The sequence below is a fragment of the Mya arenaria genome, chromosome 10 (assembly GCF_026914265.1).
Source record: "Mya arenaria isolate MELC-2E11 chromosome 10, ASM2691426v1".
NCBI lineage: Eukaryota > Metazoa > Mollusca > Bivalvia > Myida > Myidae > Mya > Mya arenaria.
In genome coordinates, this window is record NC_069131.1 from 6,427,682 (window position 1) to 6,533,689 (window position 106,008).

Here is a 106,008-nt window from a genome sequence, read left to right on the forward strand (position 1 = left end):
CAAAATATTTATAACCACAAATCTGCGATCTGTAACACAAAACTGGCTAAACCATGCTGCCAGAGTATAAATTATAATTAATTTGTAGGCAATGCTAAAACATGTTTCTTATGGTATTATATATTGAAAAATAGCCTTTTGTGCTTAAGCAGATCATTTGTTATGTGCTGCACTCCACGAACAATGAGGAGTAAGTATTAGCCCATGTATTTATAGAAAGACACATAATGTAGTTTTAGTGCCATTTAAAACCAATTGTCTTAGTTTTTTAGCGGTCCGTTATTTCTAAAAACAATTATTTTGGTTTTGTCTAAATCAATTCCAATGCCAGTTTTTGCACAAATTTGCTAAATACCATTCAACTGTTGATGTAGTTTGTTCACTGTTTCAGCGACATAATTTTAACGAAATAAATTACATATCGTAGTAAGAGATAAAAATAAACTTATTTGGTTATTGACTTTGCAGATAATGTAATAATCAAAACGAAATAAAGGTCACACACTTGTTGATCATATCATCGTTTTGCTCTACATCTTTTATTTGCAAACGTTTATTAGAAGCAGCATGGATCAAAAACCATAGTTCATCTGTTTGTGGTAACATGTTTAGTTGTTATTGTAAGTGCTCTTACTCTCCAGCGTACTTATCTATTAACCAATCGTTGCATGAAAGACTAAACTGTCGAGTTTACCGAATACTTTCACAACAATAATAATAATAATAATAATAATAATAATAATAATAATAATAATAATAATAATAATAATAATAATAATAATAATAATAATTATAAAAATAATATTAATAATAATGATAATGTTAATAATAATAATAATAATAATAATTAGAAGGTGATAAAAAATTATAACGAGAAAAGAAAGAAACGACCAAAGTAAATAACCCAAACAATACTGCGTATATAAGCAAAAAGGAAATTTACTGAAAAATATAAGCAAAGTAGGACATGACGATTTCGCCAGTACAACGACAGTTGGACCTAAAAAGACTCGAAACACTATTATAATGTGTTAAACTTTTTAACAGATATACGCTGACATACTGCAACACCCATACAGGTTACACTTACAGTAAAATACCGTTATCAACATCACCCCTTGGCCCCAAGAAAACTCGACACAGTTTACCTATCGTGTCTTCGCCTTTTCGCACCAAACAACCGAATATCTGAAATTTAGGGCAGGGTCAGTTGCAAGATGTTGAGATATTGCCATGTAGTCTAAGTACATGTGCAAACATAAAGGCCCATTAACATGACCTTAAATAATAAGAATTCAATATAATTTGTCAGCGTCTAAACTGCAAAAAGTAAAAACTCCGAGTCCTAGCTGTAGTAGTAGTAGTAGTAGTAGTAGTAGTAGTAGTAGTAGTAGTAGTAGTAGTAGTAGTAGTAGTAGTAGTAGTAGTAGTAGTAGTAGTAGTAGTAGTAGTAGTAGTAGTAGTAGTAGTAGTAGTAGTAGTAGTAGTAGTAGTAGTAGTAGTAGTAGTAGTAGTAGTAGTAGTAGTAGTAGTAGTAGTAGTAGTAGTAGTAGTAGTAGTAGTAGTAGTAGTAGTAGTAGTAGTAGTAGTAGTAGTAGTAGTAGTAGTAGTAGTAGTAGTAGTAGTAGTAGTAGTAGTAGTAGTAGTAGTAGTAGTAGTAGTAGTAGTAGTAGTAGTAGTAGTAGTAGTAGTAGTAGTAGTAGTAGTAGTAGTAGTAGTAGTAGTAGTAGTAGTAGTAGTAGTAGTAGTAGTAGTAGTAGTAGTAGTAGTAGTAGTAGTAGTAGTAGTAGTAGTAGTAGTAGTAGTAGTAGTAAGTAGTAAGTAGTAGTAGTAGTAGTAGTAGTAGTAGTAATGAAACATGGCGAATAACCAGGAAAAAATATAAAAGACAAATAAAAGAATAACAGAAATAAAAAAAATATTTTTTTTATCTAAATATATATCTAAATCAAAATGTGAATGCTACATATCGGTAGGATAGTATGTATTTTCATGATTTTCGTGGTAAAATAGTATCATACTGATAATGTTTGCATTTTATTTGCCGTATTTCGAGACGTTCGTGTTACATCAAGAGTTCCTACATAAATATAAAGAGTAGTACACATGTATGAATCTAACATTTTCCCTCACTTAAATTTCCGCAAAAATGAATTAGGTTGGACCCCCTGTAATCCTAACATATTTATCTACATGTAATGGATATCTACCTAATTCATACAACGGCTTTATTGCATGAGTTCGTACGTTTTTGCAAAACAGTAAGTGCATACGCTCAATTTCTTTCTATTTGGACAACCCCCACACTTCACATCCATAATTCAACGTGGCACTTACAAAAGCGTCAAACAATAGGCAAAGAACGCTTGGGTTTGAATTATTATGTTGAGTTTTATTGATAAGTACATTTAGAGCCTTAATACCCTTCCCTGCAATGGTTTCCTGGTTCAAAACAAAAGATCCAGTAAATTTAACAACAGTAACTGTCCAATGTAATTAAAATGATCAACTATTTCAATGCACTTATTGTCGTATAACCATTTTTGATTGTTACGTAAAACGATATATATATTTACTTTAAGCCCCATTTAAAACAGTATTCATGTAACGTAATTAGACTCTTCTAATACATCAACAGTCTTTCCAAAAAAAAACAATATCATCAGCAAATAACATCAGTATAATAGCAAAATCGTCAAACATAGGTCAGTCGGAGATACTCGAACTATTTTTCTGAAAACATAGTTTAATTTTTCATTCATGGATCCACTAGATTGTGCATTTGATGAGTGATTAACGTACCAGTCTGTGCGCCTGGGATTAATGACATAGGATTGTGATACTTGAGTTATAAAAACTGTAAGCGGACCAAGTGAATGCAACTTCTTTCAGAAAATATGATGGATATAACATATGGTGATTTGCTCATATTCATAAGAAGCGCAGACACAGTCCCCATGACATAGAGCCTTTCCAGAGGGAAACAACTCGAAGATGATGTTATGATAAGTCTGAAAGACTCCTGTGGTTTTGATAAGGTTTAACTATAACTTGGAAGGAATGGTACATGGACATTTAACACAAAAAATAAAATACAAACATTATATGGAAATCCATGTATTAAAGTGACACTCTTATTCAAAAGCATTACATACACATAAATAACAAACATAAATTTTGAGTGATAAACCTTAAACTACTTACTAAACAATGCACCTTTGGAAAGTATTACTTACTAATAACAAGATTATGACCATGTATTCACTAGCTGAACATGCAAAAATATTAAATGATTGGTGAATGCTTAAATACTTACTCTGATCTACTATCATTTCAACTTGTAGATACACCATATTTTCTGCACCTTTCTTTCAAATTAAACACGGTATCCCTCATAAGAACCATTGTTTTGACATTTATTGATCCTTGTTGGTATATTAACACAATTATATCAATTGTGGTAATTCTATTTGGGAGAAAAATGCATCTTTAATAACAAGCACAAGCATACTTTTCATAGCGTTATGTTTTATGAAATTTGAACTGAATTTAGTATGGTATACAATATATATTAAATGTAAGCATTTCATTCAAAAAAACGTATGCATATCTGCTATCACACACATGTTGATTCGATGTTTTGTATTACTATAAACTGTATAATCACTATGTTACAAAGGTATATGGGTATGGGTGATATTAGTTTGTCTCCTATCAGCATGTCGTGCAGGTTTTTACACCTTTGAAAATTATGCAGTGAATACTTTTAAAAGCATAAGTAAACATGAATAATGTTGTATTGCAAGTTATTCAGAAAAAATCATGTTCTTTAGCAAGTTGTGTAGGACAATCATGTTCTATTGCCAATTATGAAAATATATCATGTTTATTGCGAGTTTTCCTTTCATCGTTCATACTGACATATGGCATATTACATTTAATTGAATTTAACTTGAGTTTAAGTACATTGTTTGATTGTATGGCAGGCATACAGCTTTTGTTTGTCCGCACATGCTATCTGCGTGTCCATCGTTATGAATGTGATGATAAGATGGTGTGTTGTTCGCATGACCAAGGTCTCTTCTTTAAAGGGCAAGGTCACAAGATAGCAAATGCTAAAGTGTGCCCCATGGCGTAAGTTCAGCATTTGTTGTAAAATTCTGAAATAATTTGGCTAAAGTAGTGTTGAACACACGACGTAGGCCAATACATCAGCTGTCAAGCACACCATGAGAACAGTTAAGTTATATTACACTGCAAAGATAAATATTCAATAGACACAGTTCTTTATCCGAGTTGCAATTGACGTAGACGTATTTTGTACATTAAACTTTAAACTATGATATGTTCAGTTACATAAGCCACTGTACATGCCATAAACTACTGTTACAGTATCAATCTGTGTTACACACTTACACGATTGTTTCTTGGTAGCTTATGCTTGTGATTATTAACCATCAATTTGAGTTATTTTTTCCTATTAGGGTCATATTGTAATGGTCAACAGGTTAAGCTCACATGAATACCATTAATTAGTGTTGTACATAGCTATGTTAACGTCTAGTTATTTCTATTCAGCAGCCACTTTGAACATTTATACGTACCTTATCGTTTGTCTAGTTGCATATGCTATGATTGGTTAATAGTATATCTGGGAAAATTGTTGATCAATCAGTTATTACTTAGGGCAACAGTATGCTAGCCAAAGAATTCAGCTGTTTTATACAATCGAATGCAGGTTGTTATATTGATGCTTTCTCGTGTGCATATGATGATGATGACTTAAGATTTAGACTTGTAGTCACTTTTATTTCTAGAATATTCCTTGCAATTGCAATTCATCAAGCCATCTGGGCCACGTTTCAAGAAAGCTTTAGTCGTAAGTTCAAAGTACCTAAGTATCATATTTTCGTTATTCTCTTTAAGGTAATATTAGTTGAAATGAAGACATTTTTTTTGAAAAACGGCACTAAAATTCCCAATATCTAGAACATTCCCAATATCTAGAAACTTCCCAATATCTAGAAAACCAAGACTAACGAGAAATGGTTAACATAGTCAAATCGAACGTGCATCCTTATTTATGAAAATATACATTAACCACCAGGAGATATTTTCCACAAAAAAAACACGAAATGTCCACCATCAAAAGCTCAAGTATTTTCGCTTCTAGAAGTAATATATTATACATTCTCTTATTTCCTAACACTTAATAAATTCTAGATCTCAACAGTCTCCGTAGCTTAGTGGTTAAGTCGTCCGCCTACGGAGTGGAAGGTCGTGGGTTCAATGCATGGACGCGTCATACAGAAAGACGTTAAAAGTTGTACAAGTAGCTGCCTTGCCAGGCACACGTTAAAGAACCAAGGGGTCTCTTCGAAAAAGAGCTAGAGTATCGCACCCGGACTTCCTTGTATTCCACCACTGTCTCTTTTGCGTGCTGTCCCTTCAGCCCAAAACAAAGGACCCTGTTATCCATGGCCGCAAGGTCTCGAGAATTACAAACATACATACAATAAATTCATTCGTGGTTGATAAGTCCGTGTTTACTCATTAGCCAACAAATGAAATTGTTTATAATATAAGACACTTTATCAACACATATATAAGGGTCGAGTTAATTGCGAATAGTTGAAACGTTTAAATAAAACAATGACAGTCCTAACTTGGTATTGTGGGGTCAAGAACTACAACAAAGGTTCAATGATCGGTGAATTAATAATTTTGAACGAAATAATGAAATCGATTTATAGAAGGTTAAACGTCATTGCAATCCACTTCTTGATTAATTTATGAAACAGATATCTTCAACCTTGTCCTACTTATCATAATACAGATACGCAAAAGGTTATTGTCCTTTGAGTTAATGTTCTCTTGAAGATTATTTGATTTTAAAAATTATAAGATTTTTATTACTTACAGAACAATTTGCAAATGTTATAAAAAAAATCCTAATAAATGTGATATACATGTTCTTCAATCATTCAGTCAATCAATCAATCAATCAATCAATCAATCAATCAATCAATCAATTAATCAATCAATCAATCAATCAATCAATCAATCAAATCCAATCAATCAATCAATCAATCAATCAATCAATCCAATCAATCAATCCAATCAATCAATCCAATCAATCAATCAATCTTTTTTATTCCCCCATTATTGAAGAATTACAGATGTATAAATATATATATATATTGTATACTATTCATTGACGACTGTTTGGGTGAAGAACCCTAAAATATTGAAAACTGTCGTCACAAAGCACACGTGTGTGCAACTCGCTCTCTTCAAACTGGTAAACTTAGGACAACGTCCTAATGGTGAGAATGATTATAACCTGTTAACAAAGGTGTTAATTTACATTTAGAATAAAAAAACAAATTAAAAGTTAACCACGTTCTTACACCGTCTCATTAATTAGGTGTATATGCATGGTATTGAACGCATGAGAGTCAACACATATAACTGGTTTACAAGGTCGTAGTTTTCATGATTATGCTTAACCTCTGATCACGCTGTAATGGAAGATAATACTAATTGAATGAATAAATCATCTTAAAACTAGTTTATGTATAGTTCACGGCCATATCAGGTTGCACTGAAACATTTTATCATTGCGTAAGATTATTAGCTAAACAGTGTCCCATTATGTTGTGCAAATATCCCGTGACATTTGTTCTCATTTGTATTTGAGATAGAATACTTGTTCTACTAATGTACTAGTCAATTTTAACCACGGCCTCCCCCGGGGATAGCCGGGGAAATGGGCCGTGTTTTACCTTCAAGGTTGTCCCGCAGTGTCAGGTGAATGCGGTGGTTTTGTCGGGGGAATAGGCCTTACCTAGAGTCCCTGGGGTGCGGGGGCAATTGTCGGGGTTTTTACCATCAGTTTGTCCCCGCAGGCCGGGGATTTAACCCGGGCTTGGCCGGACCAAAAGTCAAATTCCCCGCTATTCCCCGGACCTGGGGGCCGTGGTTACAATTGACTGGTGCATAAAAAGGGGTTAAAATATATACATCAAGAGTTCCATGCCCAATGTCGTGGCATCGACGTGTAATATATACATGTACATTTTGAACGTTTATATTTTCATTATTTCGTTCAAACCATATCAACACAAAACACTGACACATTTACAACCGTTAGAAGCGTAAGTTTAACTGTTTTAAACTGCGTGCTTGTATACATTAATGGCATTTACAAATTGAATACTTTTCATTTGCTGTGGACTTTCAGGTAATGGATCTATTATTTTTAACGCAATTAGATGTTTTCGAACACTATTTTTGTAAGAACTTGTTATTTTATTTTAAATACACAAGTAGAGATACATTATGAATGTATATGTGCGTACTGTTCATTGGAAGATACTGATTTAGCCCCTTCCAACCACTTTCCTATACGACAGCCGTTAAAATGTCGGATATTTGGAATATTATGCAACTTCGTACTTTGATTACCTAAAAACATATTGATATTATAATGCTAATAAGTATTTAGAACATTATTTCAAAAATATCTACATGTTTTAACACTACGTTAACAACCTCTGATAATTTAAACAAAACAAAACGAACATAAAATCCTCATATATACATATAAAAAATCAATTCACGAGATAGACCTGTCACTAGTGGACTTGTGTTACGATATACTAATGCACCAGTCAATTGTTACCACGCCCAACCCCCAGGTCCGGGGAATAGCGGGGACTTTGACTTTCGGTCCAGCCAACCCCGGCTAAAATCTCCGCTCTGCGGGGACGAACAGATGGTAAAATCCCCGCCAAATGCCCACGCACCCCAGGGACACTAGGTAAGGCCTATTCCCCGCTATATTTAAAGCGAAGACAAAACCACCGAATTCACCCGGCACTGCGGGGCCACCTGAAAGGTAAAAACACGGCCCATTTCCCCGGCTATCCCCGGACCTGGGGGCCGTGGTTACAATTGACTGGTGCATAATACCCGTCGTCTGTTCGCATTTGTTGGACAATATTAAAGTCCCGAGGCCGATATGCCGATGGCAACAGTTCCGTCTGGTACACAAATGCCCATGCAAGAACCCCTTCATTACCTGATTATATATTTTGTTCAAACACAGGATTAATATGGGAAACATATTCTAATCCCGACATTGTCTGTTTACGTCCGAGACGATTGAGCGCTTGAAGTTTCTTTGGTATTGTCCGCGAAACAATTAAAATTTCAAAACCAATACCGGAAATTCACGAGTGTAAACGATATGCAATTTATTTTTAGAATCTCAGTAAAACCCATGACGTACCTATGACATAGCCTCACGCGCGGGTAGCAGTTTATACTATCGGCCTCGGGACAATGGTTCAGAAGTCATCCTATCCACCCCGGGACAACAGTTTTGACTGTTACACAAATGCCCATGCAACAACTGTATATTGGTAACAGCCCGGAGCGTGTTTCAACTTCATTGTGAGTATACCACGTGATAAATAACGTCAGAAATTCTACGTCGGAAGGCAATATTTTGCTTTAAATGAAGACTTTAAACAAGATATCTTTATTGATTCTTAACCATTCCAAATGAACCATAGCGCAGTCTACGCCGCTTACAGGGCCACGCCTTCGGTCTTTTAATCACAGCATTTTGATGGGATGGAGAAAGAACACCACACAATATGTCATGGATTCATCATTCATGTATTCATCATTGCACACAGTACATGTATATCACAGATAATATTACGTGTAGTTTCAAACATACATAAAATTAGTTGCACCGTTTGAACATTGACTAACAAATAAAATAATATCATACATCAAATAACATACATGACATAATAAAAAAAACTAAAACAACTTTCAATTAGAGGAGTGAATGCGAAAATGTTCTAAGTGACATTAAATAAATAAGCATATAGAACCTTTTCGTTTTCACCCCTTGAATTAGACAATAAAAACTACAGGGACCACCCCAGCAACTAACGATTCAGTAATAAAGCCGGTTTAGATGCACAAGGCCGTCAAGGTTTGGTCCAATTATCTATAGCTCAATTTCAGGTAGATCATGTCTGACAGTGGAGACAAAAAATTGTCTTTGTAGAATGCAATACTAAACCTCTATTTTCTGTTTACCGCTGTGCCGTTTGCTGTGTTTTTTAACTGACAGAGAAGGAAGAGGTCAAATCAAATAATGCTAACGTCCTCCAGCTGAACTTAAAATAGTTGAGTAAAGTGACCGAAATCTCATAATTTTCATTGCTTTCAGATCACATTCACGTTGGAATAAACCACTTTGTTGAATGCAAAATGTGTAAATAGTTAGTCATTGCAAAATAAGATAAGAGTAAATAAAATGAAAGAAAGGCGATCACGATCATTTAAGGGGAGTGAAAGATGCCGTTAAGGTGAATAAATACAATATATCAAAACAAACCTGAGTAAAACTGCATTGTATTAATTCAAATTTGATTATTTTGCCTAAAAAGCAGACAACCGTTTTACAATTTAGATGTTTTCATACCCATAATAAATCAAGTTTACAGACAATTCAGCGACTATTCACCATCGCCGTAATTAAACTAATGAGGTGAGTGGACTGGCGGTTGAACTTCCGCTCAAAAATATGTGATAACAGGCGACTTACTCGAAAGACCAAAATTGTTAGTGTTCAAGTTTGACGTTCTAAAGACAGTGGAGCGAATTCCCTCAGCCAGCTCAATCTTCTGTAGATCCTCAACGTAGAACACTAACAAACATGCAAACCACAAACCAGATAGGCATTTCCGGTGAAATTGAGCGTGCTCGAAAAAATGTTCCCCCATGTCAGATGAATTATACGCAAGCAACATCGTGCAACTTCTTATTTCTCTTACTGTATGTAAAACAATTATGACTTACAATTGAACAAATAACGTGAGCATAATCATATAATTTCAATAATTAAATAAAAACTGTTTTTAAATAAAAACAATTAATTGTCAAAACTGTGATTTTAGAGAATCTAATTGATGTCAACATTGATAAAAAAAATAATAGGCGTCATGACTTCAGTTAACAACGTCACACACCCTTTTGGTGAAATGAACAAAAATAAAATAAAAAAGGAGTAATTTAAGGTGTCATCAATCATGTGCCCCAGTCCGGATCAAAAGAAAAGTCTGACCCTCCAGCATACTGCGTGGCCGGTGTCTGGGCAAGACTCGTTATCGGCGTATGCGCGTGCCCTCAAGTCTGATTTTTTCCATCAGGACCAGAAACACATGATAGATCTATCACAAATACGTCATGACTGCAGCATTGTTTCATTCGATACACTTTGATACATAATACCATCTATAATCCAACCAGCGTCGTCAATCATAACTGACGGTAACTAGGCGTTTTTCTCTGTCTGTGCCCCTATTTCTGTTCACAGAAACCTCAGTATCTACGGCACGTTTGAAGGACACTCCCTGTGATTGCTCAAGGTTATTCCAGGGTTGTTCCGTGCCCCGGGCAAATATACAGTAGATTATTGCACCAGATATGTACACAGCTGCAGCAATGTAAAACACTATCTGCCATTGTTGTCTTGTGTCCTGGAAAAAGAGCGAACTGACTAAAATGAAGAAGAGCCTATCTCGGTCACATGGCATTCCGTTGAAGCATTATCTGTTGTTCTGTCTTTTATTTTGTCCTCACACTTTTACTCAGTTACTTTAATACAAATTGATTATCCAGCGCCAAAGAGCACTACTAAAGGTTGGTTAGTTATGCGCATAATATATATTTTTCAGCCTTAACTAGTACATACATGTTTGGTAGTGAGCCATCCAACAACCTCTGGGCCAAGGAAGCCCGGTATCGTGGCCCAAGTGTTGGACATCCCCATCAACACTCCTGTCGAAAAATAAATAATGAATTTGTTGGAACATGAAGTCCAAGGGTGAGTGCAAAAAAGTATTCTAGTTGTTGTTGTATGTAACTTGTACATATTATTACGAGCCTGTGAAAAAAGGAATATTGTAAATATTAGCTGAAATCAATGTACATTGTAGGTATCATCCCAGCCTACATACCAGCAAAGTTTGGTGAGAGGTCAATGTGGTTGACCTGGAAGCCTCCCATGGTGAACCCTCCAGCCGTGAGACAAAGGACCAACAGCGCCACTATCACTGTGTGGTTACAGCCCGCAAACTGGATACAGATCATGAGAATGCCAGGGACAGCTAGGCCTGGAATATTAAATACTCAGATATATTAAAGTAATTCACAACATATGACCACAGTCATTTGATAGAAATGAACTTCTGCTTTGGTGTCATATGACCTGAGCTATATTTAGTGACATCTACCCTAAAGAAATATTTTTGTTCTTCAGATATATCAAAGGGGTCATTCCTACCAACGATCTAACATAAAATAACTATGCATTACTGCAGTTTTAAAATGTCAAAAAATCTCAAAGGCCTCAGTAATTTAAACCATTATGTCATGAGAGAGAGAGAAGCATTAGTGACAGTACACACTGAAGTATATTACACCATTATGTCATGAGAGAGAGAAGCATTAGTGACAGTACACGCTGAAGTATATTACATCATTATGTCATGAGAGAGAGAGAAGCATTAGTGACAGTACACACTGAAGTATATTACATCATTATGTCATGAGAGAGAGAAGCATTAGTGACAGTACACACTGAAGTATATTACATCATTATGTCATGAGAGAGAGAGAAGCATTAGTGACAGTACACACTGAAGTATATTACATCATTATGTCATGAGAGAGAGAAGCATTAGTGACAGTACACATTGAAGTATATTATATCATTATGTCATGAGAGAGAGAAGCATTAGTGACAGTACACACTGAAGTATATTACATCATTATGTCATGAGAGAGAGAAGCATTAGTGACAGTACACACTGAAGTATATTACATCATTATGTCATGAGAGAGAGAAGCATTAGTGACAGTTCACACTGAAGTATATTACATCATTATGTCATGAGAGAGAGAAGCATTAGTGACAGTACACACTGAAGTATATTACATCATTATATCATGAGAGAGAGAGAAGCATTAGTGACAGTACACACTGAAGTATATTACATCATTATGTCATAAGAGAGAGAAGCATTAGTGACAGTACACACTGAAGTATATTACATCATTATGCCATGAGAGAGACAGAAAGTGTCACTTTATTACATTACAACATTATGCCATGAGAGAAAGGAGCAATAACGACACTTGATTACATGACAAGATTATGCCATGAGAGAAAGGAGCAATGGCGACATTTGATTACATTACAACACTATGCTATGAGAGAAAGGAGCAATGGCGACACTTGACTACATTACAACATTATGCTATGGGAGAAAGGAGCAATGGCGACACTTGACTACATTACAACATTATCCCATGAGAGAAAGGAGCAATGGCGACACTTGACTACATTACAACATTATGCTATGGGAGAAGGAAGCAATAGCGACACTTGATAACATTACAACACTATGCCATGAGAAGAAGGAGCAATGGCGACACTTGATTACATGACAACACTATGCTATGAGAGAAAGGAGCAATGGCGACACTTGATTACATGACAACATTATGCCATGAGAGAAAGGAGCAAAAGCGACACTTGGTTACATTACAACACTATGCTATTAGAGAAAGGGGCAAAAGTGACACTGAAATATATATCATCATTATGCCATGAGAGCAATAGCGTCAATTGATTACATGACAACGTTATGCCATGGGAAAAAGTGGCAATGGCTACACTTGATAACATTACAACATTATGCCAAGGGAGAGAGGAGCAATGGCGACACTTGATTACATGACAAGGAGCTAAGAAGGAAGAAGCAATAGCGACACTTGACTACATGACAACACTATGTCATGAAAGGAAGGAGCAATGGCGACACTTGATTACATGACAACACTAGGCTATGAGAGAAAGGAGCAATAGCGTCACTTGATTACATGACAACACTAGGCTATGAGAGAAAGGAGCAATAGCGTCACTTGTTACATGACAACACTAGGCTATGAGAGAGAGGAGCAATAGCGTCACTTGATTATATGACAACACTATGCTATGAGAGAAAGGAGCAATAGCGACACTTGATAATATTACAACAATATGCCATGAGAGAGAGATAAATTGATACTTGATTACATTACAACACTTTGCCACAAGAGAGAAGCAAAAGAGACACTGAATTACAATGATTTATGATGATAAATGCCTTAAACAAGCCCAGAATGTTTGTGAAAGCCAAAACATAGCTAACTAATGACTTGTATAACAATCCGTCATAATGACAGAAATACATCATTTAATTCATGCACACTACAACAGACAGAGGTTGTTTTAGTCTACCAGGGGGACACTTAATAGCAAGACGGATAATATACAATAGAAGATTGACAAAACAACAAAAACTCCTATTGCTATTGCTCCTCTCTCTAACAATTCTTATTTACCAGTGAAATGCACTATAATACAGATCACAAATGCAATCCCAAGAGCAATTTAAATTCTAAGTCATGTAATCAGCTATCTTAATATGGGAAGACAGTTTGACAAAGTCCAGACAAAATTACTGTTATTGTAGTCTGCAGGAAGCAGGGATGATATTTTCCTAGGCCCCAAGAGACATACACTTACACTTAAGTGACAGATAATTAGAAAATAATAGTTTGTTGTTGCAAAACCGTGGGCAATAATAACAAAAACAAGTCATTTATGATGTGTTCAAGCAGACAGAGAAATAGCTTGTATAAGTCGCAATTTAATGCTCTGGAAATGTGAAAAGGATTTAAGATGCACTCTAACTCACAAATAAGATTTACCACAATTAATACAATTGTTTTAGTATATCAAAAAGGATGAATTAATGTCGAAAACAATGGTTCTTATGATGGATACCAATTAATTTGAAAGAAAGGTACAGAAAACACGTATTTCTACCTTCCCCTGCGAAAAAGGTTCATGAAGTTCATGAACTATTCCAAAAATTCATGAAATATTCCAAAAGTTCATGAACTTCCAAATAAGTTCATGAACTTTGAAAGAATTTTTGTAAAGTTCATGAACCAAGTATTGAAGTTCATGAACTATTATTGTGATAATTTATTAGTTCATGAACTTTTGACCAGTTAACTGAAAGTTCATGAACCACATTTGAAGTTGATGAACTTTTGAATAAGTTCATGAACTTTGAAAGTTTGTTTGTCAAGTTCCTGAACATTTTATTAAATTTAGCAGAACTGCAACGTAAGATTCAAGTTTGCAATCCCCAGGGCCGGGGTACACCAGGGATTGAGAGGGGAATGTGGTATGTTTTTACCTTTCTTGTTCATCAACTTCGTATACAGATGTTCTGTGATTTGTGGCTGAAGGAATATTCTTAACAAAGTGTTGAAAAACAAAAGAAGATTTACTCATAAACCGAAACAACTGGTTCTGAAATATTTATTGGTTAAGATTCTTAAGAAATAGTTTTCCCATACAACTTCTGTTTTAGTGACCATGCTGTACATTTATAATTGGTAGGCATTCATAGTCGTTTGTATGATTTTTAAACTTCAAAATTGACTTCCGTTTTGTTTAAACAAATGTCTTGAGTCTTGGTTTGCGGTGACGGCAATGTTCCAAACAGTAGTTTTTAATCTCCACTATTAGACAGCGTGAAAATGTAACACATTCGCTGATAGATGGTAAGATAATTAATAGCTATGATTTCTATCCTCCAGAGTAATTCAAAATCCATTAGTTGTCTTTAACACTGAAAAAAAAATGCAAACACAGCTGAATGACAATAATAAGCCGCCATTTTGAATTGAACCGGAAGTACAGTTCTGCAGACGATAATGGATGAAGCTTTCATTGTGTAGGTCATTAAAATGACCAGGATGGCAAACTGGTGAGTTTTTACCTATCACTTGTAAATTATTGTTAAACTAAACTCCTTACTAAATGTACAACGTTATTCAATGACAATATCAATTGACTGTAAATTGTAATTTCTGGAAAGAGCATGTCAATCGGCAATTTGATTTTTCTTATTATGAATTATATGTTTTTCTTACAAAAAAAAGCATTAAAACTTATTGTCATTTCACTTCATCACTTTGAAATGTGTATTCTTGTGTAATACTTTCATTTGATCGGAAAAGAGACAATTTAAAGAAGTCGCGAAAATATGTGACAGTTTAGAATTGTGATATGTGATTGCATTCGTTTAATGTACTTGGGTGATTGGGTGAAGAAAACATGTCTTACATATAATTGTTTATGATATTCACTAAAGTAAATTGTCCATTTCAGACTCAATGGAGACGAGTAAAACACAACCAATTATGCTGTTACTCAGCTATAGATGTGGCGAAAGTGAGGATGTCAACTTTTCCTGTTACCAGTACGCCTGAACCCTGATCATGTTGCCACCATACAGAGCCTCAACCCACCAACATGTCCTGTACAATTTCTGCAGATGCCCACGTGTTCATGACACTACTGACTAGAGTAACTGGTAAGGGTTTAAGCTAAGATAATTTTAAAAGTTATGAAGTTTTTTTCTTGTCATGAACACGTCATAGTGGATTTCAATGGAACCAAATACATATTTGACAGAAGTGAATGTTAATACAAAGTCATACATTTATTGTTTTTCCCGGGAGGACCCTTTTCTCTCAAACATAGCAATTCAATTACGAGAGCATAATGCCCCTTAACTGTCATATGACTCAAGAACTTGACAGTAGATCGCAATCGGTATCACTTTGAGGCTTAAATGTGAATCGTCCTCTACCTACAATCAATACTAGCTAAAAAATCAACTGCATAGTGAAACTTAAATGTGAACAGCTTAAAATCTCATCAATTCTATAATCTTCTAGAGTTAAAATAATTTAAAATTGGCCTTATTTAAAGAAAGAAGACTTTAATTATGTATTTTAAACTTGCTCAGGATACATGATAATGACAATGACAAAGTTTATTTGCTATAATGTCACCGGCCCATTAAAATATACAGACATACAGTATTAATTTACAATTTTGTGCAACAGTACAATGAAACACAATGAAACAACTATACAGTAATATGGTTTTTATATGGATAGTGATTTTAGAATTATATTCTGCAAGTCGAAAAGTTCGTTTATTAAATGCATGGTACAAATATGTAGAGACACCTTAGCATACCTTACTATAGCAACATAAGATGATGGCATGAGTATTCTAAACTTGTTAATGTTAGGATCAATATAATAAACATAAGAGAGGTTTCTCAGCAATATTCCGTAAGGCACTGCAAAATCTGCAATATTCCGTAGCTACTCTATTTTATTAATATATTTGTGACTCTGGATACAGTAAGAAAATGACGGAGTATTTGTCAGCCTAAGGAAAAGGGGCACATGCATCCTCAATAACCAAAGACATTATAATTTACACAATAATTTTACCACAGAACTAACCACTCCTTTACATTCATCCACATGATATATATATATATATATATATATATATATATATATATATATATATATATATATTGCACAACAAGAGCTCTGCCTACTGGTTACAATTCTTCTTAAATTTGCCACTTAAACTTCCACCAAATGCCATGAATTTGGGTGTCATTTGGTGGAAAACGGGTGGCACTTGGTGGAAAATGGGTTGCACTTGGTGGAATATCAAGAATTCCACCAACTGCCATGAAATTTCCACCCAACTGGAGGTGGCAGTTGGTGTAAAATTGAACTCAGTTTTTTTTTTCATGTGGCACTTGGTGAAAAAGTTGGACTTATAGTTAATTTTTCATATATGGCAGTTGGTAAAAAACTGAACTTAGTTAATTTTTTTGGCGGCATTTGGTGAAAAAAGACTTAGAAAATCTCAAGAGTTCTGTAAAATGGAACCATTACTTAACATCATGGAATAAGAATGACAGTTGCTGTTCATGCTGCTGTTTTAGCATCATTACATATGCTACTATTTAAAACTAACTGGTAATACTACTTTTGGGGATTTTTCCCACGTCTACTTATATAACTACATGTCCTACTAATCTTCATCATGTTGGTGGTTCTATTGATGATGATTACGATGGTGGTGGTGGTGGTAATTATGATGATGGTGGTGGTGGTGATAATGATGATTGTGGTGGTGGTTGATTTTGACAATTGTGGTGTTGTTGGTAGTTCATTGTGGTGTTGGTAAATATGATGATTGTGGTGGTATTGGTGAAGATGATGATTGTGGTGGTGGTGATAGTGATCATGATGATTGTGGTGGTGGTGACAACAACAACAACAACATGTTGTTATTGATGATGATGATGATGATGATGATGATGATGATGATGATGATGATGATAACAACAATGTGATGATGATTATCATGATCATGATAATGATGAGTCAAACTCAGTTTTCTGTGTACAGGTGCTCTGTTGCTATTTCCCCAAAGGTACAGGGATCCCATTAATGTTTGATTTAAACTCAGAATGACCTCTCTGCTGGAAAATCTCCTAAAAATATTTGAATCTTCTGACAGTTACTAGCATTAATTTTGTGGAACTTTGAATAGTGAGAAAAAAAAATGTGAAGATTTGTTTAATAAAATGGATTGATTATAAGGTAACTGTTTTTTTTTTATCATATTAACAACCAAAAAAGATCATGACTTATCATTTTATTTTATTTTTACACATATTAGGCTCTTTGTCTTTGTTTAAAGTTTGACTAAGAGATAAGCTTTATGCATGTACTGTCAAGTATGTTTCACTTGATTCCAAAAGAATTGACAAATACTTAGTCAAGTAATGTACTAAGTTTAAAAAGTATTATTCAATTTGTACAATGAAGTTGAAGATGTATAAAGAAATGTTATACACATTTTTTTCCAGACAAAACCCCCCATAACGATGACAATGTATTTGGACAAGATTCTAAGACCTTTTTGGTACATATTTGAATATTACAATAACTTATAATGAAGACTGACCTCATAGTTTTATACTAATTTAGCTAATACTTATTTAAAAGTGGTAAGTGCTATAAAGGGTGAGATAAACAATATTAAATGCCAGTCAAGAAAAGATGTAGAAGATGTATGATCTAAAGGGTGTGTGTGTTCTTAAGAAAAATTGTTGAGGTATTGACAAAGCCTTGGTGTTATTCATGTTTTTGGCTGCATGATTTTAAAAATAAAGATATTCAAGTGAATTTTGGTGTACATATGTTTCCAAAGACATTTGTAGAACAAATTGTAGAAGAAATAACATTCTTCTGTGAGGCAAACCCTGTTATATTGAACAGATTTATTAAAATGATCACTTTTTCAGAAAGAAATATGAATAGAGGACTTTTATAGCAGAAGAAGTATAGCCAAACTTGCAGAAAACAACAACTGGATGTGCATCACTAAAGAAAAGAAATAGGTTATTGACATTTCAATATTCAAAATACCAAAACCGGTAGTTTAATTAACTTTTTACCTGTATTGTCATTGCTAATACATAGACAGTGCTCTTGTAAAACATATTTGCAATGATTCAATGTATGAGACTGGATTCTATATTTAGTTATGGTATATCATTTTGTTGTAATATTTGGTATTAATCTGGCTAGGCCCAAAGCTGAAGAAACATATTTAAGAGTATGTTTTTAATGTTGTCATTTTATTTATGCATCTAATTTTAAAATATATTTTGAATTATGATAGCTAAAATGAAACCTCCAAAATAAATAATACTAAAACTGTTTTCAGGATTTCTCCAAATGTAGAAATGCATACAGCGCTCTTCACTATCAACTGTGATCCTTTGTAATTTTGTGTACATATGAAACTAAATGACTGCAAAGAATTGTGTGTTTTTTTTGTTCTTAGGTTGTTGTATACTTCATAATCCCATGATTTTATTTCCACCAAGTGCCACGTAATTTCCACCAAGTGCCTCATTGGCATGGCATTTGGTGAAAAAAAGATCAAAGAAACTGAACGTGGCATTTGATGAAAAATTGTTCCAATACTCCACCAACTGCCACGTTGGGGTGGCATTTGGTGAAAAATTTGCCACCAACTGCCACGTGGCATTTGGAGGAAAAACGTTCCAATACTCCACCAACTGCCACGTTGGGGTGGCATTTGGTGAAAAAATTTGCCACATGGCATTTGGTGGAAAACGTTCCAATACTCCACCAACTGCCACGTTGGGGTGGCATTTGGTGAAAACAAGAGGCCCAAAAGGGCCTATGCTCTACTGGCATGGCTTTTGTGGTCATATCAATCCAGAGCATGTATGTATGGGTAAAAGGCAACAGACATATAGTTTATGTTTTGTGTTTGGGTTACCTGAAAACGTAGCACGTTCAACATCTGAGCCCAGAAAGTATTGTAAGTAGATTAGTTGCATGAACTATTTTAATATGTGCCAAGTAAAAGTCATCTGACAAAAAAAATGCTTTCAAAACTGTACTCATAGTAAAATTTTCTGTAGTTTTAAAAGTTAAAAAAAGTTGGTCAAAAGGTCAAAGTCAAGGGCATCCTAGGACAACATTGATCAATTTGAACAAACATTCACAATCAATTGTGCTGAGATGGATGCACGAACACACAAAAAGATTTTCAAACCTTTCCAGATTTATGTTTACCAAACCTGTGAACCCTGGGTGTGGCCAGTAATGACACCAGGTGCATAACTTAAACATTCACAATCAATTTTGTTAAGATGAATGCGCAAACTACAGAACTTAAAGCTAAAAAATGGCCTTTGGGCTTTCAACAAGAACAAGGCAGAGTAATTCACAAAATCAACTGCAGAAGCAAAAAGCAAATTGTCTCTCAAAATCCTAGACTTGCAAATTGTCTCCCTTAACTCTAGACTTGAATTAACATATACATGTAAACTTGGCTAAAAATAGAATTCGCTCATGCAGACCTGGCTAAAAATAGAAAGCATTTCTTTAAAACTTTCATGGCCCATAATCTAGGCATTCATGGGCGGATCTTGCTGGTTTTCGAAAGGAACCAAGCTCTAATGGATATCTAGATACTGTACAAGTTTCTTTGAGATATAATCAAAACTGAAGACTGTATCGTGTTCACAACCAATTGTTTACACAATAGCATTTTTTTATACTATCAAGGGCCATAATCTAGGCATGCATGGGCGGATCTGGCTGGTTTTCGAAAGGAACCGAGCTCTAATGGATATCTAGATACTGTACAAGTTTCTTTGAGATATAATCAAAACTGAAGACTGTATCGTGTTCACAACCAATTGTTTACACAATAGCATTTTTTTATACTATCAAGGGCCATAATCTAGGCATGCATGGGCGGATCTGGCTGGTTTTCGAAAGGAACCGAGCTCTAATGGATATCTAGATACTGTACAAGTTTCATCGAGATACAATCAAAACTGAAGACTGTATCGTGTTCACAAGCAATTGTTTACAGACGCACGACCGCACGGACGCACGACCGCACGGACGCACGGATGCACATACTACGTACACATTACCATCGCATAAGCTCTTCTGGCCTTTGGCCAGTAGAGCTAAAAATTGCCACGTGGCATTTGGTGGAAAATGTTCCAATACTCCACCAACTGCCAAGTTGGGGTGGCATTTGGTGGAAAATGGTGAAAAATTAGATCAAAGTCCCATTTTCTTCTGTTTTGTCATCGTTTTACATTAAGTGCCATCCGTTCCCATACTCCACCAACTGCCACCCATTTTCCACATCCAATCCGTGGCAAATTTAGGGAGGGGGGGAGATAATTTTGAATGAATAAACAGAAAGAAAACATTTGAAATATGGTACAAGTTCATAACTTCAACAATCTCATAAAACAATACATAAATTGTTTTTCCAAAGGCTTACCAAAAACGGTGAGAAGACGTCTAGTTGCTTGGGTGGAAAGGTAGTGATTGCTGCGCAAATAGTCAGCTGTAAAGCTGGAACAGTTTTGGCCTAACCAGCAGCCAAGGTATGGTAACGCTGACAGTAAAGCATTCTGGCAAAGAGAAATCAAAATGCACAGCTTATCACTTCAGTCGACGTATCCCCCATCCCTATGTATTTAAAGTTATAATGCATGCCCCTTTCAATCGCTTCTAAAGGTTTTTCGTTGCTTTGCTTAGATATCATACGTTAGGCAAGTTTTATGAACATACACGTTTTAATTGTTTAAGGAAAATGATTTTATGTTATGAACAACTTTAGCAATAATTACTTTCAAAATGCAGAGCTTATCAGATGGTTGTTTTCCCGCGGTGAGGACAAACATATGGTCAGTGAATGTATGCAGAAACTATGTTTAGAATAACGGTCAGTTAATGTAGTTAAAACTATTTTTAGATTATCGGATATTGTCTGTTTTAAGAATGAGAATTTGATTATGCTTTTTCAAGTTTTATTGATAAATAAATGTTATTTATGTTTTATGTAAGTATCTGTGTAGAAATAGTACTAGTGCTATTATGAATGCTTCACACTCTTAGGATGTTTTACAGGTTAAATACGAACTACTCTGCTTTACCAAACGTATGCATAACTCTCTGTCATATCAGGGCATGTGTGCTAATATAAATTGAAAGCCTAATGTCTAAAACTATGCCAAGAATACACTGGAACGAAGCTTTTATGCCAAAAAATGAAAACATCTTATTAGAAAAAGAAACGCCTAAAAATCATAGAATGAATAGTATTTTGTTATTGTGTAGCAGGTAAATCATAGTATTTGAAGCATTAGCAATGCGAAACCTGAGATACAACTATTTTGACCCTCAGACAATCATTTTTGTTTCTTATCTCATAAAAGTAATATAAAAAAATGCACCATTACAAATAAGAGTGCTTCAGGGTCACGTCAGATTATAATAACAAACCCTGCAGGCGATGGGACACTTGCGGTCGGTAATAACTTTTGGAACAACTTGGGCTAAACTCAGAGTGAATATCATTATGTTACCTTCCTGCCAGAGCCTCCATTATTTTGACACATATTAAACTGATAAATATAGCGATCTAAAAATAGTTATATTCTGCTAAAAATAAAACGCCGGGATACAGAAATACAGCGCGGAAATAGCCGAACAAGCAAGAACTCATACTCGGACTACAATACAACTAATCTATTTATATGGTTTCGACGTTATTCTGCTAAACATAAAGCGCATTGAGACAAAAAAATGGGTTAAAACAACATGAATAGAAGTAGTTCTTTGGAGTTTGCGGTCTTAAGACACCCTGCGCGCATGTTTATTTACTTTAAATTGTTGAATTTTTGTTAATGTTTAAGTATGAAATAAAAGAATTTTACCCAGAGGTGCTAGAAATGTTTTCATAGTACATGGATGCCCCCACATGCTGTGTTTGTCACAAAACCAAGGGCCATTATTTTTTACTTACTCCATAAATGTTCATCAAAATGATGAGTTCCACAAATTAATAACATCAAATATATTCCTGTAAGATCTTATGGGTGTATTATGCACCAGTAAATTGTAAATATGGCTCCCCAGGTTCAGGGGTATACCTGGAATAGCGGGGGAAATGGGTCGTGTTTTTACCTCCCAGGTGACCCCACAGTGCAGAGTGAATGTGGTAGTTTTGTTTTTGCGCTGAAAATAGCAGGGAATGGGCCTTACCTAGGAGATGTCCCGGGGCTGTGGGGCATTTGGCAGGGATTTTACCAACAGATTGCCACCACAGGATGAAAATTTTACCTGGGATTGGCTGGACCTAAAGTCAAAGTCCCGGCTATAGCCCGGACCTTGGGGGGGGGGGGGGGCTCGAAATGTTTTGCTCGTCTAATTTGATCCTTTTACTGTTTATTAATTTCAAATTGTACATTTGATAGTGGACAGCTATTCCAAAGTTTGAAAGTTTGCTTGTAAGTGTCAAAAATCAGACTAGCTAAAAATTACCAAAAAAAGTCCAAAAATACTAAAATATCCCCCACCCTCCCCCTACCCCTTCCGAATGTGTGACTTAAAAACCGGTTTGATATATAGAAGTTCATTATTCATTTATTGTCTGTGAAAAGAACTGAAATCAATCAAATTAAAATTGAAGAACATATGTCCAATTCTCAAAATCAACCAAAATTCATGTTTGTAACCTCACCAAAAACAGGTGAGTCTCAGCAGTGTTAGGATACAATGTGAAGAAGGGTATTAGATGAACAAGTTCCCCAAGTTTCAAAGTGAGAGCTTTGATAATTTCCAAATAAGTGACCTAAAAGCAAAACTGAACTTAAAACAAGAGCAGTCACAGTCAGCTATATCCCCCGCCTCATGGGGGCATTTTTTGTAGCGAAAGCCAATCAATGGTAAGGGTAGTTTCTCAGGAACATGAGAAATGCGTAAAATTAAGAAAGGGCAATAACTCTTTCAAAAAAGGTCAAATTGCAAAAGCCTGACAATATGCGCTGCGTCACTATATAGTCATCAATCTGTGAAAGTTTGGTAAAAATCGCATGAAAAACGTAAGAGGAGTTGCGAAGAAACCAATTTTAAATGTAAAAAAGCAAAGGGCAATAACTCTTTCAAAAATGGTCAAATCGCAAAAGCCAGACAATATGCACTGCTTCACTTTATGATCATCAATCTGTGAAAGTTTGGTAGAAATCGCATGAAAAAAATGTAAGAGGAGTTGCGAAGAAACCAATTTTAAATGTAAAATAAGCAAAGGGCAATAACTCTTTCAAAAATGGTCAAATCGCAAAAGCCAGACAATATGCGCTGCTTCACTCTATGATCATCAATCTGTGAAAGTTTGGTAGAAATCGCATGAAAAAATGTAAGAGGAGTTGCGAAGAAACCAATTTTAAATGTAGAATAACCAAAGGGCAATAACTCTTTTAAAAATGGTTGAATCAGGAAAGCCCGACAATATGCACTGCTTCACTTTATGATCATCAATCTGTGAAAGTTTGGTAGAAATCGCATGAAAAACGTAAGAGGAGTTGCGAAGAAACCAATTTCAAATATAAAATAAGCAAAGGGCAATGACTCTTTTAAAAATGGTCGAATCAAGAAAGCCAGACAATATGCGCTGCTTCACTTTATGATAATCAATCTGTGAAAGTTTGGTAGAAATCGCATGAACAATGTAAGAGGAGTTGCGAAGAAACCAATTTAAAATGTAAAATAAACAAAGGGCTATAACTCTTTCAAAAATGGTTGAATCGCAAAAGCCAGACAATATGCGCTGCGTCACTGCATAGTCATCAATCTGTGAAAGTTTGGTAGAAATCGCATGAAAAACGTAAGAGGAGTTGCGAAGAAACCAATTTTAAATTTAAAATAAGCAAAGGGCAATAACTCTTTCAAAAATGACCAAATCAGGAAAGCCCGACAATATGCGCTGCTTCACTTTATGATCATCAATCTGTGAAAGTTTGGTAGAAATGGCATGAGATATGTTAGAGGAGATGCAAAGAAATGAATGTCAGACGCACGCACACACACACGCACGCACACACGCACAGAATCGCGCCAACCATTACTATATCCCCGCGCCTTTTCAAGGCGGGGGATAAAAAAACCTAACCAGCTTAAAATTATTACAAAGTCTAAAAATACTAAAATATCCCCCACCCTCCCCCTACCATTCTTAATATGTGACTCAAAAACCTGTTGATATATAGAAGTGCATTATCCATTTATTGTCTGTGAAAAAAAAAATGAAATCAATCCAACAAAAATTGAAGAAACTAGGTCCAATTCTCAAAATCAACCAAAATTCATGTTTTTTTACCCCAAAAAACAGGTGAGACTCAGCATCTTTAGGATACAGTGTGAAGAAGGGTATTAGATGAACAAGTTCCCTAAGTTTCAAAGAAATAGCTTTGATAGTTTGCATGTAACTGACCTAAAAGCAAAACTTAACCAACACCTCCAAGTCAACGACAACAATCAAGTGATGACAATAGCTTGTCATTTTCTTCAAAAATCAGAAGAGCTAAAAAATGCCAATTTTTGCTAATTCAAAGGCCAAAACTGTGATTGTAATAGGTGCAGTGGGGAACAAAACAGCCAGCTCAACAACATCGCCTGAACAATATGCCCTAAGGTTAAAATTATGATTCTAGGTGAAATTGTTTTTTAATTTTGAGCGACTCAAGTCAAGTTATAACACGCTATAACTCTAAATAACATTCTGCCTAGGTAACTTGACCCTTGGCTAAATAGTTTTTAAGTTTGAAATGACACAATTTCGCATAATCTTTGTGGCCGGAATCACAGATGGATGCAAGCAGAGACAGATATTATATGCCTCCTCCCCTGTAAGTGGGCCATAAAAACAAATATTTAAAGAACAGAGACAAAACACAGATCTCCTCATTGATTTAGGCCATCTTTATCAAGTTTGAATAGATAAAAACGGCCAATATTTCAATAGCTTCAATCCACAAGATTGAATGAATTGGATCAATTTAATATAAATACAGCCTATTTAAACACACTTGTTTATATGACAATTATACATAATTAGGTTACAAAAAAACTAAAATAAATAAAACTTGTGCCAGCGGGCTTTCCCCTGTAGCAGCAAGCTGAATATCATAGATTATTTAGAAATCTAGTGGATTATAAATCGATGAAAATCTGAATCTGTTTACTTACTGTTTTGAGGTCAAATTTAAGGACATTTTTCATGTAGCCGGGAAGACTTGTAAGCATTGTGTAGAAGCCCCAGTTGTTTGCAAAGTGGGCCACGTTTATTGCCCAGACAGCTGGGCACCGAAGGATTGGGCCCCATGGGGTTGCTAGGTCCTGCAATGGCAAAAAATAACAAGAGGCACATCAGTGCCTGTGCTCCACTGGCCAAAAGGTTCAAGCAAAGACCACCTAACGAACATTTTCGTCAAGTTTCATAGAAATACAATCACCAATTTTTGAGGAGAAGTTATTTAAAAAAAAAATTTACTTTAATAGCTCTGGCTGCCATGTTGTGCAGTGGACCGAAATGATTTGGGCAATTTGAGTAAAGGAGCACCAAACAAACATTTCTGTCAAGTTTTATCGAAAAAAGGTCATCGGTTTCGACGACAAGTCGTATAAAGATTTTTTCATTTTTTAGCTCTGGCAGCCATGGTGTGCAGTGGACTGGAACCATTTAACAAATTTTGGTTAATGACTACCCAAGTAACATTTCTGTCAAGTTTCATTGCAATACGATCATCGGTTTCTGAGGAGAAGTCGTTTAAAGGTTTTTCTATTTTTACCTCTGGGGGCCATCTTGTGCAGTGGACCGAAACCATTGAAGCAAATTTGATAAAGGACCATCCAAGGAACATTTCTGTTAAGTTTCATAAAAATCTGATCATCGGTTTCTGAGAAGATGTTCTTTAAAGGTTTTTCTATTTTTTTGCCCTGGCAGCCATGTTGTGCAGCGGACCTGAACCATTTGAGCAATTTTGGTTAAGGACCACCCAAGGAACAATTCTGTCAAGTTTCATCAAAATCTGCCTATCCGTTTCAGAGGAGATGTCGTTTAAAGATTTTGCTATTTTTAGCTGTGGCGGCCATATTGTGCAATGGACCAGAACCATTTGAGCAATTTTAATAAAGGACCACCCAAGGAACATTACTGTCAAGTTTCATCAAAATCTGCCGAACCGTTTCAGAGGAGATGTCGTTTAAAGATTTTGCTATTTTTAGCTCTGGCGGCCATATTGTGCAATGGACCGGAACCATTTGAGCAATTTTGGTAAAGGACCACCAAAGGAACATTCCTGTGAAGTTTTGTCAAAATCCGCTTATCAGTTTCAGAGGAGATGTCGTTAAAAGTAAAAGTTTACGCACGCACGCACGACGGACAATCTGTGACGACATAAGCTCCATGGCCTTCGGCCAGTGGAGCTAATGAGCCAATAACTCCCAAAGTGAGCTATGTTTATTGACGTTGCCAACTTTAAGGTGAAATTACCCTCCAAAATATAGCCCATCACCATTTGCTATTTTACCTTAACTGTCACTATAACAAATATATTCACCAAAAACAACGTATTTTCTTCCACTAAAGACACTTTATTTTTCCTATAATCTATATATCAATGTATATGGTCTGCAGGGTTGTTATAGGACATCACACATAAAGGCTACCAATAACCTCCTTTTGCCCACTGAAGATTCTGTGTACCGTATTCCCTTCTTCTACAGAGATATGCCGGTGATCAGCAGGCGTGTTAAAAGCCATTATAAGTTAAGGCCATCACTCACCTCCTTTTTACCCACTGAAGACTCAATGTATTCCCTTTCTTCTTCAGAGATGTGCCGGTGATCCACAGGCATGTTATAGGCCATCATAAGTTAAGGCCATCACTCACCTCCTTTTTACCCACTGAAGACTCAATGTATCCTCTTTCTTCTTCAGAGATGTGCCGGTGATCCACAGGCATGTTATAGGCCATCATAAGTTAAGGCCATCCCTCACCTCTTTTCTGCCCACTGAAGACTCTATGTATTCCCTTTCTTCTTCAGATATGAGTGGGTGATCCGCAGGCGTGTTATAGGCCATCGTAATTTAAGGCCATCACTCACCTCCTTTCTGCCCACTGAAGACTCTATGTATTCCCTTTCTTCTTCAAAGATGAGCAGGTGCCCCACAGGCTTGTTTATAAGCCATCATAAGTTAAGGCCATCACTCACCTCTTTTTTGCTCACAAAACCCTTTCTTATAAAGAGATACATGTGCCAGTTATCCACAGGCGTGTTTATAAGCCATCATAAGTTAAGGCCATCACTCACCTCTTTTTCTGCCCAGTAAACCCTTCCAGAAGGAAGTTCCTTCTAAGGAGATGTGGCGGTGATCCGCAGGCGTGTTTATAAGCCATCATAAGTTAAGGCCATCACTCACCTCCTTTCTGCCCACAGAAGACTCAATGTATTCCCTTTCTTCTACTGAGATGTGCGGGTGATCTGCAGGCGTGTTATATGCCATCATCATCCACAAAATGAACCACACACATGCAAGAGCACCTGACCAGAGGATTTTAAACAATAATAATTATTTTTAAAACCCTTGAGAAATGAAATCTTTTTAAGCATCTTACTTTCAAATAACTCTTAACATCATTTCAATGATTTCATAACAGAAAACTAGGATTAGAGGAATTTGGGTGAGTCTCCTGTTTGGAGCACCGATTATAGTCAAATTAAATATAATACCAATTGGACAAACCTATTATTTTGTGATGAACAAGGGGTATAACTCTTGAGTTATTCAGGCAATTTATCCCTCAATTAAACTTGATTGAGATAGTAAGCTTAAAAACGTGGTCACAAACATTCTTCATGAATGGATACTAAAAACATTAGATGTTGTCTGTACAAGATATAAACCTTTCTTAATGTAAAGGGGGCATAACTTTAGTAACTGAGACAATTTACCCGATGATTGAGCTTGAACAAGACATTAAGCCTACAAACTTTTTCACCAAGTTTCATAATAATTGGATAATGAATATCTAAGTTTTATTCCACAAGAGGTTTTGCTGACGCAGCCTACACTGCCTTTTGTAGCCACTGATCCCAACAGTATAACTTGTATACCACCATTTCAGATTACTACAAAATTGAATGTCAGAATAGGTAAAACACAACATTTTAATCAATATGTTTTGTCTAACAAGTATAATTCAATGGCAAAACATACCAAACACGTAGAACACGGACGGCCATCCTCCCAAAAACCCACTATCACAAAGGTAAGCCGATATCGGCATCGAAATCACTGTACCCATTTGGGCACCTGAAATAAACTAGAGTTATAACCAAAGGGGATCAATATCCCTCACAACTGAACACCTCCTGAACAGAAATAATGTCATACACATATAATGATCAAGTGCTATCAGAGCTCTACTCAACAGGAATGATTTCATTCACATGTAATGATCAAGTGCTATCAGAGCTCTACTCAACAGGAATGATTTCATTCACATGTAATGATCAAGTGCTATCAGAGCTCTACTCAACAGGAATGATTTCATTCACATGTAATGATCAAGTGCTATCAGAGCTCTACTCAACAGGAATGATTTCATTCACATGTAATGATCAAGTGCTATCAGAGCTCTACTCAACAGGAATGATTTCATTCACATGTAATGATCAAGTGCTATCAGAGCTCTACTCAACAGGAATGATTTCATTCACATGTAATGATCAAGTGCTATCAGAGCTCTCCTCAACAGGAATGATTTCATTCACATGTAATGATCAAGTGCTATCAGAGCTCTCCTCAACAGGAATGATTTCATTCACATGTAATGATCAAGTGCTATCAGAGCTCTCCTCAACAGGAATGATTTCATTCACATGTAATGATCAAGTGCTATCAGAGCACTACTCAACAGGAATGATTTCATTCACATGTAATGATCAAGTGCTATCAGAGCTCTACTCAACAGGAATGATTTCATTCACATGTAATGATCAAGTGCTATCAGAGCTCTACTCAACAGGAATGATTTCATTCACATGTAATGATCAAGTGCTATCAGAGCCATCTCATGTCTCCTGGTCTATATCGTACCTGCACAATATTTCAGTTTTTAGAACTGCTCTTACAACAATTAACACTAACATGATTTTTGATGTGCTTAAATGATAGTGCTAAAAATGCAAATAAATGATACCAGTTGTGCTATCAAACATCAACAAGACCTTTATAGTTTAGATTTAAAAAATCTCGAACAAACCTGTATATGAAAATCCCGTCAACTTTGACCTCTCATACAATGGTCCCCATTTCCCCCACATGGCATGCATGGCTGGAAACGTGACGCCCTGAAATGGGAGGGTAAGACCAACTGCAATCAAAGACATAAAGTGTCTACATGTATGTTAACCCATGAATAATTTTCTACAAGCTCAGTATTGTTGTAGTATGTGGGTTTTTTAAAGATTTTTTTTTTAAGAGCAACACACCATAAATAGCATCCATTCCAAAAATCTCAACAAAATTATCTTTATAACCACTGATGTGTTCAAATTCAATGTAATTATAATTCCAAGGTTATTAGACCCTTCTTCACTCATAAGACTTATCCTGTGTATAAGACTGATGCTTCTTGAAACTCGTCACATTTGAAGCTCAATACCAGCAGCTCAGGTTATTTTCATATACATGTACAGCAAAGTTTCATTATTGACAGCTTTACTGGCAAAGATAAATATCTTTTTTAACATAAAGTGCAAAAAGCTCAATGCAAATTAAACACCTGTTTTAAAGAATAGCTTCAACACAGTCTCCCTCATTCTGGCAGCGATTAAACAATTTCATGTGTATGTCTTTAGAAGGGATTGTGTCATGACTATAAAATAATGGTGGTCATGTTGTATGCTGTATGTATATCTTTCCTTGTGCAGGCTTGTTGTACAGTATAAAGCATATATAGTCAGTTATCTTTCCTTGTGCAGGCTTGTTGTCCAGTATGAAGCATGTATAGTCAGTTATCTATACTTGTGCAGGCTTGTTGTCCAGTATGAAGCATGTATAGTCAGTTATCTTTTCTTGTGCAGGCTAGTTGTCCAGTATGAAGCATGTATAGTCAGTTATCTTTCCTTGTGCAGGCTAGTTGTCCAGTATGAAGCATGTATAGTCAGTTATCTTTCCTTGTGCAGGCTTGTTGTCCAGTATGAAGCATGTAAAGTCAGTTATCTTTCCTTGTGCAGGCTAGTTGTCCAGTATGAAGCATGTATAGTCAGTTATCTTTCCTTGTGCAGGCTAGTTGTCCAGTATGAAGCATGTATAGTCAGTTATCTTTCCTTGTGCAGGCTTGTTGTCCAGTATGAAGCATGTACAGTCAATTATCTTTTCTTGTGCAGGCTTATTGTCCAGTATGAAGCGTGTATATACAGTTATCTATCCTTGTGCAGGTTTTTTCTCCAGTATGAAGCATGTATAGTCAGTTATCTTTCCTTGTGCAGTTTTTTTTCTCCAGTATGAAGCATGTATAGTCATTTATATATCCTTGTGTAGGCTTTTTGTCCAGTATGAAGCATATATAAATGGTTATATTTCCTTGTGCACACTTGTTCACAAGTATGAAGCAGACTTGTTGTCCAGTATGAAGTATGTCAGTATTCTTTTCATGCTCAGGTTTGATTTTGAATTTTGCATATACTTAAAGCCTTTCAAATGATTATGAATCAGAATAAAATAAATTAGTTTGCAGTCAAATATTTGCAAATCAACAGACAACATAACATTTTTTAAACAATTAACAGATATTTGCCTTGGAACTTTTACACTGTAACAAGCAGAAATGGGGATTTAATAAGTAATTTTGTTCAGTTTTCTGTATTGGGCTGCAGTGTTCTGCCAAGGATTGAAAAAGATGGGGCCGAATGGCCCAGCAGTCATGAAAATTAGGGGCCATTTTCAAAAGTGAAGGGCCATGACCTTCTCCAGGGGAAAAATGAAAACTTTTAAATGAAAGTGTTTTATTTAACCATTATATACATGGTGTAACATCCACATGACATCAGTATTCTCAAATATTGGACAGATTGATTTAACATTTAGAAAAAAACTATAAACATGGCACAAATGAGACACAATGATATATGTTAAGAACAGTTTTACATGTCAATGTGTTGTTATGCTTTATCAGGGATGTGATTGACCTGGCAGCTGGAGGGCACTTTTGGGGTCAAAAGCACACTGCAGTAGAAGAAAGACTGGCCCAAAAGCAACCTAGTAACTTTTTGAATCAGCTAAAAAAAAAAATATTTTTATTTATTTACTTTTTTTTTTTGGGGGGGGGGGGGCGGGGGGGGGGGTCCTTTGGGCCATTAGATCCGCGGACAAATCACATCCCTAAATTATAACCCTCCCCAGCCAGGAACATTTTCCTCTGTTTTGCATTCCTCTAATGCACCAGGGCCTCATTGAAATTGAATTTGTTTATATCTCCCCCATCTAATTTGAGTTGTTTTCTTTTTCTCAGCCATGATAATAACATTGAATTTGGTAAAAAAAATATACTACCCCTTGCGGTTGGATAGTTACACGTATAAGGACCAATGAAAATCGTTGTTTTATTGAATGAATGCTGTGCTGTAAAAGTTCTGAAAAAGAAATCGATTAAGTCAAAACGGCTTTTTAAAAATTCGATTAAGTCAAAACGGCTTTTCGAAAAACGGGCGCGCCGCTCGGCCCGTCTACAGGTATTTCATTGCGCCATCCCGATTTTTTCCGCGCCAATGGCGCAAGGGCGCGTCCTTGGCAGAACACTGGGGCTGCATTACGAAGTAGGTTTTACCCAAAAAAGAAAGGTAAAATTAATTACCTTAAAACTACCCAAGACATTTAATACACATCAAAGTGTGGTCTAACAAGGTGAGAGGGGTCTAGTGGTATAGGAGTTCACCTCTCACCCAAGACGCTGTAGGTCAGTCCCCTACAGGGGTGCTTTGGAGTTTCTTATGGCCTCTCAAAAAGGACACAGTACTGAATTCAGCCCAGGAACGTTCCAAAACTGTCTTGAGAGTTATTTATATCAGCTTGAAATTGTCTGAGCGAGTTAAAATCAATTAGCATAAACTTAACTATAGCAACCATAGTTTCATTTGAAAACAAAAAGCTATCACATTGCTTACAGCATATTCACTCTAAGACCTGTCACAATTCATTTATACTCACCTCTCCCAAGCCTTCCAGCACCCGGACAGCAATAAACACACCCACATTCCAGCGAGCAGCCAGGGGCGTCAACAAGGTGAACACTGCTGTGCACAGGACACCAAAACCAAACAAGAACTTGGCCCCAAACTTCTCAGCCAGATATCCTCCCGGGATCTGGGTGAGAATGTAGCCGTAGAAGAACGAGCCCAGAACATAGCCCTGCAGATCTCTGCTCCAGCCAAACTCTCCAACCTGAAATAAAAATAATTTACATAATATTGCAGTACAGTTATTCATAGTTATTAATAAATCATCATTCATTGTCACATGAATTATTAGTAGATATTTTTATTGCTTGAATAAAATAAGAATATTCAAACTAAACGTATCCATTTATGCTTTTTACAATTATATATTAAATATATAATTTTGTGGACTGTCTTCATAGCTCAATGGGAGAAAGTTTGCTTTGGGGGCAGAAGGTCGCAGGTTAAGACCCCACCCTAGTCAAACCGAAAGATGTTGCCTAGCGCTCAACTTTAAAAGGGTAGGAATACTGAGTACTGGTTAAACCTAGGGAAACTGCGTCCTGTGTCAGTACACAGAGAATGGTAAAGAACAAAAACCTAGGGTATTGCACACGGATCCCTTGTTATAATCTCACTCTGTTTCTTCAAGTCTCCTTATATCTGGATATTACCTAGGGTCTCTGGGACGCGTGGGCCATTTGGAGGGGATTTTACCAACAGTTTGTTCCCGCAAGGTGAGAATTTACTCTATCTCATATTTCTTAAGGCAATTCAACACAATTTAAGTCGTGATGGCTTCACTGCCGGGTCAAGCAATAATGCAGCCAAAAGGTGCAGACAGACCATGATGAATTCAAATAAACAATCTTATTGTTTGTGGGAATTATTACATCATACTGCACACCTCAAAAAAGTGAGTTTTCATATATAAAAATGTGTTGTGATGTTTATGCTTTTAGACTTGTGATTTACCAAGGAAAATGTTGTCAATCCAAGGTTACTTCCATCAAATTAAAACAATGAATTTGTTTCTTTGAGTGACAAAAGCGTAAAACAGAATACATTAAATATATGAATAAACAAAACTAAAAGTAACCTTACATGTTCCTTTGTAGAATTGACTGTGTTGGAATCTGGACATTCATCACTTGTGCTGTTGTTGGAGTCATTGATATGTTTAACCATGTCCACCATAGCCACACTCAAGTTCACTCTCATGCAGTAGACATTGAAGAATCCGAAGAATGCAAGGAAAGCCAGAACATGGCGGTAACCCCAGCCTGAAAGTTAAAAAGATAAAATTACATTTAATCATCTTTAGAATTACCTGAAGCATGGACCTCTAAACCTTTTCAAACCGTTTTTTAGGTCAGTGCCTGTACATATAAAAAGCTAACTCAGAATAATGCATGGCTAGTTTCTGTCATGAAATGCATCATTATTTTTTTAATACATTCTGTCAATTCTATAATTTTTAAACATGAAAAGATTAACAGGATTAAGTCAGGCAATTAATGTAACTAGGTTTATTTACATGATGTAAACAACTAAAACATGTGTTTAAAATTGGCTGAAAGATATCAGTATGTTTCAGCTGTACTATATATGAGCAAATTATAAATTATATCAAAGTTAACAAAGATGCCTTTAAAGGGATTAGACACAGATGATACCATTGCAAGAAAACAAGAAAATTATCAAAAATTACATAAAATTGACATTGTTGTGTACAATGCATTGAATCTTACTGACTGATGTATCACATCGCTTACCACACATGCATCTTTCGCTATTGTTGTCTACCACGTAAATTCCAGTAAATTTAAAAATAGCGTCAGTATATATGTATCTGTACTAATCACATGACTTCAACCAACTAAATATACACACTTTACCTGGAAACCAGTAAGCCCTATTTTTAAATGGGTATTCTCGGCTGAGACAGCGCCAAATTATCATTTTAATCTTTTAAAACGATGTATCTCATATTAGTTCGTATTGATCATACTTAATCTGTTTTGATGAAATACTGTAATTGCCAATTTTGGGACCACAGTCTGGTGTCTACAGTAGTCCCTTCAACAACCTTGTTAACTATAACTTACTATAACAATGTTCTTTTCAATTTTAGAATCATATATATGGTGTCCAGGGGTATACCGTGGAAATGGGCCGTTTTTTTTACCTTCCAGGTGGCAATTGACTGGTGCATAGGCCAACAATTATACAATACGTCTTGTACATTATTTTTCTAGAAAGGTGAGGATTCCATTGTTCCTACAATACTGTATATGTTTAACCATAACCTTTGTGTACTTTCTCTGGTCCCGCACTCTTTTGGGAGATGAGAGGTGCATTTTCATCGGACTGTATCATTTTTGTCATCTTTTGTGTTAAACTTTATTTGTAAACATGACCCTTGAAGCGTGACCCTCGTGACTCGAGTAACCTCCCTTGGATTTCTTGAAGAACGGTTAAATATGAAGTTACTTCCCTTATATAAAAATGTGCCATGGGGTTTATTTTGGTATGTATTCGTTTTTCTAGCGTTTCGTTGAACATTTATGTGATTTGCAGTTAGGTGTTAGAATTTATTTAAGATCCCTTTATTAAAATGTTCATTCCCTGATTAAATTATTTGAAAGGTTACCAGACCATTCGGCCCCTTACCAAATCGGCCCTAGTTGAAACGGTAGTCTCGCCTTACCAAATCGGCTCCATCCTGTAGATATTTCGGCTCCTGATTACGGAGATGTATCGGCCCTTTTTTACATGAAAGAAAGTTTGTTACAACTGATAAATATAGTCCAAGAGCTGTTCTCTAGTGGTAACAAACTAGACTGCCAATCCATGCATAAAGGTTCAATTCCCCGCTGCACCATTAATAAATACTAATTGTCTTCCGGTACGGACAATAAATGGGGGTCCAGTGCTATACACTGGTGCATGCTAAAGAACCAGGGTAGCTCTGACCAGGGTTACATTCTGTCTTTGCCATAATAATGTGCGTTAAGGGAACTTTTTTAATATGTGGACATTCATTATGTCCCCTTAACAAAAATCGTCAAAGACTCTGAAGTGGTTGTTTATATGGACTACATTCTGTCTGTGCACTGAGTTCAAAAACCTTTAATGACTATCAATCTTATCGGAGCACTCGCCAAAGGGCAAGGCGCGAGTGCAAGTATAATTGAGCTTACACACCACCACCAACCGTTTAAAATAGAAAAGATCAATAATGGCTTTAGAGAAAATTTGTCTTTGATCAAGGCCAGGCAAACTGTGGGTGTGAAAAGATCATACATGCCATATCGCCCGGCGGGGGGGGAAAATCCCCCAGAATTTCGATCCATCTCCCGGTCTCCCGGCGGGAGATAAAAATCTCCCGGAATTTAAAAAAAATAAAAATAAAAAAATAAAAAAATTCTTTAGAAATTTTACATCAGGCAATAATGACAAAGCAAGTGAAACCACAGTATGTGAGTGAAACTGAATGGTAAAGAAACAACTCCACAAGGGTGAAATGCCAAAAGGAAACTTTTACAACAAGTGATCAATTAATTTGTAGTAATTATCAAAGGCAAAGAAATATTACAAATATTACTATTTTGGATGGAAGAAATTAAAATTATTTATTTGATTCTCTTATTGTCTGAAAGTCATCAAGCTGATAGAATTAAGCACAATTTTTTAAAAGACATTTGGAGGAAGGTAAATTTAATTTAATTGTCTCGAAACATATTTTTCCAATGACATATTTTGTTCTGCAAGTGCATTACAGTATGACATGACAGTGTATCATAAGAATATGATAAATCATGACAAAAAATAATTCTTTATAGTGAAAAAGTTAAGAGGTTTTCAAAGCAAACTATATGTGAATACATTTTTTCGTACTTGCGTCTAAAAATACTTTAAAATTTCGCCAACTTAGACCTGCTAAAAAAATCCCCCTGAATACAACCAAAATCCCCCTGAATTTTCAGCCTTTTGAACAAATCCCCCTGAATGGTCTCCAGAAAATATGGCATGTATGAAAGATGTTAAAAAAAGTGTGAATGAATTAGTGTCTTTAATTTATTGATGTTTTTTTACAGGTACTGTAATCATTTGTGTTGATATATATATATGTAAATTTAATTATGGATTTTCATTGAATATATTTTATGTTGAATTACAAATAACATATAAAATGTTAGATTAAAGCAGAATTCCCTGTTTTTCAGGCTAAATGAAGCCATTAATACAACAAGACTGCTGTGCAGGTTAATAAAAGAGCAAACCATAAATGGCAATAGTAACAAAAATTTAAAACACAAAATGGGCAAGTGTAAAGCACAAAAGGAAACCAAAGTTAGTCAAACAGAAATGGCTATAAGCCTAATTAGAAATGCTCATAGCAGTGTAAGTGAAATTGAAAATGACAGTGAGTTACCAGAAATTCAAGTACCGATAAAACAAGAAGTTCAGAAACAAGATGGCACTGTTTGTGACTTGAATTTAAAGAGGAGCAGGAGAGGGGCTGTGAGAAGTAAAGAAAAACAGAACGCTTGTATTCAATCAGAGGAAGTAAGTCTGAATGAAGTTGCACATCTGATTGAAGAAGTTAAATCTGAAGTAACAGATCTAATGTATGACACTGAAAATGGTGGTTTTGGTGGTACTGACCAGCCAATATGTTTAGAGTCATCTAGCATGACCAGAAAACGTGACTGCAGTAGATCCAACACATCAAAAAGAAAACTTATAAGAAAGGTAAGCTATGGTATCTTAAATTGAAACCTACATGTAGAACTAGAGTTCTAAAGTTAATTATCTTCATGAATGGACCGCTACTAGGACTATTTATTTTAGTACATAATATAATGTAATTTATTCATTAACCCCATATAATTATAAATGCAATTGGTATTTGTGTTAAAATCAACATACATTTAAAATAGGTTTTTCTGAAGAGCTTGTAGTTATGCACATTATTTTGTTTATAAATACACTTATGTATAAATGTATGAATTCAAAAACTTCCATAATTATATTTATATACAAATAAAGTCATTTAATTAATCTTAGACTAGTTAAGTTCACCATAATTTATTTGTTTTTCTTTCTGAATATTTTTAGTTTTACTACTCATTCATTGTTTGATCACAATCTTTGTATTAAAAATTAGTAAAGCTCTGACATTTTTATCTAAAGGCTCCCAAAAGTGATGAAAATTTCAACTGCAAGATCTGTGATAAAACATTTTCTACGAAATATGTGTACCAGAAACACATGGCTGTACATTCAGGTAAGATGAAGATGGTAAAGTGTAGCTTTTCATGTCGTTTTGTTCAACATGAAAACAATTTTATTCAGTTAACAGAGGAAATTAATTGTGACGTTATACCCTCTGCATTGAATTTTGTTCTATAGTTCCCAGAATGAGCTTAATAGACATACAATGTTTCACTTGTTACTCTTACTGATGCTCTGGAACACTTAGGCCCAAGTCAGATATTGTGCACCAAATGTCACAGCCTCAGAAAAGTATGCAGGCAGTCTGGGATTCTACCCAGCCGGGTGCTCTACCAAATTTCTTAAACTGGGGTTAACATTATGCCAATTATTGAGGTTTACTTAGGATGTCCATGAACGAATGCTATGGACTGAAGATATAGTGTTATTTATGAAGTTTAAGAATAAAAATAATTGTTTTACACAATCCAAAAATATGCTGTCTAAATGAGACAGTTATACTTTCTGTTAACAATGTGTTTCCTTTCAGACTGAAGTGCATTGGATGTTCATATTACCTTTAGTTATAATGAGACCTATATGTTGTCACTGCTGCAGACATTGTATGAATCATTGCAGGAGAGAAGCCATACAGCTGTGAGATTTGTGGTGCCTTGTTCTCTCTGCGGGAGTACCTCACCAGTCACATGACATGTCACAGCGCTGAGAGAAAGTTCAAGTGTGACGAGTGTGGTGCAGCCTTCTTCCGGAGAGGAAATCTGATTGCCCATAAACAGTCACATACAGGTAAAATGTCTTGGTCCTCCAGCAGGTTTGATTTTTTGAAATAAAGATTTTTAGGTGATTTATTGTAAATCCAGATTAACTGAGCCTTTGCTTTTGTGAGAGCATATAATTGCATCTTGTAGTTTAATATGATTTTTAATGAAATCAACAAGTTATTGAGTATTAAGCTAGAATTTTCGAAGAATAGGTGGGCTATACAACTCGCCCCAGCGTCGGAGTCGGCGTCCGGTTAAAGTTTTAGGGCAAGTTGGGATTTTCACTTAAAACTCCAATACCATTCGACTTAATACTTCACACAGTTGTTCAGAGCCATCACATGATGAGGTTAGATAACTCCATATTATCTTTTATACAAATTATGGCCCCTGATTGACTATGGAACTTAGGTTCAAGTTTTAGGGCAGGTCGGGATATTTATTAATAACTTCTATACACTTCATTCAATTGACTTAATACTTCACACAAATGTTCAGGACCATCACCCAATGAGGTTACATAACTACATATCCTTAATACAAGTTATGGCCCCTGATTGACTTAGGTTAAAATTTTAGCCAAGTAAAAGTTAAGGGCAAGTTGGGATTTTAATAAAAAAAACTTCTATACCTTTCATTTAATGCATTTAATAAAATTCAAAATTATTTACAACCATCTTAAAACAAGAAACATAACTCCATTTTAACCCTAAATACAAATTATGTCCCTTGAATATATATATATATATATATTTGTTTTTATTTCACTTGACAGGCAAATTTTTACATTCTTAACCAGTTTTTTACCAAGGGAAAACAAGGAGGGCTATACTATATGGCCCTTGAATTTTTTTTATTATTATTTTTTTTTTAATTTTATTTTAATTTCTTTTGAAAGGCATACTTGTATATTCTTTACCACATTTTCATAATGGGAAATCAAGTTATTTGAATGACTTGCATCATTTTTCGGGTGGTGGGAGGGCAGCATCAAAGTCACCTTATGTATTGAATAATTTTAGTTAGGTTTGACATAAATAGACCAAACTTGGTAATATTACATTGTTATTGTATTTACTTCTGAGTCAAAGCGGCGAAGGCGAGCGCGCTGTCCTACGACAGCTCTTGTTATATTTCTAGTAATAGCCTGTGCCACATTATGTTTTTGTAATTTAACAAATATTTGTTTCAGACGTGCGTGAGTTCAAGTGTGAGGTTTGCTCCAAGTATTTCAAGACAAAGGCGTCACGTGATGCCCACTTGAAACACCACGGTACCAAGACGCATGTTTGCCTGAAGTGTGGGAAGGGTTTTATTAATGCCACCCTTCTAAGGAAACATGTCAATCTACATGAGGGTATGTAGTGTATTGTCATCGTCTGCAACCACGGTACTTTCTTCCGTTACACTTCATACATACCTTGGGACAGTTATGATTTTCATCCAGATTGTAAACCAATCAGGAGATTTGAACATTTTAACTCATTCATTAATAAAAAAGGATGCATTTCTTCAAAAATTCCCTTAATCTCTGAATTCTGACCTCTTTTTGCCATGGAAAATTTTCATCAAATAAATAAGTTTGAGTGGGGCAGGTCGGCACTAAAATGTTTTTGCTCTGGCCTGACATTCCAGAAACATAATTTAATTCTGAAAGCACTGTATGTATACAGTGTAAAAATATTTAATAGAAGTCTTTTCTGTACATTGTGTATTCCATCTTTATTTCAGGTCATAAGCCATACACATGTGAGAAATGTGGGAAATGTTTCCCGTACAACCAGAGTCTGCAGGAACACATGTTACGGCACAAGGGGGAGATGCCTGTATCCTGTGATAGGTGTGGGAAAAGGTAGGCAGCAAATAATGCTCTCACATGAACTAACTCAAGGGTAAAGTCTTACTATTTTACTTGATATCTTTAGTGTAAATGTTCATTGATCTATATGTCACCTACTATGTAGGTAATCAGTGTCAAACAACAAGAAATGCATGTGATTACTTGTTTCTAAGAAAAGTATCACCGTTCTAGTTTGTAATTGAACAAATATCACTGTTCTCGCCTGTACTTAAACAAATATCACTGTTCTAGCTTGTACTTAAATATCACTGTTCTAGCTTGTACTTGAACAAATATCACTGTTCTAGCTTGTACTTGAACAAATATCACTGTTCTAGCTTGTACTTAAACAAATGTCACTGTTCTAGCTTGTACTTAAACAAATATCACTGTTCTAGCCTGTACTTAAACAAATATATCACTGTTATAGCATACAAGTGCTTAAACAAATGTCACTGTTCTAGCTTGTACCTAAAGATTACTGTTCTACCTTGCACTTGAACAAATATCACTGTTCTAGCTTGTACTTAAACAAATATCACTGTTCTAGCTTGTACTTAAACAAATATCACTGTTCTAGCTTGTACTTAAACAAATATCACTGTTCTAGCTTGTACTTAAATATCACTGTTCTAGCTTGTACTTGAACAAATATCACTGTTCCAGCTTCTACTTAAATATCACTGTTCTAGCTTGTACTTGATCAAATATCAAACAAATATCACTGTTCCAGCTTAAATTTGAAAAAAAACATATTGCTGTTTTAGCTTGTACTTGAACAAATTTCACTGTTCCAGCTTGTTCTTGGAAAAAAATGTCACTGTTTTAGCTTGTTCTTGTAACAAATGTCACTGTTCCAGCTTGTACTTAAACAAATGTCACTGTTCCAGCTTGTTCTTGGAAAAAAATGTCATTGTTTTAGCTTGTACTTGAACAAATTTCACTGTTCCAGCTTGTTCTTGGAAAAAAATGTCACTGTTTTAGCTTGTTCTTGAAACAAATGTCACTGTTCCAGCTTGTTCTGGGAAAAAATGTCACTGTTCTAGCTTGTTCTTGGAAAAAAATATCACTGTTCTAGCCTGTACTTAAACAAATATCACTGTTATAGCTTGTACTTAAACAAATGTCACTGTTCTAGCCTGTACTTAAACAAATGTCACTGTTCTAGCTTGTACTTAAACAAATGTCACTGTTCTAGCCTGTACTTAAACAAATGTCACTGTTCTAGCTTGTACTTTAAACAAATTTCACTGTTCTAGCCTGTACTTAAACAAATGTCACTGTTCTAGCCTGTACTTAAACAAATATCACTGTTCTAGCTTGTACTTAAACAATTATCACTGTTCTAGCTTGTACTTAAACAAATATCACTGTTCTAGCCTGTACTTAAACAAATATCACTGTTATAGCTTGTACTTAAACAAATATCACTGTTCTAGCCTGTACTTAAACAAATATCACTGTTCTAGCTTGTACTTGAACAAATATCACTGTTCTAGCTTGTTCTTGAACAAATATCAATGTTCTAGCTTGTACTTAAACAAATATCACTGTTCTAGCCTGTACTTAAACAAATGTCACTGTTCTAGCTTGTACTTAAACAAATGTCACTGTTCTAGCTTGTACTTAAATATCACTGTTCTAGCTTGTACTTGAACAAATATCACTTTTCCAGCGTGTTCTTGAACAAATATCAAACTTTTTTATACAAGATACGATCATAATGTAAGCTCATGATGTACTGTGCTACAAAGAATAACATAAAAGCACAATCATACATGTTTTATTTTTGTCATATATTATGTGATATATATATATATATATTTAGTATTTCTTCAAATCCAATATTTCGATAATGAACTCATGATGTCAAATATTTCAGCTTCAATAATGTTAGACAGTAAAAAGCCCATTCCAAGTACCATGAGCTGAGAACCGACATCCATTGTTCTCTGTGTAACTTTGATAATTAACTCATGATGTCAAATATTTCAGGTTCAATAATGTTAGACAGTTAAAATCCCATTCCAAGTACCATGAGCTGAGAACCGACTTCCACTGTTCTCTGTGTAACTTTGATAATTAACTCATGATGTCAAATATTTCAGGTTCAACAATGTTAGACAGTTAAAAGCCCACTCCAAGTACCATGAGCTGAGAACCGACTTCCACTGTTCTCTGTGTAACTTGTATTATGAGTCCCTGAAATCCTTGAAGAAACACTGCTACATGTCGCACGCCACTGACCACTCGTGCGAGTTCTGTGGGGAAAAGTTCTCCAACAAACGCGTCCTAGCTTCCCATAGATTCAAGCAACATAAGGATAAGAGAGAGAGTAGGAAGAGGAAGGTTGATATCGAAGCTGTTATAGAGGATAAGGTGATGTGTACACTGTGTAAGAGAGTGTTCATAAACAAGGAATGCTTGGCTGATCATTTGATTGAACAACATGATTGGAAGGAAGTAGACGTTGAAACCTTTTTTCAGGCTAAGGACACAGACAGGATTATAACTCTGAGGCTGCAGGAGGAGAAAGGCAAGGAGAACTACAAGGTGTATTATAAGGATGAAGAAATGGATGTATTTGTAACGGTGAAAGATGGAGATAAAGGGCTGACTAATGAGAGTGCTGATGAAATAGTTGATAGGGAACAAAGTGAAGAAGTCAAATTAGTAACTGAGAGAAAAACTAATAAAGAGGATGTAACAGTTACTTCAACTGGTGATATCGATCTCAATATTGAAGATAATTCAGTCCAGTACAAGTGCATTTATGTTGAAGGTGACGAAGCCATAGTAACAAACTCTGGTGATGGTTGTATAACTATTATACCTCAGACTTCTCTTGATATACCAGCATCAACAGATCATGAGACAAGTAATGTAGAAAATATATTATACAATATAGTGGAGAAACCTAATATGGCTGGCACAATAAATGAAAATGAAAAACTGTATGTCATTGTTCCGGACAACAGCCATGAGGATGTGAATATCGAAAACAGATTAAAAATAGCTTCTGGTATAGATTTAAACACTGTACAAGATACAGCTGTGCTAGAAGATGAGACAAATAATGTAGAGTATGACTTGAGTGAGAGTGATAATCATGTTTTGGTTGAGAGGGAAGATCACATAGTTGTGATAGTTGACAAAGAGAGTGGAGAAGGCACCTTTACCATAGACGGACAGGAGTTTCAGATCTTAACTGAGAGCATTGAAGGTGCTGACCAGGCTGGTGAGAAGAGTAGTGAGATAATAGAGGTGTTTAATGATCACATTGGTGAACCACTACACAATCCAGTAGTCATTGCCAATGATGGAGCTGCAAACCTGTTGTCAAAACAAAAACCTCTTGATGATCTTATTGGATCCCTTCAGACAAATGGCATTATGGGTAGTTTGGGGAATTTTGAACCAGGGAGTTCTAACCCAAGCAGTATTAGTTCCAGGGAGCAATTAAGTGCGGGAAACATTCCTCAAACAGTGGAACATTTAAACAGTTACACATTTGGCTCTACTAAAGCTCAGACAAATACACCAAGTAACGGGACAATGGAGCTAAATGAAATCCATACTGTAGACAGTGATTATCGAGTGAAAAATCGTATAAGTAATTCTGGTAATATGTTGGATACAAATTTGATTCCTATTTCCAACATGGCATCAGATATTGCTAATTTTGAACAAGCAATAAAAGCAAAAGCTGAAAGCTTTCAAAGAGTTGAAGATTATAATAACTTTCTGGATAAAATGATGCTTTCAATTCAAAAGGCTAAAATAGAACAAAATTGTAAATCTGATTGTACTTAGTACTATATTGTTTGTTTGTGTGTATTAAAATACAACATGTTAACAATGCTTTGTGTTAACAAAACCCCTCAAATTGAAATAAATGATAATAAGCTTGCCTGTTTTCTAAAGAAAAACATTTTAGTGACATACTATAATGTAGTACTCTAGTGTTATCTGTTAGTGATGTAGTGATGTACTGTATTGCTCTTAGCCTAAACGTTGTTCTTGACGTCATGGACAGACTTTAACCTTGGCCAGAACTCGAAAACCATTCTAGCAGTTTTAAAATGAAACTTGGTACATATGTTGCCAGATAAATTATCAGATGTGCAATGAGGCCCATAACTCTGGCTGTAATAAATCTCCTATTTTTCCCCTTGCTGTACTGAAAAACAATCCGTATACCATTGGTGTTTGCTCCGTGGCGATCTTGTTTGACACTAAAAGATTTTTGCTTTATTGTAAAGACAACAATACAATATAAGATGATATGAAACCTGCTTATTTCCATTTCCTGTGTAGAATCCAGTCCATTTTGAGCTGCCATGAGAGAAAAAACATATGCCTATGATCATACGCGACTCCAGCCTTCTGGATGAGAGGCACCTATACCACCTTTTCGAGTGATACATCTGTGTATGTATATTTATACAACAGTTAATGTCTTCATTGGCCTCGTCAGATCAGTTCATCAGTGATGGGCATGCAGCGCCACTGCAACATTTTGTCTTGCTGGTCAAAACAACAAAACGAAGAGTAGTTCTTTGCATGTCTCGCAAGTTTGCATCGTTTAAGATATTTATATTGCACTGTAACATTTTTATGGGTCAATGCTTTCGATTTGAGTCTATACTCACTAACAAGCACAGTTCTACATTTTTATCTATCATATGACATTCTCAGGTTAGAGTCTGAGACTCCAAATTTGATTCCTATCTGTTGCCTGATTACAAAGTTTGGCTCTTTTCTTTTGTTGATTTTATTCTTTAAAATAATTAACATGACTGCTATATCTGCAAATGAATGTTCTAGTAGTTTTCAGAAACAGCTGAACATACCTATGGATTCCAACCCACAAATAAGCTAGTTCTCTGATTGCACTCTTTACCATAATGTTAAAATTTGGATACCTAGTGACCTTGTATAATTTCAGTATAATTTTAAAGGTTTTTGCTTTCAGGTTACTATTATCTAAGAATTACCCAAAATACGTCATATATACGGTTACTGCAGTTTGTATATTTGCGTTTTATTTTTTTTGATATTGGGCGTAATTGACACACTTTTTAAACTTGGAAGGCCGGAAAACTTGTTTGTTTTATTATTTTGGGTAAAAGAAATACATTTCCATTTTCCTCACATAAAATCCTTTCAGTGATTCCAGAATAATATAGGGGGACATATTTGTGGGTTGGGTACTTAAAAACTGTATGTCTGCTCAATGCCTTTTCACAATGTTACTGTTCATTGTCCGGTTGGGCCCATTTTGATTTCAAGGTCACTCATGATGAGCATTTATCGGGTCACCTTGTGGCGCTCTTATTCCAAAATTCGGCCAATCATGATAATCGTACCAAGTCTATGACATGCAGCAATGGTTTTTTCTTCGCACACTGATAATGTTGCAAAATATCTGTCTATCATTGGAGCCATACAAAAACATGACATGTTTATTAAGATTCTGAATAAAGACGTACCCTTCAAACTTAGAACACTTAATGAGCTAAAAGTGATGAAGCATTTCCAATATAAAAATATATCCAATGCATTACAGTAAAATAAAATCCAAAAGCAATCAATAGGTCCAAATTTCTTAAACATCTCATGTCTCATGACTTTTTTTGAAATATGGTAAATAACGACTAAGAGCATTTTTTTTCTTTTCAAAGAGCTGTGAAACTTGAAGGAAATTATTTTTAAAGTTATCATCCATGATGAAACATTTTTGTTTAAAAAATCAGAATGAAACATAATCTTTAAACCTGTCATTTATAAACCTAACCCCAACCCTGGGGCTGGGGCTTTTCAGTTCATAAGAATCTCTGCCTAACAAGTAGTGTATTGGTAACATAGTGCACTAAAAGATTTACATGTATCGAGTTTTATGGTAGACTTTATTAAACAAATCACATTTAGATAAAAACATTCAATTTCACTTCCTCTGACCTCTTGCGCAATTAAATAATTGTAAATTATTGTCACACAATGACCAGGTATCCTGTCCTGCATATGATATGATCAGCTGGAATGCTACAAATTCTCTCTAGATGAGGCGGACGATCTGGTATATGAAGTACAGAGAGTGACAATGGACTAGTATAACACAGTTCACACCACATTCCTCTGCCCTGGCCTTGTTCAGGTATATGAGGTACACAGAGCAACTGTATGATCCACACCCAGCTCAACTCTGTGTATCAGCGCTGGTATGGACACCTGCAAAATCAAAACATGAATAACAATACAGACATATAATAATTATACAATAGATGCATGGAACCTGCATATTATAGTTTACCATATCTAGAGCCTGGAGGTTACGGACAATGCAAAGGTTATGCTAAGATTGTACATTGCATGCAGAGCGGCACATGTCAACATTATTTCTCAGATTCTCTGATGTAATAAAAACCAACTTATTTGTATGTTGACTAGTCAAGCACAAAATACCTTCAGTGGGAAATACTGTACATCCGTCTTGTAGATGCCGAGAGAGCCGTGTTTACCCTTCCCCCATATGTACAGGTCACCAGCGTCTGCAACATACAGCACAGTGTATAACGTATACAGGTGCAATCATTACAATGTACATTTATTCGTAAATGTTTAGTTAAACTTCATAATTATAAGCTGGTATTATTGTTTACATTTTAAATTTTATTTCATGGTTAATTTAGTTTATATTTACTATAGTATTTCTTTAGGCTTGACTGTAATGAAAACTGATAGCTTATAGGATCATGTTTGAGTCTGTTTCCTGGGTAGAAACCAGTACTGATGTCCATTTTGTGAGGCCATGAGAAAGTACCCTGGTGGAGATAAACCCACAACCTCTTGGAATAACTGTTGGAGCTTATGGTGGTAAAATAAAAATCCTTTCAAAGATGCTTTCTTTTATAACAAATCCATGTTAAGCAGTAATGTAACCTACCTGTGACTGCACCAAAGTGGCTTATCCCACTTTTGATTTGTTTGACTCTAACATCTGGGCTGAGTTCATTCCTTCCGAAGAGTGGGGGTGGCAGGAGACTCGGGCGTGTGAGAACGTCCACCTTGGGTCCCTTTCCCAGCACACCGAAACCCCACACATACACTTCACCCTTTTCTAAGAAAATACAACATAATAGGGAGGAACTTCTTTTTAAATTCAATTAAATTCGGTTTACAAAAATGCTTCTTAGATAAGGATGAATCTTTATTGAGATACTGCCAGTCAGAGTCAAAACTGAACTTCAATATACAGTCGAAACTCGCTATGTCAAACTCTGTTATCTTGATGTTTTTTTGAATATTTGTGGTTTAGTTAGACATGTTTAGAAATCGGTTTATTAAATTTTTTGTTTTCTTTAAATATTTTTTGAGGTCCAAATGGCATGGACATAGCGAGCTTTGGCTGTATTTTCATATCCATAATAAGAATATTAGTTCTACAGCAATGTAAACATTCCCTTTACTTTAGTAGATTATTAGTAATTTATTTACTGGAAAATATAATACTGTATAATAAGGAAAACTGACCATTTAAAACCATACATGAAGATCCTCCACTAGCAATCTGTGTAATCTTCCCACAATTCTTAATTGGCAAATATTTTGGAACACTGACTTGTGTTTCCTGCGTCACCATTGACAACTGATTGTACTCTGAGTTTCCCCAGCCGAACACATCTCCTGATTCTGATATAGCTAGTACGCAGTCCGCCCGGGACGCAATGTCTGTGATTCTGACTCCATCTATGTCTCCCATTAATCTCCTGGGTCTTCCAACATTTTCATATGTTTCCAGCCCTGGAATACAATGAAGCAAGCCATGTTGTCCTGGGGTCGTATTCAGTAAGCATCTTAGTGACAATTTTCAACTTACGTGAAAAATTGCCTTTTTTCCAATATTAATTTTAAGAAAATGAGCAATGTTTGTACACCAAAAATATGAAAACAAGCAAGAAAATGGTCAACAATATATGCATATGAATAAATATGATGAAAAGTAGCAAGTATTTTAAATAATCGTCAAAAATTCTGACAATCTCATTAAATTAAAAATATTCACTAAGATGGTGATTGAATCGGCCCCAGACCTCATTTTCTCCAAAAATCTCAAGATTAGCTACGCTCAAAAGAAAGCATTTGTATAAATTGTCTGATTTTCCACTTTTAAAGAGTTTTGAGACTTGATATGTAAAACATTTTCAGGTAAATCTTGATAAACTATCTTTTGGTTTATAAAATCAAGTTTAATCAAAAGTAATTAGCGAAATGAAAAGAGAAAATAAAACCTGTTATGTTACAGATATTTCGAGATAGTGGACCCTGTGGGAATGCACGTTAAGTCATCTCTAAGCTACAACTCCATTCAAACTTGATTTACATGAACAAATCAACTTTAAGAGTCTGAAACAATTGAGTAGAGATAACTTTACTTCAATTAAAGAAATGTTGAAATCATTCAAAGATATGAATGTATTCTGATAATATTTATAATTTATTTTTAACAGAGATAACATCCAGTAACCATACAACATAGAAAAACCATTACCCGTCTGTCCGTCTGCACCAAGGCCACAGGAGAAAACCTGGCCATCCGAGGTGAGAAACAATGTGTGGTCCTGTCCACATAATACCTGATAGAATAAAGATATTTCTTTATTATTAACAGGTTCGAGTGTTTACCACGTAATGTGAGGCAGATGGGAGCCTTCTCCTGACTGGTAACTTGTTGGGGGTTATCAGAGGTTGTTATAGTATTTCATTGGATTATACATTTAAGACTAATATAATATGTGCATTAAGGCTGCTTTTGCATCAGTTACATGATCTTTTTGTGCTTGTTTGAAGTAAGAAAATAAATATTTTCAGTAACGTCAAACCTGCATTACCATTTTACCCTTGTTTTGTTTAGGGTAATTCAGTCAGAGAAATCACTATTAAAATTAATATGCTTTCTGTAAAGTGTTAACTCTTTAATAAATGTATTACTATACAATGATGATATTGTAATTAAAATTAAAATAATAAATCTCACACAATGTACTATTGCCAAAAGAATTTAGGCTGTCATCATGAGATACATGAAAATATATATGTATTGTTTTGTTCACAACTACACTCATGAAATATTCTTTTTAATTTGTTGAACGAAACCCAATTAATTATGTGGAGACTTTATGAGAAAACCCTTTGAACATGAGGGTGACAAATTAAATTGAGATAACAGAAGGAAAATGTAAGTAACAGGGTTAGTAGGTGACCAGATATTGGATTAATGGGACAAAGAAAACCATATCGGGTGAGAGCAAAGACTGAACCCAAATATGGTCTCCTGCACCCCTTATACCCCATATCGGGTCACCTACTAACCACGTATCATATCTATCACGTCAATAACTTGTTCACATTTATCAATTTATGGGCAATAATTCATTTCATTCATGTTGGAGGAATGATATAATTGTTTTCAAGGTTCTCTACCCCAGTGTGAGAAAAACAGATTTCAAGCCATATTCCCAGACATACAAGCCAAGCTTTACATATAGCAAATGTTCTCATGGCCAGAAAACATGGCCTATGTTATTATTTAACATTCCGGCTACTGTAATATGTAAAACTTCTCTAGCATCATACCTTGGAAACATTATCTGGAAGTCCCTCTATCTTCTGGATGTTGGAAATTTTGCTGGAAACAAGAAATTCAATTTACAACAAAAACACTTTTTAAACAGTTAACTTATTAACTAAATACTTTCAAATGTTATAATGCTTTAGAACACAGGAATATTTATTCTTCGCTAAAATAAACCAGTCTTCATTTGTAAAAGCATGGTCTTAATTGAACACAAACTACAGTAAGATCCTATTGCTAGAGTCAACTTCCAAAGCAAAAGTGCAGTGGGGAAAATTCCAATGCTCCTCGGACTTTTTCCTGTTCAACCGGGTCTTAACTGGACAATTACAAGAGTAAGAAACTTTTAAGTACCAAGTTTTAAATTAATAAATGTATCCTGGACAATGTTTTAGAATCATGCCCAAGTAATGTCTGTCTGCCTGTTCAAGATTTTGCACATTGACGATGACAACTCCCCCACCCCCCACCCCCATCGCTGAAAATGACTATTCCCCCATTGCTGATGACCACACCAAAGATAAGACAAAATCTTAGCTTATACGGAAAAAAAACAGGATTTCATAATGTCATTTTGATGCAGTGTACAGGCTTTTCTGACATCATTTTCTGCAGTATATGCTTTGGTACTGTATTACCACATTAATAAATATAAGCAGAGCTTACTTGAAGATTTCCCCTTCCACTACTGGTCTCCCACACTGGCCATAGGCATTGTTACCCTGGGAAAACACTGGAATGAACAAAACAGAGATAATGTCATACCGCCTTGGAGAAAAAAAAACATGTGATACAATGTACTTAATTAAACCTCTATGAGATGTAAAGAAAAGATAATGTAAAGCTTAATTACAACACTCAATATGCCTAAGTTCATAAATCACTAATTTAAAGAGTGCGGTACCTTTTTTATTTCAAATATATATATTACTTAACCTATTTCAGTATTATTATTAGTAGTATACATGTATATTAGTATTTTATTATAGCATTAATATTCAGGGTTTTGATTTTTAAAAACCTTTTTTATTTCTTTATCAAACACCTAAAACCTAACCAGCCATATCCCCCTAAACAAAGAATTATTTCGTTTTGCCTAACATTAAGTAATAGTAGGTTTGTGTTTATTTAGGGTCTTCTAAACTATAATAGTCAGCAGGCCGGGCACAGCCCAGCACCAACTTATTGTTCAGAAGACAAAAAATATGTGCTAACTTTCTTAGTGTATAGCATAATTAATACAACCAGAGTTACGTGCCTTGCTACAGGTGTGCATAATGCAAATAGTTGGCAACATTTGTGGCAAATTTCATTTGAATATCTTGAAGGATTTTGGACTCTATAAGTTATTGTGGTGTTAGTAGTTTATACTCCGGGTCCTGGCATGAGCACATTGAAGGGTCCCAGAGAGACCGTTCAACCACCGCACACCTATCCTGGGCAGACTATCTGGGGGTTAACCAGTACTAGGTGTCTTCAGCTCTGCAAGGAACTGACAACTTCTGTACATGCCAGGGGCAGTGGTACAGTGCGAATGGTCGTAGAAAGGATTTCATAACCAATCACAACACAAGTGACATGGTCCGCCCGGGAATCGAACCTGGGTTGTCCGATTCACAGTCCAACACTCTACCAATTGAGCTAACCAGGTGGGCTTCTATAAGTTATGGCCTATGTTAAAGCTTTTGCATGCTGCCGCCGCTGACATAATAATTATGGCACAAAGGCTGTCACATTACCTGAGTTCAAATTTTATAGGCAAGGGATTATAACAGACTAATACCCCCGTTCTGAGTATGAAGGTTTCATTTAAGAGACAAGGACCCCAGTTGATTTGTTTTAAAGCCATTTTAACACCTTACTATTTTAAACCAAACAAACTGTATTCATAAATTTCATTATCCTTGTCAAGCTACCCCCAGAACAGCAAGCACACACCTCCGTGTTTTGTGAGAATTACACTGTGTGCCCGGCCACAGGCTAGCTGTAGAATATTCTTCTCCCTCCCCTCCGGAATACCGGGTATAGCAACCGGCACTGGCTCTATCAGGTAGTCCAACACTCGGCCTGCAAATATTTACACATGTATTACATCAGTATACCCATTATAACACTACTCTGTGGCAATTTCCTCTGCAAATCTGTAGCCTGTTCTAGTGGCTCATGATTAGCAACACTATTAAGCTAATTTCACTTCATCTTTTTTGTCATGACACTACTTAATTTTCTCCTTTTGAAGCGGTATGCAATTTATAAGAAAAACAGATTATCACAATCATTTGATTTTAAATCTATTAAAGCTGCGCTCTCACAGATATACCATTTTTACAACTTTTTTTTTTTTGTCTTGGAAAGAGCAAATTTTTGCGTCAATATCTGCAAACCAATGATATAAGGTTGCTGACAAAAAATCAGATCGTAGATTTTCATATTTCCGTTCGAAAATTAATGCTTTATGGCTTAGTCTGTTACTAACGGTTTAAGAAAAAATACATAAAACATCAACTTTTTTAACTTAAGTATAAACATCTGCGATCTTTTTTGTAAGCAGTCTTTTATAACTGGCTTCCATGGATTTACGCAAAAAATGGCTAGTTCCAAGACAAAAAATAAAAAAGTTGTCAAAATGTTCAATCTGTTAGAGTGCAGCTTTAAATGCGGTTAAAAAAGTAGCTAAGAAGCCCCTTAAAAATAAAGATCTAAATATAATCAAGTGTATTCCGTAGCAAAAATTGTTTGATGCGGCTCATATAATAACTCTTCGGATTTAATAATAATAGCTATAACTGAAACAATAAAAGAAGCCTAAATCTTGGCATACAAAATACCTGTATTTTTAGGAAACTCATGGAATCCCAGCTGTGAGTCTGTATTGATCCCAGTGCCGAGGACCATCTGTATTCTGTTTCTTTCAACAGCAAACAGTGTGAATCCATAGCCACATGCAACATCTTTCACCTGAAACATGACAAACACTGCTTTACTGACATTATCATGTACTTGCAAAATACAAGCAGGCAAGTCCTGCAAGTGCAACCTACATACTTGTAAAATACAAGCAGGCGAGCCCTGCAAGTGCAACCTGTACTTGTAAAATGTTTTCCAGGCTTGCTCAAATCCTTGAGTTATAATCCAGGTCTTGTTCAACAATGTACTGCAGAAGAATTTTAAGCTTATTCAACCTTAGTCTAACTTAGCTCACAGACAATGTATGATGACAAGTACACAGGATCTAATTTCAAGGTGTTCATTATTTACAGTGATGACTCATATACAGTGATACAGTAATACATGTTTATATGAGACAGCACTGTATAAAATAATATGTATATGCAAGCAAATTGAGGTCCTGTATTTTAAGAGCATTGAGATCTGTAGATATTATGTAAAATTTCCCTTATTACAGTTATGATTTTGACAAGTTTAATTTAATTAGTTAAAAATTCTATTCATCATGAGTTCTCACTGGAATCTAAAGTGTGAGTTCCTGAGACAAATTTAAGAAAGTATGCATCGAGGGACTGCTAAATGCGAGTTACTATACACTTATTATGAGCACTGTTTTCACCTCTACATGGTTTTCATCAATGAATCGCAGGCGTGCTGGACGGGGCTGCTCTGTCACAGCGTGCTGTCTTCTACGCTCTGGGCGAAGGTACGTCCTCACTCCTGTAATCACATTCAGGTTTAGCACATTGGAAATTGGCAAATTATTTAATAAGGTTATTAAATATACGCCAGATTTTATATAGCAGGCTGTGTCATTTATGCAATTTTTAATAGTCCATTCTCTCATTGAATATGTTGATTATTTTCTTCGGTCAAACTTCCGAAGAAAAAACATCTTATTGAGAAAATGGAATTGAGTACAACTGAATGTTTTTATTAACTATGATTTTTGCCCTAAAATTAGTTTTCTTTGAAATATGGACAAAAAGGTTTTCTAAACACATGCTCTGAGAAAATACGCTATTAAAAAGAGTAAAAATCATAAAATATTTTTAATCATACCTTGCTTTTATGTGGTAAAATGAGTAGAGATAGATTGAGTTTTGACTGGAATATTTTTGTGATATTGGGTACTCAAGTCAATTCTCAATCTCAACTAAATTTACCACATAAAAGCATAGTAGGATTCTAAGTCTTACATGATTTTTATAATTTTCGAAAAAGTATTTTCGCATTTATAAATGGTACTGATGAAAACAATTTATTAATCATTTAAAGCAATCTAATTCTAGAGCAAAAACATACTTGAGTTATTATTAAAAAACAATGAAATGTACTCAAATACTATTTAAGCTGTAGAATAGTTTTCCCTTGGAATCTTGACCAAAGGCGTTAATCAAGATATTCTTTATAGAATGCGCTTTAAAAAGGTATAAAAACAAATGTTACTTTTGATGCAATATGGTAAAATGAGTTGAGTCTGAGATTGAGATTTGACTTAAGTATTTTTGTGATAGTGCAGCCAGGTAAAAAATGTGCCCGTATCTCATACATACTAAACTTTAAGAAAACTTCCCAGGGGATTCTGCTCCAAAAACCAGGGCATATTGCCCTTAACTAGGGGGGATTTTTATATGTATCGTCATTTAATCCACCAGTGCAGACATTTTTGGGTGTCCTACTTTTAAAAGCATTTTATTTAAACTGGCATTTCTTTTTAACTGAAAAGCATTGTATTGGGAATATATGTTTTAAGAAATTGTTTTGTACCTCTTCTGTACATTTATTTTTTAATTATTTTGTTTCAATTTCAAGGAATATTTATTAACTACCTGGAGACAGATAAGAATCCCATAGGACCTACTCACCCCTCGCTGTGTATGGCACCTATGACTAACCTAAGGCTCCAGTCCTGGCATGCCCCCAGACGTACACTCGTTCTGCAGGCTGGGTGCCGGGGGCCTTGAACTGAATCACTTCTTCTGTCCGTGCTTGACGTTTCTCCTCCCTACTTGCATAGCGCACCTGTCCACACAGCGAGCAGCCTCCCTGGTACAGCTTGGATAGCACTGCATGGCCTCTTAAGGTTGACATGTGGGAATGACGGTTTCAATTTGAACTGTTGATAACCTGCAAAGTATAAACACTACCATTACAATCATCAATATTATTTCTCGTAATACAATACTCAAGCAAACTTTAAAACTAAAAAAACAGACACTTTTGCTCCCATAGCCAAAACAACAACATCAAATGGCAATAACCATGATGTCAGGGATGCTTCCACTGCCTCATAAGTCCTTTGAGTGAAATGAAAAAAATGTTGAATTTTGTTTCCAATATAATTTATAAATCATAAAAAAAAAAAAAAATGGATGATTTATTTAAGTATGCAATATAAAAAAATATATACAATAAAAAATAAATAATGTATTTACTATATTTCTTTCTCCGGTAAATCTGGAAATCATGTAATGTAAGTGCGATATCTGTTGAAGTCAGGCCCACCCTAAACTCCTTTAAAAGCATCTTAATAATCTTAAGGTGGAGCAGGGGGTGCTATACCATGGTAAATTTAATTAAAGACTATGCCATGAGTAGATATATTAGGTTTTTAGTGTTTTACATAGAAGGCCAGTGAAAGGACACTCAGAATGTTCAATATCTGTGGTGTGAAGTGGAAATATGACTTTTGGATGAACAAGCCCGAATTCTTATACTATTGCTTGGCATCAATTTTTTTAACAAGCCCTGCTACATAAAATTCAGAATTTGATTAATTTGAGCAAGCCCGAAAGACATTTTACAAGTGCCGGGCTTGTAGTCTTGTGCTAATTTTGATCACTGAAAACATGCTCGTATTTTCTGATTTCATTTTGATAAAATTGTGTATTATATGACAACTTGTGGCAGATCCTATAAATAGGTCTGTTGTTATCCTCTTATATCAAATATTTGTTTAATGTATTTTATAATTGTGTACAATGATTGCTTCCTAGTCAAATAGCCCCCATTTTGGTAAAATAGCCCCCTGGCTAACATTTTAAAATTGGTCAAATAGCCCCCCAAAAACGCCCCCACTTTTTTTCTTTTTTTTATATGTATGTATGCATACTTATGTTATTCCAAAACATTTTTAAACCTTTAATTTCACATAATGAAGTGCAAACAACATTATTTGTATATTGATAAATCTGACAATTTAACCAAGTAAGATAACAAACATTTTAAAACATGACTTATAAATAATATATCAATTCTACATTTTAAATGTTTCTAAGCCATAAGTTTTTAAGTGTTTTTCTTTCTTTTAATATTGATTACGCATCAAAATTAAAGGAACAACAAGAATATTTAATTTAACTCTTTTTTTTTAATTTTGAAATAATTTGCACATTGTATTCTTCACATATTTATTTCACATCTTTTAAATACACATTTAAACTGTATGATAAAAAAAAATTCCATTGTACAACACAATATACATTAACATGGAAGGAAAATGTAAAATATATATCAATAAATATAATAATGTTCTTATGCAGCTGTAGCTGTCACTAATCTTCAGTTTCATTTAGTTTTGAAGCATGTATACATATACAGAGGAAATCTTTTTTCTGCTGGCCGGTGTCGGTCAGTTCGCCAGATCTGTACAGGTCCCATGCAGCGAACACCAGTCTGATTTTAATCTTTCTTCAAGGGATAATTGCACAATGCGATAATTTAGATGCCCTATCTTCTCTAATTAATAAGTCTTTAATATAATTCAACAAATGTTATGTCATAAAATTAGTTTATAAATGTTTGATTAGCAATTATGTAAATGCAATATATCTTTAAAATATTACAACTTACCTTCAAATATAATTTCAAATAAAAAAAAGGAGTGGGGCTATTTGAACCAAAATGGGGGCATTTTGACCAATTTGGGGGCATTTTGACCATATTTTATCCAAGTGGGGGCTATTTGACCAAAATGGAGGCGTTTTGACTTGGGGGCTACAATTGTATATAACTTGGGGGCTATTTGACTAGGTTCCCAATGATTGATACTTTGCAATAGTTATGATGCAAAGGCATTTAAATCCTCATGGAGACATTTTAACGCATTGAACTGCACAACACAAACTTTTTTTCAGTTTATAGCACTAATGATTAAAATGAATTCTGAGAACTTACAACAACATGTTAAAATTGCTTGTTACTCATGTGTCCGTGTGTATTTGAAGATAACTTTTGCATTGAAAATCCGATTTAGACTTCAGAGCATTGAGATGTATACTTAAAACACATATAAATATTTCATTCATATATGATCCCCATGTGCATATTTGTTTTGATTTTTCTTTTTCATAATTTTTATTGAACTGTATTTTACTATTTTTCATTCTTAACATATTCTTCAAACTGAAAATAAAATATTAATTGCTTTATTTAATTATCTTTCCAAAGGTGAGAAATCAAGGGGTTGAAATGTCTTCGTTTAAGGAGGAGTTAAAACTTGTCAGGCATTTTAGAGTTTAATATGTAAAACGTATTTAAAATTCTTTGATTTCAGGCGATTGATATTGAACTTCAAAATTATGCGAAGATCGAAACTATCCGAAAACGATTGCTGTCCGAAGACTACTCGCCTGCTGGTATGCATGTTACACGTACCCGGTCACTACAGTACAACGTTAAAAAATCTTACTATAAATCTGTTAAATCTGTATCATCACAAATCTACTGAATTATACACTGTACATCAAAACGCTGCCTGGAATATAGATTCGTCTTCAATTTCCCTTTAACACAGGTTGGTAGCAGTCAACACAATTTTATAATTTAATTGTGAGGTTACAGATCACTTGTAATCAAAATGTTTTGCATCTTGATAATTTATTCGGATTTAGGGGAGGGCCGTTTTCTAATGTTGTAAAAACTTGTGTCCCTACCCTTTTGCTTTTGACAAAGTAAAATATGTCATACTTTTCATGTTACTTAGATTTATCTTTTGTCTGTTTTCTTTTGCATGCATTGTCAAAAAGTGTACAATTATGAAGCAATAAAATACGATTAAATCAAATTCGCGTTTTCAACATCGGAGTATCGTACTGTCGTGTTTTCATCATCGTACTGTCGCGTTTTCGCCATCTTACTATCGCGTTTTCATCATCGTACTATCGCGTCTTCATCAACGTAATGTCGTATTTCATCATCGTACTATCGCGTTTTCATCATCGTAATTTCGCGATTACATCATCGTGCTGTCGCGTTTTCATCCTCACACTGTCGCGTTTCACCATCGTAGTTTCGCGATTTTGCATTTTCATCATCGTACCTTCGAGTTTCGCGTTTCAGATCAATACATTCACAGGCGATGGCCCGAGCGGCATTCCGTAAACTCTCGCAAATCTACCCCAAAATATTTGTATTTGACTTGGATAAATCGAAATATACACATCGAATGGCATAAAAGGGCATGGAAATTTATTTAAAATTTTGTTCTTAACGCCATAGGCAATCAGAGACTGTACCAGGATCGTATCCAAGACCAGACATTGGCCAACACCTTCTTTTCAAGAACTGTGAATGACTGTAACCTCCTGCCAACTAAAGTGGTATCAGTTCTACGCTGGATGCTGTAAAGGCTCTTGATTGAGCAGCCAGTAACCTAAACGCAATTGCTACGCAATATCATATTGTAAGTTCAAGAAGAAGAAGAAGAAGAAGAAGTTGTGACATATATGACCTGAATGACGTTGGGGTTAATAAATTAATACAATCATTAAATAATCAACCACGCGTGCAACAAATCGGTTTCTGAATATCGTAATATTTATAGGAGTATTTACAATTAGACCCACTGAACTGGGGTGTTTTAATGTACAAAATCATTGCAAAAAAGTATACGGGAGGAAATATTAATATCTCTCCTTGGCAAGATGTTACGCGAAAGCGTGGTCTTTTGTTGTGGTAGAAACCGGAAATCCAGGGAAACCCACTCGTCTGACTTGGTGACCACAAGCCAAACTCACAGACGTCCAGGCTGGGAATCGAACCAAGGTCGCATCTATGCGATATATATATATATATAGGCAATAAACGAGTGCGCTAACCACTGTTCTAGCCGGCCAACCTGTTTAGTTTTGTTTTGATTATATGTAGATGTTAACCAATATTCTTCTACATCTGCGAGGTATCATTTTTATATTCTGATAAGACTTTTAAAAATTGTTATACACATATTTCAGGCTGGAGAAAACTGTACCCGAATACCGGTATATTAGGCGGGGAATGCAGCGGGGACTTTTTGTACAAGTGGGTAGGAGACCAATGCACCGCTATCAACAAAGCAGTAGGCGGGAACTACGTCACTGGACGGTTACCTAGCAACGTGTCACCGCGCAACAGGACGCACGTTCTTGTGAGAGCAGCAAACTACCATCCGGACGGGGGTCAGGTTTTCTTTCCCGAAAACAAGGACCCATTCATTGCCCTTCTGGCTTTACCCGGGGATGATATCAAACTAGAAGATTTCGTAGCTTTCTACTTTGATGGAAGTTTTGGTGTTCAAATCCACGCTGACGTTTGGCATCAGCCGGTTTATCCAATCAACGACGAGGCTACGTTTCTAGGCAAACAGGGGGCGGTACACGCATGCGTTAATGTGGACACGGTTGACGAATTTGGCAAATACCTGCTTGTCCCTTTATCTCGACCGGAGTAAATACATTTTAATATGGAGAGGACAACCCACGTTAACACAGTGATTAAATTGGTTACTCCAGACCTGGCCCCAATATCACGATAATACAAAAGTCAAATCTCAAACTCAATCTCAACTCATTTTACCATCAAAATTTATAGAAAACATATATGATTTTACACATTTTACAACCACATTCTATCTTTGAATATGTTGATTAAAATCTTTTGTCTAGATTCCAAAGGAAAAAATTACAGCCAAAAATGTACTTGAGTACAATTCTTTTCATTTTAACAATATTTATTTTATATGTATTTTGTATGATATTCGGCCGCATGGGTGGGTCTATGATCTTCTGGTAAATAAATGATCTGATTCTGATCCATGTTTTGCTCTAGAATTAGTTATGTTGAAATATTGAAAAAATCTTTCAGTAACATATTCTATGTGAAAATACATTTTCAACAAGTATGAAAACATACAAGATTTTGAATAAAACTACGCTTTTATGTGGAAAATTGAGTTGAGATTAAGACTGAGATTTAACTTTTTAAATTTTCGGTGATCATACACAATGAATGTTTGTGACTGCTGTGTGTTCCGTCATTTAAAAGGAAAATGCATGTAAATTTATACATCGTACAATTGGCTTTTGATGATAATACCAAATGTAATTGTTTTGAGTGAAGTTACATTTACATAAAAAAAAACAGAAAAAGTTGAAAAAATCAAAAAAACTCTTATAACTCACTTTTCTAGCAGTCCATTATTGAAACAATTACTCGTAGGTTGGTTATATTTTGATAACAGATCTATGCAAATTTCATGTTTGTGTTATCAGCAGTACAGCAATATGAACAATATTAAAATTAAATTATTAGACAGTGTTGGTGTTTAATCGTAAAGTACCCAAAAAATCAACTCATAAATCAACTTCATGTCCTCAACGGCCATATGCAGACATCATCTGCCAGTCGGAGCAACCGTGCTGACATGAACATTATTGGATGTATCATTTCACATCTTATGCTTCAATGAACTAGATATATATATCTAGTACGCTTTAGCTTAAGCTAAGCTGGTTTCATCTTTATATGAACATTTGATCGATCAAGTTCAGTTTGCAGTTTTTAACCTCAACATCTTTGAGCAGGTAAGCTTAAGAATTCACTCTCCCAAGTCTTATAATGTGCGTGAATACGTTGATTTCGATTAATCTATTACTAAGCCATTACTGTACAACAATTTAAAAAAAAAAACGCGTGAAAGAAGATTTTCTGTAAAAAAAATACGACCTGTCAACAAAATGGCTTGTACTGGAATATTAGATATTGTGTCAAAAGGGTAATACATGTTTAGTAGATCTTCAAAACTTTCGTACTTTTATGAGATTGAACGCGTTTGTAACGATAAACGTGATACACAGGATGTGTGTTTTTATATCAGCGATGCTTGATAGACTCTGAACATGCTTAAGGCTGCACCATATGCAGTCTACTGGCCCTGATTTCTCGAAACTTCTTGAGTTTCACAGACTTAAGTAGCTTATTTTGTTTAGCTTTTTTTACTTTTGCCTGATTTTGGAAAATAAAACTTACGCTTTCGTGATAACCAGACAGCTTCCTTCAAAATACAGTCAAAACATTTCGAATACAGCAAATATTTCACTATTAATCGAAGAAAAACAAATAGGGAGCTTAGCTCATTATTAAGAAGTTTCGCGAAATAGGCCCCGGGCTTCTGAAAACACATCCAGTGCACTAACTGTTGCGTTGACCATGTCGTCTAATTTAAAGTTGAACAGGCATCTGGATGATCGAGAACAAACGAAACTCACGTCCCTAGCAGTTTCTAACCATTTTTGCTGAAGCTCGAACGGCAGTGGCGAATCTCAGTCATAATTCAAGATCCACAATTCTTGCAAAATGACCTTGACACGAATGGTGACTGGGGTAATTAAACCAAGCGGATCATATACTTTCGATGAGAGCTTGCAATATTTCTCGCTTTGTAAACAATTATTTTATCCACCATTTGAATCACTTTAACAGGAAACGATATCATGTCGTTGAAAGCGTCCTATCTCATGGCGAGAATTTTTGAGGTTCCATCACTGTCTTTTTCAGTTTTTTGGAGTTACGTACGTCAGGGTCTTTCTCGTCCAGCGAAACGTGGAGAAATGCCTTCTCGATGTCTGTTGTAATCCCATATATTTTCAACCAGAAACGAACGAGTATACCTGAAGTCATTCAATCTAGGTGGTGTTTGTTGTAGGCACTGGTTATGACTTAGCTTATTAGCAGATTGACGGCAGCTGTAATCGTACACAATGCGTATTGTGGGTGATGTTTGGGTCCCTTTTTACCCCATGGTGTGAACTGTTGTGAATGGGATATTCTACCTCTTCGATAAATCCCCAATCTCTTTGTTCACGAATAATTTCACTGTGTTTATGCAATATGAATGGTTCTTTTCGTAACCGCTTAATCAAGGTAGCGTCATAATTGGTCGGCAACGTCCAAAAAGCGCTCAAAATCAAGGGAGTTCGGTGGGGACGTAATGACATTTAACATGTACCGAGCGGATGTCTGTTTGGGCTGGCTGGCAATGGACCGGAAAGTGGATAAACAATTTACGGTTGAACGGCGGTTACCAAGGGCCGTTGCCCCTGACAACACGTGTCAACACACTTTTTTAATAAGAGTCCGCACCAATGAGAAATGGAATTTCAAAACTTCCGGCATTAGACACACGATGGGCCACAATGAATCCCTATAGATATTTCAATGACGTTAATATCTTCTGGATGTTAGGCAATGGCAATATAATAGTTTTAACTATCAAATCATCAATTCCGATTCTCTCATGTCTGTCAGTAAGCAAAGACACTGTCGCCTTCGCTATATGTCGCACGTTCTGTGTAAGTCGCCAGAAGAAGCTTAGTGGACGATAACAATTCCCGTCTGCCTTAACTTGATCTTGTTTGCAAAAATATCAGTAATAAATTACCACTGTATCCCTTCGTCAAACAAAATGTTGGCCCCTGTAGTATATTGTTCGGAATTCATGCTAGCTATCGCAGGATTAAGACGAACAATTGGACCGTGCTGTGTCGTAGAATGTAAAATGGCAGTGTCCTTTTGTCATTCAATTTATGACTGGACCAAGTCAAGTCAAGTCAAAGTTTTATTAACAAATTCAATTAGAACATTGCCAGTACACAAAGCACGTACTAGATGGCATTAATGACAACAAAATAGAGTGAAATATAAATATTAAATAACCATGAGATCATTTTTACAACATTTTATCTTAAGGAGAAAAGTATGAACTATAACTATACATGAAATGTATTTAGACATGTTAATTATGCTAAGCAGCATTTCTTCTATCTAATGATAAATAAGAAGCAATATTATTCAATATTTTATCATTATTACAGGACATCAAGTTATTAAATTTGGTCGTATTAGGCCAGTGAATATAATACCTGGGTATATATTTTGTACGTAAATCCAAATAATGAGGACACACTAACAAAAAGTGATATTCATTTTCTACATCATTCATATTACATTTATTACATTTTCTATCTTCTCGGTTTCTATATCTTCCTTCTTCAATATTAAGGTTGTGTGCCGAACATCTAAATCTAGTAAGTAGTATCCTTAACTTATTGCTATTAATACAAAATAAATATTTTTTAATTGCAAACTCTTGTTTAGAATTAACATAACACTGTAGTTTGTCTGAATTTCTAACATTTGTATACCATTGTTGTAAGTAAGTATCATATATTCTTCTAACGACAGCTTCTATCTGTATATTCGTTACATTATCACATGTAAATAAATAAGCAAATCCAAGCTCTTTCAAAAACTGTTTCAGATTAACTGTCCAAGTGTTTATATATTCGCCATTAACAGATTTCATATTAAATACCTTATACATAAGAGACTCGGGATAACGTTTAACCTTGAACCAGTACTTGATAATTCGTATTTTCCTAAACAAATTTAATGGAAATCTTGCCAATTCACCATAAACTGCAGCATTGCATGATTGCTGTCTTACACCTAAAAATTGTTTTAAGAATTTTAGTTGTACTCCCTCGATATCTTGGGCTTCATGGAAGCCCCATACTTCAGAACCATAATTAAGAATAGGACTTATCATACAATCAAATAGTTTCAGTTTATCACGTATATCTAATAGCATAACATCAAAAAGACTATTCAATAAAAACAAAGCACGAAGTGCCTGCTCCGATAACTTCTTTTGCGCTTGCAAATAGGTTCCATTTTGTGATAAAGTAATACCTAGATAGATAAATTTGTTAACAGCATCCAATTTATGACCATCATATAGCAAATTAACATTTTCTATTTTATTTCCTTTTTTACAAACCATTACGAAGTTTTTGTCTATATTAACAGATATACCACACATATTACAATAATCGTGTAATTTGTTAAGTAATTGTTGAAGTCCATTTTCTGTATATGAAAATAAAACAGTATCATCTGCAAACAACAACATGAATAGTTGAATTTCTTCGATATTGATAAGTCAATGTTATCTATTTTTAGATACTCTTCCATATCATTTATAAAAAACAGAAATAAAAGTGGTGAAAGAGGTTCACCTTGCTTCACATCCATATTACAGTTAAAATAATCATATATTGCGATTTAACACGTACACATGACTTTACTTCTTCATAAATCTTTTAAAGCATTGATACAAGTTTTGTAGATGCACCATATTGTAATAATTTGTACCATATACCATTTCGATATACAACATCGAATGCCTTACGAAAGTCAATAAAGGCACAGTACAACTTTCTTTTATCATAGTGTATTTATAACCTTATTAATAATAGGTGACAATACAAAAATAGCGTCTACAGTACTTCTTTTGCCTCTAAATCCATATTGACAATCTGTGAGAAGGCTAACATCATCTGCCCATTTCCGCAGTCGGTTATCCAGCAATATAGAAAATAATTTAGAAAATATACTTGTAAGAGTTATACCTCTATAATTGTTAACTTCATTAAGATTTCCTTTTTTAGGCAATGGTACAATTGTACCTTTTGTCCAGCTTTGGGGGTAAACACAGTTTACATACATATAATTAAAAAGTTTACACAAAATTGGTGCGAAAACATCACTGCATTCAATAAACATTTCAGGCGTTAAATCATCCACACCACCGCTTTTACCTCTTTTTAATGAACTTATTACTTTTACAACTTCATCTAACGTAAAATCATCATCTGATCTATATTAACGTTTTCATCATTTTGACCGTTATCAATGACATCATTTGAGAATGTTTCGCCATCAAAAAGATTTTTTAAATGATCCATAAAATCATCTTTGCTAATATTATGTTCTTTGGGCTTAATATTTCGAATTTTCTTTATTTTTTCCAAAATTTCTGAGGCTGTGTTTTAGACATATTATGTAATTCACTGTTTTGTTGAAAATTAAACTGCTCTTAGCTTTACGAGTAATACCACGATAATTATTACGTTTCATATGCAACAATGCGCGAAATTCGTCAGTATTATGTTTTCTGTACATTCGATTTGCAAATCTAAATTCACGCCTTGCAATTTCACATTCATTACTGAACCAAGCATTTTTATATTTTCGATTACATCTAGAACCACTATTTTTTACACTTTTAGCTGCTCTCGGGCTCAGTTCGCCTATTGTCATCTGCTGTTCACACATAGAGGCGTGATGTATACGCTGATAATTGCGACATCTGATGTTTGATTTGCATGCTGAAAATTCAAGTTCGCCTGCTAAACAATTAAATCACAATCTTTTACGTTTAACAAATTAAATCCTTGCATCAACATTGGCTGTTTTCACATTCAGACGATCTGTGGTCACCTTAGCAGAAAGCTTGCTCGACTTTGATAATTATTAATGTTTTGTTACCTTCCATTTGTACATCAGCTTCCTATTTGCTCCTCCATCTCGGTTGATCAAGGATGCTTTGGAATACGGGGTTCCTTGAGCACAGAGATTTCTCCTTCCTAAAGCCCGTTTATTTTCGTATCAATATCTCGTCTCACTTCAGGTAGCGCCTGAGGTGAGTTGCCATGGTCACGGGCCATATAACGTCCCACCTTTCGCGGAAGTTCGTCTTTGATGATGGGAACCAAAAAGTCGCCTAATATTCTTGGAATTGGCCTACATACTCGAGGCCTTTGATGTATGCTTCCATTTTATCACGGAAAGTCTGTATACTGTGCGTAGTATTTTCCATGCGCGACAGCTCAAGCAATGACTGCATGTACGTGCTGATGATCTTATGCGACTGACCAAAACGTTCTTTCAGTACTTCGATGGTATTTGCGTAATATATTAATGGGAAATCAGCAATACTCGAGGCAGCACTGTCATAGATAGCTGAATTGTTAGACATCAGACAGGGTGTGGTTCAAATGCACTGATGAATCGTAGCAGTCTCAGAAAGTTTGCCATGGGGTAATGTCACCGTTTAAATTCGGCTGCGAAAGTTCAAGCAATTTATGATTAAACTGTGAACTAAGTTAAGCCATCACTTCTGATGGCACCGTTGGTTCGTTTACTTGTATAACTGCTGCATTGTGGTTTTTCTTTTCATTTCTCTTGGAAACGTCTGTGGTCTCGGGTGGATGTTGTGTCTACAGAATGTCAGCGTTTTTAGTTCCAAATCGTTGGAATATTCATCACTGTTAACAAGCTCCGTCTCAAAGTCAGAAATGTATGTATGCACGATTTTCTCACTTAGGGCTTATCCAGATTGATGCTCTCGAATTCGTTAATTCCTCTTCAAACTCCGAAAATAGTTTTGCGACATCTATCCTTTGCCTCTCTGGCATTGAAATTAGTTTTGTTAGTTGGCTTTGTGTCGGCACCAAAATGTCTTTGAAAGAAGGAGTAAGAAATAATACGTCGTGTCAGGTTCGATCCTTTTATATAACTCACATGTATACAAAACAACCCTGAGCGCTCCGACGTCGTCCATTTAGGCGAGTTCGCGCGTAATATAATACAAAAAGCAATTCATGATAACCGTAAGTACAAGAACCCCATCCCCATCTCTATGCCATGGATGCATTCATTATGGGACTGTATGACCACATTGCTTAAACCGTTAATGAACTCAGTCGAGCTATGTCGGATAGATGTCCTTGTATGAATGTATTGTAATTTAGAGCAGATTTCTATGTTGCTGCGGATGCATACATTCATTTGCAGCTGGTGGTGTATGAAACTTGTCATTCAAATATTGCGGTTAAGTTAACTGCTATTATGATTTGTTTAAATTGTTATGTATTGCATACAAGTTGAAGTTGGCTCCGAATGGCTTATAATTTTGTTTACGTTGATTGATAAATGGTACAGATGACACGTGTTTCGCTGACAATTCCAAGGCAATAACCTCAACTGTTTCAAGAAAGGCAAGTGTGTGCATGTGTATTGTTACCCCTCGTTCAATAAAACATGGGCTGTGCTTTTCTTCTGACTACTAAGCTTGTCCCTGAAGTTTTCAAGAAGTAAAGAATACCAAATAATTCCGACAATTAAAATAAACGACCGCAACGTGATGAGATAACATCCTTGTTTATAACAGTGTTTTATTATTAATACGCTAACAAATATGGTTATAAGACTATACAAAGTCAACATTTAAACGTTTCCCTCTCCACTATTAGTGGAAAGATCATTAAACCATTGTTAAAGTAAGATTAATATTAAAAAGACATGGGTATATGGCACCCTCTTGTATGTTGTTCATGTTATCATTTTCTATCATATTATTAAATCATTTATTCTGGACAAAACGTTATTGTATCCCGGGACTACGGAACCAGTCTGACCTACAATGTAGATGTGAATGGCGAGCTATTGTTTAGTACATTAAAATCTAGCAATTGTCAAAACCATAAATGTGTAATGATTCAAATGATATCAAATTCTGAATTAACTTTAGAACAATCGAAAGGTGAACTTTTGAAATTGATAAGCACTAATAATTATATTTTGCTTTGCTTTTCATTTGTTTATAGAGATTTATCAGTGAAATAAAAATTCATTGTTTCAAACAGTGATATAGCAATTCGATAGCATTCACTGTTATGAAATTTTTGCCCGATGAACACCAAAAAAAACGAACACCTAGTGAACACAAAAAGTAAATGCTATGCCACTCGTGAAATATAGCTTTTGGGGCTCACTTGGTAAAATATATGACGGTCTTACACTGAAACAAACAGTAATCCTCTATGTCCTAGTGTGTATTCTTTTTCATCAATAGGTGATCATTTTCCTGTAGTATTCAGTGTTGGTGCTAACTGGTTATAAAATATTTTCTTTGTACAAGAGGGCTCGAAGCATTGTCGTTACAGGTTATTGCATGTTAACAGCGGGTGGTCTCCCTCTCCGCTATCCGTGGAAAGATCATAAACCAAAGACAGAGTTAGATACGAACACTTAGTAGGCATGATTATATGGTTATGTTGTCCATCATTATTTAATCTTGTTAGAATCATTTATTCTGGACAATCATTTAAAATAAGTCCAAAGTTGTCGGTGTATGAAGGCTTATGTATCCTAATGTTTTTATTGTTTCATTTGTAGATGATCATTTTCCTTCGGTGACCCGTGTGGATCATATCTGGTCCTAAAGTGTCGTCTTGGATAAGAGGACCCCGAGCATTAGCGTGATAGATATGGCCAGACCTGCTGCGTCTGGGAATGAACAAAATCATGAATTACATGTAAGTTCCACTATGCAGTATGTCGCATATCGTGTACAAATCTTTTTATCTGTATTCGCATCAGTGTGATAATTGTGGTCAGATCTGTATGGGAACGAACAAAAGTATGAACTAAATAATAACTATCAAAATGCAGTGTAAAGATGTCGTGTACACAAAAATATGTTTGCAATGTATTTAGGCTTAATCAAGGATGATAAGTAATGAATAAGGACGTTTCTTTTAATCAGTTTCATTTGGAATATGTAATATCAGTTATGTTTCGTTCTTCTTGTATTGTTTATCAACTCTCGACTCATTAAAATATCAAATGCAAACAATAGCTATACGAACAACTCCTAAAACTGGTAGTAACAGTACATGAAAAGACGAACGAAATCTAGGTCCAATAATGTAATTAACAAACCTCTTAATGTATTTAATATCAATATTTTAGACTAGCTTTAAAAACTGTGTTTCTTGAGAAGTGTAACATGGAGGAAAACTAATCACTTATTATTAAAACACCGAATTTTAAACTTAATGACCTAAAGACAGTGATAGTATCTAATTCAGACAAATATTCGCAGAGCTTTAAGCGATAACTAACCATTGCAAATATCCTCTTCCCAAGTGAAGCCGTCCATGCAGTCACAGGTGTTAGTGGTGTTGCTACAGGCACCCTTGTCTTCTAATTTCCCTAATTGACAGTCCGCGTCGGCAGTGCAAGTATCGTTGTATCCTGAATACAAAAGGTTAATATTAAAGGCCTAGTTTAGGGAATTTTTGGCAGGACAATCACATGCTATGCATCTCCTGCTTATTGCACTGATGTCACAGTAATGGCCAATTTCCTGTTTATTTGTTTATTGGCTCAGGGCCTTTTAGGGTCCATTTCTATAATAAAACCTCCAAAACGGCACTACAGGATACTCTGATCGGAGATCTGATAAGACAATTAGATTAAGATCAATACGAAGAGGTTGTGTACAATACACGGTGTTGTTAACCAGGTTTTCAACGAAATTTGACGAAATTTGGTGTGTAAGTTGCTTATGTGAAGAGCTAGCTTGGGATTGCTTTTGAGTGGGGAGGGGCTAAGGTCAAGGTCACTATTACTTAAAATAGAAAAATGGTCAAGGTCACTGTTACTTAAAATAGAAAAATGGTTTCTGCCCACTAACTTTAGTTAGCATTGACAGATATTAACGAAACTTGGTGTGTAGGTAGCTTATGTGAAGAGCTAGCTTGGGATTGCTTTTGAGGGGGGTGGGGCTAAGGTCAACGTCGCCTGTTACTAAAAATAGAAAAATGGTTTCCGCCCAATAACTTTAGTTAGGATTGATAGATATTGACGAAAGTTAGTGTGTAGGTAGCTTATGTAAAGAGCTAGCTTGGGATTGCTTTTGAGGGGGGTGGGTCTAAGGTCAACGTCGCCTGTTACTAAAAATAGAAAAATGGTTTCCGCCCAATAACTTTAGTTAGGATTGATAGATATTGACGAAAGTTGGTGTGTAGGTAGCTTATGTGAAGAGCTAGCTTGGGATTGCTATTGAGGGGGAGGGGCTAAGGTCAAGGTCACTGTTACTTAAAATAGAAAAATGGTTTTTGCCCAATAACTTTAGTTAGCATTGACCGATATTGCTGAAACTTGGTGTGTAAGTTGCTTATGTGAAGAGTTGCTTGGATTGCTTTTGAGTTGGGAGGGGCTAAGGTCAAGGTCACTATTACTTAAAATAGAAAAATGGTTTCTGCCCAATAACTTTAGTTAGCATTGACAGATATTGATGAAACTTGGTGTGTAGGTAGATTATGTACAGAGCTAGCTTGGGATTGCTCTTGAGGGTGGTGGGGCTAAGATCAAGGTCGCCTGTTACTTAACATAGAAAAATGGTTTCTGCCCAATAACATAAGTTAGCATTGATATATATATTGAGGAAACTTAGTGTGTAGGTAGCTTATGTGAAGAGCTAGCTTGGAATTGCTTTTGAGTTGGAAGGGGCTAAGGTCAAGGTCACTATTACTAAAAATAGAAAAATGGTTTCCGCCCAATAACTTTAGTTAGGATTGACAGATATTGATGAAACTTGGTGTGTAGGTAGCTTATTGGAAGAGCTAGCTTGGGATTGCTTTTGAGTGGGGAGGGGCTACGGTCAATGTCACTGTTACATGAAATAAAAAAATATGTTTTTTTGCCAAATAACTTTTGATAGCATTGATAGATATTAATTAAACTTGGTGTGTGGGTAGCTTATGTAAAGAGCTAGCTTGGGATTGCTTTTGAGGGGGGTGGGGCTAAGGTCAAGGTCACTGTTACTAAAAATTTAAAAATGGTGTCCGCCCAATAACTTTAGTTAGCATTGATAGATATTGATAAAACTTGGTGTGTATGTAGCTTATGTACAGAGCTAGCTTGGGATTGCTTTTGAGGTGGGTGGAGCTAAAGTCAAGGTCACTGTTGCTAAAAGTAGAAAAATGGTTTCTGCCCAATAACTTTAGTTAGGATTGGTAGATATTGACGAAATTTTGTGTGTAGGTACTAGTAGCTTATGTGAAGAGCAAGCTTGGAATTTCTTTTGAGGGGTGTGTGGTCAAGGTCACTGTTACTAAAAATAGACAAATGGTTTCTGCCCAATAACTTAAGTTAGCATTGATAGATATTGATGAAACTTAGAGCGAAGGTAGCTTATGTGAAGAGCTAGCTTGGGAAGTGGGGTCAAGGTCACTGTTCCTAAAAATAGAAAAATGTTTTTCTGCCCAACAACTTAGTTAGAATATAGCTTATATGAAGCTGCAGATTGAACTTGCTCATACAACAAATTAATTGGCTATAATTTCTGATTGCCCATAACACAAACCTGGTTTCGTCGCATTGCGGCGCTTCTAGTTTTTTATTTGTTTTTAGTATTGGGGGTGGTCACATATAGAAGGATTAAACTGAGCCTTTAGGGTAAGACAACATAACATAATATAGCGGTATAAGAAAAAATCTATATGTGGTCATGTAAAGTTAAGATATACAGTAAAGAGAAATTAGGACGTAAGTGGTCCGATTATGTCTTCACGACACATGTTATGCATTCATATGAATTTTAAATCAAATAAACAAAACTTTTAAATATAATGTACAATCATGTATTGAACATATAAAGTATTGAATAATAATCATTAAAATCCTGCCATTACTTAGCAATCACTGACCATTGGCTTTGTACATTTTTCCTTCTAAGAAGTGGCCGAAAACCAAGTATAGCAAAACAATCAAGCAAGTACTGACTTAACTAAGCAACCGCTGACCATTGGCTTTGTACATTTTTCCTTCTAAGAAGTGGCCGAAACCCAAGTATAGTAAAACAATCAAGCAAGTACTGACTTAACTAAGCAACCGCTGACCATTGGCTGTGTACATTTCTAATTCCTAGGTGTACCCGAAAAGACAAGACAAGAATAGTGTAACAATCAGGCAAATACCGAAATAGCTAGGCAATAACTGACCATTGGCATTGTACATTTCTAATTTCTATAAGTGTCCTGAATAAATCATTATTAAGATAAGATTACATATAAAGAATGGATAAGATAAGATCAGTCTTTATATTTTCCTTTAATCAATAGGATGCATTCAAATGCATTCGATCTCAATTAAACAAAACAGTGGCCGGGCAGAGGTTTGGACGGTTACCTATAGGCAAGGATTGACCTAATCATGGCAGCAACCATGCCTTTGTACTCTACTGTTTCTGAAAATAACAGCAACATCTAGTAGTATTTAAATTACATGATAAATATAATACCTCCTTAGCAATACTTTCCAAAGATTTTATCTGTCAAGCTTGATTAATTATAACATTTTTACCAACAACACAACAATATTCCATGCTATAATTTCCTTGTATACAATGCTACTCACAATTTTCCTATTTAGATGTATACGACTATCGTTTAAGTTATACTCTTGAAAGAACTATCCAATTTACAGTGGTATGTCCACTAGCGGAACCGTGCGCGTGTGGATTGGCCGTACACCCGGGAAACTAGTTGATGTTATCACTGTTTTCAGTGCTCTAATCCACCATAATTTATGTAATTGTATGCATGCATATGATAAGGAACAGCTTTTGTAAAAAGACAAGAACAGAATAATAATCCTTGAAATCTTAACATTATTGAGCAACCGCTGATCATTGCCTTTGAACATTTCCTCTTCACAGGAGTGGCCGAAAAACAAATATAGTGTCGCAATCCTTCAAATATTGACTTAAGTAAGCAACCACTAACCATTGGCATTGCACATTTCCGCTTCCCAGGTGTACCCGAAAAGACAGGTATAGTGTAACATTCAGGCAAAAACCGAAATAGCTAGGCAATAACTAACCATTGGTATTGCACATTTCTAATTCCTATGAGTAACTTATAAGACAAATATAGTGTTACAATCAGGCAAAAATCGAAAGAGCTAAGCAATGTCTGGCCATTGGCATTGCACATTTCTAATTCTCTTGAGTAACTTATAAGACAAATATAGTGCAACAATCAGGCAAAAATCAAAAGAGCTAAGCAATGCCTGGCCATTGGCATTGCACATTTCTAATTCCTATGAGTAACTTATAAGACAAATATAGTGTTACAATCAGGCAAAAATCGAAAGAGCTAAGCAATGTCTGGCCATTGGCATTGCACATTTCTAATTCCTATGAGTAACTTATAAGACAAATATAGTGTTACAATCAGGCAAATATCAAAAGAGCTAAGCAATGCCTGGCCATTGGCATTGCACATTTCTAATTCCTATGAGTAACTTATAAGACAAATATAGTGTTACAATCAGGCAAAAATCGAAATAGCTAAGCAATGTCTGGCCATTGGCTTTGCACATTTCTAATTCCTATGAGTAACTTATAAGACAAATATAGTGTTACAATCAGGCAAAAATCGAAAGAGCTAAGCAATGTCTGGCCATTGGCATTGCACATTTCTAATTCCTATGAGTAACTTATAAGACAAATATAGTGTTACAATCAGGCAAAAATCAAAAGAGCTAAGCAATGTCTGGCCATTGGTATTGCACATTTCTAATTCCTATGAGTAACTTATAAGACAAATATAGTGTTACAATCAGGCAAAAATCGAAATAGCTAAGCAATGTCTGGCCATTGGCTTTGCACATTTCTAATTCCTATGAGTAACTTATAAGACAAATATAGTGTTACAATCAGGCAAAAATCGAAATAGCTAAGCAATGCCTGGCCATTGGCATTGCACATTTCTAATTCCTATGAGTAACTTATAAGACAAATATAGTGTTACAATCAGGCAAAAATCAAAAGAGCTAAGCAATGTCTGGCCATTGGTATTGCACATTTCTAATTCCTATGAGTAACTTATAAGACAAATATAGTGTTACAATCAGGCAAAAATCAAAAGAGCTAAGCAATGTCTGGCCATTGGTATTGCACATTTCTAATTCCTATGAGTAACTTATAAGACAAATATAGTGTTACAATCAGGCAAAAATCGAAATAGCTAAGCAATGTCTGGCCATTGGCATTGCACATTTCTAATTCCTATGAGTAACTTATAAGACAAATATAGTGTTACAATCAGGCAAAAATCGAAAGAGCTAAGCAATGTCTGGCCATTGGCATTGCACATTTCTAATTCCTATGAGTAACTTATAAGACAAATATAGTGCAACAATCAGGCAAAAATCAAAAGAGCTAAGCAATGCCTTGCCATTGGCATTGCACATTTCTAATTCCTATGAGTAACTAATAAGATAAGTACATTGAATAGAGTAATGTAACCTATCAAGCAAGTACTGACATAGCTATACTTAGCAACCACTGACCTTTTGCTTTGCACATGTCCGTCTTCCATGAGTAGCCGTCCATGCAGTCACACATCGAATTTTTACATGTGGCATTTGCTCCTACATTTCCTAATTGACAGTCTTGGTTGGTTTGACAAGCATCTGAGTATCCTGAATAATAATTATTAAGATAAGATGACATATAAAGAATGGATAAGATAAGATCATGCTATATTATTTTCCTAAATCAGTACAGTATCAAACTTGATTATGAGACGTGAAAAATAAGCCACATTGAGTGAACTTGACATGTATTCCAAGTCAAAAGCATTTACTGAGTACGAGGTGAAAAATCACATATTATTTTTTCACGACAGGCATAAATGGCGTCCAACAAACGCCTTAAGTGTAGAAATAAACAAACAATACACCAATACGAATGCGTATGTAATAACTGAAATATATATATATAGTCTAAAAAACTCAATCAACATAAAGAATTGGTTGATAGTAACAACACTATAGTATTACTTGTTTTGTTTTAATATGTGGAGGTGGACTTGGGGAAAGAGACGAAAATATGCGGAATCTTCGGCTTAAATTTTGCAAGCAAAAATCTGTGAATGGAAGCAGGTGAAGGCTAAAGATATGCCACGAGACCTCTTGTCGTATTGCCATTCGATGAGTATGTTTATAAGCCACCTTAATGAATTAATATACAACTGATGAGGGAATACAATAATAATGAAAATATCAAGGAATGAACGAATGGATGGAGCCGAATCAAATCATTAAATTATGGATCATTCAATCCAACGATGTGTGAATGAAGAGTGGAACAATGAATGAATCAATCCATACATTAATAAATCAATGCAATAAGTAATGTAGTAAAATGATGTAGATTCTTTACTCATTCAATGTTTACATCGTCAACATGTGTATTAACGGAAAAAAAGAAAGCGTACATGTAAAGTTATACCAGTTAATAACCACAAATAAGAAATGCACGTTGCTGATTTTTACCATAGACTTGTAGTTAGGAACCTATCTTTCGTACAGCATACTCAAAACAAATTATTTAGTTATGCTCATGTCAATTTAAAACGTTTATTAATGATACCTTTAGCCGCGCATTCACCGTTCCTCAGCATATCTTCTGTGCAGTTAGCACCGAATGCTGAAATTTTGAAAGAAAGGGAATTTGATATGCGGAACTGCAAATGCTTTACAATCGGATTCTTTCACGTTGACAGTCGGTTATGAACCCCCGGTGGAGCGTGTTCGTTATAGAGAAAAGGTTTATGTGATCGGAACAAAAGATGAATTCACAATCTTGAAAGATTTGTAGAATTGATTTAGGTATGCATTTCAGAAAAGTACTTTTGCCTACTTCTGACTCACAATGTATACTTAACTCGAAATACGAATTATTTCTCCAACGGACACAATTTTGCAGTTCATTATATAGACGATAACTGTTTGTTTCAGTGTTAAATAGAAAATTGAATATGTTTCACCGAGTGAGCACCAAAAGCTATATTTCATGATTGATGTTCATGAGGTGAAATTTATGGCGGTCTTACACTGAAACAAACTGTTTCTTTTTATCATATTACTAAAAAGAGTATGAAATAACAGTAAATTGTAGATTATCGGAAAATCGCAACAAAAATGCGGAAACAACGTAATTAACATGATGCGGCCTGTCAGTCAAACCAGCTGGTCGATACACGACTGACCAATCAGCGTCCAGATAAGGAGGGGCTTATCAGTTGCCGTTGCCATCCGTCATAACCTCCGACAATCTGCACATATCAACAGTACATGTAGTGAAATTATGCTGTTTTCTATATGTTTAACACAAATTATGTTTCTCATAACTAACAGCTAGTAAAGACAGTAAAGGAAATCCGAAATACTGACATTTCCCTAATATTGCTCAAATTATGCATTTTTTTTGCATTTGTTTGACAACAAAATACTTTTAAGTAGACTATTTCAACCGTCAAAATGTCTTAATATAACCGCGCATAATATACGTATATCTTCCGCTAGTCTTAAAACAAGAAAAATCATTATGAGTATTAGTGTATAATATTGACGATATCTTGCGATTTATTTTTAAATTTGTCTCCTTCTTGTGCGTAAAGTTTTAAATCCGAACCATATACATTTGCTTTTAAGTTTGTTTGGACATATAAGTGAATAAGACAGCTCAGTTGATTTGTAATGGAGAAAGGAAGAAAAACAGCGAAATCCATTGAATTTCGACAATGGACCTTAGCAATTAAACGTCCCTTTTTGTTGACTTTCGTAAAGGAAATTAATACATATGTTTTGTTTCCCTAAATTTAAGTTTTGAAATAGAGATTGTTGTTCTACTGTAACGAAAGTCCGATGTTATTTAGAAATAAGTTATTTTAAAGTTTAGACATTATTTCTACCTGAATCATACAATGCATACAATAAATAATAACGAACTAATTTAATGTTATACTTTCTTTTACTGCTATGTTTTACTATACTCCATGCATTCGTTATCTGATTGTCAAGTATAACTTTTGTATTATCATCGTCCGGCCTGGGTATTTTTCGGAGAGCCCTTACTAAGAGGACAAGTGACACTGTGGCGTAGCCTTATCGCTATTCAAATGGATAATGAGTTATTATTTTGCATCGAATTTATTAAACGAGTACATTTTACAACGAAAAAACCGAGGTTCTCTTTAACTTTTTTTATATGAGGAGTTTAATAAATTTGATAAAAAATAAACACGAATTTGAGATTATATTTATGACATAATTCACTTACGGTCTAAATCTAGGTCAAAGTTCCTTCAATACACATTATCGTGTCCTAGTGTGAAGAATTTGCATTGTGTGTTATTAGGATGCTTCAGCCACAGGAAAGAAAATAGGCCGACATAAAAACACTTCTTATTTTTAATAAAAAAACCGTAAATCATGTCTCTATCATAACCGATTTTCAAAGGTTTCACTTGAAAACAACAATACTACACATTTCAATACCTTTTAATCAAGCAAATAAATAATAAGAGCAATGCCATAAATGCGTGACGTCATCAGTTATAACCCGAGTCTGGCGTAAGAAGTTTTGAAAGACCGCTAGTCAGCTTCACAGTTGCTTTCAATAGTGCGAATTCGTCTCCAGCTGACGGATTACCGCATGGAGTTTTGTCATTTTGATGGATGTGCATATGAATAAGTAAGTACACCTAGACTGAGCATTTTGCATTGAAGTAGACCGGGTATTTTCACTGGATTGTAGGATGTTGAATATATATGTTCTTATGTTGATTTGAATTTATGAGGCTATAGTTGTTTATAGATACGATGTTCTTTTGTCCTGATATTTGCATAATCTGGTCCACATGAACATTGTTGTCATTCAATCTCTGGACGAGGCATTTCCTGATGATGTGATTTGAGAGTGGTTTGTTTGGATTTAGCTCTACCATCTTCACCATGCGTCATCGTGGAACTGAGTTTGTTGACACCGATAGGATTTCTTTTGAAACATCAAGATCAGTTTGTTTTTGTTTATTTGACTGTGCGTATTGATGCATTTTTTGTGCCGTAAGTGATTTTTTTATAAATCTCTTTAATCCCTCCGAAACATTTATTAAACGTCCCTTATCATTTTAAACACTTACCGCCTTCGACAGAAGCGTAGGACATCGCAACCATCACCACAACCGCCAGTAGCCAGTACTTGGGCTCCTGTAACATGTGTCATAATCTGCATCAATGATAATATACGGTATTGGTTTCATAATCACACGTTTCTGGAGTTTCTTCCCCTGTCATTAAGACTACAAAATGTATTTGTAATATGATAACCATGGGAACCTGACAATATCACAATGGGTTTCATCTTGACTATTAATGTACCACATTGAAGTAGAATTATAAAATATTATTGTGGTTACATCCGGTTGTTTTTTTCTTCGTCATAATATCACTGTCAAAACACTAATTTTAAACATAAATCAAAAACGGATACCTAAAAATTCTCAATACAACCAGGTATTTATGCTATACTGACAAAGGTGAAAGCAGAACATGTGATTCTTGTATTATTCTTTAGTGTATTATTTTATATTTACATTATTATATAAGTGTATATTTATATAATGAAATCGTTTGAAAAAGCTTGTAATAAATATAAGTAATGTCGACATTTTTCTCAGCCTTTTGTTGTCAATTGTTAAAGTGACACTCTTATTCAAAATCAATACATGCACAAGTATAACAAACACCAATTTTGACTATTAAACCTTTAACTACTTAATAAATAATACATTTATGGAAGATATTAATTACAGATAATAAGGTTGTAACCATGTATTTAATAGCAGAAAGCGCAAAAATATTAAATGATTGGTGAATGCTAAAATATTCACTGTGGTCTACTATAGTTTTATAAGGTAGAAACCGTTTTTTATGCTCTTTTTTCAAATTAAACTCGGCATCCTTCATAAGAACCATTGTTTTCGACATTTATTCATCCTTTTTGGAATATTAAAAAATATTATTAATTGTGGTAATTCTAATTTGGGAGTAAGAGTGCATCTTTAATACTGTTACAGTAATTTGTAAAACACCTTTATGCGAAAAGAGTCAATTTTTTGTTGCATTGTCAATTGTAATAATTTCGTACAAATTACACCCGTGAATAAGGAAAACAATTAACATTACAACTTGCATGTATTAAGAAAGTAAAGTCCTAGGGAAGCACAAACTAGACAGAATAGAAAATTGTTTACATGTAAGGCCACACCAAATTGATATTTCGTTCCTCGGATTTACCGCTCCTATTTTTTTGAAAATGTAAAAAAAATATTTTTATTTTTTTGTGCGCCCGCACTTCCATTTTGATCGCCAAACATTTTTTTTCAGGTAATAATTTATTAAAAGGCTAAAAATAATCAAGTATAATTTTTCTAAGCTAGTTTTCGTGTTTTTTTTTAAAGTGAAGTTACCGATGCGTAGTGTTTTTATATTGTATCTCGATCGGTTTAGCATTAGTTTCAATAAATTCAATCAAAATGGCGGCTTCCGGTATAAACAATGTGGCTCGAAGTTTGGAAATTAAATCTTATTTTTGACAATAAATATGTTTTGAGCATGCTTGAAGTCATTGTTGATCGTCTCATTCACTAAACGATCATTATTTAAAGCAATCATTATGCAATAAAGCATGTGTATCTGAGACTGGTAGCGATTATATTGCGTAATTAGTGACTCGTTTTGAATGGAAATCGGAATGATCAACTTAGTACTATTTTATTCATACTATTTTATTCAAGTCATGTGAGCGATTATATTGCGTAATTAGTGACTCGTTTTGAATGGAAATCGGAATGATCAACTTAGTACTATTTTATTCAAGTCCTAATACAAGGGACCAAAATTTTACCTCGTTACGACGATGCTAAAGATGACAGGTCATCTTAACTGGAACATGAGTCATTGTTTGGTCGAAATTGATGTATCAAGCTCATTTTTTATCAAATTCTGACAAAACAACAGTTTTGAACAAATATCTTCTCACAAATAGCGATATAAACACTGGTTTGGATATACCTCAAAGTAAGTAAGCCTAAGTTTATCACCTTATATTTTGTTTTTATTTGCAGCATAATCCGGGATTGTAATGCACTTGTCAATTGTAACCACTGCCCTGCCCACCCCTTGCCCTTGTTCCAGGGGTATACCGGGGACAGCAGAGGCAATGGGCTGTATTTTTACCTTTCAGGTGGCTCCGCAGTGCCTAGTGAATGTGATTTTGTCTTCATATTGAAAATAGTCGGGAATGGGCCTCACATAGGTATTCGGGGTTGCGGGGCCATTCGGCAGGGATTTTACCATTAGTGTGTCCCTGCAGGTCGGGTATTTTACCCGCGTTTTGAGAGACCGGAAGTCAAAGTCCCCGCTATTCCGGACTGGGGGGGGGGGGGGGGGGGGGGCGGGGGCATATACAAATGGCTGGTGCATAAAAACATCTAAATAACCAAAAAAAGTACAAAAAGTACTCTGAAAAATACCCTTGTTCTTTTTGTTTTAATAAGCACATGTCATTGCGTTTCCTGTGATAATAAAATCAAAATTTAGTCTATGTTATATGGAGTCTGATGTTTGATGATGCCTGTGTAAGTGATCATTTTTTACAAATCCATAATCAATCCTAAGTTATGTCTAAATACAGTTGCATATGGTGTTAAACTGATTCAGGTAGATTTATATAAGTTGTTTCAAACTTTTTACTAAAAGCAGGGTTATTTATTATTATGAATGATCGTCATATTAAAGTACGTTTTAATTATATAAGAAATTAGATTTATCCATATAATGTTTGTACTGAACACGGATGAATAAATAGTATGTTTTCCGACATTTTCCCAATGTCCATAAGAGGTTCAGTTCAAAATGGCATTAAAATGGGTTTAAGGGCAATTATTTTGAACAATCTTTCTTATTTATATTGAATATAAGGAAAAATATATTTTTCGCTCTTCGCTCGCTTCGGTTTTTATAAAAAACTGACAATTTTTTTTTTTTATTTTTTTTCGCTCGCTCGCTCCAATTTTTTTTGGCAAAAATCCGAGGAACTAAACATTAATTTGGTGTGCCCTAAGCTGTATTTTGTATTTTGGTATTTAATTTCTGTTTCTGTATCTCTATCTCTTTTCTTAAATTTAAAATCAAAACGATAAGTTGCAATAATCTGAAATATGTATTTCAAGCATGCACTTTCTACCTTAGATTTAGCTATGCGTGTTAAGCCACCAATTCCTTCAGAGACACATGTAATAATAGTAATAATAATAATAATCATCATCATCATGATAATAAAAATAACAATATAGTGAAAACTACATGGACATGTCCATTGGCCCAACGAATGCCACCAAACACAGCTTATAGGTTAGGTTATATTTTCTAAATCGCTGAAAAATACACATACAAAAACAAATGAGTCCTAACTCCATATACTTGTATATAGTTTTTAATAAATGTTGAACAAAGTAAACGCTGCACTCACCATTTTCCTAATCACTTCCGTTTATCAGATTTTGTTTGCATCCAATCTCCTCGAACGACCCGAACGATGTGGCAGGGTATTTTTCCATACCATGTAGAGTCGGCTCGAAAAGGAAGTTTTATATCTTTAGCAAGTCATATTATTAAAGCGACTGACACAATTTTGTTTTCAGTGTTTTGCAACAGTTTTTTAAGACTTAAAACATAAAACAGAGGAAACATGTTGATATGGCGACCAACTATGGCATCTAGGTTGTGTTGTGTTAAATGTGTTGTAGCTCAAATGCTGTTTGGATCTAAATTGTGGACGAAGTACGCACCGGAATCCAAATGTTGTCTGTACCAACACTATACACAATACAAGGATTGTAGACCAAATGTTGTCTGTACCTACACCATGGACAAGACAAGGATTGTAGACCAAATGTTGTCTGTACCCACACTATGGACAAGACAAGGATTGTAGACCAAATGTTGTCTGTACCTACACTATTGACAAGACAAAGATTGTAGACCAAATGTTGTCTGTACCTACACCATGGACAAGACATGGATGGTAAACCAAATGTTGTCTGTACATACACCATGGACAAGACATGGATTGTAGACCAAATGTTGTCTGTACATACACCATGGACAAGACAAGGATTGTAGACCAAATGTTGTCTATACATACACCATGGACAAGACATGGATTGTAGACCACATGTTGTCTGTACATACACTATGGACAAAACATGGATTGTAGACCAAATATTGTCTATACATACACTATGGACAAGACATGGATTGTAGACCAAATGTTGTCTGTACATACACTATGGACAAGACAAGGATTGTAGACCAAATGTTGTCTGTACATACACCATGGACAAGACATGGATTGTAGACCAAATGTTGTCTGTACATACACCATGGACAAGACATGGATTGTAGACCAAATGTTGTCTGTACATACACCATGGACAAGACAAGGATTGTAGACCAAACGTTGTCTGCACCTACACCATGGACAAGACAAGGATTTTAGACCAAATGTTGTCTGTACCCACACCATGGACAAGACATGGATTGTAGACCAAATGTTGTCTGTACCTACACCATGGACAAGACAAGGATTGTAGACCAAATGTTGTCTGTACATACACCATGGACAAGACATGGATTGTAGACCAAATGTTGTCTGTACCTACACCATGGACAAGACATGAATTGTAGACCAAATGTTGTCTGTACCTACACCATGGACAAGACAAGGATTGTAGACCAAATGTTGTCTGTACATACACCATGGACAAGACAAGGATTGTAGACCAAATGTTGTCTGTACATACACCATGGACAAGACATGGATTGTAGACCAAATGTTGTCTGTACATACACCATGGACAAGACAAGGATTGTAGACCAAATGTTGTCTGTACATACACCATGGACAAGACAAGGATTGTAGACCAAATGTTGTCTGTACATACACCATGGACAAGACAAGGATTGTAGACCAAATGTTGTCTGTACCTACACGATGGACAAGACATGGATTGTAGACCAAATGTTGTCTGTACATACACTATGGACACGACAAGGATTGTAGACCAAATGTTGTCTGTACATACACTATGGACAAGACAAGGATTGCAGAGAAAATGCTGTCTGTACATACACCATGGACACGACAAGGATTGTAGACCAAATGTTGTCTGTACCCACACTATGGACAAGACAAGGATTGTAGACCAAATGTTGTCTGTACATACACTATGGGCAAGACAAGGATTGTAGACCAAATGTTGTCTGTACATACACCATGGACAAGACATGGATTGTAGACCAAATATTGTCTGTACATACACCATGGACAAGACATGGATTGACTATGGACAAGACAAGGAATGTAGACCAAAATTTGTCTATACATACACTATGGACAAGACAAGGGTTGTAGACCAAATGTTGTCTGTACAAACACTATTGACAAGACAATGGTTTTTGACCATCTGCTGTCCGTACCTACAGTATGGATATGACAAGGATTGTAGACCAAATGTTTTCTGTACCTACACTATGGACAAGACAAGGATTGTAGACCAAATGTTGTCTGTACATACACTATGGACAAGACAAGGATTGTAGACCAAATGTTGTCTGTACATACACTATGGACAAGACAAGGATTGCAGAGAAAATGTTGTCTGTACATACACCATGGACAAGACAAGGATTGTAGACCAAATGTTGTCTGTACCCACACTATGGACAAGACAAGGATTGTAGACCAAATGCTGTCTGTACATACACTATGGGCAAGACAAGGATTGTAGACCAAATGTTGTCTGTACATACACCATGGACAAGACATGGATTGTAGACCAAAAGTTGTCTGTACATACACCATGGACAAGACATGGATTGACTATGGACAAGACAAGGAATGTAGACCAATTTTTTTCTATACATACACGTTGGACAAGACAAGGGTTGTAGACCAAATGTTGTCTGTACAAACACTATTGACAAGACAATGGTTTTTGACCATCTGCTGTCCGTACCTACAGTATGGATATGACAAGGATTGTTGAAACAATGCTTTCTGTACCGACACTATGGATAAGACAAGCCTGTGCTAACACTATGGACGGTGTACGGGTCATAGACAAAGTTTTGCCTGTCCTACACAAAAGACGGAGTACTGACCATTGAAAAAATGCTATCTGCATCTACATTATGGACGATATACGGGCTGTAGACAAGTTATCAAAAAGGTAAATCTGTGTGAGTGCAGCTTACGATATTGATAAAGTTTCACTGTTTTCACTTTTTTCGTCAAGTTCTCAATTGAAAGAAGGATAGTTGTAGTATACGTTGTTGTTTTGTTTTGGAAGGACATACTACAGACTGTTCTACATTGAGGACACTTAAGGGGTTCATATATAGTACTCACATTTTTCAATTATAACAGAAGTCCAACTTTAACCCAATGGTTTGGATGTTAGCAATATTTATAATAAGCTATTAACCCTAAAAGAAGAGTTCATTATCTGTTCAGTGACATTTTATTATTTCCACTCACGTACCAAAGTCGGCGTTATATTTGCATATATGCCATCTGTTTTAAGTTGTGTTTTATGAGTGTTGTTTTTTATTTGCATTTATGCATTTTGATCATATAGCAAATACTCAATACCATACTGTTGAGCTTGTCTATGTTATTGCGTTTGCATTTTCATAAATAACAGACTAAAGTAAAAGCGTCGAGCTACATGTTATTCCAATTCCGCAAATCAAATCAATTTCAATCATTTTCAAGTACATTTAAGCCTCTTGTAATGTTATTTTGTAAATTATGGAGTACAAGATAATGTTAATGGTTCAATGATAGTGATTATGTTCCTTTCATGCGCGAGTTTGTTATGTATAGCAAGATAGGGTAATATACAGATCATGATCTGTTCAGTGACTTTTCATAATACGCTTGTGTAAAATCTTACATTCACATCCATTGCAGTGGCTGGCTTTTATTTAGTTTACGGATTACCTTTTGTGCGATGACATTACGAAAATATGAAATGCAAATATGCGTTGCGGTAGAAATAAGAGTAAATTCAACTTTGGTCCCTTTTCCATGCACTTTTATATCAATAGTTGTGTTAATAATTTATATATTTAGGAATATTCAATACATGCTTTGCACCCGCAGAACATGATTTATATGCAGTAAATCAAATAAGCACAATACGTCATGTCAAATTCAATATCATCTCAAATGGATAAGATAAAAACATTACAACAGAATCTTTGAAAATAAAATTCCTTGAAAAACAATTTCGGCCGAAAGATATTCTGAAACAGAATAAAGATGTATTTGGTAAAAACATTTTAGTCTGTAAATGAATGGATAAAAGTAAAGAAATAAAACATATTTAATAATTAGATAATGTAGATGTCAATAACGATACAAACAGTTCATTATGCGATCGGTTTGGTTCCTTGGTAAAGTTAATCAAGGACACTTGTAGCATTTTAAATTAGTACGTTTTTCCCTAAAGAATACGCCGACGCCCCCGCCGCCGAAGCCAACGCCAGGGTGAGTAGTATAGCTCTCCTTAAATACTTCCCCAGTCGCATTTCGAAACTTAAGGTTTGCATACCCTTTTAAGTTATGCCTCAATCTGAATTTGTATAAACATTCTAAATTTCCTCAGTGTGAGATAACATCATCCGCATGTAACATAATCTCCACATTGACATTTGATGCAGAACGGTTATAACCACGTTTGCAGTTCAATGTATTTAGTGTATTTTTATCCCAGCAGGCACGATCTGATGCGCACCTACACTCAGTTCACTTATGAAAGCCAACATTACAATAAGGTCGGATGCATTGTTTGCAAACACATGTCCTGTAAGCTTGACTGTTTTGGAGCTTTTCTAAATCACGTAGAAACAAAGCACAACGAAAATGACCACTCATGTCATATACCCTTCAACTTGACCACCCAATTATTAATAAAAATCACAACAACATTAATACCAGTATATTAACACCTCAACTTCCATTCCTTTAATGAACTGCCTTTCGGCAATTGCGTTTATCAATCGATGAACGCAACATCTTCGGATATGTTTGGATCGCAATTCATTGCATCACAATATACATGGAAACTATTGATCTTGTTATTATTTGTATTGCGACAGCAGGTCCCGTAAGATATAAATCAACATATTAGAATGTGTTAAATTTTTATATTTTAAATGTATTGTTGCCATAAGTGTTTCAATTGTACGTTTAAAGGTGATTTTGAGTGGTTGATCTTATCCGCGTTATTGTGACGTCATTTGAAAAAAAAGGTTTCCGGTTACAGTCGGGTCGTTATATTTACAGAATGGGTAAGAAAGGATTACTGAAAGGATTTCTTAAATGAAATGAAGTATTTTTTTAACAATTCTTGAATGAAATAATGAACTATTGGTGTAAATATAAGTATTCGGACTCCACACACTTTGACCAGCCCAATTGCGTTCATACCCCGATAATGACTTCAACCCCACAATTCATTCCTTAAATAAGCAGCTTTAAAAGTGACATAACCGAGATTTACTATAAATTTTCCGGTTATTTATATACATTTGTCATGAATACATGTCATGTCACGTTCGACAGCATATCTGTGTACTTGTGATTTTTGTTTCACGTCCTTGTTTGTACAGTGAAACACTAATTATAAGACTGTATGAACAAGTAGTTTAAACCTTTAAATGTACTTTGGTGAGCTATGTCGATTAGCTGTCCTTGTATGACTGTATCGTACGTTAGAGGTGTTTGCTCAATTCATTCGTTTACAGATGATGTATATATCGTGTCGTTGAGTAAATGAGGATAGCTTATCTGCTAAAATGATTTGTTTGACTTATTATGTATTTTCTAAGTTGATATATGCGCTCATAGTTGTGTTTGCTTTAATTGATAAATGGTGGCGCTGACCATATCAACTTTTACCGACGGTATCATTACCTTTTTCGATAAAAATATGTTGGTGCACGTGAAGTATGTCCGAGTTGTTTTCAGATATTGTTTGTCTCTCGTTAGCCGTAAAGTGTGGTCTCCCCTTTAATTCTGACTACTAGGCTTGCCCATGTAGGTTCAAAGAAATTAAGAATGCCAAATAATTCCGCCAATTAGTAAGTGCGACCATTAAGTCATGAACTAACAACCTTCCTTTTGGTATTTTATTTTGTATACAGTAACAAATAGGGTTAAAATATTATAAAATGTCAACATCTAAATGTCTTCCAATCCACTGTTTGTGGAAAGATCATAAACCCATGACAGAGTTAGATGAATATTTGGTTACTTTTAAAGCATAAGTATGCGGCACTAAATATTGAAATTCGAACACATTATTGTATGTTATTCATTCTTTCCGTATCATGTAATGACAATATAGTTTGACCATAACCTAAATTATTCCCAGAACTAAGGAAACAGCAAATTTATGGAGCTATATATTCATTTAATGTTTAGTTAAGTGGGTCGGGCGTTAATCTTATTGTTGAGTACATCAAAATTGTATAGGTTTTCAAAACGATAACTCTGGAATCAATTTAAATTAACTTAAGAACAAGCAAAAACTTATTTCTAACATTGATCACCAGTGTCGATGGTGTATAGTACATAAAAAAATATCTTGGACAAGCGTACAATAACAACTACAGTCGAACCCCGTTGGCTCGAACTAGCTTGGCTTGAATTCCTCGTTGGCTCGCACTAGATGTAGAGGACCGATTTATTTAAACTAAAAGTTTACAATCCCTCTTGATTCGAATTTTCCGACGCTCGACGTTTTTTCACTGGGAGTTAGAGACAACGAGGTTCGACTGTATATCCTTAACATTGTATAGCCTCTCAACATTGGGTGATCTCCCTCTAAGCTATCTATGGACAAGTCATACAACCAATGACTATGAACGACACGAACACATGGTGTGCATGAGTGTATGGTTATTTTGTTAATCTTTTTCTTATCTTGAAATTACACGTACATTATTTTTATTCCAGATCATTTAATTTAAGTTGTCTGAAAATGACACTCAATATCAAGCATTTATTCGTTTGAAAACAAAAAAGAACTACATGTATCTCGAAGTTGTGGGTTTTGAAGACTTATAAATCATAGTGTTTTATTCCATTTTTCTATTGTAGATGATAGTATTCCTGTAGTATTCAGTGCCGATGGAAGCTGTTCCTAAAATATCCGTTTGGACAAGAGGACTCCAAGCATAAGCGTGATAGATACAGTCAGACCTGAAACGCCTGAGAATGAACAAAAAATATTGACTACGTGTTAAAAACCATCATGCAGTATGTAGAGGGTCGTGTACACAACATCCCTATTTCAATACCGTATTTTAAGAATAAATTAAGGATGCACAGTTGAGTGATTACTAAGGATGTTTCAATCAATTAGTATCATTTAGCGACGTGAATTTATTTGTTTTCCGTTTTTCTTGTTTTGTTAAACATTTCTATACCAATTGAATAAAGATGTTAGGAACAATACCAGGTAAAAACACAAGAAACCTAGATCTAAGTAAATAGGTGGAATATCATCTCTTACAGAAATCAGACAAAGCCTGAAATGCTTCGTTTCACATCAATTTCAAAGCATTCTACCGTTGAACTTTTTTCTTTATGTTTTGCCGTATATAAATAAATGTAATTGACCTTAAATAAACAGAACTAGTGAACGTGCAATCATGTATCGAGCAGGTTAGTATAATATATTAATCGGGCAATTACTGACATAGCTAATCAATCATAGTTAATCAACCACTGACCATTGGTTTTGCACATTGCCGCTGTCCAGGAGTGGCCTTTCTTGCAGCCACATTTGCCAGTGCTACAGGCGCCCATGTCTCCTAAATTCCCTGATTGACAGTCCGTGTCGGCAGTGCAAGTATCGTTGTATTCTGAATAAAAAAGGTAAAATACAAGTATCGTTGTATTCTGAATAAAAAAGGTAAAATACTAAGATAATACGACATTACAAAATATGGAATGGAGAAGAAATTATACTGTACAAATTTATACATGGTAATATTAGCAGCTAAAGATATCAGGCAAAGAGAAATAAGACGTAAGTGGTAAAATAAGGTCTCCACATGTTTTGATACAAATGTATGTAAAACTGAAATGAGAAAAAATGTAAACGTCCAAACAAGTATGTTACAATTCAAGTATATTATAACAATCTAATGCCTATTGCATAAAGTTGGATAACTTATCTTCTGCAGGTTATCTCTTGGTTAGATTGCACACGTAAGCAATTTAAATGGTCAACAGTCATTATTGGATAAATATTGACAAATCAATAAATCTTTTGACTAACTTTAGCCAAACCAAAAAATTATCTGGATTTATATGCTGCCGGCAAAAACTGGCATAGCCAATCAACCACTTACCATTGGCTTTACACATTGCCGCGTCCCAGCAGTAGCCGAGACCAGCATATTATAACAATCTGGCAAATACTGACATAGCAATTAAACCACTGACCATTGGTTTTGCACATTGCCGCTGTCCAGGAGTGGCCTTTCATGCAGCCACATTTGCCAGTGCTACAGGCGCCCATGTCTCCTAAATTCCCTGATTGACAGTCCGTGTCGGCAGTGCAATTATCGTTGTATCCTAAATAAGAAAGGTAAAATACTAAGAGACGGCGACATCACATAAAACGGAATGGAGAAGAAAGGATACTGTACAAATATATAGTAATAGTTGTAGCTAAAGATATCAGGTAAGGAGAAATAATTCAAAGGTAAAATAAGGTTTCCGCATGTTTTGGGTACAAATGTGTTTTAACTGAAATGAAAAAAATGCAAACGTCCATTCATGTATCGAAAATACAAGTATATCATAACAATCTGAGGCCTATTGCATGAACTGGGTAACTTATCTGCAGGTTAGTGTTTGGTAAGTATATCATAACAATCTGAGGCCTATTGCATGAACTGGGTAACTTATCTGCAGGTTATTGTTCGGTAAGTATATCATAACAATCTGAGGCCTATTGCATGAACTGGGTAACTTATCTGCAGGTTATTGTTTGGTAAGTATATCATAACAATATGAGGCCTATTGCATGAACTGGGTAACTTATCTGCAGGTTATTGTTTGTTAAGTATATCATAACAATCTGAGGCCTATTGCATGAACTGGGTAACTTATCTGCAGGTTATTGTTCGGTAAGTATATCATAACAAGCTGAGGCCTATTGCATGAACTGGGTAACTTATCTGCAGGTTATTGTTTGGTAAGTATATCATAACAATCTGAGGCCTATTGCATGAACTGGGTAATTTATCTGCAGGTTATTGTTCGGTAAGTATATCATAACAATCTGAGGCCTATTGCATGAACTGGGTAACTTATCTGCAGGTTATTGTTTGGTAAGTATATCATAACAATCTGAGGCCTATTGCATGAACTGGGTAACTTATCTGCAGGTTATTGTTCGGTAAGTATATCATAACAATCTGAGGCCTATTGCATGAACTGGGTAACTTATCTGCAGGTTATTGTTTGGTAAGTATATCATAACAATCTGAGGCCTATTGCATGAACTGGGTAACTTATCTGCAGGTTATTGTTCGGTAAGTATATCATTACAATCTGAGGCCTATTGCATGAACTGGGTAACTTATCTGCAGGTTATTGTTTGGTAAGTATATCATTACAATCTGAGGCCTATTGCATGAACTGGGTAACTTATCTGCAGGTTATTGTTTGGTAAGTATATCATTACAATCTGAGGCCTATTGCATGAACTGGGTAACTTATCTGCAGGTTATTGTTTGGTAAGTATATCATAACAAGCTGAGGCCTATTGCATGAACTGGGTAACTTATCTGCAGGTTATTATTTGGTTAGTCTGCACATGCAAGCAATTCAATTGACCAACAGGCATTATTGGATAAATATTGACCAATCAATAAATCCTTTGGCTAAGTTGAACCAAACCAAAGAATTATCTGGTTTTGTTTTCCGAGACAAGCATAGTATAACAGTCTGGTAAATACTGACATTGCTAATAAACCACTGACCATTGGCTTTGCACTCTGTCGCTGTCCAGGAGAAGCCGGCCTTGCAGCCACATTTGAAAGTGCTACAGGCGCCCTTGTCTCCTAAATTCCCTGATTTACAGTCCGTGTCGGTGGTGCAAGTGTCGTTGTATCCTGAGTAAAAAAGGGAAAATATTAAGATTAGACGAAATGATGAAATTATTAAGATGTTATAACTGATAAGCAAGAATACTGTAAAAAGAGTAATATGGTTTTATCGATCGAATGAGGTTAAATAAGGTCTTCACGACACATGTACATTTGTATTGCATTCAGATGCATTCAGATGCATTCAGATGCATTTTAGCTCAAATAAACAAAAACATCAAACCTCCAAACATGTATCGCAGTGAAGAGGATAGTATAACAATTAGGGAAATACATAGCAAATGAACCTCTTACCATTAGCTCTGCACATATCCACTTCCCATGAGAAGCCGTCCTTGCAGTGACACATCTTAGTGTCCATGCTACAGGTGCCATTCTCTCCTAAACTCCCTAGTTGGCAGTCCGGAGTGGTATTGCAAGTATCGTTGTACCCTGATTTAAAAACGTTTAAATGGCATATAAAATGTGATAAGTATGTATACTTTATAAAGGTATGGTAAAGTATCATTGTATCCTGAGTAAAAACAATAAAATATTGAGATAATATGGCATATAAAAATGTGATATGTACGTAGATTAGATAAATGTATGGTAATCTAAAGAAGAGATAGAAGGAAAAGAGAAATCAAGTGTCAAGTTAGGGTTAAATTAAGGTCTTCATGACACATGGAATGCAAACTCGAATAAAAAGATGTAAAAGTCCAATCATGTATATTATACCAACCAGGCAAATTCTTACGTATCTAAGCAACTACTGACCATTGGCTTTGCAGTTGTCCCCTTTCCAGGAGTAGCCGTCTTTGCAGTGACACATCTTAGTGGTGTTGTTACAGGCACCCTTGTCTCCTAAATTCCCTGACTGACAGTCCGGGGTAACAGAGCAAGGATCACTGTTTCCTGATTAAATGCGATAAAATGTTAAGACAAGATCACATATAAAACTTGTTTATGATACGTGTTTAAGTATTGTTCCTTAATGTAGGGATCAATTATGACATTTTTCCGCTAGTATATTATCAAATAACAAAATTTAATGCACGTTGATAGTTTGAACCATAGACATCTAGTCATTTTCTTTAGAAAAAAATAATTAATATATTATTATATAAATAATGGTATATATATATTTATTTATATTTTAATTCATAATTTGATTTGCAATACCTCTAGGCACGCAGTCACTGCTTACGTTCGTGTATGCGGGTTTGCAAACACATACGTTGTCGGTGCATGTCTCGTTGGCGTTACAAAATGATACATTTCCTTCTGGGCACTCAGTACCAGGTGCTGAAATTTTGAAAGGAAAATTAGTGTGTTATGCAGAACTGCGAAATCATTACGATCTATTTATTTTAGGTTGACAGTGAGTTACGACATAAACGGATATGAACCCTGTGGAGGAAATTTGTTAAAGAGATAAAAAAAAAATGCATGTGGTCGAACTTGATCATTTAATCACGATCTCGTTTGCGTTACATAGTAACGTGCATTTCCGGGTGCTGAAATTCTGAAAGTGCTGAGTTATACGCAACTGCATAATAATGAGACTAAAATGCGCGGTGTTCAGGGCCTTTTACTATCAGATGAGTGTTCTGTTACGCGTGATTATGTAGAAAACGAAGGCTTATTCTGTAATCAATGATGATGGATAGTAACACCATCCATAACGTCAATTTTACTTAGAGCTGCACTCTCACAGATATACCATTTTTACAACTTTTTTTTATTTTTTTGTCTTGAAAAGAGCAAATTTTGGCATAAACGTCTGCAAACCAATGCTATAAGATTGCTGAAAAAAAATCAGTTCGTAGATTTTCAGATTTCCGTTCGAAAATTAATGTTATATGGCTTAAACCGTTACTAACGGTTTACGAAAAATGCATAAAACATCCTTTTTTGAACTTAAACATCATTTTGCGATCTATTTTTTGTCAGCAGTCATATATAACATAAGATTAAAGAGGACATGAATTACATTAGATGGGAATGCTTACACAGTTCCACTTTGCATACCCAGAACAACACACACGTTACATTTCTTATCGAAATTTCGTACCACATTTTCAAGCTTAGAATGAACAAACTTTAGTTTGACTTTTGACTGGAAGCTTCAAACAACAATTTTGGACCCTTACTCACACTGACCAAAGTAAGGTTAGAATAAATATGTTTACATTTCGTTGCATCGTTCAGAACTTCTTATCTTTACATCTGCAATTAACATTTGAAATGATTTCATTGAAACAAGGACATTTAAAAAAATGTGGGCATATGAATAGTTATAGATGAAATCAAGCTCTTCTTCCGAAGTCGTCAAGGCGGATTGAGTAGTAGATTGCACGAAGATAGACAGTCGGATACTGTGACATCACCGCTTGTTAACCATGGGGGGAGTAGCTGTGTGTTTGTTCTTGAGTACAAATGCAATGTTTCCATTTGATCGGACTGCAAAATATATTCACGATCTCGAAAGATGTGTATATTTAAACAACTTCTATGTTGTTGTTTTTAAAGGTAACTTTTGCCTGCTTTTGGGGCAAAACTTATAGAAAGATCAATATACCACACTTTATTCTCTTAAGGAATCGCTTTTGCAGCTTATGTCACACACCATTGTCAACAGAAGTGTAGGACATCGCCTACACCACCACAGCCGATAGTAGCCATTAGTTGGACTAAAGGGCCCATTTGTGCAGTTTATTTCATTTCACTGATCATTTATAAACTTACAGCCTTCAACAGAAACGTAGGGCATCGCCACCACCACCACCACCACCACCACCACAGCCGATAGTAGCCATTAGTTGGGCAATAGGGCCCATGTGTGCAGCTTATTACTTTTCACTGATCATTTATAAACTTACCGCCTTCAACAGAAACGTAGGACATCGCCACTACCACCACAACCGCCAGTAGCCAGTACTTGAACTCCTGCAGCATAAGTAAACGTGTGCATCAACTATGAACTATAGTAATTCAATGTGTAGCAATGGTGAAATTTAGTATAACTTTGTAAAACAACGATGAAACATAGTATTATTATGTGTAACATTGATACAATACAGTGTGCACAATGATACAATACAGTGTGCACAATGATACAATACAGTGTACACAATGATACAATACAGTATTGCTATTTGTAACAATAATACAATACAGTGTGCACAATGATACAATGCAGTATTGCTATGTGTAACAATAATACAACAGAGTATGCACAATGATACAATACAGTATTGCTATGTGTAACAATGATAATACAATACAGTATTCACAATGATACAATACAGTATTGTAATGTGTAACCTTGATACAATACAGTATGCACAATGACACAATACAGTATTGCTATGTGCAACAATGATACAATACAGTATTGATATGTGTAACAATGATACAATACAGTATTGTTATGTGTAACAATGATACAATACAGTATGCACAATGATACAATACAGTATTGCTATGTGTAACAACGATACAATACAGTATACACAATGATACAATACATTATTGTTAAGTGTAACAATGATACAATACAGTATTGCTATGTGTAACCTTGATACAATACAGTATGCACAATGATAAAATACAGTTTTGCTATGTGTAACAATAATACAATACAGTATTGCTATGTGTAACAATGATACAATACAGTGTACACAATAATACCATACAGTATTGCTATGTGTAACAATGATACAATACAGTATTGCTATGTGTAACCTTGATACAATACAGTATGCACAATGATACAATACAGTATTGCTATGTGTAACAATGATACAATACAGTATTGCTATGTGTAACCTTGATACAATACAGTATGCACAATGATACAATACAGTATTGCTATGTGTAACAATAATACAATACAGTGTGCACAATGATACAATACAGTATTGCTATGTGTAACAGTGATACAATACAGTATTGCTATGTGTAACATAGATACAATACAGTATGCACAATGATACAATACAGTATTGCTATGTGTAACAATGATACAATACAGTATGCACAATGATACAATACAGTATTGCTGTGTGTAACAATGATACAATACATTATGCACAATGATACAATACAGTATTGCTATGTGTAACAATAAAACAGTACAGTATGCACAATGATACAATACAGTATTGCTATGTGTAACAATAATACAATACAGTATTGTTATGTGTTACAATGATACAATACAGTATTGCTATGTGCAACAATGATACAATACAGTATTGTTATGTGCAACAATGATACAATACAGTATTGTTATGTGCAACAATGATACAATACAGTATTGTTATGTGCAACAATGATACAATACAGTATTGCTATGTGCAACAATGATACAATACAGTATTGTTATGTGCAACAATGATACAATACAGTATTGCTATGTGCAACAATGATACAATACAGTATTGCTATGTGCAACAATGATACAATACAGTATTGAGTTATTTTTCTCTTCAGTACAACTATTTTTTGTATAGTAAACATGGGTACCAAAATAATTTGGATTTAGAGAAGGGGGAAAACGCCGCATCTTTACTTTTTTAAGTATTAAATTAGACGACTTTGACCTCGAAGTTTAAAATTATGGTAATATCGCCTCCAATATTAAACGTGGAAGGTAATATATGTAGTAGATATTGTACGAGTTTTTCTTTAAAAGTGTCCTCTTACAGGCGTACGAAGCCGTTTCGCTAGGACGAATACAATTTTTGACCAATGCGAAGCCGAGGATAAAATTGGTGTTCGTCCTAGCGAAACGGTTTCATACGTCTGTAAGAGGACACTTTTGAAAAAAATCACGAGTAACTGTATCTGACTTATACGACGATAAGTGTATTGAATATATTAGTGAGCAAATAAATGCATTAATAAATAAATAGATACAGATTTATAAATAGATAAAAAGGAATATTTTTCCGAAAGATAAAAGATTATTATCATGGCATTTCTAAATACAATGTATCGGCTAATTTTACCAATACATGTACATGTGATTCTTCACATAGTTATTTTTAGTACATAGTTAATAGCCCGGCAGATTAAGTCAATATTAAGAAAAATCATTCAGTTTGTGATACAAGCATCAAAATTTGCATAGGTCACTTATTCGGAAAAACCCGTTAGCCATCTTTTTTTCCAAAATGGCGGCCATTTTCAAGATGGCCGCCAATCCCATTGAAAAAAATTAATACAGAAGTTGACCAAACAGTTCTATCTTAATGATTTTGGATGTGATATAAGGTTATTTCTGTATGTATAAGTTGGTCAAATCTTTTTGAAAAGCTCGAAACTGATGTGATTGATATTGACATTTTCATCAGCTTTTTGTTGTCAATTGTACTTTTATACTTCTATATATATCCTTTATACGAAAGGAGTCAAAATCTTCATTCTATTGTCCCTTTGTCTCGTTTTGGTAATATCTTCCTACAAATCACGGGTGTTTAGCTTGTAAACAAAGATGGGACAATGTCAATACGGCGTACATATATACATACATTCAGGAAATGAAATCCCTGGGAAGCACGTACACTATAGCAGATAAAGATAAAACTCGTAAATATCTTACAACCAGTGATATAAAACAGCTGACAAAAGATCATATCGCAGATTTTCATATTTACTTTCAAAAATTAATGATTTTTATCTAAAAGCGTTACTAACGCTTTAATAAAAATGCATAAAACATTAAGTTTTGAAAACCTGCGATCTCATTTTTTGTTAGCAGTCTTATATCACTGGTTTTCATTCATTTTCGCAAAAATTTGCTCGTTCCAAGAAAAGAAATAAAAAAGTTGACAAAACGTTCAATCTGTGAGTGTGCAGGTTTAAATCCTGGTAAATGTATCTCTAATTTTCTTCGTTTTAATTTATAATCCAAATGATACACTGCATTTCTTGCCGAATTTCGCGTATTTATATTTCCATCATGCATTTTCTGCATTTATTTATACAATGAGTTATACATGTGCAGAACGAAATCCTGTTTAAGTCCTTGAGATAAACTGCTGAACTGGAAACAACATGAACAGGCCCAGTGGCCAAATGGAATGCATAGCTCCTTGTTTGGAGTAACATCTCCAGTGCAAGCAATCGGAGCAATACAATGTCATGTTGTATTTTCTTAAGCAAAAAACAAAACAAAATAACAATGACTTTCATACGATTCCTTTCATATTATACAAGACTTTTTAGTACACCGTTTGAAAAAATAAAATGTATGCTGCACTCACCATTTTCACAGTCACTTCAGTATACCAGACCTAATTTGCATCCAATCTCCTCGAAAGACCCGAACGAAATAAAGAGGTGAGGCTTGTAAAGGAAGTTTTCAGTTTCAGCACGTGTTCGGTTTCACATCACTAGCGAATGGTACAATTTCGTTTTCAGTGTTTTGCAATAGTTGTTTGTGCCATACTAAAAGTAAAAAAAGAGACCTTATTGATTTTCTTCACTTATTATTGACGAAACGAACAATTATTGCATCTTAGTGTCGTAGTTTCGTTTCATTAATTGTGTCGTAGACCAAATGCTGGTTGTCTCTACATGGTGGTCGTAATTCGGGTAAAAGACGAAATGTTGCCTATGCCTACACTGTGGACGATGTACGGGTCGTTGACGAAAGGCTGCCTGTGCCTGCAACGTGGACGAAGTAATGGTCGTTGACGAAATGTTGCCTGTGTCTGCAACTTGGACGATATAAGGGTCGTTGACGAATTGTTGCTTGTGCCTGCAACGTGGACGAAGTACGGGTCGTTGACGAAATGTTGCCTGTGCCTACAACGTGGACGAGGTCCGAGTCGTTGACGAAATGTTGCCTGTGTCTGCAACGTGGACGAAGTATGGGTCGTTGACGAAATGTTGCCTGTGTCTACAACTTGGACGAAGTACGGGTCGTTGACGAAATGTTGCCTGTGTCTGCAACGTGGACGAAGTACGGGTCGTTGACGAAATGTTTCCTGTGTCTGCAACGTGGACGAAGTATGGGTCGTTGACGAAATGCTGCCTGTGCCTGCAACGTGGACGAAGTACGGGTCGTTGACGAAATGTTGCCTGTGTCTGCATGGTGGACGATATAAGGGTCGTTGACGAAATGTTGCCTGTTCCTGAACTTACAATGTAGACGGAGTACAGGTCGTAGACCAAATGTTGCATGTACGTTCATAGTGGAGGAAGTATGAGACGTAGACCAAATGTTGTCTGTGCCTAAACAGTGGAAAAAGTAAACCAAATGTTTTTGTCTAGACAGTGGAAGAAGTAAATCAAATGTTGTCTGTACGTTCATTGTGGAATGGGACGTAGACCGAATGTTGTCTTTGTCTAGACAGTGGAAGAAAAGACCAAATGATGTCTATGCCAATAAGTTGACAATTGAAATATGGCAAATGGTAGTATACATTGTTTTTGGATATTTAGAATCAGAATTTACAGACATTTATTCAATACATATACATTATGATGATTATACTATAAACTGTTGACCATAATGTTCAGCGGAGTGCACGGTCATCATCTGTATCAACGTACTTGCGTATATGCATTGAACGATGTTTCAGATCTTTGGTTGTGTCTTATGCATGCGCTATTTATTTCCTCGCATGCCTTTGGGCATTTGACGGGCATTTGTCCATATAGCAAATAATCGATATGGTACTTTTACTGTGCGAGTTGTAATGTTTTGAAGGATTAGGTGACTAAAGAGATGATACTCACTTTGCAAACTATATGTGTTTATGCTAAGTACACTATGCTAGTAAATTGTAAAACCTTTTATCAACATCAATTGCAATGGCCGGCGTTGGTTTCATTAGTTCACCTAAAACTTGCAACATATGTACTTTATGAAAAAATGAGATTCATATTTGCGTCCAGGGAATATTAAACTTTGGCCCTCTTTCCATACATTTTTGTTTTCATAGTTTTGTTTATAACTGAACTGTTTACGAATATTCATGATAAACACACGGACAATATTACTGATACGCAGTATTTTAAAGAGTTAACATAAAAAATAGCGCAATACTTCAAGGCAGCTCAAATATCATCTCAATCTAAGAAATGACGAAAACTTTTTGCATTTTTCTTCCTAAAGAATTTATATTTTTGGTTTGAATATATATTTCAAAATGTATTTGTCAATGTGCATTCAGTACATAGATGAATAGATAAAAGTAAAAATAAAATATATATTTAATATTCATTCAATGCAAATCATTTTCATTACGGTACAGGTCAGATTGTATTTAATAGATACATGTTGTATTTCAATTATGGTTCTAGTCAGTGCCTTGGTAACCTTTAATCATGAAAACTTTCAGCATGTTGCCTGACAATAAATACGAATACATTTACCCCGGTTGAAAACTTCCTCAATTACATTTTGAAACCCAAGTTACGCATAATACTAAGTTATGTCTATATCTGATATCCTAGTAGTATTTTGAACTTCCTGAATGTGGGATCGTTCCAGTCACTTGTAAACAAGTTGCGAACTAACATTCAGTGCAAGACGGTCATAACTATGCCTGAAAGTTAATGTATTTAGTGTGTTCATACCATTCACCACAATCTTGTACGCACTTACACAATATACAAATGACATCATGAAAGCTAGTATTATTTTGATATTGGAAATGTACAGTTTTCATAAATACGCCCTGTAAGCTATGACTGTATTTGAGATATTCTAAAACAAGTATTACCACTTATGCAATTGTAACCACGCCCCCCCCCCCCCACGGTCCAGGGAATAGCGGGGACTTTGACTTTCGGTCCAGCCAAGCCTGGATAAAATATCCGCCCTGTGGGGACGAACTGCTGGTGAAATCCCCGCCAAATACCCCCGCACCCAAGGACCATAGGTAAGGCCCATTCCCCGCTAATTTTGGCGCGTAGATAAAACCACCGCATTCATCCGGCACTATGGGGCCACCTGGAAGGTATAAACACGGCCCATTTCCCCGGCTATCCCCGGAGTACACCCGGACCTTGGGGCCGTGGTTATAATTGACTGGTGCACTATGTCATATACCCTTCAATTTATCCACCATGTTTTAACCAGTAGAAATATTGAATAATTACATCAGCCTTTACATCAATATAAGCAGCTTGAAGGAATGAGAGAAGCGAGACATAATAGACTAAGCTTCAAAGCTTCCGTCTCAATTTTGTTTGTGCGGGTATCACTTTTCCTTTTGTTCGTGTGCCTTTGCCATATAAAGCCTCTGTTTTTACTCATACTCTGTACATCTATACATAACCAAACAAAGGCGTCACGCGTATCAGATGAAGTGGCAGTCTTTATCGGTCATTGATGGTGAATAACATTGTTACTACTTGTCTAGTAATAAACATAATTAGAATAATGTATATCATTACATAAAATAAGTTTTGATTATATCATATATGATTAAATCAAAACATTAAAGTTTTACCACCCTTGACCGATATTGCCACCCATGACCCTAAATTAAAGACCAATTACCTCAGAAATGAACTATTCTTTTTTGATCATTATTGGCTTGCGAACCACGAGATAAATAGCCAACCTGTAGCATGACATATTAGTACTTGTCTTATCATCTTTACGCAAAAATGTCTCCAAATTAAAATGATACGGCTATCAAACACAGTTTTAGTTTTATCCAGTTTTCATTGTAATGTTAGAACTGGTCCATTGTCAATGTACGTGTAGTATTAAAGGGACTGTACGCCAGATTGGCAGCAAAAAAAATAATTCTGTTACACATCTCAGGACAATTATTTAATAAAATATGTAACTCTTTGATATCATAATATTAAAAAAAAATACCAAAAAAAAATCGTGTCGGAGACTGAGTTCGAACCTGTGTCGCCAAAATTGCAGTTCAGTGTTGTATCAACTGTGCTACGAAGGTTTACCCTGGAATATTTAAGCTATATACCTAACTTGGTAATATCACGTGATAGCATCGACTAGCCAATCACGCATAAGGAATGAATTCTACTAGGTAGACATACCTAGTAATCTTTTTTAATGGAAAAATACGAAAAAAATTCGAAAAATAAATTAATTGTAAACTATGTGATACTTAAGTTAAAAAGTTCCAATGCATTGTACACATCGATACCAAGTTTATGTCAATTTTCTCTCTTTTTTTTTCGCTATTTCATCATATGGAGTACAGCCCCTTTAAGCTTGTGAGGCAATTGCGTGCGATAAGTCAATTTATTTGTGTCCATACTTTTATTTATTTATTTCCCTCTTCCTAGTCTGAGCTAAATTTGTATAATGTATTATATATTTTGCCATTAGTTACTCTTTCCCATAAATTGTGTATAATAAAAACTGATCTTCTCCAACAAAGATTAATTTACGCCTAAATATTTATAGATCAATACAAAGTAAACTATGGTAGCATATTACTGCCGTAAGATAGCCTGAACTGTTTCGTGTTAACCACTTAATGGTTGAGATAATTATCTAGCTATCTAGTAAATATCCGCGCTACTTTTTTGGTAAGATAAATATAATAAGACTAAAAACAGGATTGAAAGTGCCCAGAACTGCCACCTATTACCTTTTTAGCTACACAACATTAACAGGTTATCTAGTTATGGTTTGCGAATTCCACTTAGTAAGTAACATAAAAACTGGTAAAATAAATAAGATAAACTCGATACAACTACGGATTCTGAACAGTCGTACCTCGATATTACTACGGAGGCTGAACAGTCGTAACACGAATAGTACGGACTGTGAACAGTCGTAACTCGATACAACTACGGACTCCGAACAGTCGTAACTCGATAACTGCGGACTCTGAACAGTCGTACCCCGAAAAGTACGGATTCTGAACAGTCGTACCTCGATAGTACTACTGACTCTGAACAGTCGTAACTCGTTATTACTACTGACTCTGAACAGTCGTACCTCGATATTACTACTGACTCTGAACAGTCGTAACTCGATATTACTACTGACTCTGAACAGTCGTACCCCGAAAAGTACCGATTCTGAACAGTCGTAACTCGATATTACTACTGACTCTGAACAGTCGTAACTCGATATTACTACTGACTCTGAACAGTCGTACCCCGATATTACTACTGACTCTGAACAGTCGTAACTCGATATTACTACTGATTCTGAACAGTCGTACCTCGATATTACTACTGACTCTGAACAGTCGTAACTCGATATTACTACTGACTCTGAACAGTCGTACCCCGAAAAGTACGGATTCTGAACAGTCGTACCTCGATATTACTACTGACTCTGAACAGTCGTAACTCGATATTACTACGGATGTTGATAAGTTGTAACTCGATACAACTACGTAGGCTGAACAGTCGTAACTCGTAACTACGAAGTGTGTACCTTTTGAACACGATTTCTTGATTTTTGCGATAAACCGCCAATCAACCAATAATATGGTAAAGTGCGTTCCATGTCTTGTAATGCTTATGCAAAACGGTCTACAAACGTAAACGATATGGCTATTTCTTTTACATCAAGGAAGTCACAGTTTTAGCTGTGTCCAGTTGTTTAAGTAATATGAAAACAGGCACATGCTGAATATAAATATTTTGTGCTTCAATCTTGCAATGTTTTCGTACCTCGTTTGTGATATATAATTTCATTTTCCCCAAACACTGTCCCTATAATGGTAACAGTTAGAAGCGGAGTGATCTGTTCTAGGTGGTCATATGTATGCGCATAGAAGCTTTATATGGGCTTATTATCTCTAGCAACATGTGTACCTAGCCTCATGTGAATATCTTGATCGGTATTTTAGTTATAGCCAAAAATAAAGGTAATTTTCAGAACGAGGCTCTCACATTGCCAATGCCACGATTGTTTTCTTCGAAAATGGACGGGCATCTACCAGTTGCCACAGCAATTATTGCAACATGTCGAGGTCATTTGGCGGAGGTTTATTTATCCATTAATCCATTGGATAATTTAAACATGTGCTTATATTTATTTACAAAATTTAATCCTTTTACTGATCAACTGAATGTTTGATTGACAACTGGCAAATTTCTACTAAAATGGTTGTGTGTGTTTTTTGTGTAGTTGTTACATGTGGTTATAATTTACTTTTCTTTGGGTGTCATTGAACTTTAAAACGTATGTATCTATAAATGAATTCACCACGTATTCCGCATTCATTTGGTACATGCAATACACATGCACAATTGATTTTAACTTTTATCAACGTTAAGATTATAATATATTAATATATAATACGCATTTGATACCTTGTCTTCCGTCATTTATCTTGTGAATAGAAGATGAAAAAATCTTTTTTTTGGTAATTTTATATGCATACCTCTTTTTATCGTTTACTGTTACTCCTGTTTGCTATCTTAAAGTGACACTCGTATTTAAAATTAATACATACACATGTCTAACAAAAATAAATGTTGAGTGATAAACCTTTAACTACCAACTTAATAATGAATTTATGGAAAATATTAATTACTGATAACAAGATTGTTACTGTGTATTTTATAGCTTGAAACGCACAAATAGTAAATGATTGGTGAGTCCTAAGAGATCAACTTTTGTCTCATAAGGTAGAAAACCCATGTTTTTGCACCTAAGTTTCTTTCAAATTAAACACAGTATTCTTTATAAAAACCACTGTTATACACTGATATTTATTAATCATTTTGGGTAAATTAAAACAATTGTATTAATTGTGGTATATCTTGTTTGGGAGTAAGAGTGCAACTTTAACATAATTATTTACATAATTACCCATTATTTGAAGGCTATATGACTATGGAGGCTGAATGAGACATTGACAGTTAAATGCCACTTTATATTAAAATATTTGGAGGGATCATTGCAAAATGTCATAATGTGCCTGTTTTATTGCAAAATTTCATTAAGAGAAAATCGGCCAATGACATCCAATTTTGGGTTGATTGATTTCACGAGTGTGAATGCCGTTGGTTTTATTTGGCTTTTCAACACACTTGTTAAATAAAACAATATTGAAAACATAAAATGGAAATTCGCATCTCCACTTAACGATTCCATAGTAGCTCAATTTGAAATTAAAGGGGGATTTTTTTTTTCATATCAAACAATTGTAAATCAATATAACCCACATACAATATAGAATGTTCTCTTGAAACCAAATATTACACACCATAGCGTTAGTAATACAAGAACACTGCAGAGAAAAGCCCAGTAACTAATTACAACACATTGAGCGATGACCCTGTTTTAAAGTACAAGGTCAAAGCCAAACATACACTTAACGAGCGATACATAACTTACACAAAAGCACAGGCAACATACACATCAACACAGACAATACTAAGTATGATAAAAACTACAAAAACAAGCCCAATTAAAACCAACATTTTTTTAGCATTTATAACCTAGGCATGAAACAGATATATGGCATCAGCTGTAGAATGATAACCACGAATACCAACACTCGCGGATCCAGGAGGGGGGGGGGGCACCCGGCGCCCCCTAAAATCGTACAAGTTTACTTTTTATTTCAATATAGGAGGAAAACGAAATAAAATACGACCAAAAATGTACCATTTCGGATTAGAAATTGTGAAAAAAAAATCTTGGGGGAGTACCGCCCTGCCAAAACATTTAACCAGATAAATTTCGATTTTGAGGGAGGGGCGCAAGTCAAAAGGTTATAGGTCCTTACGTTACGCACCCTCTTACGTCGATTCCTTGATACGCCCCTAACCAAACTGACATTCTCTAAACTTATCATTCAGTTCTCAACAACTTTTTATTATATTGCTTAAAATAAGAAAAAATATATACATAAAACGTACTTTTAAAGCACAATATTACAACATGATAATAGTTTTATTGGCTAATATGCATATACTTATTTAAAAAAGCTTTAACGAATGAACCTTGATTTTCTTTTTTTCATAAATAAACACTTAAACGATGTAATATGAGATCATCAACATGGATACTATGGCTGTATATGTTTACACGATAGCTATGAATGTTGTCTTAAGTTTCATATATATTTATGAAATAATTTCAACATTTGTATATTCAACATTGTATATTGGTTGCTTTACTGGTATGATGTAAGAATTGAATCAACTGTAAATAGCACTCTGCATTTATGCATTTGTCCACATTGAGCATGGTCTACTGGATATTCTGATGCCATACTTAAACTAAAAACTTTATCTTCAAAGTGACACGACTGAAGTGATACCTCTGTATATTGCATGGTCAGAGTTATCCCCCTTTTGTAAATAGAGAAAATAGAAAAAAAGTATTGACTTACCACTTAACGTCTTTTTGCTCACTGGCGGATACAGAGGGGGTGCACCCGGTGCCCCACCCCCTTTATTCGTCCAAATTTAATTTTGATTTCAGTATAGGAGACAAAGATAATATAACAAGCCCGAAATGCACCATTTCCGACTAAAATTGTTAACATTTTCAATATTCACTATGTGAAAGGCGACTGTGCGATAACATCTGAGGGCTAACACGTTTCAGATAAATGAAAAGATGGATTGTGGCTCCAGTTTTTAATGAAACAAAGGGCAGTCTTTACCGTTTGACTGAGAGCCCCGCCTTCGTTCTATTACCGGGGTTTGAGACTGCCCTAATTTAAAATGGTGCAGAAATAGGAAAGTTATCTTTGTTAAAAGTCTTCATTCGATTTCTCTCTATTTCCTTGACGTCAGACTGTAGAGACATTAGAATGGAATACATGGCTGGTCTGGCGAATTGGTCTTCATATATGTCGCCATCTATGCATGATTATTATGTCATTGTGTGGAGCGCAAGAAGAGAATAGGCCCGTAATGCACCAGTCAATTAA

General features: G+C 35.3%; 6 protein-coding genes across 7 annotated transcripts; 2 read left to right on the forward strand and 4 right to left on the reverse strand.

Moving 5' to 3' along the window:
- Positions 1 to 8,666: 8,666 nt before the first annotated feature.
- On the reverse strand, positions 8,667 to 35,113 carry LOC128206362 (sialin-like). The gene is made up of 11 exons (XM_052908757.1): positions 34,989 to 35,113; positions 33,784 to 33,962; positions 32,672 to 32,905; positions 29,724 to 29,811; positions 28,676 to 28,771; positions 27,878 to 27,999; positions 25,642 to 25,791; positions 20,891 to 21,023; positions 11,046 to 11,201; positions 10,781 to 10,866; positions 8,667 to 10,565 (listed from the first exon to the last, which is right to left on the reverse strand). Exons 1-11 carry the CDS (start codon positions 35,065 to 35,067, stop codon positions 10,341 to 10,343), a joined length of 1,548 nt encoding a protein of 515 aa, XP_052764717.1. The 5' UTR covers positions 35,068 to 35,113; the 3' UTR covers positions 8,667 to 10,340.
- Positions 35,114 to 35,190: 77 nt separating this feature from the next.
- LOC128205289 (uncharacterized) lies at positions 35,191 to 44,412 on the forward strand. The gene is made up of 7 exons (XM_052906821.1): positions 35,191 to 35,209; positions 36,909 to 37,437; positions 37,879 to 37,972; positions 38,539 to 38,706; positions 39,874 to 40,038; positions 40,413 to 40,533; positions 42,630 to 44,412. The coding sequence occupies exons 2-7, from the start codon at positions 37,003 to 37,005 to the stop codon at positions 44,332 to 44,334; spliced, it is 2,688 nt and encodes an 895-aa protein (XP_052762781.1). The 5' UTR covers positions 35,191 to 35,209; positions 36,909 to 37,002; the 3' UTR covers positions 44,335 to 44,412.
- A 1,999-nt stretch (positions 44,413 to 46,411) lies between these two features.
- On the reverse strand, positions 46,412 to 57,918 carry LOC128206215 (RCC1-like G exchanging factor-like protein). 2 transcript variants are annotated; one of them, XM_052908536.1, is made up of 12 exons: positions 57,798 to 57,918; positions 55,003 to 55,234; positions 53,724 to 53,824; positions 52,984 to 53,113; positions 52,094 to 52,222; positions 50,822 to 50,888; positions 50,158 to 50,209; positions 49,073 to 49,157; positions 48,055 to 48,324; positions 47,468 to 47,641; positions 46,987 to 47,072; positions 46,412 to 46,752 (listed from the first exon to the last, which is right to left on the reverse strand). In XM_052908536.1, the coding sequence occupies exons 2-12, from the start codon at positions 55,196 to 55,198 to the stop codon at positions 46,675 to 46,677; spliced, it is 1,368 nt and encodes a 455-aa protein (XP_052764496.1). In that variant the 5' UTR covers positions 55,199 to 55,234; positions 57,798 to 57,918; the 3' UTR covers positions 46,412 to 46,674. The 2 variants fall into 2 exon arrangements, with proteins under 2 accessions (XP_052764496.1, XP_052764495.1); XM_052908535.1 differs by having other exon boundaries at positions 57,851 to 57,908.
- A 1,113-nt stretch (positions 57,919 to 59,031) lies between these two features.
- Positions 59,032 to 59,816, forward strand: LOC128206021 (uncharacterized). The gene is made up of 2 exons (XM_052908141.1): positions 59,032 to 59,103; positions 59,310 to 59,816. The coding sequence occupies exons 1-2, from the start codon at positions 59,032 to 59,034 to the stop codon at positions 59,814 to 59,816; spliced, it is 579 nt and encodes a 192-aa protein (XP_052764101.1).
- A 7,606-nt stretch (positions 59,817 to 67,422) lies between these two features.
- Positions 67,423 to 81,525, reverse strand: LOC128206966 (uncharacterized). The gene is made up of 6 exons (XM_052909720.1): positions 81,441 to 81,525; positions 78,049 to 78,115; positions 75,495 to 75,551; positions 74,411 to 74,542; positions 69,173 to 69,304; positions 67,423 to 68,554 (listed from the first exon to the last, which is right to left on the reverse strand). Exons 1-6 carry the CDS (start codon positions 81,441 to 81,443, stop codon positions 68,487 to 68,489), a joined length of 459 nt encoding a protein of 152 aa, XP_052765680.1. The 5' UTR covers positions 81,444 to 81,525; the 3' UTR covers positions 67,423 to 68,486.
- A 5,626-nt stretch (positions 81,526 to 87,151) lies between these two features.
- LOC128205110 (multiple epidermal growth factor-like domains protein 10) lies at positions 87,152 to 97,512 on the reverse strand. The gene is made up of 9 exons (XM_052906542.1): positions 97,420 to 97,512; positions 94,030 to 94,096; positions 92,330 to 92,452; positions 91,925 to 92,062; positions 91,460 to 91,597; positions 91,040 to 91,171; positions 89,493 to 89,624; positions 88,775 to 88,906; positions 87,152 to 88,250 (listed from the first exon to the last, which is right to left on the reverse strand). The coding sequence occupies exons 1-9, from the start codon at positions 97,420 to 97,422 to the stop codon at positions 88,183 to 88,185; spliced, it is 933 nt and encodes a 310-aa protein (XP_052762502.1). The 5' UTR covers positions 97,423 to 97,512; the 3' UTR covers positions 87,152 to 88,182.
- Between the last annotated feature and the right edge of the window lie 8,496 nt (positions 97,513 to 106,008).

Bases quoted from the DNA above. Each gene is read 5' to 3' on its own strand.
- LOC128206362 (XM_052908757.1), bottom strand. From the start codon at position 35,067: ATGACAAAAATGATACAGTCCGATGAAAATGCACCTCTCATCTCCCAA. The intron at 29,812-32,671 runs GTGAGTATAAAT...CTCCCATTTCAG, and splicing joins TGCTGGAAGGCTTGGGAGAG to GGCGTCACGTTTCCAGCCAT. The intron at 10,867-11,045 runs GTATGTAGGCTG...ATTTTTCGACAG, and splicing joins CCTCTCACCAAACTTTGCTG to GAGTGTTGATGGGGATGTCC.
- LOC128205289 (XM_052906821.1), top strand. From the start codon at position 37,003: ATGGGCAAGTGTAAAGCACAAAAGGAAACCAAAGTTAGTCAAACAGAA. The intron at 37,973-38,538 runs GTAAGATGAAGA...GAATCATTGCAG, and splicing joins ACACATGGCTGTACATTCAG to GAGAGAAGCCATACAGCTGT. The intron at 40,534-42,629 runs GTAGGCAGCAAA...CAAATATTTCAG, and splicing joins TGTGATAGGTGTGGGAAAAG to GTTCAACAATGTTAGACAGT.
- LOC128206215 (XM_052908536.1), bottom strand. From the start codon at position 55,198: ATGTCAACCTTAAGAGGCCATGCAGTGCTATCCAAGCTGTACCAGGGA. The intron at 53,825-55,002 runs GTTAGTCATAGG...ATGTGATTACAG, and splicing joins TGCCAGGACTGGAGCCTTAG to GAGTGAGGACGTACCTTCGC. The intron at 49,158-50,157 runs GTATGATGCTAG...TTATTCTATCAG, and splicing joins TTCCAGATAATGTTTCCAAG to GTATTATGTGGACAGGACCA.
- LOC128206021 (XM_052908141.1), top strand. From the start codon at position 59,032: ATGTTACGCGAAAGCGTGGTCTTTTGTTGTGGTAGAAACCGGAAATCC. The intron at 59,104-59,309 runs GTGACCACAAGC...TATTCTGATAAG, and splicing joins AAACCCACTCGTCTGACTTG to ACTTTTAAAAATTGTTATAC.
- LOC128206966 (XM_052909720.1), bottom strand. The intron at 75,552-78,048 runs GTAAGTGTTTAA...TCAAAATTTCAG, and splicing joins CTACGCTTCTGTCGAAGGCG to CATTCGGTGCTAACTGCACA. The intron at 74,543-75,494 runs GTATCATTAATA...ATTATTATTCAG, and splicing joins CGGTGAATGCGCGGCTAAAG to GATACTCAGATGCTTGTCAA.
- LOC128205110 (XM_052906542.1), bottom strand. The intron at 91,172-91,459 runs GTAAGAGGTTCA...TTTTTTACTCAG, and splicing joins GGATATGTGCAGAGCTAATG to GATACAACGACACTTGCACC. The intron at 88,907-89,492 runs GTCAGTGGTTTA...TTTTTTATTCAG, and splicing joins GGCAATGTGCAAAACCAATG to AATACAACGATACTTGCACT.